General features: G+C 42.2%; 1 long non-coding RNA gene across 1 annotated transcript; it reads left to right on the top strand.

Moving 5' to 3' along the window:
- The first annotated feature begins 23628 nt into the window (after positions 1 to 23628).
- On the top strand, positions 23629 to 107779 carry LOC117366760. The gene is made up of 3 exons (XR_004540646.1): positions 23629 to 23778; positions 77789 to 77828; positions 107627 to 107779. It is a non-coding gene; the product is annotated as an uncharacterized LOC117366760 (long non-coding RNA).
- The last annotated feature ends 36400 nt before the right edge of the window (positions 107780 to 144179 follow it).

Here is a 144179-nt window from a genome sequence, read left to right as displayed (position 1 = left end):
TCTTTGTGGTCTTATGTTTCTTTATAAGCCAACTATAACTTGTGAACCTAAGTTCTTAAGAAAATAAGAGTTTCCATCAAGCTCAGTATCCTGTTTCTAACAGTGGCCAATCCAGGTCAAGTATACTGCTTATCCTAGGAATAAGTAATGGATTTTCCCAAATCCATCTTAATGATGGCTTATGGACTTTTTTTTTATTAAGAACTTTTCAAAACTTTTGTAAACCCTGCAAATCTGATCCACTCCCTTTGCTCCATACCCACCCTTGATGCCACCCACTATTTATGTTCCTAAATTTAGAAACAGAAGCATTAGACATGAAGGAAGTTAAAGATCATTCTGCCCATCCATACCATCTACTACTGGTATTTCTTCTTGTTGCTTAGGAATCTTCTAATTTGTCCCAAGTTTTCTTTAATACAGATACAATCTTCATCTCCATCACTTCCACTGAGAAGCCATTCCATGTATTCACCACCATTTCTTTAAAGAACTAGTTCTTTAGGTTACTCCTGAGTATCCTTCATCCTTTCTCCTCATCCCAGAGGTGTCTTTTAATTGAAAGAAACCAAACTTTTGACTCCTCCCATCTCCCAAAGATGCAAATAAAACAGTACATACCAGCCTGTATGAGAGGTTCAAATGTTATGACCAGCACTATTAGAGCCTCAAGCAGGTACCTTTAGTAGCCTAGTGGTTGGCGCAGTAGACTATAGAAATGGGGACCCAGGTCATATCATACTTTAACTAATACACTTGCAGTGGAATATGTGAGCCCTCCAAAACCCACCCCCAAACCTTCTGTACCTTCTATACATATAGGTGAAACCTGTAGACATAAAAGCTATTGTTTTTTTCTCTGTCCCCAGCCAACTTGGAGAGTCGTGTGGCTTGGCGCTTCTGGACTCTAGATGGATTATGGTGGCTGCGAAGAAGATGAAAATTGGAGCTTGAATATTATGCCATACTAGCAAAGACTGGTGTAAACCATTACAGTGGTAACAACATTTAACTGGGAACAGCATGTGGAAAATACTACAGAGTACGCACATTATCCATTATTGAGCCAGGTGATTCTGACATCATTAGAAACATGCCAGAGCAGAACGGTAAAAAATGAAATTGTACTAAAAATATTTGTTATAAATAAAACTGGTTCTAGAAAACAAAACAAAAAGCTATTGTTGTTGTGTACAGTTGAGTAGAGTGGGTTTGGATAGCTTACCATATAGTTTAAGGGTGTTACGATGAAATGTGTACCTGGAACTTTTCATGTACAGTTCACCCTAGGGTGCCTCACTGTTCTGCTGGGTTGTCTGTGTGGCCAGTCTACTAAGAATGCTGATGTCTCCTACATATCAATGGCTTGTTTTATACATTTTTTATTTTAGACATTTTTTGGTAAATGGTTCAGAAAGATAGATGCACTGAGCACAAAGACATCTAAGAAATTGCCATTTTCAAAACAAACAGGATAGACATTTTCCTGTTTTGAGAATGGTCATGTTCGCTACTGGATTTTTGGACATTTTCTGCAAAACTTCTAAACTCGGATTTAGACGTCATATCTAAAATGCCCCTCCACATCCAGCACTTTCCCTCAATCCAAACGGTGAACTTTTGAGTCTAAATGTAGGCACTTAGCTGTAATGCATTTTCAAAAGGACAATTTAGGTGCTTACATCCTTTAAATATTGAGCCCTCTGTGTTTCCATGCATTGTGTGCTGTTTTGCAGGTGAAATGTACTTTCGTAAAGTCATTTCACACTTACATAAATGAAGGCTTTTGGCACAATTCAAGCCTCGAGAAGAGCATTAGCAGGAAATCTTTGTCAGCACAGGGAGCACTGTCCAACTGCTGAAAGTAATTTTACAATGAGACGTGTGAATGGAATTGTAAGAATGAGATATTATTGTCCTGATCCAGGTTAAAGGAAAAAGAAGTTTGAGAGAAGAATAAAATTAATTTCTGAACATCCACGGTGAGTTTTGCTCTAGGGTATGACAGTGGGATTGATTGTTAAAAAGTGATTTTTAACCAGTGTTGTGACTATTTTAAGCTGAAAGAAATACTGCCCTGAGGAATTTGATGACAATAATTGAACACTTCCAATGGGTTTCCAATAGAACTTTTATAGAAAAAAAAAAATCTCTCAAGTTTTGCCAGTATTTAAGTATGGAATTCACTTGCCCCAGTCCAAGATTACCATTTCTTAATTCTGCTAATTAGCAAATTTTCTGGTTATGTTAGGATTTAAAATAAGGATTCTGACAAGGCTGTCATATGCTATCAATATATATTATAAAAGCAATTGGAGATAAGTTAAATTGAGGACTGATCCTATGTTAGAACAGTCTCTATAATTGATTGGCAGTTACACAAAGTAAAACAAAGCTGTTTGGAAGCAAGTTACTTTGTATAAAGTAAGAGTTTGAAAACAGTAGTTCTATAAAATGTAGGAATAACTTTTTAAACTTATTTATTTGGATTTTGCTCACACCTTTTCAATAGGTAGCTCATGATAAGTTACAGTACATTTAGGTACAGTTGGCATTTTCATGTCCACAAAATAATCTGTACTTGAGGCAATAGAAGGTTAAGTGTCTTGTCTAAGGACTCCTTTTATTAAGGTGCGCTAGCGTTTTTAGCGCACATAGCAAATTAATGCACGCTAACCCTGCGCTACGCAGCTAGAACTAACGGCAGCTCAATGCTGGCATTAGCGTCTAGTGCATGCGGCATTGTAGTGCACGCTATTCCGCGTATTAATGCCCTAACACAGCTTAGTAAAAGGAGCCCTAAGATTAAAAGGGGCAGCAGTGGGATTTAAGCCAAGCTTCTCTGGATACGCTGTGCAGCAAATTTTAACTTTTTTTCTGGGGCAAGAAGAAAATTAGGTTTACTTTATAGAATTTGATCTCCTGTGTATGAAAATAGCCTCAGTTTTCTCCTATCATGTATAGTTTTTAAGCAAATCGCAAATATTTATAGCTTAAGAAATCATAATGTAACGCATTGCGCCGATTTAAGAGTTCCTATAAATTTTATTTTCTAGAATCGTTTTGCTGTTTAAGTGCATTTAAAAATGAGATTAGGAGCATCTCTAATTAATGCCCAACAATAGTCATCCAGCATTGATGAATTCCATCTGCCCTGATATTGTTTCTCCATTGTAGCAATGTCCTGGTAAAACCTTTCCCCGTGCTCATCACTAACACTGCCAGGATTATCAGGGAAAAAAATCCAGATGCGAGTGGAGAAAATGAATTTTTAGTGACATGTTGCATTTGAGATCACAGAATGCTTTAAGTGTCTCACTTCCGGCTCACCACACCAGGGCTCGGTTCTTGGGCCAATCTTATTCAATATATTCATAAATTACCTGGAAGAGGAAACAACGAGTACTATAATCAAGTTCGCAGATGACACAAAACTATGTCAGTCAGTGGGGTCACAAATGGACAGCGAAGAACTCCAAAGAGATTTGAACCAGCTAGAGAAGTGGGCAGAAAAGTGGCAGAAGAAGTTTAATATAGACAAATGTAAACTGATGCACCTGGGCACAAAGAACAGGGAACATGAATATAAAATGTTGGGCAAGAATGAACAAGAAAGAGACCTGGGGGTACTGATAGACAGGACCCTGAAGCCATCGGCACAATGTGCAGCGGCGGCAAAGAAAGCCAACAGGATGTTGGCATGATAAAGAAGGGTATCTCGAGTAGATCGGCGGATGTCATAATGCCGATTTACAGAGCAATGGTCAGACCACACCTGGAGTACTGTGTCCAACACTGATCTCCTCGCCTAAAGAAGGATATAACCCTGCTGGAGAGGGTGCAGAGGCGAGCCACGAAGCTAGTAAAAGGCATGGGAAATTTGAGCTACAAAGATCGCCTCGGAAAACTGAGCTTGTTCACCCTTGAGAAGAGAAGACTGCGAGGGGATATGATAGAGACTTTCAAAATACTAAAATGACTCGACAAAATAGAGCAAGAAGCATCGTTATTCACGTTGTCAAATGAGACTCGGACAAGAGGGAACAGGCTGAAATTGAGGGGCGACAGGCCCAGGACGAATGTCAGGAAGTTCTCTTTCACACAGCGAGTGGTGGACGTTTGGAATGCTCTCCCAGAGGAGGTTGTGATGGAAACCTCCATTATGGGATTCAAGTACAAGCTGGATGCGCACCTCCTTGCAAATCACATTGAGGGATACGGCTAAATATGGTCATCATAAGGGAACACCTAGGTCTCCATCAAGGAACACCTACATTGGCCTCCGCGTGTGCGGGTCACCGGACTGGATGGACCAAAGGTCTGATTCGGTGAGGGCATTTCTTATGTTCTTATGTTTCCCATGTACTCACCTTTATAGGACTCCCAGGGTCCCCTGAAGAAGACTTTTTGTCGAAACGCGGACCATGTTGGGTCCTGTATCCCTAGCAGACTAGGTCCTTTAAGGCTCTTATGTGGATGATTTATTTTTATGTGGATGATTTCAGTGTACCTTTGGAACTTTGACACTTTCAAATAAAGTCCATTAAGGAACATCGTCACTCCACAGCGTTTTTTTTTTTTGCATTTGAGATCACAGAATGCTTTAAGTATCGTCTTCACCAGAAAATTCTCGATTACATTCTTCAATGCAATTCATGCACTTTTCTCACTTTAGCTTAAAAAAAAATCTAATTTGAGGCAAACTGTTTTAATATTTCAGAGATTGTTATAACATTTACCCCAAGTATTAGAAAATATAGTGAAAATGTTAATTTTTGCATTATAATGCTCTTTTGCAAAAAAAATCAGAGGGTTATACTAAAAAATTAAGGTCAGTTTTGAATTCAGTGACCCCCAAACTACTATAGAACACCCACTACAATTCATGCCTCAAAACCTCTGTTGCAGAGTGATATCAAGGCCAGTGCTATATCCAGTGGCGTACCTAGGGTATGTGGCCCACCCCCCACCCTCCATGTAAAAAATATTTTTTGTAATAACCATGAAACAGTATAAATGGTCAGAATAGAAACAGGGAGTGAAAATATTCTTTTATTGAACCTCATATATGTAACCATTATTCCAAACATAACATAACATAAATTATGTCTGAATTGTCATGACATCAGAAGTACGTATGGAGTAGTTGCAGGTGATGCTTGGGACAGTTCTGATTGTATTAGTTCGGTTTTATGTGTTTTTTGAATAGAAGGGTTTTTATTTCTTTTTTGAAGGTTTTGTAGTCTGTAGTCGAGGTCAATAGGTTGTAGAGTTGGGGGTCGAGAGTTAGGAGGTTGTCGAACAGTTTATTTCTTTTGGCCAATCAGACCTTAGACTTAGTAGGGATGGGCGGACCCGCTATTCCTAAGGCCTGATTGGTCCAGGCTTCTAGAGCCTGGGCCAATCAGGCCTTAGGCTTCGGCGGTATGGGCCAGGAAGGGGCGGGCCCACCTCATTTCGACGAGGCGTGCCTGCTTGCTGACATGCAAGACCCATCTGTAAGAACAGGTTTGGTGGAGTGGGGGTTGTTAGCGCCGGGGGGGTGCGTCTTCGGGCAGGAGGGATTGGGCACCCTCCTGCCAGCGACCTATATTGTCGGAGGGGGAGATCAGTAATGTCGGGGGGGGGCGGTCGGTAGTGTCGGGGAGGGGGGTGCGTCTTCGGGCAGGAGGGTTTGGGCACCCTCCTGCCAGCGATCGGTCAGGGGGCCACGGCCCGCTATACTTATAGCGGCAGAGAGATCCCTTGCCGTGATAAGTGTAGCGGGCCGTGTCTAATCTAACCCGATTCTCTAACCCGTGTCTGTAACATGGACGCCGGTTACAGAATCGGGGTTTAGTTTAGGCCGATTCTGAATAGAACGCCTCTCCCGGGCGTCCTATACAGAATCAGGGCCTAGGTGTCTTGCGGGCATCGCCTTCAATATAGGCGGCCTGCCTGGGGAGCATTTTTTTTAAAAAAACGTGCATCCGATTGGCTGATTAGACAGCTGTAGGACGTCTACAGCTGCCTAAAATCGGGACGCACTTTTAGAGAATCAGGGCCTATGTGCTTCTAATGTATTAAATAAATATATATATATATATTTTTTCTCCTGTTCTGTCCTTTTCTATTTTGAATGGAGTTCTTTTCAAAATTGTTTTGCATTATGCATTGTGAAACATAAACATTCTTATCCAGGACTTTTGAATTTTGAGTGGCTGCTTCCACTTTAGCTGTTATATCAAACCAAACTATTTAATGATTACTACTGCCCAGCTGGGCACCCACTCGGGCATTAGACACACTTTCCCTATTTTTGAGTACCAGATCCAGTGTTGCTCCTTCCCTTATGGGTTTTATCACCATTTGTCTGAGCAAAGCACTTTGAAAGTCATCCACTACACTCTACTTCTTTCTAATTCAGCAGATGGAAATTTCCAAACTGCATCCAGCAAGTTGAAATCTCCAAGCAACAGTGCCTTCCCTTTCTTTCCCAACTTTTGGTTATCTACACCAGATCTAATTGTGTTGGAGGACTGTAGCCAACATCCATATAGATAGAGATTCCATCTTCTCTTTCCAAGGTGATCCATTTCACTTCTTCATTTCCCCTGGTTCCCTTCATTTCAGTTGCTTTGATATTGTTTCACACACATAGGGCTAGATTCACTAAGCAAACCAATCGTGTACCGATCAGTTTGCGAGCCCTTTGCGACCCCGACCCGATTCACTAACCTTACTCCCGATCCGATCCACGCATGCAAATGAGGGGGAATGGCATGAAAAGTAGGAAAGGTTATGATTAGAAACATAGAAAATGGTGGCAGAAAAGGGCTATAGCCCACCAAATCTGCCCATTCCAAGTATCCGCCCCCCTGAATTCACTCCCTTAAAGATCCCACGTGAGCATCCCATTTTCAGTACCACCGACTGGGCTGGCCGATCAATAAAGAAGTGACTGCTGGGGAGCAGTTGCTCATGTCCTTTCCTCCTGCAACCCTGAAAAAGTAAAAACCACCCTACTCTTGCCGCTCTGACTCTCCCACTCTTGCCTCCCTGACTCTCCTTGCTCTTGCTGCCCCAAATATCCTGCTCTTGCCGCCCCGAGTTAGTGCAAAGCAGAAACTACTGCTGAACTAGAGAGGGAGAAAAGGAGAGCCAAAAGCAGAATATACGACTTTGGAAAAGGCAGAGAGAAAACAAAGAAGCTTGCAACACAATAAGCACAGGGCAAGATTACATATGATGAACTGGTTCCCACACTAGAACTACGGCCCAGACAGCGGGGACGGAAAAGGATCATCTCCACCACCTCCCTCCTCATCCCCCCCCGGCCAGGATCACCGGAGGCAGCAGCGGGGGAGGGGCTCATTTCAATTCCAGCGCTCCCAGAACCACATTCTGCTTGAGGGATTGGAGGGGTGAAAAAAAAGCAAGGGAAAACGGTTCTGTTCTCCTGCCAGATTCACATGCACCCTGTCAGCGGGGACTGATCAGCTTTTCACTGGCCAGTGCCACCGTCCTGAACACTGTGCAAGCCTGCATGGGAGCTGCCTCCCATTTGAACAGTAGAGCTGCAAAAGAAAGCAGGAATCACGTTCCCCACGGCGCGGAGAGCAAGCGCAGTCCATCTACAGGCAAAGAAGATGGTCTGCACATGCGTTAGGATCGCTCTTCTGCGATCCGTGGGGTTGGTAAGGAGCGGGCGTCCAATTACTTCATTTGCTGTAATGAATTGGTCGCCCGCCAAGACTCGGCCCCGGATCGCCCACGGATCGCAAAGGTAGGTGAGCGTCAGTGAATCTGGGCCATAGAATTACTTGTTCACCTTTTTGACCATCTCTGTCCTTCCTAAATAGATTATAGTTCAGTATGCTTGTGCCCATCCATGAGTCTCCATGAACCATGCTTCTATGATAGCAACAATATCTAAATCTACCTCCAGCATCAGGGCTTGCAGATTATGAGTCGTTGTTGTTTAGATTACGAGCATTTGTGATCATTGCTTGCCAGCTACATTTCTGTGGAAACCTAATCTTTTGTGTAGTCTGTTGTTTAGTCTCACCTTATACTGTGTTGCTAAGAAATGAATTGCTAAGATAATTGTTTACATTGCTTTCTTACCACTTTCACATCTTGTCTTTAGCTAGGGGTGACTACCTGAACTGACCTTCTTCCATATGCCATCCCCACCTTCCTGTTTAGGGGCTCCTTTTACTAAGGTATTCTAGCGTTTTTAGCGATTGCACAAGATGAGCGCACGCTATAGCACGCGCTAGCCGAAAAATTACCGCCTGCTTAAAAGGAGGTGGTAGCGGCTAACGCGGGGTGCATTTTAGCGTGCACTAAAACCACTAGCGCACCTTTGTAAAAGGAGCCCTAAGTGCCTAGAAACTTGTCTGAATTTATCACCAATAATTCCTGACACAGTGAGATGCAGCCCATCATTACAATATAGTCTTTTGTTTTTCCATGAGTTGTGCCATCCTCCTATGCACATAAAATCTTCTTGGTCACACCAGGCTTTGAACCCCTTTTGAAATTGATGCATTTACTAGTCTATTTTTTCCTATAAAATCTTTGATCTTAGCTGTGGACTCTAGAAAATTCTAATTTTGTCAAACTTAATTGAAGACTGATAGCTGAATGTTCTATCAGAAACCATTTCCTCCTTAATATGCTATATGATTTCTTCAAGCTTTTCTGTATCATTGCTATAGGTTTCCCATTAACTGTTTACATGGTTTTCTAGATTACATTAAAAAAGAGCTTTAAGCAGAAATAGTTCATAAACATGCAAGAAGCAATTACTGTCATTCAGAAATCAGAGGCTCACTTTCTAATGCATAGCTTTTTCCCTTCTGGGTGTTTGGAGCACTGATAGGAGCTGAACATTGTTTGCATTATGCTCCTATATACTCTCTCTCTCACACACATACATATACACACAAACACATACATATACAGGTCAGGTTTCGACTGACCTGATTAGGCCGCAAGTCGAAAGTGGCTGCCATGAGTTCCCAAGGCAACCTTGTGAGACTGCCGCAAGGTTTAGTAGTCTTGTTAGGTTGCCACATGAACGCACGGTAGCCATTTTTTCAGTAAGACTGAATAGGCAAGACTGCATCGGCGTTCTAATTTGCAGTTCCAAATTTAGGGAACCATATGCCACGAGAGTTGAGATTAGAGACAAATTTAAAATCTTTCAAAATTATTTTAAAAAACAGGGTTATTTTAATGAAGCATTCGGGCAAGATTTAAATCAATCCCATATTACTCACATATTCTAAATGTTCTAGATATTCAGTCAGCAGTCTGGTGAAATTTTTAAGCTCAATGGTATTTTTATGATTTTATTTAGGAGTGAATGCTTTTTGGTATGATTGTTGTTTGTATAGTTAGATTTATCCAGCTCAATAATGGAGTTTCTTAGTATGTTTGCTGTTTGTATAGGTCAGGTCTATCCTATCTAATAATGTAGTTTATTTGTTTTTTTATTAATTAATTTTTACTTTTATTGTATTCTGTAAACCGCTTGGACAAGTAAAATGAATGAGCGGTATAACAAGACTAATAAACCATAAGAGGATCGCTCCTGCCCTGACTCACCCTGCTGGACTGCCAGCATTAGAGAAAGAGCAGAGCCCTGAGGTCTCCACAATTTAACTGAACTTTTTGAAAAGTAGAAGAATTAAAAATAAACTTGAAAAGGCCTATTACTAAAAAAAAAGAAAAAAAAGAAGAAAACCATTAAAAAACTACTCCTTTAATACCTCACATCTTTAAGACGCTGTAACAGCAAAAGTGGATCAATCAGGACAAAAGCCAAAGCTAAGTCTGATACTGCTAATACAACATCTGGTAACTCAACATTGCCATTATCAATGTTTGTTTTACTACTTCTCTCCCTAAAACCAGTTTGATATTAGAATACTCTACAAAGTTTACCAAAAAAACCGCTTCGAACTTCACGGTACAGCGGTATATAAGAAATAAATTATTATTATTATTAACTATTCTAATACTACTTGCTCAACAATTTTTGCTGAAAAAGCCAAATTTGATATTGGCCTATAGTTCTGCTATTTAATCTTCCATTTTTCAATAATGGTGAAACTAACATTTTTTTCCAAAGATCATGTACCACTCCCAAGAATAAGCTTTGATTTAGCACATTAAGAAAAAGGGGGAGCGACCATGTTATAAGATCTTTATCAAGAAATAGGTATAAGATCTTTTACCAAGAAATAGGTATATCATCCAATTACAAACAAGAATATTTCACTTTAAGAAACTACTAATCTTTGCTATCATGTCCTCTCTTTTAGAGATTTTCTATGCATGTCTCATTCTTTCATGAATTCAGATAAAGCTCTTGCCTCCACCACCTCCACTTGATGGTCATTACACATCTACCACCCTTTCTGTAAAATAATATTTCCTTAAATTAATCCTGAGTCTAGCATCTTATACCTTCAACCTATCTGCCCTCATTCCAGAGCTTCTTTACAGTAGGTGGCCCAGCTTTTGTGCAGTTGTGTCTAATATCACTACTCTCCTACCTATATTCCAAAGGATATATGAGTGGCATTCAATGATTTATCTACCTCAGTAGGAAAGAAAACAAATTTGTGTTTTATTGTTCAGCATAGCTCCCTGATAGCTCCATACACTTCATCTACTTTTCCTGCAATGACTTTAATCCCTTTGAAAATAAATCTTCTATATGACCTTCAAATCAGAACATCACAGCTTCCTTGATATCTTTATCACTTGAAAACCATTGTCCACAGAGAGATTTCTTCAAAACTCAGAACAAGAAATAATCTGAGGGATCCAGGTCAGGACTGCAGGGTGGATGGATCAGCTGCTGAAACCAATATTCTCTGATGGCAGCCTTTGATTGTCATGACATATGCACCAATGTATTGTCATGAAGAAGCAACACGTCTGCTCTTGAGTTTTCCTTGTGTTTTCTATTTGATTGATTCTCGCATAGCAATTATTGTGTTGGCATAACTCTCCCCGGTTATTGTTGTATTGTGTGGCATGAACTCCAGAGCAAAAGTCCTTCATCATTCCAGAAGACAATTGCCATGAATTTGCCTGCGGATTTTTCTGTCTTGAAGCATTTTGGGGAGGGGGGGTGACTTGTGCTTTCACTGCACTGACTCCATTTTGGACTCAGGATCTCTGTGATATGCCCAAGTCTCATCTCCTGTCACCAAATGATGAAAAAAATTCACTTGATTTTCATGGAGCATCTCCAAGTTCTGACAGCATTGGAGCCTCGTGGCCTTCTGACATGGCATCAGCATTATTGGAACCCATCTTGCACTAACCTTAGATATGCCCAACTTTTCATTATTTTCCACAGGCCATCCAGTTTGAGAGTCATCTTCACTGGACTCTCTACCCCACTTAAACTGCTTGCTCCAAAATTTTACTTTGTAGGATGATGGGGCAGACTCACCATAAACTGCAGTCATGCATTCATGGATCTCCTTTGGGTTTTTTCCTTTCTTTTGTGAGAAATTAGATCACTGAATGGTACTCTGTGGCCCTCTTCTATTAAACTGCGCTAGCAGTTTCTAGCGCAGAGAGCCGTGCTGAATGGCCCACGCTGCTCCCGATGCTCATAGGAACTCTATGAGTGTCGGGAGTAGTGTGGGCCATTCAGCGCAGCTCCCCATGCTAGAAAACTGCTAGCACAGTTTAATAGAAGAGGCCCTAAGTCTAGAAATTTCTTACTTTATTCACAGGACTCTCCTGATATGTTGTCACTTGGATTGTTAGACTCCACTGAGTCACTGAGTGTATGAGTAACCTTGAGACATGTTGCAATATGCACAGCCTTGTTTCAACATGCTTGCTATTTTCTTTCATACTCAGGTAGATCAATTATTATATTTTTCCTCTGCTGGCCATTCCACTATCTATGGCTCAAGCATCCTTCTGGATTTGCCATTACTTTTTCAATCTGTTTGACCACTTTAAGGTTATCAGATATGATAACCCCCAAGTCATGCCCTTCTTCTATACTGTATTGCCCCTTCTGGGGTAGGGGGTGGGTAGCCCAAATTCATGTTCTGGCTTTTTTTTTTTCTTTTATTAATTCATACCTGCCAAATTCACTTCAAAGATTCACCTGACACTTCATCATCCAAAAGTTCATCTCTGTACCACTTGATCTCAGAGCCAGTTCATCATGTATTCAAGTAAGTGTATTCAAATATATGCATGGAAAACATATAGCAAATGGGGTGATCTAGCACCTGCTCTTTTGTGCCTAAACATGAATCTTGCTAAAATGTCTTGCACATAAATGAAACTCATGATTCTCCACTTGTTTTATCTACATAAGTCTGATGCTAGTTTACTTCCTTTTCTCACTCCATTTTCACTTTCTCCAACACAACTATGATATTTATTTAGGAAAATTATATTATGCATATTCCACTGTTCATGGCAAGTTACAGTTAAAACATACATAAGAACATAAGAATTGCCATACTGGGACAGACCAAAGGTTCATCAAACCCATTATCCTGTTTCCAACAATGGCCAAGCCAGGTCCCAAGTACCTAGCTAGATCCTAAGTAGTAAAACCGATTTTATGCTGCTTATCCTAGGAATATCCTAACTAACTAACTATCCTAGCAATAAGCAGTGAATTCCCATAAGCTATCTCAAAAATGGCCTATGGACTTCTCTTTTAGGAAATTATCCAAACTTTTTTGAAACCCTGCTAAGCTGATTTTAGGAAATGACCCGGCGACAAATTTTTCCCTGTCCCTGCAGGAACTCATTTTCCCATCCTTGTGAGTTCTTTTCCTGTCCCTGCCCCATTTCTGCAAGCTCTGCCCTCATCTGCATAAGCCTCAAACACTTTAAAATCATAAGGGTTCGAGGCTTGTGCGGTTAAGGCAGAGCTTACAGGAATGGGGCAGGGATAGGGACAGTGGCAAAACTTACGGGGATGGGACAGGGAACTTGAGTTCCTGTGAAGACCGGACAAATTTGTATCCTTGTCATTCTCCAGCTGATTTCACCACTTTCTCCAACAAAAAATTCCAGAGTTTAATTACACGTGTGAAGAAATGTATTTATTTGTTTAGCCAGTCCTCCCAAGGAAGCCCAGAATGGGTTACAAGAATACATTCACAATAAGAGCTAAGGCATGACATAATGACAATATAGACCTGACAAGATCTAACCTAATTTACATAGCTGATATGATGACAATGTAGACATGACAAAGTCTAACCTAATTTACAATGTAGCATCTGAGTGACAGTAGGTAGCCCAGTTTCGTTTTACTGGGAATGGCATTTGTATACAGTAACTAAGATTTAGGCGCAGGCCATTAAGGCGATGGGTTTGTAAAGAGGAATATTTTCACGACTTTCCTGAAGCTCAATAGTCCGTCTAGCATTCTGACAGATGGGGGGATAATGTGCCATAGTCTAGGTATGAAATGCGAGTAGGAGCATTTGTTGGTTGTTTCGGTCTAGAGAGAGCAACCAGGCAGCAGGGTCAGTCGTCTCTCTCCTTGGGATCTCAGTGGTTGCTTTGGGAGATAGATTTGTAGCTTAGTTGTCATATAGTTTGGGACCATCTCATAGAAGGTTTTGAAGGCAAGGACCAGGGCCTTGAAGGCGCAGTGTTTTTGCATGGGCAGCCAGTGCATGGATGCTAGTCCAGGAGTAACGTGGTCATGGATGCCTAGGTTTTTCAGGAGGTGGATTGCAGCATTTTGCACACTTTGGAGGTGGGAGAGGGTTTTGGCAGGTAGACCCACTAGTAGTGTGTTGCAATAATCTAAGCGGGATAGTACAAAAGCGTACAGTAGTTGAGCAAATTTTTTTTCTGAGAAGTATACACTTTAGCTGGTGGAGATAGAAAAAGAATGATGAAACTAATTTGGATACATGATCTGTGAGTGACAAGTCTGAGTCAAAAATCACTCCCAATCCGCGAACATTGTCTTTGGCTGTAAGGGTGTCTGTGCCCCAGGAGAAAGATGGACCGGAGTATGCACAAGGATCTTTGTGGATCCAGAGAAGTTGTCTTGGACTCATTGAGCTATAGTTTATTTACGATCATCCCGGTTTTTATTTCAGTTAAGCATAATTGGAGATTCTTGATCAGTGTGTTCCAGTGTTGGCCTAGGGGGAGGTAGAGTTATAGGTCATCAGAAAATGAGTGGTTTTTAATTTTGTATTTTGCTGCTATGTCCAGTTCTGGTCTAACATAGAGGCTGAAGAGGAGTGGGGAAATAAGGCAATTTGAGGCACTCTGTAGTGGAGTGGCTTGGGCTCAGATAGGGATTGTCCTAGCAGCACGCTCTGTGATCTATTGTTTAAGAATGAGAACCATCCCAGTGTGGTGTCATGGATTCTGATGGTGTTTAGCCTTGTCAGGAGAAGAGAGTGGTCGATGGTATTGAAGGCAGCACTTAGGTCTAGGAATACCAGCAATTCATCATTTCCCTCATCTAGGATTTTCTAGCAGTCTGCATCATCTACTATGTCCAGTAGCACTGTTTCTGTGCTATGATGTTTCCTGAAGCCTGATTGGAAGTTGGAGAGGATGACATTTGTCTCCATTAAGTCTGTGTAAGTATTATTTTTTTCCAATATTTTTGAGACGATTGGGAGGTTTGAGACTGGTCTAAAGCTGCATGGTTTGTCTGGGTCCATGGTGGGTTTTATCAAAAGCAGCCTTACTACAGCAGATTTCCAGCTGTGTGGAACTACTGTTATTAAGGACTCGTTTATTAAAGGTAAGATGGATTTCAGGAATGCCTCATTGGTAGCTAGGAGTGTAGTAGAGGGTCATGAGTCCAGAGCTGAGATTGTGGGTGTACAGATTTTATTATAGTTTTAAGGTCATTGTGAGAGACTGGTTTGAAGCTGTGAAAAGTTTCTGTCTTGCATGCATTGTTGTCGTGTATGATCTCTGGGATGTATGGCAGTGCTATAGCCTCTGAGTCCAGGATTGCACGTATGTTTGATATTTTGTCGTGGAAGAAGAGAGAGAGAGGGATTCACAGCCAAAGTTCATTTGTTGGGAGTGATGTGGTCCTTGGAATGAGGAGAACAGTTTTATTTTGTTAGCAAGAAGATGGCCTTCAATCTGGCAAGACGCAGCAAGACCCAGAAACCTGCAACAAGCACAATGGAAGCTGTGGAAACCCTGAGAGAACAGGGCCTTCGAATTGTTCAGGATCTTGGATAGTAGATTAATGAAATGTGCTTTTTTTGTGTCATGTGTAGTTAGTTTGTAGTTTTATAGGAGGATTTTCCAGGTGGATTTGTCATCGATGCTGAATGTTCTGCACCAAGTTCTTTCTGCTTTTCTGACTTTCCTTTATTGTTCTCTCAGGTCTTCTGATGATGAAAAAGGTTGTGCATTCGGTTTGGTAACTTTGACTTTTGCTAAGGTCTCATAGAGCGTTTTGATGCCTGAGTGCCAGGACAGTGCTTTCTCCTCAAGGGAGCTGGTCGTGGGATTTGTGCTTAGTTCTAGTTTAGAGATGCTGCGGGAAAAGGTGGTTGGGTTTACTGACTTGGGTTCAAACATGATTGTTTTCTGTGATTTGGTTCTGTCTGTGGCCCCTTTGGCTTTGATGTGTAGGTCAAACGTAATTATGTGGTGGTCAGTCCAGGGGCCCAGAATGTTTGTCAATGAGGTTGATTTGTGGTCGATTTGAGGACCCTCTGAGATAAAAAAAAATTAGGTCCAGTGTGTTTCAAGTTTATTAGGTTTTTATATACCGCCTATCAAGGTTATCTAAGCGGTTTTACAATCAGATACTCAAGCATTTTCCCTATGTGTCCCAGTGGGCTCACAATCTCTCTAACATACCTGGGGCTATGGAGGACTGAGTGACTTGCCCAGGTCACAAGGAGCAGCGCAGGGTTTGAACCCACAACCCCAGGGTGCTGAGGCTGTAGCTCCAACCACTGCGCCACACACTCCTCCTGCCTGAGGAGTGTGTGGGGGAAGTGACCTGTTGGGTGAATCCCAGATTGAACAATGTCTTGATGCAATCTTGTGGAGCTCCAGTGACTTCTGGATAGTCTGTGAAGTTGAAATCTCCAAGGACGATGATTTGTTTGTGGTTTACTGACAGATTGCTTATAATGGCTAGTAGTTTATAGAGGACAGACATAGGGGAGGAGGGGGCTCTCTAGACTAGGACGACTGTGATTTATTTGTCATGGCCTATTGAGAAAATGAGGCATTCAAAGTCACGTAGTGTAACAGAATTTATTTGATATGGATTTAACGTGGATTTAGTGATCAATGCCACCCTGCCATTTCTTTTGTTTGAGTGGGAGCATGCCAGTGTTTGGTAGCCTTGTGGGCATAGTGCGCCCAAGGTGGCCCCTGCATTGTCTTTTAGCCATGTTTCTGTCACTACTGTAGTAGGAGATCCCATTTGTAGTTTGTAATGGTGTCTGTAAGAATAAGGTCTTTGCCATTTTTTGGATCTGGCATGTACTAGTGCTACTGCAACAGTGTTTGCTTTGGGGAATTGAGTCTTGATCTTTATGAGGTTTGGCTTTTTGGTTTTTGTGGACTTGGTGTGGTAGCAGTTTGATAGATCTCCATATCGGCCCTAGCCTGTGATGATGGGAATCTGGCATATCATCATGGGAAGTATGAATGTGATGTGAGGAGGGGGCTCAGTGTATTCTCTAGTTTGTTTTAAATCTATTACTTAGTAGCTTCATCACATGCCCCCTAGTCCTAGTATTTTTGGAAAGAGTAAACATGTAACTCACATCTACCCTATCCACTCCACTCAGTATTTTATAGTTCCTCTGAGCGGTCTCTTCTCCAAGATGATGTGCCCTAGCTACTTTAGCCTTTTCTCTTAGTGAAGTTGTCCCATCCCTTTTATCATTTTTGTTGCCCTGCTCTGTACCTTTTCTAATTCTGCTATATCTTTTAGGAGATATGCCAACCAGAATTGCATACAGTATTCGAGTTGTGGCTGTACCATAGAGCGATACATGGGCATTATAACTTTTTCATCTTTGTTTTCCATTCCTTTCAGGATAATTTTTTTTAATTAGCTTGATAATTCCTAACATTCTGTTTGCTTTCTTAGCTGCCGCCACACAAAGAGCTGAGGGTTTCAACATATCCTCAACAATGACAGATCCTTTTCCTGGCCTGTAACTCCTAATGTGGAACCCTGAATCATGTAGCTATAGTTTGAGTTCCTCTTTCCCACATGCATCACTTTGCACTTGCTTAAATTAATGCCATCTGCCATTTTGATGCCCAGTCTCCCAGTCTCACATGGTCCTCTAGTAATTTTTCACAATCTTCTTGTGATATAACAACTTTGAACAACTTAGTCATCAGCAAATTTAATTAGCTCTAGATAACTGATAAATATGTAAAAAAGCAGCAGTCCCAGCACAGACCCCTGGGGAACCTCACTATTTACCCTCCTTCATTTAGAACATTGACCATAATTAAGATTAAGATAAAACAAAACTTAATTAAACTAACACTACATATATTCTTCAACATAAAATAAAAATGTGAGCTTTTAATTTCACAGTCTGATATGTGCTGTAGAATTGTTTGCAGGTTATTAACTCTTGTGGTTTTGAAATTTCAGCACCTTTGTGTGCACGTTTTCCATGCATATTCATTACACATTATGTGATATGTGCTATTTTAAATGCTCAACTTGCTATACAAGTTTTCTGCCCATATAATTTGAATACATAGAGCTTTTTTAGCATGATTACCAATTATCAGTGCCGATTAGGCTGATTAATCAGTTAAGGTGTGTACATACATTGGCTACGAACACAGATATACATATAAAACTTTAGGCACCATATACAGAATTTGAGGGCAAGTGCCTTGTGTGCTAAATGTAAGGCATCCCTCCTACATAAGAACATAAGAACATAAGCAGTGCCTCCGCCGGGTCAGACCACAGGTCCATCCTGCCCAGCAGTCCGCTCCCGCGGCGGCCCAAACAGGTCATGACCTGTCTAAATCACCAGAAGGGGCCCCCATGCCACCTTGGTTTCCTATTGAGTCCTATCTTCCCATCAAAGTCCTAGCCCTCTGGTCTTGCACATGCACGACCTGGTTGGGATTCTATATTTATTTTCTGGTTAGCTTTCTCAGTATCCCACGATCCTTTTATCCTTCAGGAATCCGTCCAGTCTCTGTTTGAATCCCTGTACCGTACTCTGCCTAATCACTTCCTCCGGTAGCGCATTCCAAGTGTCCACTACCCTCTGGGTGAAAAAAAACTTTCTTGCATTCGTTTTGAACCTATCTCCCTTCAGTTTCTCCGAATGCCCCCTCGTACCTGTTGTCCCCTTCAGCCTGAAGAATCTGTCCCTATCCACCCTCTCTATACCCCTCATGATCTTGAAGGTCTCTATCATATCACCCCTGAGCCTCCTTTTTTCCAGAGAGAAGAGCCCCAGCCTATCCAACCTCTCAGCATATCGGCAGTGTTCCAGCCCTCTTACCAGTTTCGTTGCTCTCCTTTGGACTCTCTCAAGTACCGCCATGTCTTTCTTGAGGTACGGCGACCAATATTGAACGCAGTATTCCAGATGCGGACGCACCATCGCTCGATACAGTGGCATGATGACTTCCCGCGTCCTAGTTGTTATGCCCCTCTTTATGATGCCCAGCATCCTGTTGGCTTTTTTTGAGGCCGCTGCGCACTGTGCAGATGGCTTCAGTAATGGATCCACCAGCACACCCAAGTCTCTCTCAAGATTGCTTTCTCCCAACAATGCCCCTCCCAATTTGTAGTTGAATAACGGGTTCTTTTTCCCTATATGCATGACCTTGCATTTTTCCACGTTAAAGCGCATTTGCCATTTGTTTGCCCAGTCTTCCAGCTTGTCTAGGTCCCTTTGAAGGTCCTCACACTCCTCCCTGGAGCTAACTCTGCCGCACAGTTTGGTATCATCTGCAAATTTTATAACCTCGCACTTTGCTTCCTTTTCCAGGTCATTGATAAATATGTTGAAGAGTAACGGCCCCAGCACCGATCCCTGTGGCACACCGCTCGTGACTCCCCGCCAGTCAGAATATTGGCCCTTTACTCCGACCCTCTGCAGTCTACCCGACAACCAGTGCTCGATCCATCTGTGCACATCCCCTCCCACCCCGTGGTTCCACAATTTCCTAAGCAGCCTTTCATGTGGCACCTTGTCGAAAGCCTTTTGAAAATCGAGGTAAATGATGTCTATGGGTTCCCCATTGTCCACCCGACTGCTTATTCCCTCAAAGAAGTACAGAAGGTTCGTTAAGCACGACCTTCCCTTACAGAATCCGTGCTGGCTTGTTCTCAGTAGGCCATTTCTCTCAATGTGCTCGCAAATGCCGTCCTTTATCATAGCTTCTACCATCTTCCCTATAATTGAAGTCAGGCTCACCGGCCTGTAGTTCCCGGGGTCACCCCTCGATCCCTTCTTGAAGATAGGTGTGACATTCGCCAATTTCCAGTCCTCTGGTACCTCTCCAGTTTTCAAGGATAGGTTACAAACATGCTGGATTGTGCCCGCTATTTCTTGTCTTAGCTCCTTTAGAACCCTTGGGTGGATCCCGTCCGGATCTGGTGATTTGCCGCATTTTAACCTGTCTATCTGTTTGAGGACAACATTTACTATAGATCCTTTTTTAAGTCTGTGTTTATTTATGAAAATATATCATACATACATATAATCTGAACATATGATAAATGTACAGACAAAGTATAAACATAAGGAAAAAAGAAAAAAACATGTGTTCCTATTATCCATTAACAGAATTTTAAAAATATAAATATTATCTTAATGAAGTCCACAATAAACCTATCACATTTTTTTAGCAATATATTCCTCAAATCTATATGTTGGGCAAACTAAATTCTACCAAGAGGAATGCGAAAGATGGGTCAAATCTTTCCATTAGCCTAAAATAATTTTTATACCCAAGGATATTAAAATATCCAATAGCTTTCCATTAGCCATTGACAAGAAGGAATTAATCTTTAATGACTTCAAAAGAAGAATCTGATATGAAAAGACTTCGTCAAAATGAAAAATAGAGGAGATAGTGGACCAAACTGAGGGCTCCTTTTATGAAGGTGCACTAGCGATTTTAGCGCATGCAGCGGATTAGCGTGGGCTATAGCGCAAGCTAGCTGAAAAACTGCTGCTTGCTCAAGAGGAGGCGGTAGCGGCTAGCGCGCGTAGCATTTTAGCGTGCTCTATTGCAAGCATAAAGGCCCTAGCGTACCTTCGTAAAAGGAACCCTGAGTTCCAAAAGGATTTAACAAGTGGACATTGGAAAAGAAGATGCCTTAAGTTGCCAACTTCAAATTTACAACACCAACATAGCTTTGAAAATTTGGCATTAATAGTATGAGATTTAAGTGATGTCCATATTGCTCCATGCATAAGAAAAAAATAAACTCTGTGTAATAGAAGCAGACAGAGACACACGAAACATGTTATACCAAACTGAATTCCATTTCACTTCAGTGATAGAACCACCAATATCATTTTCCCAAGCTTTTTTCAACAATGATACTTGATTAGGCAAGAGACTTTTTTCTTGGTATCTTCTCTTCCAGGATAATCCATGTCAGGGAATTCTACCCCACTTGTCCAGCAATTCCTTTATTAGAACAGTCTGGGTGAGTAAGACTAGCACAAAAATAATGCACATGAGGCTCAGATGCGATAAAATTGTCAAGAAAATTCTGTGGGTTCATGTGGGGCCGACAAATTGTCTGATTTGAGAATAGCGATTGATGTTCAAGAAACTTTGCATGCAAATGAGTTTCGTGGATGTCTGCTATAATCCTATCTTATCAGTCATTAGAAAAATAACTTTGACACTTGTGCAGAGCTGGCAGAGGAAGCCCAAAGCAGTCTCCTGCCGCTCAGCTGTTTGGTACAGGAAGACTTTTTTTTTTTTATGAACACAGATGTTGTGCATGTGTTACACACGCACAAAATCTGTCCCTATTTATTTAAAAGTTGTACCCCCTCCCCCCGAAGATGGCTACTGAACAAATAAGAAGAGGAAGAAGGGATGCCCACTCCCTCTTGCCTCTGAAACCTGGAGTTCCGCATACTCCCAAATCCCCCCTGAATATTGCAGCCACCTGAATCCCCCCATACTCCTGCCCCCACCAGAAAGATTACTGACAGGAGGGATGCCCATTCCCTCCTGTTAGCCACCCTGACCTCCTACACCCTGCCACCATACCTTATATAGAAGAAGACAGCAGGAGGGATGCCCAGTCTCTCTTGTGGGCAGGCCTGCCTCTTCAAAATTGTGAGCCTTCCCCTTTCTGGTGTATCCTGGAATAAACTGGGAGGGGCCTTTGACCCTGATTGTTACAGGGGGAGGGGCATTCACCTGAACCAATAAGAGCCTTAGGCCCCTGCCCAGTGCATCCTGGGATACACCATCAAGGCTTTAGGTCCTTCCTGATACATCTTGGTGTACAACATATTGCAATGAAGTCACCACCACTTGGGATGTTGTACCTTACTGTAGATCCTTGCTGTCAGGATCACTATCCATCTCCCTCAGGACACACCTCTCTTCCAGAAAAGGTCCTCCACAGGAATCTCCCTCTGGAAACAGCAGCCCCATTCTCTGAGGTCCTCCTCTTCAAGGTTCAAAAGAGCCTGAAAGCTGTCCTTAGGTTCAGTAATCCCATAAGTCCTCACCCAGACATCCCTATACACTCCCACTGAGATGCTCAAAAACAAAATTGTAGCCTTTAATTCTTGTTTATATAACTTAGTTAGGGTAGTGAAGCAAGTCCCCTTTAAGCTTGGGAAAGCACACATACCCCTTTACCAGTCCTCTTATAGTCCTTTCCTAGAACTCAGTCTTATACAAATTATATGCAGGTTCTTCCTTATACTACACATAAGTCTATAAAGGTTCTTCTCCCTCCCTTAGGATATGGAACAGCTCCACCCCTAGGATCAACCCTTGTACTTGCTGAGTCTAGCCCTACCACCCAAATGCCATCACACTAGGGCAAAGGGGAGTTTCATCATTTAGAGTTTTAGTACAGTCTCTTATACTAAGCCATCTTGATTACTGCAATATTGCCTGTTTGGCAATTTCCCAGAAGAATATGCAACGATTGCGAATAGTACAAAATGCGGCGGTCAGGCTGATTTTTAGGTTGAAGAAATATGATCACGTAACACCCTCCTATCGAGTACTGCATTGGCTGTCAATGGAGGCGCAGGTGAAGTTTAAGTTTGGTTGCTTCTGTTCTAAGGCTTTGTTTAGTTTGGCTCCCAAATATATAATTGAGCTTTTCTCTTAAGAGAAACTCCCATCTGAATTTTGTTTTTCCGTCTGTTAGAGGATGTAAACTTAAAAAACATCATCAAAATCTTTTTTCATATCAAGCAGCGTTATGGGGTAAGGATTTAGAACAATTGCTTTTGCTTACTGACACTTATGGGGAATTTAGCAGACATCTAAAAACAAATCTGTTTTCGAAGTATTTAGGCAGCTAATTCGTAAAAATTTCATTATGCACTATTTTGATCATTTTAGTGTCTCTAATTATTGGCTTTTAACTTTTTTAGTTCTATTCAACTTCTTTTATTTATTTATTTATTTATTTATTTTACTATTGTAAACTGCATAGAACTTTACGGCCTTGCGATAAATAAATTGATTATTATTATTATTCAGAGACTTCTGGGCATGCATAGCCCATGCCCTCTGGTTCAAAGGGGCTAGCTTCTACTTCTCCAGGGTCCCTTACCTCCATGGGTGTATCGTTTTCTCTCCTGAACCCCTTTAGCACTGGTGCCACCATCCCATCTACCTGGGAAGGTACCATATATTGACAGCAGACCACAGAGTTTATCTATCCAAGGGTTCTTGTACCAGGCAGGGATTTCTGGAACTTGACTGAGAATGGGTTAAGGGTCTCCCTCCCTCACTTGCTTATCACAACATACATTAAAAATCATGGCCTAAAGTGAGGGACCTTGTGAGACTCTTGAAACAAGCTTCTACCAATTAGATTCCAAATTATTAAAAACTCTGTCCCCCCATACAGATAAATTTTAAACCATAAAAACAGTTTTCCATAAACCAATTTTATGCAATAGGTCAAGCAAACTAGCATGATTGGCTGTATCAAAAGAAGCAAAATTAAAGTTCCCATTGCATCTTTAAAACCATCCATGCATAATTATAAACAGGCAGACAAAGAGCACATTAAATTTTCAGTACTTTGTGTGACATTTCCATCCCTGGTGATGAACCTGTCAGTTAATTCCAGTACTAAACCAGTTCCCAGAGGCAGGAAACCAGCTGAATATACAGTAGAGTCTCAGAGGCTGCAGAAGTCAAGGTTGCCTATCTCGAAGGAAATGAGCTTGAATCTGACCCAGAACCCATCCTCACGCCAGAACCTATCAGGAGAGCAAGTTCCTTTAGAAAGTGCAGTCAGTTCCCAAACTGTAATATTCCCAGTGAACTGAGAGGGAGCCAGAGACCATACAGACCTGTGTCTCAGCCAGGTAAGCTAGGGAGTGGCTTTAACAATTTAAAACAGTATGAAGCAGGCAGCTCTGGAAGACCTAGCAGATAGGACTCTTCTGGCCAGGCAAGGGCAAGGCACCAAGCAGGAGCCAATAGAGTGGGAAGACCCTGAATCTCAAAGTACTCCAGAGCTGGAAGCCCCAGAATTAAGCATGAAAATAGCCAGCATTTGAAATGCCTGGAGCTGACCCAGAACCAATGGATGTGAGTTTGGCAGCTTCTTGCCAGTGATTTATTTTGCCCTTTTTGGCTATTTTTGTTGGAACAGTTTGCTAAATGAAATATCTACCAAGAACTGTATTGAAACATTTCCTTTTTTATTGCACAGAGTGGGGGCTGGGCTGGGATGGAGCAGGGCTAGAATTGTGCACAGACCTAATTGATTTGCTGTACACCAGCTGGGACTAAGCATTGAAAAAGCTGGTATTTTTTTTTTTTCTCTGTTGCCTTGGAACTGAGGTGGATTATGGCAACAAAGTGAGTTCCAGTATTGTGGGGCAGGGTTCACCAAATATCTCGGGTAGGGATTTTGTGGGTGCTTGTTGAAAGCTTTTTGTTAGTGATCCCAGCAATTCTGTTCTAGTTCCCAGGAACTGGAGAGTTGCCATGGCCTAATGAGGCAATAGTTTTGAAACTACAAGAGCCTTGTGAAGAGAAGGAATGAGTTATCCAAAGTCCAGCTCTCTATAAAGAAGTAGTGGAATTGTGTGGTTTTTTTTTCTCATTTGGAACTGTATAAAGCTGCCCAGGACCTTATCCTGAACTCTTTGTGTTACTTACCTCTGAGAAGTGCTTGAATTTTGGGAATATAAACTGGCTACTATGGAGTCAAAGCCAATGAAATAGTTTTGTTTTGTTTTTACTCACTGAAGAGCTATTGAAATTGAGTAGCAGTCAGTGCAGAAAGCCTGTTGATGTTTGTTTTTGCCTGAACTGTGGATTAAAAGTGGAATTGCAATGGTCTGAAGCATTTTGTTTTGTTTTTTCTAAACCAGAGAACTCCGTATTGGTCTTGTAGGGTCTCCCTCGTGAGTCATGCCAGGGTCCATGCTGCCACCTGTCGGCGGTCTCCCGCAGTCTCCTTGTGGCCCTGGCAGGTGTCATTTGACCCTTTCTAAATCCACCCTGGATCAGATCTTGAATACAATTATAATGTACTGTATTTTTCGCTCTATAAGATGCATCTGACCATAAGATGCACCCTCATATAGAGAAGGAAAAACCAAGAAAAAAATTCTGAACCACCTGTCCCACCATCCTGCCCTGCATTTTTTCAAACTTGGATAGCCACCATCCCTGCCATGAGCAACTATACAAAAAGTTACTGATAGAGGCGATGGATATATCATAGTAACAATGCCAGGCATTAGGGGGGAGGGGGAGTTACAATCATTTAATCAGCAGCAGCACAGTGACAAGCCCCACAGCCCTCCTGTCTGGGGCGGAGGATGAGGCCTGGGGTAAGGGAAGCAAGGCAAGGTCAGTCCCGTTATCCGATACAGCTTCTTTGCAGCCCTAAACTAAAACACTCACTCAGGTCAGAAGAGACTTGCATAGCTCCACCTGATCCAAGGACTCAGCGGTGAGCATCTTCTGGCCCCCAAAGTCACATCCCTGCTATCGGGATCAGAGCTTCACTGCCCACTGTTGCCGCCGCCCAGACCCAGCTTCTGCTGCTGCTGCACGGCCACTCTCACTGCGCAGAATCACACACGTGTCCTGGCCGTGCCTCCACCTCTACTTCAGTGCAAACATGGTGTGCACCTGCACACCGAAGCCCTAAATCAGCAGAGCACACAGCTTGGAAGGGCAATTGTGCAGCAAGACATCAGGAGGCAGCAGTCCAGTGAGGAAAGGGCAGGAGCATAGAAAGCTCCTGCCGATACAGTGCTGGACCGCCGGGATTAAAAAAAGGTACAGGACCGGGGGGTATTCGCTCCATAAGACGAACCCTTATTTGCACCCACTTTTTTGGGGGAAAAAAGCGCATCTTATGGAGCGAAAAATACGGTAATCTGTAGAAATATATGTTTCTCAGTTTTAGATAAGCACAAAAGATGTGTAAATGGACTATACTATAGTTTCCTGCATACTTTGCATCGAGATTCTCTCCTAAACTAAACCCACACCTCAGCTTTATTTAATACCTCAACATGACTCCTATTTAATACCTCAACATGACTCCCAACGCACAAGCAGAATTACCAATAAGAAAAAGGGGGGAAAAAATCCCCAAAAGGACAGGCATCTACCACAGCCTCTACAAAGGATTTTTGGCAACAGGAGATCAAGACTGAACTAAGGCATAATTAAAAAATGCTCCTACACACTCATTTTTCAGGGATGTAATTCCAAATTCTCTTAAAATCACATGCACAAGTTGTAAGCTTCCGCTTTTTCTTCAAAGTAATCAGTTAGCTCTCTGCAGAAGGCAGATTTGCACTATTGACCTGCCCTGCCTTTTGTCTGGTCATATTTCCAAACAGTCTGAAACAGTTACCCTTGCTGATTCAGTGTATTCTGAATTCTTGATGTAACATATGCTTTTATCACTTTTTGTATCTGTGTTTGATAGGAGGAGATGACCTGCAAAGAGGGAGATTTCAGAATGTTAGTCCAGTATTTACACCGATTTGCCTCAGTTGTTTGGTTAACAACAACTGTCTGGAAAATCAAAGAGCTGTTCCTTCTTCTTTTGCAAAGTTGTAGAATTTGCATCCCAATTTTAATAGGTGCATCTGTTCCTATTGTTTCAGCAAGAATGGAATTTGAGTGTGTCATTAGTATCACCTTCTTCAATGTCTGGTAGTGTAACAAAATGGTCCTGCCAATGCTTCAAAAAGTTGGATGGAGTCGGGGCGTCGGGGGGGAGCAAGAGGGCTTGGGCTCCCTCTTGCCCCGATGGAGTCAGGGCGTCGGGGGGAGGGGGCAAGAGGGCTTGGCCTCCCTCTTGCCCCGATGGAGTCGGGGCATCGGGGAGGCAAGAGGGCTTGGGCTCCCTCTTGCCCCGATGGAGTCGGGGTGTCGGGGAGGCAAGAGGGATTGAGCTCCCTCTTGCCCCGATGTTGTGTGTGTGTGTGGGGGGAGTGATGCATTGCGGCAGGAGAGATGCCTCATCTCCCCTACCGCGATGCCATCACTCCTCTACCCGAACTGCCGCGGGTCGCGGCAGTTCAGGTAGAAGAGTGATGGCATTGCGGTAGGGGAGATGAGGCATCTCTCCTGCCGCGATGGTTAGGATGTCGGGCCGCTGAACTGATGGCGCCAGTGGCCATCAGCTCAGCGGCCCCTTTTTGGCACTTAGACCTGGTTTTATTTTGTCTAAGTGAAAAAAGTCTAAATGCCGACTAAACTGTATTGGTTATACCTGTTGTACGCCTAGGTGTAGGTCGGCCCACTTCCCGCCCACTGCCCGCCCTTTCCCCTCCTCTAAACACACCTCTTTTCTCTCTGTGCGTTTAGTGGCAGGGGAACTGCCTAAGCTGTTTTTAGATACGTCTAAAAACCAGCTTTGGTTATGGGTACTTGGACGATCAGGCATTTTGATCGTCCAAGTAGCCACTTAGGACACTTTTTAGACGTTTTTTTTTTTTATTATTACCCCCATACTGTATAATTATGCATTAATTGTCAAATTAGTTGTGTTATGAGACCACAAAATCCTTCTTCAACTCTGTCAGTAGATCACTGTTCAGTTTCTGCTATTTTTCATCTAGCCATTGTCATCTCATTTGCATTTCTAATTGCACTGTGCCCCTAATAGCTATGGGCTCAAAACAAATTCTGTCAAAGATCCTTGACGACTTTAATGAATAAAAGTGTTAACATTCTTAGTTTAAATAAGTGAATCAAAGCTTTCACAGAGCTTTAAAGGATACAGTATCTTTTCTCCGAGCACTGCCATACATTTTCAGCTTGATTTCAGTATTTATAAGCCTCATTAAACCTTATGGAAAATTCAAGTTGTAACATCTATAACAAGATAAATGAACAATAATTTAAGATTTTTGATGTTTCTAAATACATCTAAATTGTAGTCAATTTCTAAGCAAAGTGTCAGTCAATAGACTGAATCATAATCAATCCCTTAAAAAAATCAGCAGTCAATCAAAGTAAACAGCAGTTTTCAACTCAATCCTCGAGGTTAAGCAACTCAGTCAGGTTTTCAGGATACCCATAAAGAAACTATATATGAGTTACATTTGCATATAATATAGAAAGTTTACACAAATGTTTTGCATATTTACTGTAGACATCTTAAAAATCTGAGACTGGGCATGTGCTCTGAACTGGGTTGAGAACTACTGCCTAAAAATAAAGCATTTATCCTACCCCACAATATTAAATTCTAACCCATTTTAGATGTTCAATGTCCATGGCTTTGGTTACATATACATATCCAGTTACATATACATACTATGCTTCAGCAGTTTGGTTTATGAGACCTCGGTTCTACATCCCTCTGTCAGTGTTCATATTATTAGGTAGGCTTTTTTAATATATGTGGGAGGAATGTTCTGGTATTCAAGATTTTTGGATTCAGGATCAGATCATTTTTAAGTTATTGATTAAATGCTCCTACCTAGTGCTGCCTGATTTAGGAAAAAAAATTTCAAATCGATGCAATTCAGCCTATTGAATCGATTTTTCGATTCGATTTTCCTGCCCAATAGGGTGGTTTTTTCAAAACATCCTGGTGGGTTTATTTTAAAGCCTCTTCACCCCCTTTGCCCTCTCCTACCCACACTGGTCCTGTGGTGTAAACAAAATAAACCATCAAAAAATACTTTTCCTCTCTCTGTTAAATCCTAGCTTACGTTCGCGGTCTAACACCAGCTCTGGAAGGATACACATTTCAAATCTAACATATTGTAATCACAAAACAGAAAATAAAATTATTTTTCCTACCTTTTGTTGTCTGGTCATTTTTCAAGTTATGTTGGACCCATGTTGGTTTGGTTATCTTCTGATCAGGCTCTCTTTCTTTCTTCTTTCTCCATGCTAACCATCCATCTTCCATTTCTGTCCTCCCCTTCTGTTTTCCTTTCCTCCCCTGGAGGTCTGGCATCTTTTCTTTTGTTCATCTCCATCCCCCTGCAGCTGCAGCAATAGACCCCACCATCCACAGATCCACCATCTCTCCTTTTCTCAACTTTCATTCAGCATCTCTCTTCTGTGTCCCTGTCCCTATTCTCCTCTCCAGTACTGTCCTCCTTGTGTCCCTGTTCCTATGCTCCCTCCATTCTCAGCATCTTAACTCTCCCCATACCAGTTTCTTATTTCTCTCTTCCTTACCTCCCATATCCCCTTCCCCAGGTACAGGCTTTCTCCTAGTATCTCTCCTGCCATCCTGCACTCTGCCCACCTACTTGAAGCAGTATCTGTCCCTCTTGTACCCTTCCCCTTGTGGTCTTGCATTTCTCTCTCCCCTCTCCTCTGCTTTCCTTCCCCTCTCTTTGGTTTGGTCTCTCTCTTCCCTTCACTTCACCCCAGGTCTGGCATCTCCCCTCTCTTCCTCCTTCCTCCTCCTCCCTCTGAACAGGCCTGCCTCCCTGCCGAAGGCCTGCTCCCCCCACAAAGGCCTACCCCCCACACCGTGAAGTCACTCTTCCTACTCCTCCCCACCACGAAGGCCTGCTCCCCCGTGAAGGCCTGCCCCCCCCCTCGCTGCAAAGGCACTCTTCTTCCTCCTCCCCGCTGTGGTCTACTCTCCCATAAGCTTGCATGTTCCCCCAGCTTCCCCACTCTTACTTTAAGCAGCTAACACAGCAGCCTGCAGGTTCGCTGGTGCTATAGCAATACCTGCAGCTGCCCGTCATCCTCAGCGGCACGTTCTCTCTGCTGCGATCCTGCCCCTGACGTCAATAATAGAACTCTTGATGGAAGATGAGAGGGAAGGGGTGAAGGTTAGGTGTGGGTATTAATTTTTACTTTTTATTTTATATTTGTGTCTTAGGGCATTATGGGCAGGTATTATTTTTCTTAGTGATTCCTAATGTTGACTTGCATTTTGTGGTGATTCTTTATAGAAGTTTATACTTCTGAACATTATGTTTGAGAAAAGTGAAGGAATCATATGATGAGGGCAACCTGTATTCAGTTGGCATTGAAAACAACCATGGGGATGACACTGGAGGACTTTACCAGACTAGCACACAGTGGCGTACCTAGCATATATGACACCTGGGGCCCATAATTTTTTGACACCCTCTCATCTATATAAAAAATATGATTTTTAGTAACAATCCACATATCGCACAACGAGAGTGTACCTAGGAAAAGGCAGCATCTTAAATACTGCTGTGAGCACTAGAACAACAACACATACATTGTAAAACTAAACAAGCCAGATCTTGCATAGTCAACTGATCCTGTACAGTCAATATCAACAGAAAACCATGTCCTTTCCATACACCCAGAACAGAGAAACACCCTCGCCCAATATCAAACTAAAAATAGAAATATGTAGACAAAAGTTAAACTGAACCACCAAGAAACCAGACTCTGCAACACCACAACACCACAGAAACAGTGACACATGTCCCCTAATACTGTGCAAAATATAAAAGCAGTAGATGTGAATTTGAAAAAACTGATTCATAACAATCACTACTTTACAAATTAACAAATAGAAATAAAACAAATAATGAGAAATAAGAAAATATAATTTTATTGGACTAATCCAGTTTTCAATTAGCTTTCAGAGGCCAAATCTTTCTTCAGAACAGTACAGTATACTATTGTTATGGTATCCTGTCCTGACCTGAGGAAAGGGATTTAATCCCCAAAAAATTGCCTTATTTCCATTTCCTATTTATAAACTTTTATCAATACAGCTACAATACTACTTGATTCTAAATAAAACAACAAAAAAATCTTTCTACCTTTTGTCGTTTCTGCTTTAATCATCTTCTCTTTGCTCTCTTCTTTCTATACAGCGTTTGTCCTCTCTCCCTTCCATGCAACATCTGCCCTCTCTTTGCCCCTTCCATCTACTGCCCACACTCTCTCTGCCCCTTCCATCCACTGTCCATCCTCTCTGCTCCTTCCATCCACTGTCCACCCTCTCTCTCTTCCATATGGCATCTTCCCTCTTTCTATGTCCCTTCAATAAACTGAATATCCTGTGCCCCTTCTCTCCTTTGTACATAATTCATTTAACCCACCTCTCCATTTTTCTGTCTCCACCCCTCCCCTATGCTTTGGAATCTCTCTTCTCCTTTCCTTCCATCATTCCCACTCCACACCATGTTCTGGCATCTCTATCTCTTTCCCTTCCCTCCCCCCATGCCCTGGCATCTCTCTCCTCTCCTTCTAACTCCCCCTCCCCCTCCCCCCATTATCTGGCATCTCCTCTTCTTCCTTTCTCTTCCTCCCTCCTTTCTTCCTTTCTCCTGGACTGGCATCTGTCTCCTTCCCTCCCCTCCATGCCCTGGCATCTCTCCCTCCCCCTTCATGGTCTGGTATCTACTTTCCTTCTTTCCTTTCCCTCCCTCCCATGGACTTGGCATCTCTCATTCCTCTCCTTTGTCTTTCTTCTCACTCCTTCCCTCTCTCTCCCCAATTGGGTGCTGAAGCAGCAGCATTTCTCTTCCCCCCTTCCCTTTGCAGCAGCAACATTTCTCTCCCTCTTCCCTGTGCAGCAGCAGCATTTCTCTTCCCCCTTCCCTGTGTAGCAGCAGCATTTCTCTTCCCCCCTTCCCTGAGTAGCAGCAGCAGCATTTCTATTCCCCCCTTCCCTGTGTAGCCAGCAGCATTTCTCTTCCCCCTTCCCTGTGTAGCCAGCAGCATTTTTCTTCCTCCTCTGTGTAGCAGCAGCATTTCTCTTCCCCCTTCCCTATGTAGCCAGCAGCATTTTTCTTCTCCCTTCCCTGTGTAGCAGCAGCATTTCTCTTCTCCCTTACCTGTACAGCAGCAGCATTTCTCCTCCCCTTCCCTGTGCAGCAGTAGCATTTCTCCTTCCCTTCCCTGTGCAGCAGTAGCATTTCTCCTCCCCTTCCCTGTGTAGCCTGCAGCATTTCTCTTCCCCCTTCTCTGTGTAGCAGCAGCATTTCTCTTCCCCCTTCCCTGTGTAGCCAGCATAATATTTCTTCTCCTTTCCCTGTGTAGCAGCAGCATTTCTCTTCCCCCTTCCCTGTGTAGCCAGCATAATTTTTCTTCTCCTTTCCCTGTGTAGCAACAACATTTCTCCTCCCCCTTCCCTGTGCAGCCTTTCTTTTTTTAAGGTTAGTATTTATATACTACTTATAGTCAAAGTGGTTTGCATTCAGGTACTCCCCCCTTCACTTCCTTTTCCTTCCCTGTGCAGCAGCAGCAGCATTGTCTCCCCCCTTCCCTGTGCAGCAGCAGCATTTCTCCTCCCCCTCTTTACTTCACTTCCCTTCCCTGTGCAGCAACAGCATTTCTGGCTGGTTCCTTGCTGCAGCCAGTTTTCCATGCAAAGCCACATGCGTTGACACTCGCACAATCTGTGGCTACATCGGAAGCCTTCTCTCTGACGTTGTGACATCAGAGGGAACGCTTCTGACACAGCTGTCAATCATGTGAGGAGCTGATGCCCGCGGCTTTGAGTGAAAAAACCACTGCAGCAGGGAGGGAGGCACAGAAGGAAGAAATGGAGGAAGCACAAGCTGGGCCGTGGACACTCCCGATTTAAAGTTTACTGTCGCTGCTGCTGGTTAAGGAAAGCAGCAGTGGCAGAATAGGGATCAGCAGCGACAGAATAAGGAGGGTGGCCGGCTGTGCACTCCCTTGGGGCATACACCCAGGGCAGACCCCCCCCCCCCACTTGGTACGCCACTGCTAGCACAAAACCAATTTCTTTTTAGATCTGTAATTCATTAAGTCACTAGCCCCTGTTTTACTAAGGTGCGCTAAGCATTTTAGCGCGTGTTTAGCGTACGCTATATCTACGTTCACGCTAACCGCTAATGCATCCATAGACTACCATGCACGCGTTAGCGTTTAGCGCGTGGTTAGCCCTAGGACTCAAACATGTGTCAATGACACCTAACATATACTTCTAAAATGATATATGTTTGTGACAGTTCATCTCAATGTTCATCTTCTGTGTATTATAGTATGGTTTCAGGAAAGCTAAAAAATAGTCCTAAAAAAAACACCTTGTTTCATAAAAACCAAAAGCACGGGGTATTAAACTACAAACCCCTATTATAAAAAAAAGCAAAACAAAATGAAAACAACACACACACACACTTGAGAATACAATCAATTCAAGTTATAAAAACAAACACTAAGGGCTGGATTGTGCAAATCACATCTATATTGGTGGCCACCTACAAAAACACCACCAATTATGTGTCAAACACATTACAGTGCCATTTGCAGAATCACGGCTACCAATAAACATAGGTGCAGATAACACAGGCCAGGGTTTTGAAGGCCTATATTACTGGCACCTATGTTTGATGAGAATTGCGTCTACAGAGGCACCATGCCCACTTTGACATTAGGCGCCATCAGGTACCTCTTTAGACATGATTATGGCATCCTATGCTGAAAGATTAGAGATACTGGGGCTCTTTTCCCTTGAAAAGCGAAGGCTTAGAGGGGACATGACAGAGACTTACAAGATCATTAAGGGCATAGAGAAAGTAGAGAGGGACAGATTCTTCAAACTTTCGAAAACTACAAGAACAAGAGGGCATTTGGAAAAATTGAGAGGGGACAGATTCAGAACCAATGCTAAGAAGTTCTTCTTCACCCAAAGGGTGGTGGACACCTGGAATGCGCTTCCAGAGGGTGTGATAGGACAGAGTACAGTATTGGGATTCAAGAGGGGATTAGATGATTTCCTGAAGGAAAAGGGGATAGAAAGGTATAGATAGAGGAATACTATACAGGTCCTGGACCTGATGGGCTGCCACGTGAGCGGACTGCTGGGCATTATGGACCTCTGGTCTGCCCCAGCAGAGGCACTGCTTATGTTCACCTATGGTTTTAAACAAGTAAGTTAGGCAGTGGTAGGGTGCATACCTCCACCTAACTTACAGTACTATTTAGAGAATTTGGGCCTAAGAGACTTCCTCCAAATCAATGGAAAAAGCTCACAATAATGTGAAAATTGTTGTGAAACACATTAACAGCATTTTATTTGCTGTCTTTGGATACAGTGTTTTAACTTTAGAGGTAGTCATCATATTGAAAATTCCCCTCTTTGTCTACTTTCAGAAAATTTTGATGCAAAACATGCTGGTATCATATCTCCCTTGCTTTATAGTCTTATTTCTGTTCTTGCTGCTGTACAATAGGCCTTGTAAGTTGCTAACTCAGATTTTTTTTTATGTTTTAAATTAAAGTATGTTTCTGCATTGTGAATTTTTAATACTTTATGATTATGTATGTTTGTTTTTTTTAATGTATTCCTGCTAAGATATAAGGCCCATATTCTATAAACTGCACCTAAGTCCAAAATGCCATTTAAAAAAGCTTGTTAGACAAATTTCAAGGCACCTACTAGCGCCTACATAACGGCGTTAGAATTAGAGAATGACACGGTGGCAGTTACCCGCCGAAATGGTGGTGGGGGGGATAGTGTTCACTGCGGACATGGGGACAAGGCCATCCACCGCCCCATGGAGCGGTGAATGGCCTTGTCCCCACAGTGAAGGGAGGGAAGGCGTGCGGTCACCGATCTAGCGCAGCCTCCTCCCTAACTCTGGCCAAATCTATCTCTCTCCCTCCTCCTTACCTTTGCAGTGCTTTAGAAAAGAAACTGAAGCCGGTGAAGCCTGCCTGTGCCGCTCTGCAGTCGCATATGTGTTGGCGGAAGCTTCTCCTCTGACGCAACTTCCGATTGCGTCTGAGAAGAAACTTCCGCCCACACACACACAACTGAAGGTCGCCACAGGCAGTTTCTTTTCTAAAGCGCCGCGAAGGTAATGGGGAGGGAGGGAGGGAGGGAGATAGATTTGGCCGGAGGTAGGGAGGGAGGGAAGGGGCCGAGCGCGAGATTGGTGACCACTTGCCTTCCCTCCCTTAAGTTTCTTTATGCCATGAAGGTGAGGGGGAGAGATTTTCAGTCAGCTGAAGGGCAGTGAGGTGGCGAGAGGGAAGGGTGGATGCTACGAGGACCAGGTGATGAAGGGGACAGTGGGTTCGGGGACAGGGCATTGAAGGGGACAGCGGGGACAGGGCAATGAAGGGGACGGTGGTACGGTGAAGGGGCAGTGATGGGGACAGATTTTTTTTCCCGTGTCATTCTCTAGTCAGAATCACACTTATGGAGGCACTTTAAGAACATAAGAATAGCCTTACTGGGTCAGACAAATGGTTCATCAAGCCTAGTAGCCCATTCTCACGGTGGCCAATCCAGGTCACTAGTACCTGACCAAAACCCAGGGAGTAGCAACATTTTATTGTACTGATCCAGGGCAAGCAGTGGCTTCCCCCATGTCTTTCTCAATAACAAACTCTGGACTTTTTCTCCATGAAATTGTCCATACCTTTCTTAGAACCAGCTACGCTTTCCGTTCTTACCACAATCTCTGGCAGAGCTTAACTATTCTCTGAGTGAAAAAATATTTCCTCCTATTTGTTTTAAAAGTATCTCTGTGTAACTTCATCGAGTGTCCCCTAGTCTTTGTAATTTTTAGCGGAGCGAAAAATCGATCCACTTGTTCTACTCCACTCAGGATTTTGTAGACTCCAATCATATCTAGACAACTGATCCTCCCTTCTCTCTCCCCTCTATAGCGATTAACTTGTTCTATTGATCACTCTCTCCTCAAAAATGGATTTCCTGTCCTATTAACCCTCTTTCTTCCCTCTTAAAGTCAATCAATTTGTACCTTTGCTTAATCTTTGTAAACCGCATAGAACTTCACGGTATTGCGGTATATAAGCTGTTATTATTATTATTATTATTATTATTATCTCCCCTAACCATTTTAGTCTTTTCTCATATGAGAGGAGTTCCATCCCCTTTACCATCTTGGTTGCTCTCCTTTGAGCCTTTTCTAGCGCCACTATATCGTTCTTAAGATAAGGAGACCAGAAATGAACACAAACTCCAAATGAGGTCACACCATGGAGCTATACAGGGGCATTATGACATTCTTAGTCTTGTTAACCATCCCTTTATGATGACTAAAACCACTGTAGGCATGGCTAATGCTGGAAGCAGTGTTAGGTGCCATAAAGCACCTCTGTTGGCGTGATTCACATCTAAGGTAGGCACCAGAAATGTAGGCCTTGAAAACCTTGGCCTACATTTCCGGTACCTACTTTTCCTGAAGGCGCAATTCTCTAAACAACATCTAAGCATGATTGACGCATGGCTAGCACCATTTTTGTAGATGCCAGCCAATTTAGACGCCGTTTATAGAATCAGCCCCTAAATGTATTGTTTAAATAAATAAAAATGTGGCTCAGACTGTCATCACAAATTGTCTGCTGCGATTGTTTTGATCCAGGCTGTTCTATATAGAAGCAACTAGAAAGTAAATCAAGATCAGGTATAAATCTTCATCTATATTACTTAATTATGTGGGAAACAGCCTATTTTATACTCTACAAAGGTACTTCTGACTTCTGCCCACCTACCACCTAAATTTTGCTGCTGCACATGTTTACAGGCAAAACACAAACTATTGCACATACTATTACACTGATTAGAATTTTATAACAGGTCATTTACATACATATGCGGCCACGCACACATGAGAACTTTATTAAATCACCCTCAATCTGAATTAATTTCCAAGTAGATATCATCCTATTTATGCTTTGAAAACAGTAGCTTCCCTCAAACATCCCAGCAGTAGACAAAAATTGTGTAATGATGCGACTGCATATGTGCTGCATATATACTGAACAATTCAGGAAGGTGGAATATGTATTGTGACTGGGCCTGTTCCTAAGTAGGTGGGAAGCCAGGCTCGGACAACAGGCAGATTTATTGTAGCGCCTTTTATATGGCTGGGTGAATGAAAAACCCATATGACGGATTTTCTAGGAACTGGATGCAGGTTTATTAAAGTTTTCAAAAACAAAGCAAGTTGGAACATATAATTAGTTCTTCACATTTTCTCCCAAAGCATAACATGTGCTCCAGTCCTTGTGCCCCGCCTGGAGCTTCCAGGTCCAGCAAACAGAGCAAGTCCATACACAAACCCAAAACAAGAACAAAAGAAAAAAGGTTTGTAGTCCAAATCCCCATATACAGGATGTGTCCTTAATAGCTGGCCGTAGCCAGGCACCACCTGGGCTGACTTCCAGGGGTTTCTTACCCAAGTTCTCCAGAGGTAAGGCAACTCAAAACCTCTGGTAATGATTTCTCTCAATTGGACAGGCCGGTCCCGGCCCTACTCCAAGCTCTGCTTGTGTCCAGGGTTCCAATTAACCTGGACTGGATTTCAGGGGGGAACTGGCAAGACCTCTCATACCTCACCCTCCCCTATATCCATGTCTTCCCCAGGCTCACTCTCCCCAGGAAGGCTGTGCATCTCCCAGTCATTGGACTCATTGCCTAGGCTGCCTCTCCACCCAATGACCTCCGGTGGCTCCTCCCAGCCCCCTCCTTGCCTGTGGGTCAGTTCCTTGCTAATCTGTCCTCTCCAAGGCCAATCCTTTGTTTCATCCTCCCAGGGTTGGTCTGCCAGGGCACGATATCGTCCCGGGATTTCAATTTCCCTCCGGCTGGACTGCCTCCCTAATAGCGTACGGGGCTGGGGCACCGGAGCTCTTTGGAAGCTGCACTCCCTGCTGGTGGCTGGCTGATTGTGATTAGCACCATCTGAGCTCCCCTGCTGACTATCCCTGTTTCGTATTTGATGCTGTTGGAGCTGCACCCCCTGAGGGCTAACTCCACCCCCTCCTGGGTGGGTTTTAGATTTTGGAGCCCAAGGAAAGGAGTAATAGGGGGAAGAATTAGCTACTGGGGCTCTCCCCCTCTGGCTCTTGGGCTGGGCTATGACCTGCCTTTTCCCTTCCCTTCCTGGCTGTGCCGGCTGCCCGGACTTCTTGCCAGGTTTTCCAGGGACCTGGGCTGGGTGCATGCTGGGTTTCGTAGTTCTCTTGGCTGGGACAGGGGCTTCCCTGTCACAGTATGTACCCTTATCGACTGAAATCAGACAAAACATTGTGCATGCCTTTAGACACCCAGGGCCAGATTCTGTAAACTGTGCCTAAATTGTCAGCCACCTACTAAAAAGGCACTGGACATGTGTCAATCACACTTAGGCGCTATTTAAAGAATCACAGCTAATAGCACAAAACTTAGGCACCAGTAATGCAGGGCAGGGTTTACTGGTCTACACTGCAGATACCTAAGTTCTTTTGAGAATCACACCTAATGGCACCCAAAGCCATATCCACCCCAAACTTAGGGTTACCAGATTTTCCATTTGGAAAATACGGACCCCTAGACCTGTCCCAAGGTCTACCCAGTTCCACTCATCCCCATCACGTTATGCCCTAGTCCTGCCCATAATTCCAACGTACCCCACTCCGGCCCGTCCTCTGCTGCCTGCACTCGTCTGGCATGCGACAGTTGCCATGACGCATGTGCAGATGTGATGCAATGTTACCATGATGCATGCATCAGTTACCATGTGATGTTACCATCCGTGAATGTGTAAGTTACCATGATGCACATGCAGATGTGATGCAATGATGTCACATGCACGTGCGTATGCAAATGATATCGTGTGGCATCTGTGCATGCGCTCCTGCCCGACAGTGATTTGTTCCAAGCTTTTCAAAATCCGGACAAAGTGCCGGGTTTTGAAAAGCCATCCAGACCCTCGGTCGTCTGGTAACCCTACCCATGCTACACCTACTTAGGCCTTAGGTGTCATTAGGCGCTTTGCTGTAGACATGATTACAATGCCTACTTTTTTAAACAAGTCTTTAATTGTTTCTTAATGCACAGTCAGTTACCATGCAGATTAAAGCTAATTAAAACAATTAAGTTATGCTGTGGTAAAGCTCCTACCACTGCCTAACGTATGGCACCGTTTAAAGAATCCTAGTGTGAATGGATAATTTTATATCAGTTCCAAACTAGAAGGATGAGCAATGCTCCATTTATTTTAATATTTCACTCTGAAATGGTAACTTGCTTGCCTCTTCAAAAGAAGGAAATTAAAGAGACCCTAAATCAATAGAAGCTATTATATGGAAAGAGAATGCTGATAGTCTATTTCTGAGGTTGTACAATGTTAGTTTGGGGAATATAATAGAACTCCACAACACATCTGCGACAGGCGAAAGTATTATTGAAAAGAATTATCATTGTGAGAATGAGGCAATGTATAGAAATCATTTGGCAAAATGTCTTTCTTTGACTCTTTGAAAAGTCTTCATGTAAATTACTATAAGATTTATATTACTCTGGTATGATTAATTACAATAGATAATAAAACACACATCCCGGTGTTTTGTTTTTCCTAAGAGCAAAGTTGGACGCATTGGAATATTGCACTAATTTCAAGATGAAGAGTTTAATATTTATATTTTTAACTGGCTGACGCTACTACTGTATATTCAAACTCAAACATAGAAATATAGTTAAACTGCTGCCTCTGCACCCAGAGGTTCTGAGATCAAATCCCTGATGCTGCTTCTTCTGACTCTGGGCTTTGAGGCCCTCCTTTATAAAGCTGCGCTAGCGTTTTTAGCACCGGCCGCAGCGGTAAGAATTCCAACACTCGTATGAATTCTATGAGCATCTGAGTTCTTACCGCGGCAGCCGGCACTAAAAATGCTAGCACGGCTTTGTAAAGGAGGGGGTGAATGTCAGCTTTGAAATGCCAAAGCGACAAAAAGGTGGCATAGAAGTCCCCATTCTCTTTCCCTTAGGAAATAGTTTTTAAAATTAAAGTCCTCTTATTTTATTTGTAGAACCTTCAGTGGGAAAGGCTGGCTAGCTTTGAAAAAGAAAGGAGAAAATATGCTACATAAAAATGACAAAATATACTTGTAGAAGACCGGGACGTTATTTAGGGTTCCGTTTATGAAGCTATAGCAAAAAATGAAATTAGTCTGCCTTTGCTTGTGTTTTTTCCATGCACTAAGGCTATTTTTATTGGAGCAATAAAATGGCCAATTTTCCTTTTTTTTTTTTTGTATTCATGGCCATGAATTTGGGGAAAAGGAAAGAAGGTGACAAACCTTGAACAACAGCAGAGCAAACAACAAAAGAGGCACTGGAGATGTCAATCCAACTTGTGGTCACAATGTCTTTTATTAACAGTTTATACCAAAGAACAATGATGAATTCTAAAAATGCTAAAGCAAAAAGGTCCCGACGAGGATCCAAGTTTCGGCGACTCCGTCACCTTCCTCAGGGGACAATAGTGAACTAAAAAATACATAAACAAATGAACATTTTGACAAATAAATATTATACACAACTCGTACATCTACATATTCAGAAAAGTGTACATCGACTAAATGAAAAGAAAAAGAAAAATCATGACAGAAACAAGAAAACCAGTGTGATTTGATAAGAAATATATGTGCTTCAATTTATGTAGATTGTTCTTTACAAGGAGTACTTTCCAACTTAGGAAGCCAATCAAAATGATAAACCAATTGGAATGAATAAAATAAAAGAATTGATTTAAAAATAGTGATAATAATGAATTAGAAAAATAATAAATAATTGATTACAATAGCACCTAAAGAAAATTTGAGAATGTAATCAATATGTCAACACTAAAATGAAATTAGGCACTTGAGAAAAACTACCCTATCTGTCCCGAAGGCTCACAATCTAGCTAAAATACCTGATAAAATATGTAATAACATATAATACATTTCCAAGATCAAAAATCAAAGAGATAGAAAATAAAAATAATGAAAGAAGATAAAAAAAATAAAATAAAACAAATTTAAGAGATAGAAAAGTCTCCAAAGCGGCCTGATAGCAAACAATCATATTTTAGTGCAGGTCTTAGTACAACTCCCGGCATAGCACATTTCACAGATCCGTCACTGGCAGAGCTTGAGAGCATCAAAGAAATTAACATTTCTAAAACATATCCACTAAAATTGTTATATGAAATAAATAAATCCAAATCAACATGAATCAGTACAAATTAATACAAATTAGGGCAGATTGCGGTCCCCATTCCATTATTCAATTCAGGAGAGCCATTTGAAAAAAAAGGTGCTTTTAGATGTCTCTTAAAATTTTGAAATAATCCTTCCTTAACTCTACTGGTAAATTGTTCCACAGTATTGGAACCAAGTAGAAAAATGCACCATTTCTGGTTGAGGCAAGGTGAGCCTTTGAGATATGGGGAACAGCTATTCTCTTGTCATTTAAAGATCTCAACGAGCGACTAGGTGTGTAAAATAACACTAGATTAGAGAGATATAGGGCTCCTTTTACTAAGGTGCGCTAGCGGTTTTAGCGCGTGCTTAGCGTGCGGTACAATACTGCACGCACTAAACGCTAATGCCTCCATAGAGCTTGTGTTAGTATTTTTCATTTAGCGTGTGGTTAGCGCGCGCTAATCTTTAGCACGCGCTAAAAATGCTAGCACACCTTAGTGAAAGGAGTCCATAATGGTTGTATCTCAAATAATGCCCTATGTGCCAGCATCAGGATTTTAAATTTAATTCTAAATTCCATTGGTAACCAATGGAATTTCAAATATAATGGAGTAAAGGGGCCTCTTAATCATTATCACCCTTGACACAAATATTTTTGATAGCAGTTTCTTTAGTTTCACCTAATCATTTATAAAAGTCTTTTCATCCTGGAAAACAAATATGTTGCATACCTAAATGCCTATAAATAAGCCAAAATAAATGATTGCTTGTAAAATTTATTACACAAATTCCTCTAATTTATTTGACATAATCATGCTTTCAAAATGCAAAGTAACTGCTTCATTATAGAAATACCCAAGACAAAAAAAAAAGACAAATAAACAGGAGGTCAACCAATAAATTAGAAAGCAAGCCTGTACAGAGGCTGAACAAGAGGCCAAAGAACAGTATTTTGAGTGAGGATGAACAAATAATGGATCTAATCTAATCTAGGATTTATGGATCGCTCTATGCAGTGGCGTACCAAGGGGAGGGATCAGTCTACCCCGGGTGCAGTCTTAGGAGGGGTGCACAGCCGGCCCGGTCCCTATCGCGCTCCCTCCCTCCTTACTATCGCCGCCGAGTTGAATCAGCTCCCTTTCTCCCTCCCTGCCCCTTACCTTCGTGGCGCTTTCACCCCCCCCCAACAGGCCCGGTCTGACAAACCTCCCTGCCTGTGGCCGGCGATGTCTAAATGGCCTTCTTCCAGCAGCCGGAGCATTGTAGTTGCATATGGCTTCCGTAAAGGTCGTCTCTGCATGGGTCAATGATTGGCTGAGTGGCAGACTTCAGAGGGTGGTGGTTAATTGTATCCTCTCTAAAACATCGGAGGTGACCAGTGGAGTGCCGCAGGGCTCGGTCCTGGTTCCACTCCTTTTCAACATATTCATAGGGGATCTGACTTAAGGGCTTCAAGGTAAAATAACACTATTCGCCGATGACGCCAAACTATGTAATATAGTAAGTGAATGCAGTTTACAGAATTATATGGCGCAGGACCTGCTTACATTGGAAAGTTGGTCCTCAACCTGGCAGCTAGGCTTCAATGCTAAGAAATGTAAAATCATGCACCTCGAAAACGGAAATCCATGCAGGACGTACTTCTTGAATGGAAAAACTTTAACTAGGACTTCAGCAGAACGAGATTTAGGAGTAATCATCAGTGCAGACATGAAAACTGCCAATCAAGTGAAGGCTTCATCTAAGGCAAGGCAGATATTGGGTTGTATCAATAGAAGTTTCGTCAGCCGAAAGCCTGAAGTCATAATGCCGTTGTACAGGGCCATGGTGAGACCTCATCTGGAGTACTGTGTGCAATTCTGGAGGCCACATTACAGTAAAGATGTGCGCAGAATTGAATCAGTTCAGTAGACGGCCACCAGGATGATCTCGGGGCTCAAGGGTCTCTCGTACGAAGAGAGACTGAACAAATTGCAGCTCTACACTCTCGAGGAACGTAGGGAGAGGGGAGACATGATCGAAACATTTAAGTACCTCACGGGACGTGTCGAAGTGGAAGATGATATTTTCTTTCTCAAGGGACCCTCGGCCACAAGAGGGCACCCGCTCAAACTCAGGGGCGGAAAATTTCATGGCGACACCAGAAAGTATTTCTTCACAGAGAGAGTGGTTGATCATTGGAACAAGCTTCTAGTGCAGGTGATCGAGGCAGACAGCGTGCCAGACTTTAAGAATAAATGGGATACCCATGTGGGATCCCTACAAGGATCAAGATAAGGAAATTGGGTCATTAGGGCATAGACAGGGGGTGGATAAGCAGAGTGGGCAGACTTGAAGGGCTGTAGCCCTTTTCTGCTGTCATCTTCTATATTTCTATGAGCGGAAAAGATGCTGAAGGGAAACGGGTAAAACAGAGGGGGGAAGAAGGACGCTGAAAGGACATGGGGAAGACAGAGGGGAAGAAGGACACTGAAAGCACATGGGGAAGACAGAAGGGGAGAAGGATGCTGAAAGTACATGGGGGAAGACACAGGGGGAGAAGGACGCAGAAGGGAAATAGGGAAGAGAGAATAGGGAGAAGACGCTGAAGGGAAATGGGGATGACAGAGTGGGGAGAAGACGCTGAATAGAAATGGGGAACAGAGAGTGTGGAGAAGATGCTGGAAGGGAAGAAGACAGGGATGCCAGACTATGGGAGGGAGAGGAGGGAAGAAGATGGGTGCCAGACCAATTTGGAAGGGGGGAGAAAGGGAGAGGCACAGTAACAGAGCAAATGGAAGACGCAGAGAGAAGAGAGACAGTGGATGGAAGGAATTGAATGAGAAGATGAGGAAAGCAGAAACCAGACAACAAAGGTAGAAAAAAATTCTATTTCTTTTTTTTTTTGCTTCAGGATAAAGTAGTATATTAGTTGTGTTGATAAAAATTTATAAACAAAGCCCTGCCAGCTGAACATCTCTTTCTCCAGTTCAGCAGCCAGAACTTTGATTTATAAGGAAGGAATAAGCTAAATATTGCAGTACTGAGGCTTGTATGGATGGTGTGGGGACGGTGATGGGGCGGTGAAGGGAATGGCGATGACGGAGCAGTGAAGGGGACGGTGCAGTGACGGGGACAGATTTTTTTCCCCATGTCATTCTCTAGTGCTCACGTCAAAAGCTTCCCTCTGACTCAGCTTCCTGTTTCTGCTTTTGACTGAGCACCGAGTTGCCAATCTGAAGTTCTGTTGATGCCGGGGGTAGAAGGAGGCCCGTTGCCGATCTTAAGTGCCATCGCGGGGGGCGGGGGGGAGGGTGTTGCCAATCTTGTTGCCAAAATCAGAAAGGTGAGAAAGGGAGAAAGATGGGCCTGTGGTGGATGGAGAGATTGAGAGAAGGGGACAGATGATGGAAGTGGGGAGAAAGAGGAGAGAGAAGAGGGCAGATGATGGAAGTGGAGAAAAGGGGCAGATGATGGAAGTGGGGAGAAGGGAGAGCAAATTCTGAATGGAAGTGGAGAAAGAGAACACATACTGGATGGAAGGAGGGATAAAGAAAAAGGACATATGCTGGATGGGGGAAGAAGATAGAGTTAGTGAGATAGTGGAGGGGCGAAGGAAAGGGGTGGCATGCTGTGGGTAGACATAGTGAAAAGAGGGGAAACTGAGGACTGCATAGTAAGAAATAATTTAATTTAGATGGAGGCAGAAAATAAAGAAGGAAGACCAGAGAAGGGAAGAAAGAGAGGAGAGAGAGAGATGCCAGAGAACGGGGAAGGAGTCAGAGATATCAGATCTGAGCGGAGGAAATGAGAAGAGAAAGATGCTAAAAACCACAGGGGGGAGGGAAAGAGAGATGAAAGGAGAAAGATTCCAGAATATGAGGGAACAGAGGGAAGATGATGGATACCAGACCAAAGGGGGGGGGGTCTATAGGAGAGATGGCAGGGGGAGACAGACAGTTTCTTGAAGGGGCAGACAGTGAATGGAACGGGCAGATGCTGGATTGAAGAGACAGGGCAGACGCTGGAAGGAAAAGAGTGAAAAGAAGATAAAAGCAGAAACCAGAGACAACAAAAGGTAGAAAAAAAATCATTTTATTTCTATTTTGTCATTAGAATATATCAGATTTGAAATATATATCCTGCTAGAGACATAACTGGGGACTGCAAAGCCCAGGCAGTGCTTCTTTAGCTTCTAGCTGGCTTGGGGCTCTCTTGGACTAGGGGGCAGTTGCCCTAGTTGCACTTCCCTAACACTATTCCTGTCATGTGTGACTGCAGTATTCTGTTAGCATGATATTTCTGTGTAGCATTCTATAATAATTTGGCTTGTTCAGTTTTCTTGGTAGTAGAGGGGATATATGTGAAGAGGAGGGGAGACAGGGGTTTTGTTGGTCATTGCTCTGTATATTTATATTTATAAAATGAGAATTGTATAGAATATTGTTTCTTTTTATACTTTAATAAAATATGTTCAATATAAAATCATAACTGAGACTTGTGCGGATGGGATCAGATGGTTTGCGGGGACTGAGCTTGCGGAGACGGGGCGGAAATGTGTTTTTGTAAATTTCAGTCTTAGTAGTTTGCCGGTTCACAAAATAATTCTTTTATTTCTGCCGGTCCATGGGTGTAAAAAGGTTGAAAAACATTGCTCTAGAGAAGAGTCGGCAGCTGAGATGCAGGAAGTCCCCCGATGACTCTGCCGGCTTTGCTCCGGAAAAAGTAAGTTATGTCGGAGGGGGTGGACCCGGCAGACGCAGTCATCGTGGGTCCTTGCCGCAACTCCCTGCGTCTGCCGGATCAAACCCCTCCGACATAACTTACTTCTTCCGGAGCAAAGCCTGGAGTCATCGCGGGACCTTCCAGCACATGGCTGTCAACTCTGCTCCAGAGCTAGTACGTTGGAGTGGAGTGGACCGGCAGCCGGCAGCTACAGTCATCGTGAGAAAGGAGCAGGACTGCTGGAATGAAAGAGTGTTGCAGGGAGAGAAAGGGGGCAGGGTGGTATGGAAGGGTGGTACTGATGGAATTGATGTACAGGGAAAGGGGAGAGAGACATAAGGGGGAAGGATACTGGATGGAATTGGATCAGAGGGAAAGAAAAGGGGCAGATGCTGATTGAAGAGGGGTGGATAGAGGAGAAAGGGCAGACATTGAATGGCAATGTGGCAGGTAGAGGGGGAGCCTATGCTGGATGGAAGTGCAGATGGGAGAGATAAAGGAGCAAATGCAGGAAGGAAATGTGAGGAGAGAAAGAGGAGAGCAGACGATGGAAGTGGACAGAGAGAGGAGAAGGTACTAGATGACAGGGGTAGGGAAAGAGGGCACATGATGGGGGGGAAAGGATTCAGTTAGGGAAATACTGGAGGGGGTGAGAGAAAGAGGTGGTGAGCTGTAGGTAGACAGTAAAAAAGGAAATTGATGAGCGGGTAATAAGAACATAATCTAGATGGATGCAGAAAATAAATTGAAAAGGAAAATGAGGGAATAAAGGGAGGTGTGGGAGAGGGAAGGAGAGGAGAGAGATGCCAGACCAATGGGGGTGAAAGGAGAGATGGAAGGGGAAGGCATACAGTTTCTGGAAGCGGCATAGAAGGAGAGAAGATGCCATATAGGGGCAGAGAGATGGCAGATAGTGGATGGAAGAAAGAGAGTAACAAGAAGATGAGGAAAGCAGAAACCAGAGAAGACAAAAGGTAGAACAAAAATGTTCTATTTTTTATTCCTTTAGGAGACATGTGTCACTGTTTATGTGGTGTTGCATTGTATGCAGAGTTCAGCTTCTTGCTGGTTCAATTTAACCTTTGTCTACGTATTTCTATTTTATCCCCCCTTTTACAAAACTGTGGAAGTGTGGAGTGTTTTTTTAGCGCCAGCCATAGTGGTAACAGCTCTGATGCTCAGAATTCCATGAGCTACAGAGCTGTTACCACCGTGGCTAAAATCCACACTACAGTTTTGTAAAAGAGGGAGGGGTTAGTTTGTGATGACATTCCATACTAGGTGAAGGTGTTTTCTGTGTTCTGTGTGTTCAAAAAGACATAGTTTTCTGTTCGGATTGACGGTGTAGGATTGATTGTAGAAGTCTGGCTTGTTTAGTTTTACAATGGGTGTATTGCTGTTGTACTGCTCACTGCAGTATGTAAGATGCTGCCTTTTCCTAGGTACTTATGTGTGACATGTGGCTTGTTACTAAAAATCATGTTTTTCGTACAGATGGGGGGGGGTGCCAAAAAATAATGGGCCCGGGTGTCACATATGCTAGGTACGCCACTGGCTCTATGCCTGTAAAAGATCAAGGCGATTTACAATGTCAAGAACCTGTGCATTTCACGGGGAGCTACAGAGACTAAAGTTAAGAAAAATCAATGAAAGTTCCAGTCTACAATGAACTCAGAGGGAATACAGATGATGGTTAAAGCAAATTAGTTTAAAATACCATTAACAGAGTACAATATGGCCTGTTTATGCGATATGTCAGAATTCATGAATGGATGTTCCATATAATCTTTTGGATCTCTTGGCATGTAGCACATTTAAAGGTATGGGGTATATTATCAAGGTTCTTGCAATGTACTTGGCTCTCTATGGGGTCCTTTTACTAAGCAATACTCCAAACACCTAGGGGTTATATTCACTTGTTCCCTAATTAAAAGGGATTAACTTTCAATATAGTGTTATGCTATCATAATGTATTCAGCTCACAAGGAAAGGAGGAAAGAGCCTCAGACTCCCAGCCTGCCGCTGCTCATTAGCTTTCAAGCAGGCTGTATTCATGAGCTACCTCATTGTCTCAAAAACCTCCTCCTCCCTATGTTTCTTTGTTAATTTTATAACTCCCTGTCAATTTTATAATTTCATAATCAAATAATTAATTTATAGTTTTTAATTTAGTAATAAATTATTTTATAATTTTTAAATAAGTTTTTATAGTAAAAAAAACTTCCTCAGAGCTAAACACTACATTCCAGCCTTAACTTTCTTAAGCTGGAGGAGGCCTAACAGAAGTACTCGGGACTGACCATGAAATCACTTCCCGCTAGTGTGTTAGAACTGCGATCGGATGAGTGCTAGCATAAAATATGCACAAAAGCCTTAAGCTATACCACTTATCTCTATCTCTTGCAGTTCAAGGGATCATCAGCAAGTCCGTTAAGCCCATCAGCCAAAAGCCTGATGGGCTTGCTGCGCCAGGGCAATAAGGCTGCGTATCGGCATTTAACTCTGTGCTCAAAAGGCTAGCAAACATGGAAACCTTCAGGACAGATTTTGAACTCATCCTAAGCCCCAGGCTTATTAGATAGATTGTGAGCCCTTCGGGACAGATAGGGAAAATGCTTGAAGTACCTGTTTGTAAACTACTTTGAGTGTAGTTGTATAACTACAAAAAAAAAAAAGGTGGTATACAAGTCCCAATCCCTATCCCCAAGCTACATTAAGCACCAATGCGTGCTTATCACAGTTTAAGACGGTTCCCACATGATGTTCTGAGGTGTTGTGCATTAAATCCCCCTTTTATAAAACCCCTTAAGTGTTTTTTAGCACAGGAGGGCATGATGAATGCTCTGTGCTGCTCCCAACACTTATTTATGTATTTAAAAAATTATAAACCGCATACAACTATGCGGTTTACATATCACATACATAAAATCTTATTTCCTTGCGATTTCCACATATGACATAGACAACATCATTAATATCCCCCCAGTATAAAATGTCAATATACCAAATCAAATCAGAGTTCAACAATTAAGGAAGCAAAAAAGCATTAGATCAAACGATCCATTTCAAGGTAGGTGACAAAACCGATCCACATATACAGGAAAAACATGTCAAATTCTAACAATTCAAGAATGAAAACAAGATTTACATCATACATTACTGTCAGCGCATTCTGAAGAAGATATTTTCAGATGGAATAAGCATTAGCATAGAGAGGCATTAGCAAATAATTGTGTTTTCAGCATTTTCTTATTGGAAGTCTATGAGCATCGGGAGCAGCGCAGAGCATTCAGTGCACTGGCCTGCACTGAAAGCCACTTTCACGGTTTTGTAAAAAGGGGAGAGGGTAAATTTGTCAATTTTGCATGCGCACACTAATCATGATTTTTTGTTGTTGTTTTTGAGGAAGGGGACATGTTTGGGGTGGAGAGTGCTAAGCATTATTGTGCTCTAACTGTTTAGCACAGAGTTAGTATGGGAGCCCTTACCACCTATAAAATATTTATTTATTTTTTTATCCCGTCTTCCCAGAAAGCTCAGAATGGGTTACAAGTAAACAGACAAAGTATTAAACATACTGGCAGTAGGTAGCAAATGGGTGGGAGTAGGAGTTCATGAGGTAAGATTGTTTTTAATGGCCACTCATCTAATGGCAAAATTAACATGAGGCTATTAATTCAGAAAATGTGAAACTTGGTCATTTTCCAACTGCAGCAAAAGCAGCCTCCACGAGGAGCACGCTAAGGGAACGTTTTCCATGCTTTACTAAAAAGGTCCCTATATGCCTGATTTTCTAAAACCTTTTTCCCCATTTTGGAGGCAGTGTTTAAAATAGCCTGGGGATATACTACCAAGTATGCCCCCCTTTTTATAAAACCATAGTGCGGTTTTAGCGCCGGCCATTGCAGTAACAGCTCCGACACTGTAAAAGGGGGGATAGTGCTTAATTTTTATATAGGTAGGGCTGGAACTGTACTATGTAAAATGTGTACATATTGTGAAATATGTGCAAATACGCACAAACAGAAATGGAAAAGATATGCTTGCCTTGACACAGATTACCCATCAGGTACTTAAATCATTCCCCCTAAGTACAATTATTTTCCTAAAGTTTTTGCAGTATTCCTTCTCACTCATATATTTTGTTTCTGTTTCATTTACTTTCTGGAGTTGCTTATATTCACCCATTAGCTAAAACATGATTAAGAATAAAACTGTGCCTTTAAAAACAGCAAGTTTTGACTCTCTCCCTCAAGTGTGTAGCTGGTTTTAAGAAAGGTTTGCACAAGTTCCTGGAGGAAAAGTCCAAAGTCTATTATTGAGAAAGACACGGGGGAAGCCACTGCTTGCCCTGTATCGGTTGCATGGAATATTGCTACTCCTTGGGTTTTGGCTAGGTACTAGTGACCTGGATTGGCCACCATGAGAATGGGCTACTGGGCTTCATGGACCATTGGTCTGACCCAGTAAGGCTATTCTTATGTTCTTACTAATATAACTGAATAAATTCCCAAAAGAAACTATGCTATCAGGTGTGCTCAGAACGCTGTGGTTTCTGACTAAGTGGCACTTGCCTCAGTTCCATTTCTTCAGGACTTATTTCATTCTGAATTTGGATACTTGTGGCTAATATCCCCCACAATCTTGGGACAGCAAGTGCTGCTGAAACACAGGAGAATATGCTTTTGTTTACAGTCTCTCTCTACAAAGACTGTGTCGGGTCCTTCAATAAATTTGCTTTTTGATTGCTTGTAACTTGAAGGCCCCTTGTGCTTCTTTGTGCTTCCATGTTGCCATTAGCACTTGACCATTAGTGTATGGCCCTTGATGCCATCTATTTTATAGACAGCAAGGGCCGCACCGTTTGGTGCAGTTATTAATCAAAAAATGGCAACATTTATAGAATCATGACTAGTGGTGCCTGAGCGGACTTGGGAATCACTAGGTGTTCTAGACAAAGGCACCATTCTATTAAGCTAGCTTTTTACTCACCTAGTTTGGTGGTGTCTATGTCAGATGCCTGACGACGTCTAACCATACCAATTCTCTGCCCATAACCACGCATAGGTGTCGTTAAGCATTGTCAGGGGGTGGGCGAGCATCTCCACCTAGGCATCCTAAGAGTTTGGCGCCAAACTCTTCAATTGCTTAATTATTTTATTTTGATTGGCTGATAGCTAGCACAGTAAATGACCATGCAGATTAACCCCCTCTTTTACTAAGGTGTGCTAAGCGTTTTAGCGCGTGTTTAGCTAAATCTATTTGCGCGCTAACCGCTAATACGTCCATAGACTAACCCCTCTTTTACAAAGGCAAACTAAGCTAAATCTACGCACGCACGACATGCTAACGCGTCTGCGCACGCACTACACACTAACGCGCCCATAGACTAACATGCATGCGTTAGTGGTTAGCGCACGCTAAAACACTTTTGCATGCCTTTGTAAAAGGACCCCTTAGGGCTCCCTTCACTAAAGTGCGCTATGCTTTTTAGCACACGCTAAAATATTAGCACGCGCTAACCACACGCTAAATGTTAACATGTGTATATTGGTCTATGGACTTGTTAGTGCTTAGCACATGTGTAGATTTACCATGTGCTAAACGTGCTAAAACGCTTAGTGCGCCTTAGTAAAAGAGGGGGGGGGCGAGGTAACATGCACGCATTAGCGTTTAGCATGGGGTTAGCGTGCGCTAAAAAAGCATAGCGCACCTTAGTAAAAGGAGCCCTAAACAATCAAAGTTATGAATGGATCCCGAACTTTAGGTGTCACTAGGTGGCTAGGGCACCGTTTATAGAATAAGGGGGTAAGAGCTCCTGTACTAATCTTGTGCTAATGAGTTATGACCCCTTTAATCAAGCTGCACTAGAGAATTTTAGTGTGAGCCAGTGCTGTAAGTGCTCCAACGCTCAATGAATTCCTATGAGCGCTGAAGCACTTACCTTGATGGCCCGTGCTATAAACATCTAGCTCAGCTTGATAAAAGGAGGGGGGGGGGGATTAATGTGCAATGCCAACATGTTTACTGATTAGAAGAGACGCGCCTACTCTCTGTCTTCAGACACACCCCTTCAACAAAAAAAAAGTACTAATACTTAGCACGTGGGTAGCGCATGCACATTTGGATCTTACTGTGCGATGCCTCTGTGCGCCCCATGGTAAGCCCTTTTAAGTTACAGTAAGCACGTGTTAGCGCCTACCACAGTTTAGTCAAAAGGCCCTTTTATTTCTTGGATATGAAAAGGTGGCAGGGATCAATTTCTGATTTTGCATCACCCCCCCCCCTCTTTTACTAAGGTGCGCTATGCTTTTTAGTGCGTGATAAATATTAGCGCACGCTAATCAAGCGCTAAACGCTAATGTGTGCATGTTATCCTATGGATGCTTTGGTGGTCAGTGCACACGTTGATTTAGCGTGCACTAAACGCATGCTAAAACGCTTAGCAGAGGGCCATAGAGTGGTACAGATTGGGGCAATCTTTTTTTTTTTTTTCTTCTTCTTAGGTAACCTTGTAAATGTGTTGTGAAGTGTAAGGATTCCAAGTATTTCTATGAATCCTCTCAGTTGTTCTTTTTCCTGAATGATAAATTGCCTGTTAGTGCCTCTACTCTTCTCTTGTCAACTTCTTTATTACTGGAAAGATAAATGCTGGCTTGTAATGGTGTAGCTGTCGTATACATGGATACTGGTCCTAGTGTTCTGTTTTTTTTTTATGTTAATACTTGAATGGCCCCATTTTCAGGACTGAACATGGGTTGGTTTTCTTTGAAAAACATTTCATTTATTTTGCTGTATTCTATCCTTTTTCTGTCACAAGTTAATCTTGTAATATATTTTTGAAAATTTTCATTAAAAAAATATTTTAAAAAATATAAACTATAAAAGGTCTCCCTACCTGATTCTTAGGAGACCTATTACTAAATTGTTGAGAATGTGACCTTAGCATGTCCCTTAAATGTGCATGCTAAGGCTACTTTTCTCATGGCCAGAAATGGCCGATTTTTCCATTTTCTGAATTAATGGCCACACACTAATTTAATTCAGAAATATGTGAATAAGGTAGTAAACATTGACAAGATGAATAAAAAATTAAAATTGTTTACTTATTGATTTTGAAGGATTTGGCAAGAAAAATGCCCTTTTATTCCACTTTTTTGTCTCTTTCTTTTTTGAAAAAGAGCCCCATAGTGTTGCAGAGGTCATTAGCATCCATTTCTATTTTAAAAATCAATTTTCTAGACCACATGTGTCAAACACAAGGCCCACGGGCTGAATCCGGCCTGCCTGGCCTTTTTATGTGGTCCGCAGCAATGCTCACGAATTTCCCTTTCTCAGAGTCCAGCGTGTCCTCCCTCCTGTTCAGGTCCAACATTGCCATCATGCCGGAAAGTCTGCCGGCTTAGGCAGCGAATCGGCGGTGTTGTCCGTGGCTCCCCTCCTGCATTCCATCCACCGCGGTCCACCCAGGCAGAAACAGGAAGTTGTGCGTCATTGGAGAGAGACCGCGGCAGGCGTAAAGCAGGAGGGGGAGCTACACACAACACTTCTGAATTGCTGAGGCCGGCAGACCCCTCAGCTTGGTGGCGACATCGGACCGGCACCAGAAGGAAAGGCAAGCTGGGCTGTGAGGAGAGAGGGACTGGCGCTGGAGGGAAAGGCAAGCTGGGCTGTGAAGAGAGTGAGATGAAGGGAGAGAGGTTGGACTTAAGGTAGTTTGGGGAAAGAGGGAAAAAGATACTTGAACGGAGAACCATTGGGAAGAGAAAGGAAGAAATGGAGGAGCTGGGGGAAGGAGGGAGGCAGGCAGAGAGGGGGATAGATGGGATGGGGCAGTTCGGAAGAGAAAGGGAGAGAAGTTGGATCTGGAGATGGAAAATTGATAGGTAGCTGAAAATTTAAAAAGGAGAAGGATGAGAAAGAGGGCGAGATTTGAGTGGACAGAGGCAGAAAAGAAAAAAGGAGAAAAGTTGAAAGGGAGAAATCAATATGATGGAGAGGGGGACTGGAACAAGAGAGAAGAGGAGAAAAAAATGGACAGCAGACTAGAGAGTTGCGCGGGGACAGAAATCCCACCCATCCCCACCTGTCCCCGCCAAAGTCTCACCCGTCCCCACCCGTCCCAGTGAGGAATCCCACCCGTCCCCACCCGTCCCCACCCGTCCCCGTGAGGAATCCCTCCGTCCCCACCCGTCCCTATAAACTTCAGAAATAGTTATTTCATTTAATTATGCTACTGAATTAAAGGCTCTGGTAGAAACCCATTTACAAATAAGCAAAAAGACTTTATTAATTTGGAAATATTAATTGGGAAGAATACATACTTTGTAAACGGGTTTCTACCAGAGCCTCTTTTGTTTATAAATTTTTATCAACACAACTAATATACTACTTTATCCTGAAGCAAAAAAAAAAAAAAAAGAAATAGAATTATTTTCCTACCTTTGTTGCCTGGTTTCTGCTTTCCTCATGTACTCATTCAGTTCCTTCCATCCACTGTCTCTCTTCCTTCTGCGTCTTCCATTTGCTCTGTTACTGTGCCTCTCCCTTTCTCCCCCCTTCCAAATTGGTCTGGCACCCATCTTCTTCCCTCCGCTCCCCCCATAGTCTGGCATCTCTGTCTTCTTCCCTGCCAGCGTCTTCTCCCCACTCTCTCTTCCCCATTTCCTTTCAGCGTCCTTCTCCACTCCTTTGTCTTCCCCATGTGCTTTCAGCGTCCTTATCCCCCCCCCCATCTTCCCCATGGCCTTTCAGCGTCCTTCTCCACCCCTTTGTCTTCCCAAGTGCTTTCAGCATCCTTCTCCCCCCTCCTTCTCTCCCGCCCCGGGTGCAGCACAGCCGGCCAGGTCCCCTTACTTTTGTGGGCTTCCCCGACCGACCGACTGACAACAGCCCCGGTCTGACAAACCTCCCTGCTCTTAACCGCGAATCTAAATTACCTTCTTACAGCTGCTGTAAGAAGGTAATTTAGATTTGCGGTTAAGGGCAGGGAGGTTTGTCGGACCAGGGCTGTTTTCGGTCGGTCAGGGAAGCACCACAAAAGGGGACCTGGCCAGCTGTGCTGCACCCGGGGCGGGGCATACCGCCCCCCTCCCTTGGTAGCCACTCGAGCCGCGAGGCTACTCCTCCTTACCTACCCTGCCTGCAGCACAGAGCCGAACGTAAGTCTTCCCGACGTCAGCGCTAACGTCGGAGGGAGGGCTTTGTTTAAGCCCTCCCTCCCCTCCGACGTCAGCGCTGACGTCGGGAAGACTTCTGTTCGGCTCTGTGCTGCAAGCAGAGCAGGTAGGGAGAAAAGCCGCGTGACTTAGTACATCCAGCCCCGCAGGAACCCCGCGACCCTCGGAGGCGTCCGCACGGGATCCCCGCGACCCTAGGGGGCGTCCCCATGGGATTCCCGTGACCCTAGGGGGCGTCCCCATGGGATCCCCGTGACCCTAAAGGGGAACCCGCGGGATGCCCGTCATCCCCGTTCCCGTGCAGCTCTCTACAGCAGACACTAGAAAGAGAATTAGAAGAGAGAGAAACTGGTACTAAAAGCAAACTGACCAGACAACAAAAGGTAGAAAAAATAATTTTATTTTCTATTCTGTGATTAAAATATGTCAGATTTGAAATGTGTATCCTGCCAGAGCTGGTGTTAGACAGCAAGCGTGAACTAGGACCTAAAGGAGAGGAAAAGTCTTTTTTATTGTAGCCGGTGTGAGGTTGGATAAGTTGTATCCTTATACTTCTACTAAGACTAACCCCCTCCTTTGCTGATGCACAGCGTGGGTTTTGGCGGTGGCGGCAGCGGCGGTTGATACGATGCTCACAGAAGTCTTGTGAGCATTGGAGCAGTTGCCAGCGCTGGGGCCCACGCTGTGTGTCAGCAAAGGAGGGAGATAAGTATCTTAATAAAAAAATCTGGCCTGTGACTTAGCCTATGTTTTAGATTTCAGCCGCTTTTGTGATTTGAGTTTGACACCCCTGTCCTAGACTGATATCTATGCTGTTCCTCTAAATCTCAAGGAGATGTGTTAGAAGTGTAGTGTGGGAGGGACTAGGGCGGGCTTATGATCTGGAAATTTTTCTGCCATATTTGAACATTTTAGAATACTTTCAGGGCACAATTTGGAGTTTGGGGGCTAGACCTGTTTTAACAATGAATAAGTGCCAAAGAGATACCAAGCTGACCAAATGACCACTGGAGGGATATAGGCATGACGACCCACAAACCCTCAGTGGTTACTGACTCCCTCCCACCCCTAAGGATGTAAATGAAACAATACATATTTGCCTGAATGCAGAGAAGGGGACCCAGGATCATATCTCACTCTAACTACTACACTTGCTTGCAGCTTCACAGTGATCAGTTGTGATTGGTGGATGTGTGCCTGTTGCTTTGTGCTGAGTGGCTGGCTTTCAGGTGTGGTTTTAGCCTTTTGACTGATGTTTGACTACATTGTATGCAGTGACATCAAGCTGCCTTACAGCGTTGAGCGAGAACATTTCTCTGCTCCAGGTATGTGTACTCTGATTTCTTTGGTTCCAGCTTGATTTTTTTTCTGCTTCTTTTTGAGTAAAGCATGGCTAGAGACATATATAGATACATATTGAAGACATAATTTTAAAAACTTTTTAGAGGATTTTAAGCCCTGAAGCTAAGCAAATTAAAGTTATTTCAAGTATTATGTAGCATCTTATGCAGCATAACAATTCAAAGCATATGAGTAACTGTTTATGATTGCTCTTTTATAGTACCAGCAACTCTGTGCAATATTAACAGTTTTCAGCATGTAAGCATTGTTTATGACTGCAATTTTTGTCTGTGGGTCTGAATAACATATGGTGAAGGGCTTTTTTTTTTGCCTGTGATAGATGATATGAAGCAAAGCTAGAGGATCTCAGCTTACTTCATTAGGCACTAGTGCTGCCCAATTCAGTAAAAAATATTTTGATTTGATTCACCTTGTTGAATCGATTTTTCAATTTGATTCATTTTCAATGACACAGCTTAAGTTTAAACATTTTATTTAAACAAGGCAATATCAAGGAAATTGGGCAGCACTACCATATTCCCCCTCTCCAGTCCCCCTGCCCTGATTCTCAGTTTCCCCAGAGCATCCCCAAAGAAAGAGTCCCCATATTCCCCCTCCACATCTCCCCGATTCTCAGCTTCCCCAGGCCCAGAGCAACCCCAGAGAAATAGTCCCCATATTCCCCCTCCCCAGCCCCCTCCCCGATTCTCAGCTTCCCTAAAGAAAGAGCCTCAGCTTCCCCCTCTCCCCCCCTCCAATTCCAAGACATCAGGAAAAGAAGAGAGCACTGCAGCAGAGAGATCCTTTACTTACGCTGAAAGTTAGATGCGGGGACTTGGGAGGAGAGGAGAAATGTGTTCAGGAATGAGCCAGCCAAGATCCAACAACTATTAAAAAATCAACGTGCTTACAATTTGCTGCCACCGCGGATCAGCAGTTTTGCAAAACCGGAAGTTACATTAGAGGAAGGACTCTGGCAGCAGAGGGAAAGTCCGAATGCGAGCGGGTCTCAAGGGGGACGATTTTGAATCGGTGAGTTCGATTTTTTGTGCAAACGATTCGATTCAAACCGATTCACCAGAAGTGAATTGGTGAATCAATTCGAATCGCGAATCAGGCAGCACTATTAGGTACATTAGAAATGGTTCTGAGTGTCTTCTGAGGTTTTTTTTCTTCACCTAGATTTTCTCTGTGAAAATATTTCCTTCACCTGGATTTTCTCTGTGAAAATTGCCTGAGTACCTGAATAAATGCATGTAAACCGTTCTGAGCTCCCCTGGGAGAACGGTATAGAAAATTGAATAAATAAATAAAATATACAGTATACCAATTTACTGGAGTGCAGTTTATTAGGTCTATTTTTTATTTTTTGCTTTTTTGGCCTGTGTAGACTAAGCTGAATGTAGAATTTATGCTGCTTAAAAAAAAAAATTATAGTAATATTTCAGCGTACATGCTGTTCCTTCCAGTGGTAGAAAAACATGTTTTTAGCAGATAGATAAGGTTTTAGAAGGTTTTTCGAGCATTTGTAAAACTGGATCTTTGACTCCTTATAGTGCACAGAAGAACATAAGAATTGCCAGACTGGGAGAAATCAGAGGTCCATCAAGCCCAGTATGCTTTTCCAACAGTGGCCAACCAAGGTCCCAAGTACTGTACCTAGCTAGATCCCAAGTAGTAAAACAGATTTTTATGCTGCTTATCCTAGAAATAAGCAGTGGATCTCAATAATGGCCTATGGACTTCTCTTTTAGGAAATTATCCAAGCTTTTTTTTAAACCCCCACTAACCCTACTCTTCAGAAAATACATAAAACCAATATAACACAACCAAACTGAAGAACCTCCTGCAATTACCAACTACTCCTTAGCAAACTAGAAAATGTTCAAACTATTCCTTAAGTACTTCTTAATATCTTAACAATATGCACTTCTTATTATCATAACAATTCTTATGTAATCCGCCTTGAACCACAAGGTAATAGAAATCACTAATGTAATATAATGTAATGATTTCACCACATTCTCTGGCAATGAATTCCAGAATTTAATTACACATTGTGTGAAGAAATATTTTCTCTGGTTTATTTTAAATCTACTTCTTAGTAGCTTCATCGATTGCCCCCTAGTCCTAGTATTTTGGGAAAGAGTTAAAAAGCGATTCACATCTACCCTTTCTACTCCACTCATCATTTTATAGACCTTTATCATATCACCCTTATCATATTACTGCAGCTGGCTGGTTAGTATAGAAAACAAAACTATTCACTAGAAGGAGTACTGTGGCTGTAAACAGACTATTTGTTCTTATACCTGCTCTTGTGCTGTGTTGTTTGATGTTATCCCCCTGCTTGATTTCTTTAGTTTATTTTTTTAATGCAGTCCAAGTTTGCTTCTGTGAGCTAAAGTTTTGGCTTTTTCAGTACTGAATTTTGTAGTCTGCATTCATTGAGCAGTCCTTTAAACTTCAATTACTGACTTCTGGGTGGTTACAATATTCATAGAGTGCCAGCATTCAACTAAAAAGAAAATATGATTTCATATTCCCTTTAGGTATGTAGCTTTTGTTATGCATAAGGGCATGATTCACAACAAACCTTTATAGTGTGCACTAAATTGTTATCCCAAACTGCTTCTGATTTGTTCTGCATTGATATGTAATCACAAATCTCTTCTGCTACAATTCTCCCACAAAGTGGAATGAATCTGTAATATACAATGAGACAGTGTGACATCTGTGTGTCTTTGATTAGAATTTGCATGTCATTTAGACCTTCATGTTTTAGTTTCTTTTAAATGTTTTAGTGATTTTGATACTTTACTTTGATTTTGATACTTTGCCTTGTTGTCTCATCACTTGCATGTACAGTATATTTTAACTTATTAATTATAGTGTTTTATTTGTATGTAATTTTATTATTTATTGTAGTTTGGTTTATAATTTGATGTCTATTCAGTCATTATATCCTGGTGGAAGTAGTACAGTCCTAACAGTATACTCCTTCCCTTCTTATATAGCAAGTTGATAACATAGAGGGAGCCGGCCTGAAGATAACTCCGGGGTGCAGGCCAGAAGGCAAGGCACAGCATGGAGGGAGGGAGGCAACAACGGTAGGGGGAATTATTTTATTATTTTAATTTAGTGATTAATTTACATCTGCTGTCTGTTCAGGAAGAAATGCATTTGTTTCTTTTCCTCTGGGGTTGTATTGCATGCAGAATCTTGCATCTTAGAGTTTGTTTGTATATATTAGTACTTTTAGTTTTTGGTCCCGTATTTGAATGGTGTTATCTAGTGCTGCCCGATTCAGCCTATTGAATCGATTTTTCGATTTGATTTTCCTGCCCGTGGATGTTTTTTTCAAATATCCTGGTGGGTTTATTTTATAGCCTCTTCACCCCTTTTATAGCCTCTTCACCCACTTTGCCCTCTCCTACCCAAACTGGCGCTGTGGTGTTTTGCAAAACCGGAAGTTACATCAGAAGCAAGGACTCCGGTAGCAGAGAGAAAGCCAGAACGGGTCTCTGGTGCAGATCGGGGCAGCAAGGCTCTCTCCTTCCCGGCAGCAAGGCTCTCTCCTCTCCTCCCTGGCCAGGCAAAAGCGGCGGTAGCAAGGGGGCCAACGAATTGGTAAGTCCGATTTTCTTCAATAGCAAACCGATTCGAATCGATTCACCCAAAGGAAACCGGAGAATCAATTTGAATCGGGCAGCACTAGTGTTATCTGTGTTACGGTAGGAATGAATATTGAGAAGCAAACAGTATGCTTTATGCAGTTTAATTTTGTGGTTAACCATTATGTGTTGTTAATACGATTATATTGTGTGCGTGTATATATGAAAAATGAATGGAAAAATTGGTGTTACAAGTAATACTATTATGGGGGCGTTGTTTGGGGCGGAGATTGGGTGGAGAAGGGCAGGGTCTGGCCCACGACTTAGCCCAGTGTTTTTCAACTACTGGTCCACAAAATAATTATTTTATTTACACCGGTCCATAGGTGTCAAAAGATTAAAGAACACTGTTCTAGGCAATCTCATTCATTATTCTCGTCTCCTTCTGCAAAGAGATGTAAATATAACAAATTCCAGGAACGTCTACTGTCCTTTCAGGCAGCTTCATGAATTAGGGATCGGAATCACGTATTCACATTTTCAAATTCATTTCAACAGTTTCAGCGTGCTTTAAAGATGCAACTTTTTACATAATCTTTTGGATGTTAGATACTGGTTGTTCATTCATTTGTATTGCTAATCTTTGTGAACTGCATAGAACTTAACGGTATTTGCCTTATACAAGTGAGTCTTTATGTTATGCCAGTGGCGTAGTAAAGGTGAGCGTCACCTGGCGTGGTGGTGCCCCTCCACCCCTCTTCCCCTCCCTGCCCCCCCAGCCACGTGCGTGCCTCCTTCCCTTTCCCCATACCTTTTTGACTTCTCCGGCATGAGCAGCATGCCCATGTCGATGTCGGTGTCAGCTCACCCTTTCACATCACTTCCTATGTGAGCGTCCCTGAAGTGACGTCAGAGAGAGCGCCGATGCTGACGCGGGCAGTGACCTCACACCAGAGAAGTAAAAAAGGTACAGGGGAAGGCAAGGGGCATGCACGCGCGGCAAGGAAACGAGCGGGGGAGGGGTGGAGAGGAGGAGGGGTACCATGCCCTTTGGAAGACCATGCCCGGGGCAGATTGCACCCCCCCTTACTATGCCTTGGCTCTAGGCTACTACTCTACTTTTTGTACTGTCTCCCTCCCACAGAATTTATGAGAGGACTGAACTTGGCCCTCAAATAGGCAGGCAGAAATAAAAATTATTTCTCATAATCTGCAGGGTTCATGAGATGAACAGTTCAAAACAATTCAGCTGCTTTTACCCATATGTGTATTCAATAATTACACTGTCTTTCAGTTAGTCTGTAATACTATTGCAATCAAAAGGCTGGTGGAAACAATGCTACTAGCTTTTTATTTCACTGGAAAAAAAGAGCTGACTTTTCTCTACTGAAACTGTACTCTACTGAAACTATGAATACTGTAGCTGAAACACAATGGCAAATTTTGCAGGTTTCTCCAGTATTTTAGTGAAAAAGGACTGGTAGGAGCTTTACTGGTACATTTGAACTTTATTAAAGATTGCTGACAGCTATAAAAGATGTTACTATTTTTGCTTCTTTTCTGTCAAGTCAATCGGTGCATGGAAGCCTAGTCTTTCAAGAATAACTGTGAAAAGCTGTTATTCTGCAAATAAAAATAGGGGCCAATATTCCTTACATGCAACCCTTGGTGGTGATCCAGCCAGACCCACAAGTCACTTTGCATTGAATAAAATTGATCTCGTTAGCTATTCTATGGTGAGCTTTTATGACTTTGTACAGCGACTTATGTTCCTTGAAAGGTGAGAAAATTTTATTAATTTTTTTATTTGCAAGTGTAGAAAATAAATTATTTATATGAACCACCTGGTGTAATTAGAGTGATTTGAGCTGAGTGGGAGGATATGTAAAAGTGGCCTAAGGGATCTTGCCAATCGGAGTTAGCCACTCCCAGCACATCCCAGAATGCACTGGGAGAGAGGCCTAAAATTCCGATTGGCCCAGGTGCCTAAGGCCCCTCCTATGGGAGAGGCCTTAAGCGCCTGGGCCAATCAGGGCCTTATGCCCCTCCCCTGTGCATCCCATGATGCACTGGGAAGGGGTAGTCCCACCATTCAGTGGAGGCTGGCCTGCCGGCCGGAGGGAAAAAGCATTCCTCCAGCTGGCCAACTTAAAAAGGTACTCTGGGGTCTGGGTGGGCATGGGGGGGTGGGTCAGGGAGAATGCCCTTCTCTAGTGGTGGGTACCAGCAAGAGGGACTTGGAATCCCTCCTGCAAATGATCTTATGGGGGTATCAGCAGGAGGGACTGGGCATCCTTCCTGTTGATGATCTTAGGGGGTAAGGGTTACCAGCAGGAGGGACTTGACATCCCTCCTGCTGATGATCTTAGGAGGGTACCTGCAGGAGGGATTGGGCACCCAGTTTATGCTCCCCAAACAGGAATATCTGAGACTGCCCTAGGGCTCCCATCACACATACCTTTCACTCTCCATTCTACACGCATGTATTGCAAATCACTTTGGGTGAATCTCTTAATGAAAAGGAGTAAATAAATAGATAATATTTTAATGATTGAACTGATAGTCGAAAGGAATTATTGTAATATCAAAATATGCTCTAATAGTTCTTAATTTCCATAAAGAAACCCTTTCAAACCAATGAATCAACCTGATTTTTCATGGTAAGGGTTTGATCTAAAATTACACCAACTCCCTCTTTTACAAAGGTGCGCTAAGCTTTTTAACGTGCGCTTAACATGTGCTAAACGCTAATGCATGCATGTTATCCTATGGACGCATTAGCTAAATCTGCACTAAAACACTTAGCACGCCTTTTTAAAAGAGGGCCTAAGTATATTTTTGGCTGGCTGGATACTGTACACTTTAACATTTAGAGCGATAGATGTAACATCTTCATTTAGATTTGGAGATGCAAAGAAAAATTCAGTTTTTTCTGTATTCATTTTCAATTTGAATTCTACCATCCAAGATTCAATTGCCTGAAGAATCTCCACAACTGTTTGATTTATTTGGGAGAAAAAAGTATGTATAGGGATTAAGACAGTAATGTATGCATAGTTAAATAATTTGATCTTGTAGTGGGATAAGCTAATACCTAAGGAGGCCAAATAAATGTTAAAAAGTAACTGAGACAAAGGAAACCCCTTGGGTACTCCACAAGGGTTAATCCAACTTTTTGAGAACTTATTGTTAAGCTTTACTTGGTATGTTCTAAACTTTAGGAAACCTTCAAACCATTTCAGGACCTGGCCATGTATGCATATAGCATCCAGACATTCCAATAATTTGTCATGGTCAACTTGATTGAAAGCACTACTCAGGTCCTGCTGTAGGATCAGGACACTTGAAGCTTTACTGAGAAGGTGACATAAATTATCCATCAACGATCCCAAAACTGTTGCTGCACTATATAATGGTCTAAAACCTGACTGTGATCCATGTAAAATGGAGAAATGTTCTAAGTAATTCAACAATTGTTTATTTACTAAACCTTCCATAATTTTCATGAAGAGTGGAATTGACGAGCTGGGCCTATAATTAGCTACCATAGATATAAATCCCTTAGGGTCCCTGGGGATTGGAGTGACAATAATATGTCTGCCTGATGAAGGGAAAATGCTGTTATCAAGCAAATAAGTTATCCAGGTAAATAGGTCTAGTTGAAACTTTAAAAGGTGCTAGTTTCATCCTACTGGGGGACACAAGTCCAATGAACAATATGATTTCACGTATTTTCTATAGAATTTCTAAAAGTCATCCCACTCTGGATTGGCAAAAGTACCCCACTTTATATTAACATAATGGACATCAATTGACAAAAGCAAGGAACACTGATTTTTACTTGCAACTAGTGGACAGGATGTTCGTAAATTGTCAATTTTATTTATTAAAGTGACAAGCTAGATCTGCAGTTAGGAGGAACTTCATGAGCTGATTGAGTGAGAGAGTTGATATAAAATAAATATTAGTAACAAATTTAAATAATTATTTGGTATTACTACCTGTTATACTGATTTTCAGTGAGTAAAATGTCTTACGTTTTGCTTTGATTAATTGTTTATAGGAATGAACCTCTTTCCTCCAAATATATCGGTCTTTTTGATTCCCCGATTTTAACCAGACTCATTCCAATCTCCTTACTTTATGTTTTAGAGCAAAGAGATCATTATCAAACCATTGTTTAGAATTACAAAAATGTTTCTTTGTGAAATATTGTTTTGGTTTAGGAGCAAATCTATCTAAGATAGTTGAACTGGTACTTTCCCAGTATGATTCAAACTCTTTAGGAGAATCTGGCCTAGAGGTCAAGATGGTAAGCTGAAAACTAGAGAAGGGAAGGTTGAAATCAGGCCAACTCTTAAGGGTAACCTGGGAGCTAGGCCACAGCAAGCTATGTGTGGGCAGTGCGGCCCTACAGGGTACATGGGAGAAAGGGGCTCTAAAACCTATGTCCTATCCATAGCTTTCCCTGTTTGGCTGTGATGCAGTAGACAGGGTAAGAGCTATATGGAGTGTGGTCCTAGCTGGGACGGCCATTTTACCCTTCATTACTTTGGTTGCAAGCATATATTACAACTTTCCTAAGGACAGGGAAATACCTACTGTAATTGAATACCACTTACCTTGAAATACTATTGTACAGGGATGAGCTAAATAAAAATAGCAATGAGGACCATGTTCTGGTCCAAGTTCCATTACTGCAGGCATTTACAGACAGCTTGTGTAAATGAAAATGTCTCTGCTTCAACAGTTAAATGGATTAACTCATTTTTCTTTCTGGAAGGGAAACTCAATTTGATACATGATTTGATTTTGGAGGAACAAGTGGATCTAATGTGTGTTACAGAAACCTGGTATACTGATTCTGACTTTGTTCCTGCCATTAAGATGTGCCCATAAGAGTTATGTCTGTTTCTTAGAGAAGTGAATGCACGGATGGTAGAGAGGTTTCGGTTAGCTCTGAATTATACAATTTTCAATTGGCGCTGAAAAAGCATAGCAACAGTTATTATTTATTACTGAGTTTTGGACTCTAAAACAAAACATTTTTCTTTGAATGTATTACATCTCATTTATCCCCCCCCTTTTTTTTTTTCCAGTCTTCGTTAGGGTTTTTATCACTAGCTGCTGTGGTACAAAAAACAACAAACAAACAACTAATATGGCTTGATAAAAGGGGGCGAATGGACATGAATTGAGATTTCACTATGAAGACTACTAAACAAATAAGATAAGTTTTTGTGGTCGAGTTTTTCAAATTTTGATATTACACACAGTATTGGATGCAGATTTGTTGAATAAGTATTTAAAAACCACATCTTAAATATTGAGTGGTACATTACAGAATAGCATTTAAAAAAGAGTTTTAAAGGCCAATGATTGGAGCAGGAGTTTTTTTCTACACGGATTGTCTCAGTTTGTGACTGCATTGCTGTGCGTAGGCTCCATTTCTGAGGCCGAGGATAATACTGATGTGTATTGTTTGATATAGTGGTATTTCGCTATTATTTTTGTATTTGTATTATATACCACTGGGTTACATTACATTAGGTTTGATAAAAGGGGGCCTTAGTGATGACTATCCAAGAATTAGTGAATACTATTACTGAGCTCTCATCCATGATTTTAACTTGCATACTGTATGTGAAAAAAGTATAATAAATTACATGTGGCCTCAAAGGGACTGTGAAAGAAGAAACTCAAGTTAGAAAGATTCACAGCAAGGTCAAATCAGAACAAGAACATAAGAATAGTCATACTGGGTCAGACCAACAGACCATCTAGCCCAGTTTCTTGTTTCCAACAGTGGTCAATCTTGGTCACAAGTACCTGTTAGAAACCCAAATAGTAGCAACATTCCATGTTAGGGGCATCAATTGCTGTGATAGCTTGTGGGGCTGCATCCATTTGTGAATGGAACGTCTATATATTATATAGGGTGGGGGTGGGAAATGAGATGTAATACATTAAAAGAAAAATGTTTTGTTTTAGAGTCCAAAGCCCAGTAGTAAATAGTAACTGTTAATAGGCTTTTTCAGCTCCAGGTATATATATATATCTAATATAATAAAATGGTAAGCCGCGCATGCGCCGGTTTTCCGTGAGCTGTAGCGACACATAGGAAGTGCGCATGTGCGGCTTACGATTCTTTGAAAGACGCGGCGGTGGCTACTCTCACGATCCCCGCCTGTGTCGGACTTCCGACGCAGGCGGGGATCATGAGAGGAGCCACCGCCGCATCTTTCAACTAAAAAAAAAAAAAAGACAAGGCGGATGTCGGCCCGATGGCTGGAGTTCACCGCTGAGTCTGGTGACGAGTGCTTCCCTCAACAGGAACCGTCGGGTCCAATTCAAATACTCCCGGCAGGTCGGGAGGGGGTGGAGCAGACTCGCACGCCTGGCGGGGACCGGGCAGGAACTAGACTCCCTGCAGGAGCCAGCCTGATGGCTGGAGATCATCGGACTGGACAGGGGGAGCAGGTAAGGGGGTGCTGCAGGACAGGGGGGGAGATAACAGGAAGGGAGGCCTACTGCTGGATAGGGGAAGCAGGGAAGAGGTGCTGCTAGACGGGGGGGGGGGGAGGTAAAAGGAAGGGAGAAGACCTACTGCTGGACAATGGGTGCTGCTGGACAGGGGGAGACTTAAAAAGAAGGGAGAAGGGCTACTGCAAAGGAGAAGAGCTATTGCTGGATATGGGGAGCTGGAAATGGGGTGATGCTGAACAGGGGAAGATAAAAGGAGAAGGTCTACTGCTATATAGGGGTAGCAGGGAATGGGTGGGGGTGCTGCTGGACAGGGAGGAGGTAAAAGTAAGGGAGAAGGGCTGCTAGCACCCGTTAATGTAACGGGCTAAACAACTAGTATATATATATATTGTGGCGGGGTATAGGGTGCCAATGCGCTGACCTGACCCCCCCACACACACCATCCTGCCGAGCGGTTCACTGGAGCAAGCCTCACCCACAATAATACACTGCAAACTTAGTTTCATAAACAAAAGGTTTATTTTATTTTCCCTCTGCCTCTTGCATTCAAGGTAAATCAAATGGCATAAACAAAACAATATTCCATATCATATTGTAGCAAATAAAGCTTTTAACAGTTCTGGATGTTACCAGCTTCTTTAGGTTTCCTTCTGAAAGGGTTGCACAGTTCTTAGCTTTAAATAAACACTGGTTTTCTTAGGAAGGTTTAGTTACGAAGTCAGGGAAATGCCCTGCCCTCCCTTCTTCACAGAAGTGCAGAGGAAAACTTTAGCATTTTGTTTTAGTTTCACAGCAAACCTTAATCAAAGGGATATGTCTCTTCCCAGATCATATCACACTCAGAATCTGCAGTATTATTCATACCCTCAAGTTCTGTAAGCTCTGGAGACATTTCTATATCATTTGTGGCTGGGCGCGGCCAAGCTGGGCTCAGCAAGTGACCTACCCAAGTGCACACAAACCTTAGCTCAAAATAAAAGAGTTCAAAACTTTGGGTGCAATTTGCTTGGGTACTGTTTATTGTTTTACCAGCATAAACAAGTGTCAAATAAAATTCTCAGGTTTGTATCACCTGGTGCTTAAGTCCAGCATTCATCGGCTCATCTTATATAATAGACCTCCCCAAAACGGAAATAGCAGGTTTCTACCGTTCCCTTTCTCCCAACAACGCCATATCCCTTTAAGAGTGGGATCTTTGCTTTGTTCCTGTGCTGACTCCGGAAACCTTTGCTTCACTTCCTCAGGTACCAAGGGCCTCCAGGAGTTTTGCAAACCCTCTCTCAAATCCTGTGTATAAGCCCTTTTAGTCCCCCTTTTCTCCACCCGCCTCTTCTGTTCTTTGGGAGATGGGGTTTCAGAAAGTTCTTCTCCTAAAGGGAACAAGGCTCCTATGGTTTCTAGCTCAGAGGATATTTTAATCTCACCTCAAAAATCGCCTATATGGATGTCTAAGCTGTCAGGACATCCAACTTTATTTGTCATTTTCAACCACAGAAATGTCCAACTGCAAAACATCCAAAACAAGTTCATTTGGATGTGGGAGGGGCTAGCATTGTAATGGACTGGCCACATATAAATGCCAATAGAGCAGTGGGGCAACATAGAAGGTACTGCTGTGAACTTCACATAAAGAGTGCCAGACATATATCTCAACAGAACTCCCTTCTAATGTATGGTGAGCCCTCCAAAACTCTTCCAAAATCTACTCTACCCACCTGTCTACCACCCGAATAACCCTTATAGCTTCAGGTGGCACCTATATGGCACTACAGTAGGGTTTTGGTGGCCTCACACTTTCCATTATAAATGTAGTAGTTAGAGTGGCTTATGTGCCTGCATCCTCCTCTCTTTGGCTCACTAGCCCACTCACCAGGCTACTTAAAACACCTGTGTGATGCTCTACTAGACTTTTCCATACCAGGTGCTGCTGTTCTAGAGACAGGTATGTACTGTTTCATTCAGAGTTTGGGGGAATGTGTAGGGAATCATAACTTAATCCCTCCAGTGATCATCAAGTCAGTTTGGGTATCTTTTTGGCACTTAGATGCTTTTAAAGCAAGTCCAGCTGAGAACAACTAAGTTCCATCCAGGACATTTTGGGAAAGGTTTGGTTATTACCACCAGACATCCAAGTCTAAGCCCGCCTAAAGCCAGTGCAAAACATTCTTCCAACACAACTCTTTTAGGGCTCCTTTTACAAAGATTAGTGTGGACTATAGGGTGCGCTAGCCGAAAAATTGCCACCTGCTTAAAAATTGCCACCTGCTATATGCGGCTAGCGTGCGGAGCATTTTAGCATGCGCTAAGCGTGCGCTAAAACTGCTAGCGCACCTTTGTGAAAGGAGCCCTTAGTCTTGGATGTACAGCCAGTAGAATGCCTTGCAAAACATCCAGTTTTGAAAATCGGTACTTGGACGTCCTGGTGATTAGGACGTCCAAGAGCCAATTTATGCTGTTTTTTGGACATCTTTGTGTTTTGAAAATGCCCCTAATTATCTTGCAGAATAATGGAAAAGCAAAATGGTCAGCTTTAATATACTGTACATGGTAATGTTCAGAACAATCGTATTCTGCTTAGCCACTATGTAAGTGGGTTTCAAGCTAATCACGTCCATATACCCAGGTGAAAAAAATATTCAAGGAGAGCTTGTCTTCTGCACAATGAGAATATCACTATGGTGACACCACAGCTGTACATTATAAGCAAAGGGGGAATCGCAAATCTGCAGTTCCCCAAGGTTCTTAGCATAACAATTTGCCAAGTCAGAGGCGACATTGGCCCCTATTTCAGAATCTTTCATTTGTAAATTGAAAAGCTGATGAAAAAATTGCTCATTGTTGATGATAAATGTGACCAATTTGTACTACACCAAAGTGGATTCGCTGAAAATTATCGTACCTCAACACATCACATAGCAGAACTATTTATAGGTCTACTGACAACCACATTGTAATGACGCTTTGGCATTAGCCACCCCACACTTCTCTATGTTTTTCAGCTATTTCACTTATACAGTATTTTCCTTTCCCTGTGCTTCTTAGGGCTATATTACATTTTTCTTCATATTGCGTAGCCTCTGCAAACTTCTTTCCTACTGCAAACCATTGCAACCATCATTTTCACTATCAATATTTTCCTCATCAAAAGCTTCATCCTGCCAGTTATATCTGCACACTTTGAGAAGCTGCCGAAAAGTTCTCAGCCCAACCCAAAAAAGTTGGGGCAGTCTCCATTGAGGGCTATATACTTGGGGCTCCTTTTACTAAGCTGCGGTAGCATTTTTAGCGTGCGCTGAAGATTAGCGCACACTGCCCCTCACCCCCCCCCCACTATGCGGAAAAAACTAACGCCAGCTCTAGGGAGGCGTTAGTATCTAGCGCGCGCGGCATTGTAGCGCGTGCTAAGTGCTCGCTAAAACCGCTAGTGCAGCTTAGTAAAAGGAGCCCTTAGTGATTTTCTACTTTTTTTGTTCCGTGGGAAAAATAAGTGAACAAAAAAAAGTGAAAATTGCTGGACTAAGTGTAAAGCCCTTGATGGAGACTGCCCCAACTTTGTTGGTTGGGCTGAGAAATTTTCAGTGGCCCTTTGTAAAAGATGGGTATTCCTTGTAATGTATTTATATAGGATTCTCAGTGGCTGCCATCGAGAACCCTTTTGTGCATTTGTTGACAACGTTCAAACACATGTGTTCCAACATTCATACATTTTTATCCAGGAATTAAGAACTTGCCCCCCATTTTACAAAGCCATGCTTGCAATTGCCGCATGGCAAAAACTCCATTGCTCTTTAAATCTTTATGGGCTTTAGGGCAGTTACCGCAGTGGCCGCTGCTAGTGCAGATTTTTAGAAAGGGGGCTTAGTAAAAACAAACCCTTTCTTGATAATAATTACAATTTGTACTTGTAAATGCAGGTTATTTAGCTAACGCTATCAAGAGTTACCAGAAAAAAGCTGTTTCCTTTATAGTAAGTAGCTCTCCTTAGTGACCCATGAAGAATGAATTATTCTACAAGCAACCTAAAAAAACTTTAAAACTAAAAATAGAAACATAGAAAAATGAAAGCAGATAAAGGTCAAATGGCCCATCAAGCCTGCCCATCCACAGTATCCGCTATCTCCTCCTCTCCCTAAGAGATCCCATATACCTCCAAATTGTGCACTCAGCACTGTTGCTCATACCCTTCATGGTCTAGCGTGGCACAATGATGACACTCAGGCGCTTGTCAACTCAAGTGGAATTTATTTGGCCGCAGCCATAACAGCACAATTACATCAAACTGTTATCAACTGAACATCATAATCAAGCATGAACGGTGATGAACTGTACACTGTAACCGCACTTCAGAAAATGGCATAACACACAATGTACATCACCGGGCAACATATAAGGAACTGATGGTCAGGCGCACAGCATCTGGCTCTCTATCCCGCACAATGTGGGGCGCCGTACAAGCTTCCCCAGCTCACCGGACCCTTCCCGTTCAAGGAGGTGTCCCCTCGTCAGCGGTACGTTGTTGTGAAGATCATGGCCTGGCCCCCTGCCGTCCAAGCAAGGCGACGTGCCCCATGTCTTAACCACTGTAAAGATGTCAGCCTTCTACCCATATGCTGTGCTTACCTGCCAGACTGGCTGCGACAGTAGTGAAGGGTGGGCGGGAGGGAAGTCGCGTCGATCTCCCTGGACCGCCGTCGGGAAAAGGGGCGACCTCCCTTCCGCTTCCCCTTCTTCTCCTAACCCTCCCCCCCTCCCCTCCCTCGCTGATTGGCGTTTCCCTATCCTCCTCCCTTCCCCCTCCCCCCCCTCCTATCTATCCGCTCCGGCTTCGGCCGATTTGGCCTCGCTCCTCCCTATATGGGATTGGAGCTTGTTCTCAAATCGTGCACTCAGCACTGTTGCTCATACCCTTCATGGTCTAGCGTGGCACAATGATGACACTCAGGCGCTTGTCAACTCAAGTGGAATTTATTTGGCCGCAGCCATAACAGCACAATTACATCAAACTGTTATCAACTGAACATCATAATCAAGCATGAACGGTGATGAACTGTACACTGTAACCGCACTTCAGAAAATGGCATAACACACAATGTACATCGCCAGGCAACATATAAGGAACTGATGGTCAGGCGCACAGCATCTGGCTCTCTATCCCGCACAATGTGGGGCGCCGTACAAGCTTCCCCAGCTCACCGGACCCTTCCCGTTCAAGGAGGTGTCCCCTCGTCAGCGGTACGTTGTTGTGAAGATCATGGCCTGGCCCCCTGCCGTCCAAGCAAGGCGACGTGCCCCATGTCTTAACCACTGTAAAGATGTCAGCCTTCTACCCATATGCTGTGCTTACCTGCCACTACCCGTGATAGCGAAACCTCGCTTATCGCGGGTTCCCCCCAAGTGTCATGGCTGCGGCCCTGCACACGGTAACATATGCCAATCTGGTGAATATATCCAGACCGATGTCGGAGCAGTGTATCTAGCAAGTAGAAATTTTTTTTTTTTTACTTATTGAATTTCTTGAGAGTTATCTCCACGGCTGTGTAAGAACTCGCACCTTTTCATACTCACCGGGGTATAATATGAGACCACAATAAGGTAGTGTGGGGAAGCCTGCTGTCTGAGGCTACTATTGGTCTGTGGGGAAGCCTGCTGGCTGGCTGAGGATAACAATTTGTCTACATTTAACTTGTTGAGTTTAATGCGAGTTATCTATCAATAAGGTATTGAGGGGAAGCCTGCTGACTGAGGATAAACTATCGGTCCGCATTTTCTTGACAAAGTGTCCACTATTCGTGGTCTCTAGCGCCCACGGAACCAAAGTTAAACCCATACCCAAGGTACGTATACCCAGTAACTGTGACCCTAAGTATCCCGTCAACCCCCTGACCCTAAGTATCCCGTCAACCCCCTAATCCCGGAATGTGAGACCAGTAAAAACATAATTTCGTGAACAATCAGGGAAGCCTTGGACCGCTCTTGAGGTAATGTAATTATGAAGATCATTCAGCCTCTCTTGAGGTGCAGTAAGCCGAAAGTGAAATCCCGTAATGTAAAACATAAGTATGAAGGTCCTTGAGGTACTGTGAACCAAAATGCGAGGCAACATCCATCCCTAACCCTGATGTAAACCGAATAGTAACAGCCATAAACCGAATGTATATCCATGATTTTCGAATTGTAACTTTTGCTACCAATCTAGGGTAAAAACGCAGTTGAGGTAATGTCACTTAATTATGAAGGTCCTTCGGCTAAACTATAAGGTAAACGATGTAAACCCCGCAACAAATGTAAGGTAGTGCCGCTCAAGAGGTTATGTAACCTAATTATGAAGGTACTTCTAATTATGAAGGTACTTCAACCTCTAACCATCCACGATGTAAACCCTGCATTGTAACATCCATAACCCAAAGGTAGGCCCTGGAATTTTCTTTTTTTTTTTTTTTTAAATAAACCCCTGTTAAAGGCCAATTCTAGTCACCCTCCATCATCCATAACCCGAATGTAGACCCGGATTTACAAGATCAATAAACTCTATGTAAGCCCTATGTAGCGCCCGATTCCAGTCGCCATTCATCCGCACCATAACACCCTTCATAACATTAGTAAAACTGAGCGTTCGTTCTTACCTCCCAGATGTTGATACTCCTTGCTGAGTAGGGGACTCCTTACGTTCTTATGTTCCTGATGCCTGCGAATGTAAGCTGGTCCCAAGGCTAAGGTCTCCGGTAATAAGGTAATTAGCGAGGTGGTAAGTAGCATGGCCGTGTAGCTGATGAAGAGAGTTGAGTGATGCAAGCAAACAGTTAATAGAGGAGGTACGTACACATCTGTTGTCAGTAGCATCACCCCGTATAAGGGCCCGGTATGGTCAAGGAGACCTCAAGGAAGGTAAATGAGGGCTCAAGGCCTACGTCTTTCTTCCCATTCAAGGTCGTAAGCACGGTGGTATGTGTTGCCGATGAAGAGTGAGTGAGGCACGAAAACAGTTAATACATGAGGTACGCATGAAGTGAGGGCCAGACCACCCTTGCCTGTAGCACCCCGTATAAGGGGCCGCCATAGTCATGGAGAAAACTCGAGGAAGCCAAATATGAGGCTCGATTGTAGGATTCAGGGAGGATGAAAGTCTTGAGTGGTGGACTGATTTTGTTAAGGATGGTACCTAGATGCGTAACCCTGGCGTGCTTAAGATGAGGAGCTGCTCCTGGCGGCCAACTCATGGGCGCCCTTACCCGGGAATGATCCATAGAAGCGATCCGTTGTTAGTCCCATCCTAAGGCCACTCGTAGAGGACATAGTGATTCGTTGGATAACGTAGTAATGATGAAGCAATTATGAGCTAACATTTATGATGTGGAAAGGCTGGGATATGAAAGCAGATATCATTGTGTGTCTCCCATAACCTCTCATAGAAGAAGTTGGTGGCTAAGGAAAGGGGTCTTTCTTTGTAACTCCACCAATCGGGACTCTCCAGCATGAGTTGAATCTCTCGGTCACAAGATAAATAGATAATGGTTACAGCAGATGGGCAGCCTAGGTGGTCCTGATGGGTTTCCCTCGCTTTTCCGGTTTATTGAAATACAGGGGACACATCATGGAGTGCCGTATATAATAGTTCCTATGTAAAAAGGGGGCAAACTGCTTCTTACAGAGGAGCAGACTCGCCGAGGGACGGACGTGATAGGCCACTTGGGGCCGGAAGGCCGAAGGGTGTGAAATTCCTGGAACGGCCTCCCAGTGGAGTTGATAAAGATCACAACTGTATATGAATTAAAGGAAGCATGGGACAAGTACATAGAGTCTTACAGGGAATAAAAGAGACTGTATGGCATGGATGGGCAGAATGGATAAGCCATCTGATCTTTCCATGCTTATCACGTGGAAGTGTAAAGTAATGGATGTCAGTAAGCACAGGATGTTCGGGGCCGTACTTAGAGAGACCCCCCAGGAAAGAGACTTGGGAGTTCTGCATGATAAGTAGATGAAGCGACGACGAAAAAAAAAGGGGGGGGGGGGCAAACCGAATGCTAGAACTTGAAGGAATCAGTACTATAGGCATGGTGTGTCCATACCTGTAGTACTGCATCCAGCACTGGTCGCCATGCATGAAATGACACGGTACTGCTCAAAAGGGTCCAGAAATGCGACAAAGATGGTTACTTGGTAGGAGGAGGTGCCGTACTGTTAAAGAGTACAGAAAATCGTCCTCTTGTTTCTCAAACAGAGGAGACTGAGAGGGGACATGATCGAAACATTCAAGGTGCTGAAGGAAATAGGCTTAGTAGATGAAGAACGAGCGGGCACTCTCTATAATCGAAAGGGGATAGGTTCCATACGAACAGCAGGAAGTTCCTCTTGACCCAGAGAGTGGGAGAATACTATTCCGGAGTCTGTCATAAGGGAAAACACCATCTATGTATTCAGGAGAAAGTTAGACGAGTTCCGCTTAACCGGAACATATGCGGTGGACTGCAGGGCACGCTGGACCGCCGGTCCGACCCAGCAGCTGCAAATCTTATGTTCTTAACTTCGGTGCTAAATTAATAAATGAAAACATACATATGTGAGAGAACAATAAAGGCAGTTGTGTGAGAAAACAAGGGTAACATGAGTCCCAAAATTATTTTATTTTATAATTTTTTTTTTATTTTTTTTTTGGAAACTTAATAAGAAACTACCCCATAATACTATCTGTCCAAATTGCTAGCTATTAGATTTAAATCCCCAGGATAAGAATTATAGTATCATTATAACATGATGATTGGACAGATGGCTAGGCTAGACATAACCCCGAAAAGCATAACATCTCACTAAAACAGCAGTGAATGCAGGTTCCCTACCTTTAAAACAGGCTGTGGCTTCCCCATGTCTTTCACAATATCAGACTATGGATTTTTCCTCCAGGAACTTGTCCAAACCTTTCTTCAAACCAGCTACGATATCCGCTCTTACCCCATCCTCTGTACACATTAGGTCTTCTTTTGTGTCTCTGCCACTTTATGCCTGATTTAGTGGGTTTTATTCCTTTGGAAAATGCTTGTCAGCTGGTCTCTCATACAAAACTATTAAAACCTAGCTTGGCTATGAAGATAAACCATCTCATATGTTCACTTGGATGTGGTACAGTCAGGATTGCTTAGCCATTTTATTAGTAAATGTAGACTTTGAGAGCTCTCATTGAAAAGGTTTCTTAACTACTAGCTAACATTTCTAAAGATCTGTAGCTTAATTTTAGCTCGAGTTTTAGTAAAAGGAACGGCTTATCACAGGAGCAGAGCTGGCAAAAGTGCACTCAGATTCTTGCCAAACGCAGTAGGGACATTTTAGTGCCCATTCCAGTTTGTTGTTTTTTTTTTGTTTTTTTTTAATGCAAATCAGGCCTTTACTTGCTTGAAGCCCATCCAAATTGCTATGGTAGAAACTACATGTGACATGAATGTCTACAATCTTGTGAAATGCATACTGTTTTGATGTTAGAGAAACTATTTTACTCACATTGGTTTTTTTTTTTTTGGTTGTAATTTGGGATGGGGGAGCTGCCGGGTACGTTAAGTGAATGCGTGAGCTGAATTATTTGTGGGGTATCTCGGCGAGCCCCTCTGCTCGATCCAGCGTGATCACCAGGAGTCCTGCTGTGTGCACGCTGGGCCGGCGCGGTGGTGGCGGCGTGGCGATGAGGCTTGCGATTCCCAGCCCCTCTCATCCCCGCTCAGCCCGACTCTCCCATATCCTCAGACCGAAAAGGGCCAGAGACCTGGCCGCGCAGGGCCCCAGGCAGGAGACGCCGCGTGTACCGCAGGCCGACTCTCCATTTCGGCCCGGCCCCAGGTGCAGCCAGGATGCTGGCCAGAGCACAAAAATGCCGCGTGTGCGGCGGCCATACTCCCCCTCCCACCTGGAGACAAGGTGCTGCGCCACCGGAGACGCCACCACCCTTTCCGTGATGCACAGCCTAGACCGTCTGCGCAAACTGCACCCGTCCACGGCTGGAGACTCCCACTGGCATATGTAGCAGCCCATATGAGACGCTCTTACCTCACATCTCGGAGGGATCTGGCAGGCCGCGGTACAAAGGGGGTGCGACGCGACTCACTCCGTGCGTGACTGCATGCTGGAGCAGAGTGAACCGCCTCGCCCCAGGGATTCCATTCGGCGATGCCCTGAGGGAGACATTTGGAGACAGGCTGCAAAGGTCTCCCGCTACCTCCCTTCCGCTGCTGATGGGTGGGGAAATGCTCCTGGCCGCGTGTGCAGCGGCCCAACGTCCCAGCCCACACTTGGCTCACGGATACTGGAGCCGGAGGCGCCCTGAGGATGCCCTGCCGACTTCTGGCTCCGCGGGAGCACTCTAGTAAGGTGAGAAGAAAACAAATGTTTCTGTAGTGGGTGAGCGGGAGGGAAGTCGCGTCGATCTCCCTGGACCGCCGTCGGGAAAAGGGGCGACCTCCTTTCCGCTTCCCCTTCTTCTCCTAACCCTCCCCCCCTCACCTCCCTCGCTGATTGGCGTTTCCCTATCCCACTCCCTTCCCCCTCCCTCCCCTCCTATCTATTCGCTCCGGCTTCGGCCGATTTGGCCTCGCTCCTCCCTATATGGGATCGGAGCTTGTTCTTTCTATGCTTTCTTGAATTCAGACACAGTCTGCTCTACCACTTCTAATGGAAGATTATTCCACGCATCTACCACCCTTTCTGTAAAAAAAAAAAGTATTTATTTAGATTATTCCTGAACCTATCACCTCTTTACCTCATTCTAAGCCCTCTCACTCTGGAGTTTCCTTTCATTTGAAAGTCTTGCCTCACGTGTATTTATGCCACTTAGGTATTTAAGTGTCTCTATCATATCTCCCCTCTCCTTGCTTTCCTCCAAAGTATATATATTGAGATATTTAAGTCTGTTCTGTACACCTTAGATTGTAGACCAGGGGTGTCCAACCTTTTGGCTTAACTGGGCCATATTGGCTGAAAAAATGTTTCTGGGGCCGCACAAACATGCAAATGCTGCAGCAAGACAGAGGAGGGAGCCGGCAAGACGGTAAATACTCGGGGGCAGCAGAGGAAAACACTGCATCGCCCTCGACCGGGGCCGCACAAAATACTTCACGGGGCCGCATGCGGCCCTCGGGCTGCAGGTTGGACACCCCTGATGTAGACCATCAACCATTTTAGTTACCTTCCTCTAGACCAGTGGTTCTCAACTTTGTCCTGGAGGACCACCAGCCACTCAGGTTTTCTGGATAGCCCTAATGAATATGCATGGGGCAGATTTGCATGCCTGTCACCTCCATTATATGCAAATATTTCTCATGCATATTCATTAGGGCTATCCAGAAAACACAACTGGCTGGTAGTCCTCCAGGACAGGGTTGGGAACCACCGCTCTAGACCAACTCCATCCTGTTTATATCTTTTTGAAATTGTACAGTACACAATATTCTAAATGAGGTCTCACCAGAGTCTTATACAGTGGCATCAAAATTTCCTTTTTCCTACAGCCATTCCTCTCCCTTTGCACTCAAGCATCCTTCTAACTGTTAGAAGGATGCTTGAGTGCATAGGGAGAGAACTGTTGCCATTACCTTTTCAACCTGTTTGACCACCTTAAGATTATCATACTCAAGTCCCACTCCTCTTTTGTTCACAAAAGTTCTTCACCCCCTAAACTGTATTGTTCCCTCGGGTTTCTGTAGCCCAAATACATAACTTTGGGAGGAGTCCACTTGTGACAGAAGGGTTGACCTACTACAAGGTCTCCTAAACATCAGATAAGTGCCAGAATCTATCTTTTGCTATGAGTACCACTTTATAAAAAGTTTCCCAACTCAACCATCTGTTGAAGAATTCATTCTTTGTGTTGTTTCTTTTTCTCCACAGTGTAACACCCAGTACTGTGAACCAGAATGAATCAACTCAGGTAAGTATAACACCCTTCTCAGAGTCTTTTCTCTCCTTTCCCATGTAAATGGTTGAAATGCACTTATTTGTAGACCTTTCTTGATGGGACTTTAGTCTTTCTTGTGTGGGGGCATGGATATCACACCACTGTTCTATTCACTCTTATAAGTCTCCTGTAACTTTTTCTTAAACAGAATAACAGGATACAAAACCCTGAATAAAACTGTAGGCAATTCCCTATTTAGTTACCTCTTCACTTGTTTCCCTATGCTAAACCAGGGCACTCTTCATATCCCTTTTCAGGATACATCAAACCCAACTCACATACTATTCAGGCCCATGAGCGCACAGTCACACCAGTGCCACCCAAGGTCATTTGTATCAGTTCCTGTGGGGTCCTTTTACTGAGGACACACTAGCCATTTTAGCACATACTAAATGCTAACATGCCCATTGTAGTCTATGGATGCATTAGCATTTAGCGTGGGCTAAAACGGCTAGCGTTTCTTAGTTAAAGAACCCTTTTATGTACACTAATCATAAACATTTCCAAAGAAATTCTATATTTTCTCCCAAAGCATACACCTATCACTCTAAACTTTCATTAAAAAACATTCTTCCTTTCTTCATACAAATTCTGTTACACACAGTCACAATAGGGTTTCTCATATACGAGCCACCCTGCAACACACCCATTCTCATCCAGTTTTTCAACCCTTCTGGCCAACTGACAGCAAAGCTGTTTCCAAGGCAACTAAGCTCTGGCTGGTTTCAGCTGACCAATCAGAACTTGGTGTATAGAACATTCAGTATTTTTCAACTAGAAATATAAAAAATAGAGAAAATAATGTTTTCAGGTATATTAATGAAAGAAGGAAGACGAAAAATGGAATCGCAAGACTGAATGAAGCTATAAACTGTTTTGTGGAGAATAATGAGGAAAAAGCAAATGTGCTAATCAAATACTTCTGTTCTGTGTACATGGAAGAAAATACTGGAGAAGAACTGCAATCAACTGGAAAAGTTACATGTGTGAATGGAGTAGATTTGTTCAATAAATCCCAGGAGATGGGAGAGGTTCTGTGGGACTGTAGAAGTGTGGAAGTGGTCCCTCTTCACAAAAGTAGTCACAGAGATGAAGCAGGAAACTACAGAAACATAGAAACACGATGGCAGATAAAGGCCAAATGGCCCATCCAGTCTGTCCATCTGCAGAAACCATTATCTCTTTTTCTTTCTAAGAAATCCCACATGTCTATCCCAGGTTTTCTTGAAATCAGACACAGTCTCTGTCTCCACCACCTCTACCAGAAGACTGTTCCATGCATTTACCACCCTTTCTGTACAGGCCTCACTTATATTATTAGAAAAATAATGGAAACATTGCTGAAGGAATGGATTATGAATTTCCTAGAATCTAATGGGTTACAAGATATGAAACAACATAGTTTTACTTAAGATAAATCATGCCATACATATCTGATTGAATTATTTGAATTGGTTTGAGGACGTGCGCTAGACGTACTTTACTTAGATTTCAGTAAAGCCTTTGAACAAGCTTGACAGGCTGAAGTTAGGACCCAAAGTGGTGAACTGAATTAGAAACTTGTTGATAGACAGATGTCAGAGAATGGTGGTTAATGGAATTTTCTCGGAGGAAAAAAAGGTAAGTAGTGGAGTGCCTCAAGAATCAGTACTAAGGCTAATTCTATTCAATATGTTTGTGAGCGACAATGTCGAAGGGTTAGAACAGGGGTAGGGAACACTGGTCCTCGAGAGCCATAATCCAGTCGGGTTTTCAGGATTTCCCCAATGAATATGCATTGAAAGCAGTGCATGCAAATAGATCTCATGTACATTGGTGGTGGTGAGGAAAATGGTGACCGAATTCAAAAAAGCATGAGAGGATCACAGAAGATCTCTAATTAGAATATGAATGGTATAAATTGAATTAAGACTGGGAAGGCTTCAATGCAAGCCCGAGCAATTTGGAACATGAGGATGTTGCTGGTCAGACTTTCATGGTCTGAATTAGAGAATGACACGGGGAAAAAATCTGTCCCCGTCACTGCACCGTCCCCGGCCCACCATCCTCTGCACCGCCCCGTCACCGCCGTTCCCTTCACCGCCCCGTCACTGTCACCACCATCCCTTTCACCGCCCCGTCACCACCACTGCCATCCCATTCACCGCCCCGTCACCGTCCCCGTCTAGCACCCATCTTCTTCCCTCCGCTCCCCCATAGTCTGGCATCTGTCTTCTTCCCTTCCAGCGTCTTCTCCCCACTCTGCCTTCCACATTTCCTTTCAGGGTCTGTTCCTCTCTACCCTCTTTCAATGTCTGTTCTATTCCTTTCCACCATCACCCTTCCCTCCCTCCTTACCATCTGTTCCTTTCTACCCCCCTTCTTTCATATCTTCTATCAGTCCCCCCACCATCACTAGCAGTCTCTCTTCTCCCTTACCATGAGCAAATAGAACTTCTGAAAATTGTATTGCTGAGGCATTATTTCTAGTATGCCTTTTTTTCCAGATGGATAATGACATCAATTTTATAATTCTTACTGTCTGCTCTGATTTCATTCACAATTTGGTTTGTGTTTTGTACCTGAGGATTCCATGAGGCATTTAACCTTTTCCTGTCTCTTCTGTGATTTCAAGTTTATTCCTTCAATAATGGAGTCTCAAGGCAGTAGCAGTTTTCTATTTTGGGCTCTTTTGACATTGTTTAAGGGATTTCTTGTACATTTGGTGCTGGTCTTCTTTGATGAGGTCACTTCAGAATCTATTTCCAAGGAAGAGAAACTTTTTCCCTTTCACCCCCTCCTTCCTTGTGTGAGCCGGAACACGCGGTCCCCGCAAGCAAGTAATTTTATATCATTTTCATTCTATTCATTCATAGAAATTAAAGTCTAGATAATGCCAGTCACATAACAAAACATGATTTTACAAAAATAATTCCCTGCACAGTCAAGCCTGCAAGGATTACTAGATGTCTTTCAGCAGCTCCCTCCCCCTTACCTTTGTGGCCAAGTCAAAATGATCTACCAACAATAAAATTTTAAAAACACAAAGCATGCTGTACGCAGAGAAAATGTTAATTATCATTTATATTCCGCGGGTTTTCAAAGAGGTCAAGGCAGATGACTTTATGCAATGTCACCTCAGTAACAACTATACAAAAATAGACAAATATTCCCCCTCCCTTTTTACTAAACTGCGATAGCAGTTTTTAGCGCAGGGAGCTGCGCTGAATGCCCCACGCTGCTCTCGACGCTCATAGGCTCCCTGCGCTAAAAACCGCTATTGCGTTTTAGTAAAAGGGGGCCATAGTGCAAATATAGAAACATAGAAACATAGAAAGATGACGGCAGAAAAGGGCCAAGGCCCATCAAGTCTGCCCACTCTATAGACCCTCCCCTTAAGATTAGCCAATGTTTTGCCCTGACCCATGTAGGGATCCCACATGGGCGTCCCATTTATTCTTAAAATCTGGCACGCTGCCTGCCTCGATTACCTGTACTGAAAGCTTGTTCCATTGATCAATCACTCGCTCCATGAAGAAATACTTCCTGGTGTCGCCGTGAAATTTCCCGCCCTTGAGTTTGAGCGGGTGCCCCCTTGTGGTTGAGGGGCCTCTGAGAAGGAAAATGTTATCTTCCACTTCTATACGTCCGGTGACGTATTTAAACGTCTCAATCATGTCTCCCCTCTCCCTGCGTTCCTCGAGAGTGTAGAGCTGCAAATTGTTTAGTCTTGCTTCGTACGAGAGACCTTTAAGCCCTGAGACCATTCTGGTGGCCATCCTTTGGACCGACTCGACCCTCTGCACGTCTTTGCGGTAATGTGGCTTCCAGAATTGCACGCAGTATTCCAGATGAGGTCTCACCATGGTCCTGTACAATGGCATTATGACAGCAGGCTTTCTGCTGACGAAACTTCTAGGGATGCAACCCAGCATCTGCCTTGCCCTTGAGGAAGCCTTCTCCACCTGATTGGCAGATTTCATGTCTGCACTAATGATTACTCCTAAATCTCGTTCCGCTGAAGTCCTGGTCAAGGTCTCCCCGTTCAAGGTATAAGTTCTGCACGGGTTTCTGCTACCTAGGTGCATGACCTTACACTTCCCAGCATTGAAGCCCAGCTGCCAGGTTGAGGACCAGCATTCCAATGTACGCAGGTCCTGCGCCATACTATCTTGTAAATTACTCTTGCTTACCATATTACATAGTTTGGCGTCGTCGGCGAATAATGTTATTTTACCTTGAAGCCCTTGAGTCAGATCTCCTATGAATATGTTGAAGAGGAGCGGACCCAAGACCAAGCCCTGTGGCACCCCGCTGGTCACCTCCGATGTCTCAGAGAAAGTACCGTTAACCATCACCCTCTGAAGTCTGCCACTCAGCCAATCATTGACCCATGCCGTTAGTCTCTCCTAACCCCATCGATTTCATCTTGTTTAACAGTCTGCGGTGTGGGACGCTGTCAAAAGCTTTACTGAAGTCTAGGTACACTATGTCCAGTGAATCTCCTTCGTCCAGTCTTTTTGTTACCCAGTCAAAGAAGCTGATGAGGTTTGATTGGCAGGACTTACCCTTGGTGAATCCATGTTGATTGGGGTCCCGTAGATTCCCTTCGTCCAAGACCGTGTCCAATTGGCGTTTGATCAGTGTTTCCATGAGTTTGCATACTATCGATGTCAGACTCACCGGTCTGTAATTTGCAGCCTCTGTCCTGCAACCCTTTTTGTGCAGAGGAACAACGTTAGCTGTTTTCCAGTCCAAGGGGACTGTCCCTGTACTCAGTGAGAGATTGAAGAGCACGGCTAACGGTTCTGCCAGGACATCACTTATCTCCCTGAGCACTCTGGGGTACAGATTGTCCGGTCCCATGGCTTTGTCCACCTTAAGTTTTGTTAGCTCAAAGTAAACCTCGCTGGGTGTGAATTTAAAATTCTGAAACGGGTCTTTTGTGTTTGACTGTGGCTTCAGTTGAGGGCCGGACCCTGGCGCCTCGCAGGTGAAGACCGAGCAGAAGTATTCATTCAGTTCATTCATTCATTCAGAAGTATTCATCTAGTTTGGCCTTTTCGGGATCCGATTCTGCGTAATTCCCGTCCGTTTTTCTCAGGCGTACTATCCCGTCTGTGTTTTTTTTCCTGTCACTGATATACCGGAAGAAGGATTTGTCCCCTTTCTTAATGTTGTTTGCTAGAGTTTCTTCCACTCGAAGTTTGGCCTCCCTGACTGCCGTTTTGACCTCTGTGGACTTGATCCTGTGTAGCAGTTGATCTTCGCTTTTCCCCGTGCGTTTGAAGGAAGCAAATGTGTTTTTCTTCTCCTTAACGAGACGTGAGATCTCTGCGGTGAACCACTGGGGTTTGTCTTTTCTTCGCCGTTTATGTGATGATTTTATGTAACGGCCGGTTGCCTCGTGTATGACAGATTTCAGGGATGACCACATATCCTCCACATTCCCTGTCTCAGTTTGGTCCTGGAGCGCCTGATGGACGAAAACTCCCATGCGTGCAAAGTCTGTTCCTCGGAAGTTGAGTACCTTTGTTTTAGTGTTTGATCTATGGAAACCTTTCCTCAGGTGGAACCATACCATGTTATGATCGCTGGAGGCTAGCTTATCTCCCACGAAGACTTCTGAGATGCTTTCCCCATTGGTGAGTACTAGGTCAAGGATCGTTTGGGCCCTAGTGGGCTCCATTACCATTTGATTGAGACGTGCTCCCCTTATGGAGGCTAATAGCCTCTTGCTGCCGCTGGTTGTTGCTGAAGGTGTGTTCCAGTCTACATCCGGCATATTGAAGTCTCCCATTAGTACAACGTCCCCCCGTAGAGTGATATTTTCTATGTCTTCGATTAGTTCCGTGTCCTTGTCTTCCGGTTGTCTTGGAGGTCTATATACTACACCAAGATACAGGCATATTTCTCTCCCTCTGGCCAGGTTCACCCAGAGGGATTCCCCGGTGTACTTAACATCCGTGATTCTGGTGGTTTTGATGCCTTCTTTAATGTATAGTGCTACCCCTCTGCCTAACCTGCCCTCTCTGTCTCGACGAAGTAAACTGTAACCCGGTATAGCCATATCCCACCCATGAGAGTCCGTGAACCAGGTCTCGGATATCGCCACCACATCTAGGTCGGCATTCACTATCTCGGTCTCCAATTGCAGAATTTTATTGCCTAAACTGTGTGCAATGACATACATGGCCCTCCATCCCTTGTGTTTGCTAGGGCTGTCATGCGTATTATGGGTGCTTACCTTGGGCTCAGAAGAGCGGTTGTGTCTCGCCTCCACAGGATGATTCCTTACTGCTCTGGAATGTGAGTGGATACCCTCCCCCAACTTACCTAGACAGCAGATATAAATTCTCAAAACGGACACATTTTGATCACTAAGTTGAAAATAAAATCATTTTTCCTACCTTTTTGTCTGGTGATTTCATGAGTCATAAGAACATAAGAACATAAGAACATAAGTCTCTGGTCCTTCTTCTGGTCCTTCTTCTTTCTTCTCCTGCCCCCCCCCTCTTTCTTTCTCTCTTCCCCTGGCTCCCCTCTTTATTTCTGCCTTTCTTTCTCTCTCCCTCTGGCCCCCCTCTTTATTTCTGCCTTTCTTTCTCTCTTCCCCTGGCCTCCCTCTTTATTTCTCTCTCGCCCTGGCCCTCCTCTTTCTTTCTGCCTTTCTTTCTCTCCCTCTTGACCCCCTCTTTCTTTCTGCCTTTCTTTCTTTCTCCCCCTGACCCCTCTTTATTTCTGCCTTTCTTTCTCTCTCCCCTTGGCCCCCCTTTATTTTTCCTTTCTTTCTCTCTCCCCCTAGCCCCCACAAAGCCATCGTGCCAATTTCTCCACTTCCACGATTCTTTCCCTACCCTCACCCCCAAGCCAGCAGCCGATATCTCCCTGCTCCTTCCCCGATGTCCTGATGTCCTGAACTTCATCGGGCAGCAGCAGCATTCACAATTCACTGCTGTTGCCCGCTTCAGGCCTTCCTCTCTGTCGGGTCCTGTCTTCATGAAAACAGGAAGTAGGCAGGACACGGCAGAGAACAAGGCCTGAAGCTGGCTACAGCAGCGAATTGTAAACGCTGCTGCTGCCCAAAGGAGGTAATGAAGCACGAGGCAGACCACTTCTCCCCCCTCCCAGCCGAACCCCCGCTGACACTCCTATCTCCCCCCTCCGTGAACCTTTCCGACCCTCCCAGCGAGAGCAGCAAACCTCCTTCGCGGCTTTCTCCTCCCTCTGCCGCGTCACTGATGACGTCATCAGTGATGTGGCAGAGGGAGGAGAAAGCCGACACTACTGGAGGGAGGTTTGCTGCTTTCGCTGGGAGGGTCGGAAAGGTTCACTTGGGGGGGGAGAGATAGGAGGGTCAGCGGGGGTTCGGCTGGGAGGGGGGAGAAGCGGTCTGCCTCGGTGCTCCAAGGCCTGGCACCATTACCTTTTTCGCCCCTCCCGCCCCCCTCTTGGTACGCTACTGCTCTCCAGCTCTCCTTAGTTTGCCGGTTTTCTTTTTTGGCGACCGGCACGCTTTCAAAGAGCCGCGCACGCGCAGCTGCTCAAAGTTCAATCTTCTGCTCTGCTGCAACCTCCTGTTTCCAGTTGGGTGCGCGGCTCTTTTGAAAGCGTTCCGGTCGCCGAAAAAGAAAGCCGGCAAACTAAGGTGAGGTGGAGAGAGGAAGCTGGTTAAACGATTGAGCCAGCGTGCGGGTGGGCGGGTGGGAGCTGCGGGGACCACACGATCCTTTATGCCTCACTGCGGTGACAAGACCATTCACCGTTCCACGGGGCGGTGATGGCCTTGTCCCCGTCCCCGCAGAGGCTGCTAATTTTCATTCCCTGTTTTTGGCGGGTTACCCGCGGCTAAACGCAGTAGCCGCGGGTAAACTGCCACCGTATCATTCTCTAGTCTGAATCCCGCAAATAATGAGATGGTTTAAATAGGCTGGAATGAGCTTTGACGGCAACTCCAGTAGTTGGAATCTAAGGATAGTAGTGGGTGGAAATCTAAGGTCTATGGCCTAGAAATAACATAATTTCCATCTTATATACTGGATCATTCCAGCAAGGACTCGAGCTGGTTAACAAAGTTTAAAATAATATAATAGAAAACAATAAAGAAGGTAATAGAAAAATTTTCAATAAATTAGATCAGTAAAACTGATAAATTAGGACAGTTAAACTTTTTGAAACCTGTTCAAGTCCCATGTAATTAAAAACATAGGAAAAGTCTGAGCCATTTAGGAAATAAAACCATTTTAAAAGGTGCACTTCTTCCTAATAAACTTAGAGGCAGATTCACCCACAGCTTGAGTAAGTCTACATATTTATCCATTAGAACATCAAAATTTGCCTTATATGCATCAGTCACCTTGACAGTTAAGTACCAGTAAATACCCAAATACTTAAGGTTTTTAGTCTACCTTCCATAATGGGAATGCCTCAGCCCAATCCTCATAAGAATATCCCCCCAGATTCAACACTAAGCCAGATACCCTGCCGTGTTGATTAAATAAATCCAGAACATGTTCCAGAGACCTGGAACTGGTTACAAGTAGCAAATGCCATACTTTTGATTTCCTCCTTTCCCACCCAGAGGCCTGGCACCCCTTGCCCACTCTTAGCTTCATTACCAAAGGCTATAACGAAATAATAAATAAAAGAGGGGAAAACAGGCATCCCTATCTGGTCCTCCTCCCCAAAGGGTAAAAACAGATAAAACCCCAGTGACTATCACTGAAGTTGTAAGTTTATTATACAACAACTTAATCATATGAAGAGAGGGACTCACCAACCCTTATTTCTTGAAAGCTTGAATAGATATGACTAGGGAACATAATCACTTTAATCATGACATTTTTTTGTTTGTTTGTTTAGTTATAATTTTTCACAATAATTTTCACCAGCATTAACTTGTTACAGAAATACAGAGTCAGGCAAAATTATTAAAAACAAGATAATTCCCAAACCAAATTAAAAGGAAATATTAATTAAAAAAATTATTTCATTCCATTATTCTTAAGTTGAAACAATTAACTTCTTTCTTAGACCTCAAAAAGAAAGAAAATTGAGAGAATCAAGAGGTAATGAGATAAGGAGATCTCTTCTTATGCAACAAATTACATTAAATGTAAAGGCTTAACGTGTTCAATAATTCTCCGTTTACATTCAAACTTCTAGCTGCCTTCAACTATGAATTAAGTTCTTAACTTCCAAAAAACTTCAAAGTTGCTCAGGAACGAAGAAAACATATCTAACTAAACATTTACTTTTCTACGATCTTGTGTTGTTTTTACCACATCTGGAAGAATCCATATTTTTTGACCGAAGAAAGGGTTTTGAGAAGAGCGAAAATATAGCCTCATTATTGCATTCAAATCTTGCTCAAAAATAAAAGAAACAAGCAATGTGCCCCTATACTCAATTTCTTCCTAAGAGCTCTCCAAAATCTGAGTTATATTATTTAAGTCAATAGGTTGTTGTCCCTCAGCTTGATTAGATTCAGTATATTCGATAGATTGGAGGTAATGAATCCGGGGAAAACTTCAAGTTCTCTAACAAATATTTTTTTAAACATATCCAAGGGTATAATTGCAAAACCTTTAGGAAAATTCAGGATTCTTAATTGAGTCTTCTATTGAAGTTCTCAATTTGTTCCATCTTTCTTTGAGAGAAAATTTTTTCCTTGGCAAAATTATCAGATAAACTCTGCAATGAGGCAATCTCTTTATCAATTTGATCAAATTTAGTTGTTTCCAATTTTATATTTTGTACTGCTGCTGAGAGATTATCTAGTTTACTCACGATAGCTGAGATTTCTGTAGCTGATTTAGTAATGGCTGCTTCGAGTTTTTGGAGGACCATCCAAATGTTGTCCAGTGTCACCTTCGGGGAACCGAGAGATTCGGGTCTTTGCTTAGTTGTAGACTCAGTTTCCTGATCCGAGGTAGTCTCCCCACTGCATGGGCCCATCGGGTCCTTCTGGTCTTCATCGTACATGCTCTCAGCCTCTTCCTGCACTGGATTAGGTGGCAAATGCACAGCCGGTGGGGATAAAGATATTTTGAGCCCCGAAGTTCCTGAGGCTCCTTCCTCGGGTGCAAATACTGCGGTAGCCCCTCCTGAGATAGACAGAGAGCACGGAATAGCGCATGCTAAAATGCCGCACGTGCTAGCCGCTACCACCTCCTCTTGAGCAGGTGGTAGCTTTTCAGCTAGCGCGTGCTATAGCGCGCACTAATCCGGTGCATGCACTAAAAACGCTAGCGCACCTTCGGAAAAGGAGCCCTTAGTGCGCCTTTGTAAAAGAGGGCCTCAATCTATCTAGGAGGAGAGTGTGGCTTAGTGGTTAGAGCTACAGCCTTAGCACCCTGCGGTTGTAGGTTCAAACCCCAAGCTGCTCTTTGTAACCCTGGGCAAGTAACTTAATCCTTCGCTACCCCAGGTACATTAGATACACTGTGAGTCCATGAGGACAGATAGGAAAAATGCTTGAAGAACCTGTATGTAAACTGCTTTGAGTGTGATTGTAAAATGGCAAAAAGGCAGTATATAAGCCCCAATCCCTTTCCTAATTACCTGGGGCAATGGAGGATTACCGTATTTTCACGCATATAACACGCGCGTTATACACAATTTTACAAACCGTGCATAACCATGCGCGTTATACGCGTGAGCGCGTTGTACAAATTTTTTTTACATAGTTCCCCCCCGACGTCCGATTCATCACCCCGAAGGACCGCTTGCACCTCCACCCCGAACGACCGCTTGCACCCCCACCCGAAGGACCGCTCGCACCCCCACAGCCTCCCCCCTCCCCCTCCCGCATGGAGAAGCTGCCTACCATTGTTTCCGGATGCCAGTGAGCCCAGCTGCTTCCTCTGCCGGCGGTCCTGCCCCTTCTCTGAGCCCTGCGCTGCACTGCTTCCTCTTCCGGAGGTCCCGCCCTTTCTCTGATGTCATGCGGGAGGGGGAGGGGGGAGGCTGTGGGGGTGCGAGCAGTCCTTCGGGTGGGGGTGCGAGCGGTCCTTCGGAAAGGAGAGTCGGGGCGGGCGAGAGGAGAGTCAGGGCGGCGAGAGGAGAGTCGGAGCGGCGAACGGAGAGTCGGGGCGGTGAGAGGAGAGTCGGGGTGGCGAACGGAGAGTCGGGGCGGCGAGAGGAGAGTCGGGGCGGCATGCGCGGTATACGCGTGTGCGTGCTATAGTAAAAAATTTTAACATAAATTTCTGTTCCCCACACGCTTTACCCATGTGCGCGTTTTACACAGGTGCGCGGTATATGGGTGAAAATACGGTAAGTAACTTGCCCAGGGAAAAGAAATAAAAATTAAAAATTGACCTTTGGGTGCACTGTTTAAATTATTGTGTGTAAGCAAAAAGGAAGGGTCACTTGTACATTGAAGCTGAAGTATTATTTTCTCAAGCACTCTACAACAATGGTTCTTATTCTGAACAATAACTCAAAATGATGCAATTTGGTAGGAATATTTTATACCACAAAACAGTAATTTATTTCCATTATTGTTATTTGTCTCCTATCGATCCATTTATTTGCTACACACTGATGTTGATGCTTCTTTATTGCCATGCCTTATGCTAAAAATAAGTTTCATAACTCAATTTTGTCTGTCATTTTAGAAGGATACGGTTGTGTAAATGGTATTCATTACATTAGATAAGAAAAATGTTAGTCTCTGAAAGAAGCTTGTAAAGTCTAAATGTGTAGATGTATATATAATTCCATAAAGAGTTTTTTTCTTAAATCCAAGCCACAGTCATTAAAACACTGCTGTCACAGGATCAGACATTTCTGCGTAGTACGCTATTGGCTTTTACAATGCTATTTTGTCCACAAAAGTATGCACCATTTTTCTGTCCATGTCTTGATTCATTGATCCTGTAGAATTTTCACCTTTTCATCTTTAGCAAAGCAATCAGCATACATACATGTAAAATGTTGTTTATAGAACTAATGCTATCAATATGATTTTTCCCAGAATACGATCTCTCCAAGACTGTATTGAAGAGTAAATATTTTGACTGAATTTATTACGCTGCATGGATTCACCCTCAAGACTAATTAGTGCAGGAGAAAACATAAAATGATATGGGGTTGTTTACTTAAACAGAGACAAAGCCCTTCAGAAACTCATTTATAATGATGTTGCATCTGTCAACTTCCAGTAACAATTGAAAAACAGTTATGTAAAAAGTGAATTTGGCCATAAAATAACCATCCATTTTTAATCTTTTTTTCCCCCCATCTATTTTTCTAATTAAGCTTCTGATGCAGTTTAATACAGGATAAAAACCTTTCATCATGCAATTACTAATCAGTTCTATAGTGTTACTAGATATGGGCCACACTATACAGATGCATGAAAACAAAAACAAAAAAACAATCCCTACTTCATAAGGGGGGCTACCTTAAAACAGAGATATAGTGAAAACAGAGAGGAGCTAATTTTCAGACTGTGGGAGGCAGTCTGGATACCTTGCCATTGTCAGCGGCAAACCTGTAAATTCAATGCCTAGGCCACATCTAGCAACTGACATTGAATTTCTGGTGTATTTTTAGCTACGGTTGACATAGCCAGTCAAGCTGATATTCATCAGCTGACTGACTAAGTCCTAATGGCCAAAGACAGACCTACCATTTAGGCTTGGACGGCAACTTCAGCATTTGGAACCTTGGACAATACCAGGTGAACTTTACGGTCTATTTTCCAGAAATATCAAAGAAGAGACAAGTTAATTTAATCATTAATTTTAAAATATAACTAATGGGCAGACTGGATGAACCGTTCAGGTCTTTAAATGTCATCTTCAAATTTGCCTGCCTCTGCTTTAAAACCTTAACAGGCTCTTCCCCAATTTACCTGTCTGAACACCTTGAAATTGCAGGCCCCTCTCGCACATGAAACGCTTACCTGTTTACCTTTCCATCCCTAAAGGGCTGCCTCTACAAGAGATTCCTTAATAGATCCCTAGCATTCCAAGCGGGCAAATGGAACAAATGCCTAACCGCCCTCATTTCTAATTCCCCTCCCTACCAAATGTTCAGGAAGTTAATCAAAACCTATCTCTTTGACAAATTCCTCTGACTTCTCCCCTCCCTTTCTTCCTTGCTCCCTACATTGACCTTCGTTATGCCTCCTGACTCTCCGACTCCTCGGATCTTGTTAAGCTAACTAAACGGCCTATCAAAACTGATCGCCTAGTTTAACTAAATGTCCTGTTTTGTTACTCCTTTATCTTCAATGCCTGTCATGTATGTAACATCACTGTAAATGTACAGTCTTTTCATCTGTTAACCGCATTGAACTTCCATGGTATTGCGGTATACAAGAATAGTTATTATTATTATTACTATGTTACTATGATCAGCCAATGAATATTGGTGCTGAATATTAGAGGTTAGCCAGCTTAGCATTATTTAGCTGGCCAGGAGCTGTTTCTAGTCATCTAAATAATGCAAAATATTGGGTGGAGATAATTCAATTTAAGAAAAGTAGCCTAAAGACTGGTACCTAAATTTTGTGCGCTACGTGCACATTTTATAATAGCAATTAAGTATGTAATTGCCATTACAGGATATAAGCATAAATTGGCATTTACTCACCAACATTTAGGTGAGATCAATGACAAATGTGACTGATATTTTCTATAAAGTGCAAGCTAGAAGAGTTGAATACTTCAGTGCAGTTACACACTAGACAATTTATTTTGCACACTATATTGAACAGTGTCATAATTCACATATGTAACTGCACATTTGTGTAAATCTGCATCAGATAATGTCATGATAGTTGTCAACAATTAAGTGCCAATCAAGGCACCCCTCCCATACCTAAGGCCCCTCACAGTGCATCCTCCTATGGGAGGAGCCTTAGACATCTGGGCCAAGCAGGGCCTTAGGCCCCACCCCAGTGCATCCCAGGATACAAGTGAAGGGGAAGGCCTGCCAGCTGGAGGGATTGGGCATATCTTGAACCGGCCTTACTTCTGAAAAGTACGGGGGTCAGGGGGCTTAAGGGTGATGGGGTGGAATGTTGGGGTTTGGGGGTATTGGGGTAGGGTGTTTGAGGGTTCAGGGGTATCAGCAGGGAGTGGGCATTCCTCCTACCATGAGTGGGTATTTGGGGATCAAAGGGGTCAGCGGCAGGAGGAAATGAGGATCCTTCTTGCCAATCCATGGTGGGGTGTTGGGCAGTGTTAGGCAGGAGGGAGTGGGCATCCCTCCTGCAGATTTTGAGGGTAGGTGTGGGGGGGTTCTTTGCCACAGCCAGCTCAGCTGATTGCAGAAGGTATATTTTCACCGATGAGCTGAGCTGGCAGGACTCTCTGAAGTCACAGCTTCGGGGAGTCTTGTCAGCTCAGCTGATCATAGATTCCCTTGCCATGATCAGCTCAGCTGGCCACATCTACTTTTCACATCTGAAATGTAGGCCAGAATTTTTCAGGTCTACATTTCAGGTGTCTGTCACGGCTCTAGAGAGACACCTAGGGCCATGTAAGCTCACCCAAATCCACTTCCGGGTGAAGCCATGCCCAGCCTTGAGTGAGCATAGGTGTCTCTATGCGTCTTCCTATACCCACGACAAACACCTAAGGTATAGGTGTCCTGCCTTGGGGAGCTTTTTTCTAAAAATGTGTGTCCCGATTGGCTGTCAGATGGCGGTAGAATGCCTACCGCCGCCTACAATCAAGATATCTGTTTGTAGAATCAGCCCCTTACAGCATATTCATGCTGTCTTTTCATTTGCTAAAGATTGTTTATATAAAATATATTTTCAATTACAATTGTCATTTCAGGCAGCTACTTGGGATAAAAATTTTAGATAACCAGTTATGCTTCTCGTCAGGATTTTAGGAAATTGTTAAAAACCTATTACTTATAAAATTAAAGTTTGATGTTTTGTATTTTGCTGTGATTTTTAGTCCCCTTTTATCTTGCAAATTACATAGAACTTCAAGGTTTTGTGGTATATAACTAAATGTTTATGTTATCTTATATTATATGTTAGTGCTGGTTGCATGCAGTTATATATATATATATATATATATATATTTTATTTACACAGTTCACTATACTTGTTACAGAGAAGAACAGAAACGTATTGTCAAGGAGTTTCACTGTACCCACTTTTTCTTTTGATGTCTTCTATTAGAATGGTGGTCAATTGCTTTGCTACAAACTGAGAAGACAAGGCTCAGCCCTCTGAGGAAGGAGGCAGAGCTGAAAAATGTAGATGACATTCTTCTGTAAACAACTCATGGCTTTGCAGAGATAACCCTATGGAACAACACTCACAGACACATCAACCATAAATAAGATTATTGAGGTAAGAACCTAATTTTCCATTATAGATTATAAAATTATGGAGGTAATTCTATGAATTGCTGCATAGAATTATATGCCACCTACATGTATCTTAGGTACCCAAGAATGGGCACAAGACTCTAAGGTACAAAATTGTGCACAAATTCTATTATGAGAACTACAGGGGAGGCATGTACAGTACATAATAGGAGCATGGAGGGGAATTAGGCACATCTTCAAGTGACACATGTAACTTATAGTATACTATGATTTATGAGCATCACTTAACATTTGCAGGCATGCCTATTTACACCTGCCATTTATATGAAGCAAATGGTCACATCTATACTTAGGTGCACTTATGCTGCCTTACACTAGCATTCTATGATGACATCTTGGAGCACAGATGCCATTATAGAAGTGGCATTCAGCACTCAGCATTGGCCCATATAAATGGAGTGTCTATGACAATTGGTAGGATGAAATTGGTAGGAAGACAATTTGTAGGATACAGCAATTGGTAGGATGATAATTGGTAGGAAGACCCTACCAACTGTTGCCCTACCAATTGTTATCCTACTTCTAACCTCTACCAATTGTCAGAAATAGGAAGATGATCCCTGCCCCCTGCATACCCCCCACCCCCCCACACACACAATAAATGCTCTGAAGCTCATTCAATTCCTATAATCATCGGAGCATTTACCTCACCATCCTGCAGTAAAACTCTCTACCGCTGCTTGATAAAAGGAGCCCTAAGTGCTATATATCAGTACTTACACTTTTGTTTTCAAGCAACCTTCTTCTTTAAGCTGCAACACATACAGTATATTCAATCCTAATTGCTTGATTTCAGCTCTCCACTATTTATCAGGACCCCTGAAGAAGGCAAAGTTCTGCCAAAACATGTCCCGTGTAGGGTCCATTTTTGATTGCCATCCTTGTGAGCAATTAGTGTACTATGTAAACATTCTGGCATATTTTTTTATCTGCATTTAAGGTTTCACAATCTTGATGTTTTAATAAGACCTTTTAATCATAATAAACTTTGCATCAGATGACTCCTGTTATATCCATGGATGCTTGTTCCACCTTTGTTGTTTTTTGATATATCAGTACTCGACCAGCCAATTGCTGACTCCAATCCTAGAATGCCCCAAAATATCCAGTTTTCAGTTTGGCACTATATAATTATTTTCAGGGGCAGCAACAGGTTATGTGCCCCAGAAAATGACCGGTTAGCCCCAAACCGGCTATTTAACCAACCAGAAGCCAATTCTAACTGGTTAAATAGCTTTGAATATTGTTCCATTCTTTATACAATAAAAAAAATAATATGGAATGTGTCAAACTGTTTAAGTTAAAAATAAAAACTGAAAATTATGATCAATTGCACTAAAATGTTTTCTTATATATTCAATATAGATAACTACAATCAAGCAGAATGAAATATTTCTCAATTATATTTAAAAAATGAATAAAACTGTAATACAAATAGAAATGATTTCAGCCAGAATCCTTTTCAGTGTTATCTTGCAAAAAAATATGGCATATACGAATTAAATGGAGGTCTTATAGAAATAATGGCTCACCCCATACCTCATAGAGCACAGATGGAGAAGACACAGTAATAATAATATGCATCTGATGGGAATTTTCCCCCATTACTCCAAACAAAAGGAACAGTTTGGGCATGCCATTTATCTTATTTAGTTTCAGCTTCTTAAAATGAATGTCACAGAAGTGTATTTATGAGTATTTGCGGGTGTCTAAGTACCAATTTAAAATGGTACACATGCCGTTTTTGAGTTGAAGCATGGATGAACTTGAATGTCTCTAGGGCAAAGCAAGCAGACACTATAGAAATCAAAATGTCTGTGAACACTAGGGTTTTCGAAGCTGTAAATTCAGGTGAATATTCTGAGTTATCTTGCATTCCATTCAAAGGCTCACAAAGGCAGAGAACGGCACAAAAAAGATTGTTACGCTGTGTCTTTGTCATTCATCTTCTAATGTCATCTTGTGTGACATTTTGTCATTTGGGATGCATTAAATATAGAACTTCATAGAATGGCACAAATTAGATGTGGTTGCTATTGGCATTTTAAGATAAGATGGTACAATAACAATTTTCTTATTTTTTTTAATTGTCTGCCATTCAGAGAATGACATGTTTACAGGAAAGGATGAAGTAGTTCATCCATCCTATTTCTGTCTAAGTCTATATATATATTTTTTTTTATTTTTTTAATTCTTTATATCATTTTTCTTATGTTACATTCAAGTATAACTATAACTTGAAACAGATCCATAAATTCAAGGAAACAAGAAAAAAAAATTTACAGAAGGAAAAAGATCATCTATTATTTAGTCCACCATATTGAGAGAGATCAAAGGAAAATTATCAGTGCTCTACTTTGGAATGGATAGTCCCATAAACAGTACTTAAAGTGGAAAAGGACAGTTTGAGGTTTGCATCTATAACTGATATAGCCTGCCATAAGGCCTCCGTATCTATTTTTTCTGGCTTATCCAACATCCCAAATATGGTCTTAGTCCCACCAGAAGCACCTCTCACCTCTGCCCTGGTGTGGGGTAACTGTTGTTGTTCTCCAACCGCTCCAGCTCCAAACGAAGTTAGAACAGCTGACCCTTCATTGCTGAGGTCCGAAATCTCCCCTATGGGCATTGGCTCCTCAGACACTCCCAACAATTGGAAACATTCGAGTTCCAAGACAATTTTTCCCATTGAAAACAACAGAAACTGCATTAATCTCTTCCTTGGTCCCACAAACTCACATTTTTAAATAAATTCAACAGTAAACATACTTGTTTTGTTTTGTAATTTTTTATTCATAACTCTCTCAGATATTAACCAATGATAATACAGAACAGTAATTTTCAGTACAGTAATATAAAGAAACCAGTCTGTGAAAAGAAAGAAAAGCAAGAAAGCTGGACTTATTTTTGAAAGGCTTCTGTGTTGCTGGTCTTGTCTGCTGCTTCTTATTGTTTTAGACACTACAGCGCTGAAACTAGAGAACTGAACACAGGACAACTACTGTTCTCGCAATTCCAGAGCCCTGAAGAAATGATTATCTTATTGTGAAACATTGGCCATTGTCTAGTTTCAGCGCTATAGCATTTAAAACAATAAGAAGCAGTGGACAAGACCGGCAACACCAAAGCCTTTGTGAAATAAGTCCAGCTTGTTTTGTAATGTTTTATTTATAACACTCTTAGATACTGTATTAACCAATGATACTGTAATATAATACAGTAGAGTAATGTTCAGTACAGTAATTTAAAGTAACAAATGATTACCAATCATGATATGGAACTTGGAACATGAGGTAGATTATTGTTAGGAAGGCAAGTCACTTTCCAGATTAGCCTCTGGTGGTTCAAGTGGAGCTAGAATGTGAAAGCATGTGTTACCAGGCAGGTGTCTTCATTCTGCTCCTTTTTAGGCTCTTTGACAAAGTACCACTTGTAGAGGGCTTGGAATCACCTTCTGTGTTGACATTAGGTGGTTTAGGTATCTTCATTCTGCTCCTTTTTATGCTCTTTGCCAAGGTACCACTTGTAGAGGGCTTGGGATCATAGAAACATAGAAGGTGACGGCAGAAAAGGGCACGGCCCAACAAGTCTGCCCACTCCAATGACCCACCCGCTGTGTTGGCATCAGGTGTTTCAGATGGTTCTGGTGTCTCTATTCTGCTCCTTGTTAGGCTCTTTGCCAAGGTACCTCTTGTAGAGGGCTTGGGATCACCTTCTGTGTTGGCATCAGGTGTTTCAGATGGTTCTGGTGTCTCTATTCTGCTCCTTGTTAGGCTCTTTACCAAGGTACCACTTGTAGAGGGCTTGGGATCACCTTCTGTGTTGGCATCAGGTGTTTCAGATGGTTCTATTTACAAGGATAGCCACCCCAGCCTTATTTCCTACAGCAGGAGTGGAAAAACAATGCTTAACCCACTCCCCTTCCAACTTTTTTGGTCCCTTTATTAACTTTAAAAACTCTAAACTCTCAAGTTCTTTATTTGAATAAAGCTCAGAAGAATATAAAGTGTTATAAAAGTTCAAAAATTGTTTTAAAATAGTTCCAATTTGGGAGTAAGTTTCACCCTTCTCATCTGTGATAGCCACAATTTTTACTTTTCTTTTCTTTTTTTGCTTTAAGGTAATTAGCTAATAATCTTTCCGCTTTATTCGAGTTTCCATAATACAGAGCCTGTTGAGAAAACAAATCTTTCCTAGCCAATTGAGAGGAAATCTCATTGTGTTTATATTTAGCTTTTAAGAGGGCCTGTAAAGTAATTTGTTCCCATTTCAAGGACAATTGTAACTCCAAATTCTTAATATTTTGTTCCAAATTAGAAAATTGAATTTTTAGTTGTTTCCTGATGTGTGCCAAATATGATATGATTTGCCCCCTCATTTTAGCTTTAAAAGCATCCCACAATGTTTATAAAGAAATTTCTCCTTTGGCATTCAGTTGAAAGTATTCATTCATTTTTAATTGAAATTTCTCAAGAAAGTTTGAATCTGCAAGAATGTATTATTAAATCTCCAAACAGGTCTATTCCAATCTTGTTCAGCAAGTTTGAATTCAATCCAAACTTCAGCATGATCTGATAAAACGATTGTGTCTATGCCAGCTTTTATAAACTGCTCAGTTAGTTGATTTGAAATAAAAATATAATCTATTCTTGAAAACTATTTATGTACATGGGAGCAGAAAGAGAATTCCCAAGTATTAAAATGAAGAATCTGCCATATATTTTTCAAACCACAGGACTGCACTAAATTATCTAATCCCATTGATTTTATTAACTTACTGGGTTGTTTGTACAATGGATCCATAACAGCATTGAAGTCCCCAGCTACTATTAAATTAGATGAAGCCAGTGGTAGAATCAACTGTTGAATAGTTTTAAAAAAATTCAGCCTGGTTCAAATTAGGGGCATAGGTATTAAAAAGCATCAGGATATCATTCCCTGAGCTCATGTGCACTTCAATCCATCGTCCCATTGGATCTTCTGATAGTACTCTAAATGCAAATGAGCATTTTCTATTTACAAGGATAGCCACCCCAGCCTTATTTCCTACAGCAGGAGTGGAAAAACAATGCTTAACCCACTCCCCTTCCAACTTTTTCAATTCAATGGCAGACAAGTGAGTTTCCTGTATAAAATATATATTCACTTCCTGCTGTTTTAAGAAGTTAAGGGCTTTTTTTTCTTTTAATTGAATGGTTGAGCCTATTGACGTTCAAAGAAAATATTTTTAAAGCCATTTTAAGTATTTAAACCATGTTATTAAATAGTCTACTATTTTCCCTGTAAACATATAATAAGGTAAAAGTTCAACACACATCTAAGGACACAATGTAAACTCCCTCCCTCTCCCACCCCAACCCCCTCCCATTAAGCATCTCTTAAACTTGGGTGTGCTCATGACGGCTAGTGACCACCCTCCTCCCCCAGACAATCTATAAATTCTTCACATGGAATTCTTCTACATATGATTTTCATTGTTTAATTATTGTAGTAATCTGATGGCCATTCTGTAACCCCTTTAGTAATTAAATAAATAGTCAATTCATGAAACAATTCCCTATCTTGATATTAACCTATTATCATATTATGTATATCATAGGTAAACATTGATAAAGCAAATAGAATTGAAACCACAGTACAAATTACATATGCTGATAGATGCATGTAATCATGTAATTAATTCAAAATTGTCATTTATCAATTTATATTAATATCCTTCTTCCACTACCATATTATTGCAATGTCAAAAGAATATGAAATTCATTCATACAGTATTAATAAAATTCTTATTGTTAAAATTTATTTGATTGGTTTCCCCATTCAAACCAAAAACCAAACATACCATCTTACCATTCTTACCCCACATCGTATTAATTTATTTGTCATTCATACTTTCCAGTATATATGAACATATAATCCCAAAATACTCTGCATTCATGCGTCAAAGCTAATCCATGTATAAAAGTAACCAGACACAAGATTTCCCCATTCATATCTAAAACCAAACAAGCTATCTTACCATTTCTACATTTTCCCCTATTAAGCTATCCAAATCTTATCCATTAGCTTATAACCAGTGCTCCCTCTAAGCGGGCGGGTGGTGTGAGCAAAATTTTTTCCCCGTGCGCTAAAAATATCGGGCGCCAGCTCCAACTCGCCCGATTCTCCTCTCGCCGCAGCCTGCCATCTCCGTACGCCGTGCGCTGTGACGTGACATTGTGCGCTGCGAGGCAATATTTTGTGCCCCAGCGCACGCCAGCGCAGCTTAGAGGGAACACTGCTTATAACATAGTTAAATTAAATAATTGAATAAATCAATTTATGCAGAACTTTACTCTATAAAGCAATTCATAAAGAAAATAAAAATATCTACCAACATCAGTGACTTGCACAAGCCAATACACTATAGAATTATTGACCTCTAAATTAGCAGATAAGTATATTCATTCTAATAGTCAGTTAAGCTTACAATCCTTCACACTGTATCCAATTCCACTATCATACTCATTCAGTCTAGATCATCAATGTTTCCACTGGAGTCTTCATACTCCTCCTCGGTGTCAGGCTCTAATGCAGGGGTGTCCAACCTGTGGCCCAAGGGCCTCATGCGGCCCAGTTAAGTATTTTGTGTGGCCCCAGTCGAGAGCAATGCAGTGTTTTCCTCTGCTGCCCCCGGGTGTTCGCATGGGCATAGTATAGCATATATTACATTGTGAGATTTACAAGTGGTCCCAGTCTTGGCTGTTATAGTGAGATCCCTATTTGGAGGTTGCCAATCCACCCCTTCTATGGTAGTCTCGCACCATTGGCATTTTAAGCATTTGTAATGTCCCACCGTCTCCTGATCCATATCTGAGACTGTATTATACCTATATCGGGCAAGACGCTCACCTATGTTGTTCCCACGATTATATGCTATTAAAGGGAACTCATCAAAAATCTCTGGTACCGATTGGACCACATGCCAGTACTTTTTTATGCTATTAACCAAATAATTAGACCCAGTGTAAAAGGGAAGAACACATACTAGTCTCGAGTTATTCTGATGCTCATTAGGGTTATTCTTTTCTTCTACAATAGTTGATTGATGATTAATATTCTGAACATTGATGTTATGCGGATTCAGTAACAATTCTCGGTTGGCAAATTTTACCCGTAAGAAGGCTTTTCTTACAGATTTCATTGGATATCCTCTTGCCAAAATTCTAGATTCAAGTTGTTTAGCTTGAGAGATAAAGTCATCCTCATCCGAGCATATACGCCTTAATCTCAAGAATTGTCCAACTGGTAATTTAAATTTTAATTTATAAGGGTGGTGGCTATGGAAATTTAGCAACGTATTTCTAGAGACCGGCTTACGGTATAGGGTGGTTCTAAATTGTCCTTGTTCATGTGTAATTGTCAAGTCATAGGAGCGGCACCAACATTTAGAACAGGGAAGGGAAAATTAACTGGAAAACTTAGTTACAAAATGCTATGTTATGCCCTCCATAAAAGCTTACCCCAGGATATTAAAGACCCAAGTTATTGTAACCTGAGGCCCACCCAGCTGAAACCATTCATATCAATGTAGTCCATTCGAGTTCCAAATTTAACCCAGAAGGGATCACTGTATTAAGCCAGTAGATCTATCTTTGTTCTACAAAGTTGACCTCCCACCTGCCCGGATCGTTTCGGGGGAGGGTGGGGGGGTCACAGGGGCAAGAGGAGTTAGGCTCCTTCCTGCCCAGATCCGATCAGGGGAGTGGGGGGCTGTGTCAGGACAGTAGGGGTTGGGCTCCCTCCTGCCCATATTTTAGTGTGGGTGTGTGGGGGGTCACATCTTAGCAGGAGAGATTAGCTATCTCTCCTGCCGCGATAGCGAACCCTCACCTCCTGAACTGTGGTACTTTGGAGGAGGATTGTGGCAGGGGAGGTGAGGCATCTCTCCTGCCATGATCATTGCGGTGGGGGGTGGGCATTTTGCTGGGGCCGCTGAGCTGATCGTAGCAACCGCGATCAGCTCTGCGGCCCCTTTTTCGGCACTTATATCTGTTTTGACTTGGTCTAAGTCAAAACCTATAAGTGCTACTAGGCAACCTGTTCAAACTTTTGGTTATACCTCCTCTAAAAATGCCTCATATTGCTACTCCTATATTCTCATTGCCTGTATCGTCTTGCAACCTGCCCAATCAGTTGTACCCTCATTATCGTATCTTCCAGTAAACTGCCCATCCAGATGTATCCTGTTCCAAGCCTATGTTTCTGAGATATCTTACTCCAAAGATAATGTATCCAAGACTTCAGGTTCCAAGCCTATGCATCTTAGATATCTTATCCCAAAGCTTATGTATCCTAGATTTCTGATTCCAAAAGCTTGTATCTTATATCCTGCTCCAAACATATGTATCTTGTTGTAAACATATGTCTCCTATTGTAAACACTACTTGCTCTCTCAGCACGACTCTCATTGTAAACCGCTTTGAACTTAGGGTATAGCGGTATATAAGAAATAAAATTATTATTATTATTACTAGTGTTAAAGCCCGTTATATTAACGGGTGCTAGAAAGCAGCCCCCTTTCCCTCTCCCCCTCCCTGACTGTCTCTCTGTGGGCCCCTAGTATTTAAGCCCATTACATTAATGGGTGCTAGAATCTATGTCTGTCTGTCTTTCTTTATTTCTGTCTCTCCCTCCCACTGTTTTTTTTCTGTCTGTCTCTCCCTGGCCTCCTTTGTCTCTGTCTTTCTGTATCCCTCCCTCCCACTGTCTGTCTTTCCTTCTATCCCTCCCCCTCCATTTTTCTGTGCAGCCGCACCAGCATTTCCCTGCCCCCCACTTCCCTGTATAGCAGTCGCACCAGCATTCCCTCCCCCTCCATTTCCCTTCCCCCACACCACTTCCCTGTGCAGCAGCAGCATTTTCCCCTACCACCCCTTTCCCTTCCCATGGTCTGGCTGGCTCCCTTAGTCCCTTGCCGCCCCCCCCCCCCCTTCCTGTGGTCCCGACAAACCTGCCGACTGAAGCAGCGCAGCACTCTACACACGCTGCTTCGGGGCCTTCTACTGCTCTGATTTACTCTGGCAAGTCCCTGATGACATCATCAGAGATGCAGCAGAGCAAATCAGGGCAGTAGAAGACCCCGAAGCAGCATGTATAGAGTGCTTTGGACACTGCTGGAGTGGGCAGGTTTGTCGGGACCGCAGGAAGGGAAGGGGGGCGGCAAGGGACTAAGTCAGTCAGATGGTGGGAAGGGATGGGAAGGTCATATCATGATGGGAGGGTCAACGATCAGGACCACGGGAAGGGAAGGGTGGCGTCAAGGGACTAAGTGAGTCAGTCAGACGGCGGGAAGGGATGAGAGGGTCAGATCGCGATGGAAGGGTCAACGGGGGTTCAGGTGCTTTGAGGAGGGGTACGAGGGGGGATTGCCGACAAAGAAATTACTTACTGTGAGTGAGATGGAGCCGACAAGACCGCAGGGACCATTTTATGCGTGCAGGGTGCTAGAGTAGATGTCTGTCTGTCTGTCTGTTTTTTTTTTTTTTTTTATTTGTCTCTCTCTCCTTGGATGCTGTCATTCTTTCTGTCTGTGTCTTTTCCTGGCCCCCTGTCTATCTTTATTTCTAACTCTATCCTCTTCTCTCAATCCTGCATGCTGCTCCCCCTGTCCTCCACACTTCCATTCAGTGTCTGTCTCCCTTTCTCTCTACCCCTTCCATCTACTGTTCACCCTCTGTCTTGCCCCTTCCATTCACTGCCCTCTCTTCTCTTTCCATTCAGTGTCCGCCCTCTCTCTCTCTGTTCCATATGGCCTCTCTCCATCTCCTCCTTCCTTTTCCCTTGGTCTGGCATACCTTCCTCCTTCCCTCCATGCCCTGCCATCTCTTCTTCCCTCCAAGCCATTATCTCCCCTTCTGCTCCCTTTCCTCATTGAACTACTTCATCAGCAGCAGCAGCATTCACAATTTATTGCTGTTGCTGGCTTCAGGTCTTTCTCTCTGGCGGGTCCTGTCTTCATGAAAACAGGAAGTAGGCAGGACCGGCCAGAGAGGAAGGCCTGAAGCCCCAACAGCAGCGAATTGTAAACGCTGCTGCTGCCTGAAGCACCCGAGGCAGACGCTTCTCTCCCCTCCCAGCCCAACCCCCGCTGACTCTGCGACCCTCCCAGCGAGATGACTTTTAATAACAAACCTCCCTCCAGCGTTGGCAACTGCAGCACATTAAACAGGCTGCTTCCCGGCTTTCTTCTGCTGTTGAGTCTCTCTGTCGCGTCATTGATGACATCATCAGTGACGCAGCAGAGGGACTCAACTGCAGGAGAAAGCCGAGAAGCAGCCTGTTTAACGTGCTGCGGCGGCCAACGCTGGAGGGAGGTTTGTACTGTGACAAACCCAGCACCAGCACTAGTCCAGTCCCTGATAGGATTAAGTGCAGAAGAATGGATCAGATTGATTCTGGCGCTCAACTTGAGGCTGACCTCCCTTGCCCCTATAATCAAAGTGATAGTGAGCTGGAACAGAGGCAGGCAGGTTGGCAACAGCAGCTTCCGGGCTTTAGAACAGCTAAAGAAGCCACAAGGAAAGTTGCTGCAGTTGAAAAACCCAGGCAGAGGAAAACTGCTGTAGAGCCAAAACCCATCCCCCGCTACAGGCTGAAGGGGATTGGCTCTGATCTGTTTAAAAGCAGGCAGAGACAAACAGGTAGAGGAGGAGCGAGTGACGAGGGTGAGTCACTCCCACAGCCCAAGGCAGGAGAGGAGCTGTGGAACCGGGCAGCAGAGGAAAACATGCTGGATTATCCCATGCAGGATTTGGAGGAAATCTTAACCCCTTCAAACTATCCAGTGCCAGACCAGGTAGAAGGCATGGAGGTAGAAATAGCTGGCCCTAGGGTAGAAGGCCAAGTAGAAGGTATGGAATTCTGAATGAAAGAATACAGCAACAGGGAAACTGTTTGTGCTTTATGTTTTCTTTTTGCATATCGTTTTTTTTCCCTCTCTCTGCTGCCCAAGTTAAACCTGAAGAAGGGGATATATATTGAGCTGTGTAAGCATGAGAAGTTAGAAAATAATACTTGCCTGAAGTCTGAATCAAGTAATGCATTCAAAGACAAGTTTATGAACCAGAGGCAGGCTGCACTGTTTTAGAGTGTAGTTGGAACTGTAAGAAAGTTACTGTGACTCCCGTTGAAGGGTACTAATTAGATTAACCGTCTCAGCTGTGTGATTTGTGCCTGCACGTAGGAGCTGAGAGAAAAGCTGTACTGCTAACAGAGTGTGCTGTGACGATTTTTGCCTACTGAGTTCTTGTCTGCTTGAAAATGTACTGTAAGTTTGATTTTTGCCAATTTACTATTTTTGTTCAATGACCTGCAAAGTGATATTGTTTTGCTGTTGCATATCTTTTGACCTGGAGGTCAGAATAAACCACTTATGTTTTCCTAAAGAACTCGTTTGCTTGGTGATATAGTGAAACCTTGTACTTACCCTATATCTCGAGGGGCCTAGACCGTTGTCTGGGGCCGCCTAAGAATCCTGGAGGTACCCCTAGTTGAAGGGGACGCGCCCGAAGCAGTGTGTTTGTCACACGCCAGCTCTGGACTGCAAGGTGGTTTGTGACAGTACCGGTATGTGCAGAAGCGATATGTATCTCCCCCTCCGGCATCCCTCCGGTGCATCCTCCCACGATCCTGAGTCGGCCACAGCGCTCGAGTCTGTTTCTCGCACTTTGTCTGGCCGCCGCATACACACTCTGGCCACGGACCTACAGATCACGGAAAGGGATCACAGATCACGCAGGTCTGAGTGCGCATGCGCGGCTAGCATTTTATTATATAGGATTATTATTATTATTATGCGTTTAGAGGTAGGGGAAAGGCCTAAGCTGGTTTTAGATACGTCTATAACCAGCTTTAATTATCGGTACTTGGACGATCAAAAAGCCAGATCGTCCAAGTACTGATTTAGGCCACTTTTTTTTAGATTTTTTTTTGTTTTGATTATGGGCCCCATAGTGATTTTGTGAAAAGTGTTCAGTGTCCTTGTCTCCTGCAACAGAGCTGTTTATATTAAATACGGGACCATCATACCACTTTTCAGTCCCTGATAAAGCTTGTTCCCTTCATTGCTCAAAACATTTTGCTGATACAAAAATGCACACACCAGTACAATAGTGTAACACTTACCTGGTTTTTGAAAAGTTTACAAAGATAGAGGCTCAGCAGGAATGTAGATAGTTCAAGAGCTTCCAAGTGCTCCAATTGTCCTTTTTGCTAATGCGGTAACTCTCTAACTCAGACCCAAGTTTCACCAATAAGGCTTCCTCAGGAGGAGTTTTCTAAACATAATAAAATATACTTTTATATTAGAGCTCCATCTATATTATTTCCCCACATCACCCTGTGTACTCAGTGAGGAAAAACAATGCCATCTCAAAGCTGGCATTGTTTTTCTATAAATAATATTTGGAGCATGCTAAATCGGCTAGCATGCCTTAGTAAAAGAGGGGGATAATCCAAGCTGTGTTACTCATTTATCATTGGAGTTACTAACCTATAGTACAGAGTTATAGCAGGTTAGTGGTTCCTGCAATAAATTTATCAGCAGTAAAAAAAAACAAAACGTTACCATATTTTCATAATTCCTCCCCCTTACAAACTTATGCTAATAGGTAGGGAAGACATTTCAAATCAATTCAAGGAAAAATTGAATATGATTTACAAAATATCTATTATTCATCTTTTCTGATCTCTAGTCCATTATTATTATTATTATTATTTTACTGTCATTTGGAAAAAAAAATCTGGCAACCAATTAATTTCAAAGTTCAATAACAAAAATGTCAAGTAACAGTTATTTTGCATTGTGTTGTCAGTTGTTGGCATAAGATTTTCTAAGATTTTTACTGAGAGGGCTGACAAGTACATGGGGAGGAAGTTGAGAAGGAAGCAGATTCCAGTGAAGAAAAGATAACGTAGAATCCCTATTTTTAAATTGTGGGTTACTCTGGCATAACAAATGTTTTACAGTTTGCTCTGCATTCTTTATATATTTAGCATTAAGCAGTTTGTTCATGACATTCAGAGAAATGTATTGATTAGGTAGGAAACCTTTTAAGCTACTTGCAATATGTTCAGACACGTAAGACTCTCAGATTGACTCTAGATAATATTAATGTGCAATATTTTCTTTCTTCATTACCAAAAAGCAATTTATATTTACTTATACCAGATAGATAAGACTAGGGGGCACTCAATTAAATTACAGAGTAATACTTTTAAAACCAAAAGGAGAAAATATTTTTTCACTCAGAGAATAGGTGGTGGAGACAGAGACTGTGTCTGAATTCAAAAGGGCCTGGGATAGGTACGTGGAATCTCGGAGAGAGAACGAGATAATGGTTACTGCAGACAAGATGGGCCATTTGGCTTTCATCTGCCATCATGTGTCTATGTTTCTATGTTAACATGGAATGCTGCTACTATTTGGGTTTTTGCTAGGTACTTGTGACTTGGATTGGCCTCCGCGAAGACTGGATACTGGGCTAGATGGGCCATTGTTTTGACCAGTAAGGCTACTCTTATGTTTTTAGTTGAATACTAGTTTTACTTTCAATGCCCTTGAAAAACCCTGTGGGGTATTAGAAAAGTGTTATGTTTCAAAGTAAGATTGATGCCGAAAATATCAAATTTTCAGTTTCTCATTTCATGTGAAATTAACATTTGTAGACTAGTGAAAGTTAAGAATAGTGTGAGGCTTTTTTATCACCGGTTGAGGCAGTATTAGCTCCAATGATCAAAGGAATTGTATGAGCATTGGAGCTTTTACCTCTGTGGCCAGTGATGAAAAATGCTAACACAGCTTCAAAAAGGGGGGTAGGGGTTAGATAGTTATAGACTGCCAATTCTGAATGGTCCTATAATGTTGTTGTTTTTTTTTAATGGCTATAAATTAGAACAGAACCAGAAGCTCTAGCTGTAAAAGAACAAAAGTGGATATTTAGATTAAAATCTCTAGCCCCAGCAGGATTAAACAAAGAAATAGAATGGTTATCTATTATATAAGGAGATTATCACGTAGGATCCAGCCAGACCTTGTTGCTAGGATTCAGACGCTCCCTTGGGTTGTTAGGGTGGTGCACCAGCGTGACTTCTCTCATTTGTGCCGATTTTTTTGGTTCAGTATAATTTTTGAGTTCCGTATTGACACTGCTAGTGATATCAGACACTTTGGGTTTGGTGTCTGATCAGCTGGATTTAAAGACACTAATTACAAACTGCGGCCATGTTGCAAGGCTGACACTGGCTCCCTCAAACGGGTAAGTGTTGGATTATGAAGTACAATAGAGGCGAACAAACTGTTGTTTTTAGATATTTAGCTGAACAATAGGCTGGAGAGAAGTTTTAGGAGTAGATAGATGTATAAGTATGTTTTTATATTATTACAGTTTTCCCTCGACCCTGAAGAAAAGTTTCATTTGAAACATGCATGTCGGGTGAGGTGAAGCAATGATGAGTGATAGTCCACTATAAAGCTAAGTGGCTCTCTTTTGTTTTACATTAAAAAGTGAAAAGTGAAAATAATATTTGAAGAGATAAAAACTGAGAAAAATGAATGAAATTCAATAAAAGTTGGACCGACGAAGACGATAGCAACCGGTAGTATTTGGTGCCCAGCTGGGTTCTGAAGGTCCATACAAAAATAATAGTTATAAAATCATAGAATTACAAATGGAAAACTTCTATCTTTAGTTCTGTGGATAAGATCTTTGGACTCCAGTTCTGTATGATACAATTATAAATTAGAACATATAGGGATCCTTTTACTAATCTGCGCTAGCGGTTTTAGCGCATGCTTAGAGCGTGCTGCAATGTCATGCACGCTAGACGCTAATGCCTTCATTGAGCTGGTTAGTTTTTAGCACGTAGCGCGGGGATAGCGGGCGCGACAATGTAGCGCGCGCTAAAAACGCTACCACAGCTTAGTAAAAGGAGCCCATAAATTGTTCCAATACCCAAAAATTATTTTTAAAAAAAGTTTTTTTAATAATGAAAATACATTGTATAAGAAGTTTTACATTTAACCCCCTAAAGGTAAAGAATTTAAAATAGAGGTAGATTGGAAGGGAAAGAACTATTTAAATATGGCACTTAACACCTTATAATTGCCATTAATTAGATTTAATTACCTAACTCGAAAATGTGATTCTATAAAAAGTAGGCACCTAGTCCAAAGTGCCTATCTAAAAGTGGGCATGGTTGGGGCAAATTGAAGGCATGTTTTTGAGTTAGGTGCCTCTTTTTGAATTAGGTGCCTAACTTAGGCACAGGAATTTAGGTGAAATAAACTTTGGCCTAAATTCAGTGCACCTAACGTTAGAATGTCTACTGATGCCTAATGTTGCCTAGGTGGCACTAAGTGTGATTCAATACAATGTGCCTAACTTTTAAAGAATCGTGCTTAGCGCTGCTCTAGTCAGTGCCAATATTTTAGGTGACCTTTATATAATCGGGCCCAGTAAGATCATGAAATAGTAGAAATACCTCATTGTAGGATAAAGATCAACTGAAATCTGATTATATGAGGTAGAAAAAAAAAAAATCAGCAAGAGTTTGAATGTCTGGTTATTTTGCTAAGATGTTCCTATCAGGTTCAGATGGTTGTGTTAGTCTGTTATCTGTCTGAAAAAAAGTATTTTCAGATCTATTGAAGAGGTTCCTATAAGATTAGCATAGTAAGTCATTTTAGCAGATGCCAAACTACTATAGTCCCCCTTTCACTAAGCCGCAGTAGAGGTTTCTACCGTGGCCCAGAGCGCTAAATGTCCCGACGCTCATAGAATTCCTATGAGCGTTGGAACATTACAGTGCCCCAGGCCATGGAAGAAACTTCTACTATGGCTTAGTAAAAGAGGACCTAGGTTTGTATTATGAATGCAAATCTTTCCAGGATTGTTTGACATTTGAGTGCCTTGACATTTGCTAAGCTCTCTCTAATCAATGACATTCCTGCTTGAGCTTACTGTATATAAAGCATCATCAAAACAATGAACTGACTTTTTCTTATAATTACTATTTTTTCTTGCAATGGAACAATTGTATTTACTGTATTAGTTATGAAAGAATCTTGATTTGTAAGCATCTCAACAAGGTTCAAAACTTCCTTAAGCAATAATTTATTAACATGATACTACTCGCTAGGAAAATACGATCACATCACTAATGCCTATCTCGACTCACACTGGCTACCGATACAAGCAAGAACTCAATTCAAACTATACTGTTTATTATTCAAAGCACTAAACGGAACAGCACCTCTCTACCTAAACAGCCGCCTAACCCGAAACCTCTCAACTAGAGTAAGGAGAACCCAGACTCCATTCACCTACCCCTCACTCAAAGGCACAAAATGCAAAAAGCTATATGACAACCTACTTGCTACACAGGCCGCGAAAATTGACCCCACCATATCCAAGCTGCTGACCACAACTACGGACTACAAAGCGTTTCGAAAAGATATAAAAACCATACTATTCAAAAAACACATCCCAATATTATAATCTACCATCATCTTCTCTCCCTTCATAACCTACTGCAACTCTCAACCAACTGCAACTTCGTCCCCATAGGCAACATCTAATCTAGCTGCATCGGGCGTAAAGCCAATTCATATCTAGAAACACAGTCTCCCCAAATACCGAAAAAATCAGATATAGCAACCTAGGAACAGACGATTTTTTGGTAACATAAGATTGTGCGTTGTAATATTATGTAAAGTAACATAAGGTTATGCGTTGTAATATAACATAAGGTTATGCTTTGTAATATCATGTAATGTAAGTTATGCTATGTACTGGAATAATAAGGTAAAATAACATAAAATAACTCTACGTAAAGTCTTGTAAAGTTATGTAAGATAAATTATGTAAGATAAATTATGTAAACTTAATGCAAGTTATGCAAGCACGGTAAGGATAATGTAAAGTAACACAAAGTAACTCCACGTAAAGTTATGTAAAGTTATGTACGTAAAGTTATGTAAAGTTATGTACGAAAAGTTAAGTAAAGTTAGGTTTGCAAAGTTTGTAAAGTTATACAAATAATTGTATTGTCATCGCCTGGAAATGTCCAGCCATCTTCTAATGTAATCCGCTTAGAACCGCAAGGCACAAGCGGAATAGAAATCACTAATGTAATGTAATAATGTAATAATAACTCTGTATCAATCTTGCCTCTAGGTAGAACCACATTAGAACTTGAAAAACAAAACTTAGAGAGAGATATGTTTTAAATTAAAAATAAATTTAAATTGATTGGATATAGGAATTGGACACCAATTCATGTATGAAACTAAGTATGATGGATTTGAAGCAATAAGATCAAGTAAATTATCTTTTTAGTATGCTGGAACCATAGCAGGAATGTAAAGTTGAATAGAAGTAAGAGGATTTAACGTGAACAACATTACCATCAAGATTATTCTGCAAATGTATATTTAAATCTCTAATTAAATCAGTCTTGGAAAAAGAGAAATATAATAAGATAATATATCAAACAATATATGAATAACTTGAAAAAATTGAAGGTATATATGAACAACTTAAAAATTGAAGGTAAACAAAGTCATGGGACCGGACAGGATTTATCCCAGGATATTGATGGAGCTCAGAGAAGTTCTGGCGGGTCCTCTTAAGGACCAATAAAACCTTGGAGATGAGAGAGGTTCCATGAGATTGGAGAAGAACAGATGTGGTCCTTCTTCACAAAAGTGGTCACAGATATGAAGCAGGAAACTACAGGCCGGTAAGCCTCACTTCGGTTATTGGAAAAATAATGGACGCATTACTGAAGGAAAGGATAGTGAATGTCCTAGAATCTAATCAGTTACAAGACCAGAGACAACATGATTTTACAAAATGTAAATTGTGTCAAATGAATCTGATTGAATTCATTGACTGGGTGCCCAGAGAATTGGATAGAGGACATGAAGAACCATGTCAAAGACTTTGCTGAAACCTAAGTAAGTTATATATATATATAACTTACTTAGGTTTCAGCAAAGTCTTTGACATGGTTCTTCATAGGACACTCTTAAATAAACTTGATGGGCTGAAGTTAGGACTCAACATGGTATACTGGATTAGAAACTGGTTGACAAACAGATGCCCGAGGGTGTTGGTTAATGGAATTTGCTTAGAAAAAGGAGAGGAGAGAAAGAGGGAAGAGGACACTCTTTCTAAGAGAAAAATAGAATACATATCTTTGAGTAAGTATACATTATTTTGCTCTGAGCTTTGATAGGTTTGGGGAAAAAAGCTCAATTGTAGGTTCCTTTCTATAGACATTTTAGATCTTAAAAGAGCAAACTTAGCTAGTCTCCATAGGTTAATAGCCTTTTATAGTTCTACAGTTTTGTAAGTTTGAACCTTCTGCTATTGATAGTTTCTGGCAAGCAGAGCAGGGTCTGGCTTAGTCTCCATTCTCTCCCACCCTCCCCTCTCCCACCCATCCCTAGCTCATTTCTTTACTTACAGAATTAATTTATTGTCAATTATTCTAATTAGGACAACAGGATAACTCTTTATATTTCATTACCTGCAAAGAATCAAACACTAAATAAGCATACAATATAACTCTAAAACTATCTAAGAAACAAACACAAAATAAAGTATATAATATAATGCTAAGGCTCTCTATACTAGTCTAATATATTCCTAGTAGCTTAATAGGGTTTGATTAAGTAATCAGCTCAATAACAAGATTCAGACAGTAGTCTAGGAGCAAGAGTGGCGCTATGCAGTCTTTTGCACTGAGTGTCACATGTATGATTTTCTGCCGGTTTGTAAGAATCCCGGTTAGTGAGAAGTTATTTTGATGTAGCATCATTTTGTCTGCTAGTTCAGTCTTCCATCTTAAGTATGCTCGACTATTGCAATATGGTGGGACGCCAGTGAGCCCTGCTGCTTCCTCTGACGGCGGTCCTGCCCCTTCTCTGAATCCTGCGCTGCTTCCTCTGCCGCGGTCCCACCCTTTCTCTGACATCAGAGAAGGGGCGGGACCGCGGCAGAGGAAGCAGCGCAGGGCTCAGAGAAGGGGCGGGACCGCCTGCAGAGGAAGCAGCAGGGCTCACTGGCATCGTGAACCCATGGTAGGCTTCTTCTCCACCACAAACGGTGTGGGGGGGGCTTGGGGATGAATCGGGGTGGGGGGGCCAGCGGTCCTTCGGGGTGGGGCATCAGACTTTCAGGGCTGGGGGATGAATCGGATGTCAGGGGGAGGGGGGTTAACCAGCAATATAAAAAAAAAATTGTAAAACGCGCTCACGCATATAACGCACATGGTTATGCTCGGTTTGTAAAATCGTGTATAATGCGCGTGTTATATGCGTGAAAATACGGTATTGCTAAAGTGAGAGAAAACTTGAGACAATACTTATTTGAGGTTCCTTTCCTTTAATCACTGGCTGGAAACTAAGGAGAGAAGATTTTAATTTGTTTTTAATGCATTTTAATTAGAATTGCCAATTGAAGCACTTTACTTGACTTTACTCAATTTTAAGTAATTTTTAATTGTTTTAAATGTATTTCAGTGCACTTTAATTGTGAAGAATTCTTCTGAAAGCGAGATTTATAAGAAAGTTCCTGAAGAAACCTTTTGGTGTGCAATAAAATTGTTAATTGTAATTATAAACTGGTGTGACGATCTCTTTCTTGCTGGTATCTCACTGGGTATCCTGTAAGCACTTGGAAGTTCTTTAAAAACCTCAGTAGCGAAGTGGTGGAAGTGGGCCTTGTCCTAGGGGATTCCAAATTTTACCAACAGACCACTCATTAGGTCTGTTTTTGTACGACTGGGACAAGGTTGCACTGACGCTAGGGGGCGCTACAGTTACACACAGAATTTTGGAAACCACCTTGACCTGCTTGTTCAGACCAGATATTAAACATTAAAAATAAATACTAATATTCAGAACTTACTGAAATTTGCAAGCAAAAATAAAGTTGAACTGTGAATTCATGAAAGGGAGTGAGCAAGGAGTAGGAGTAACAGAAGAGGAGGTGGTGGATGACAGGGACTGTTCTCTGCTCAGTTCCCTGTTCACCTCCTTCCCTGCAGGCTGTTTATAAGGGAAGGCCTAGAGCAGTGTTTCTCAACTCGGTCCTGGAGTACCCCTTTTTCCAGTCAGGTTTTCATGATATCCACAATAAATGTGCATGAAAGAAATTTGCATATAATGGAGGCAGTGTATGCAAACCAAGTTTATGCATATTCATTATGGATATCCTGAAAACCTGACTGGCAAGGGAATAATCCAGGACCAAGTTGAGAAACACTGCTCTAAAGCAGAAAACCTTTGCTGCTGTGGAATCTGAAAAGAAATAATGGAACTGCACTCCTGGCCGTTCCTCAGAAATTAAGTTCTGCTAATATTGATTCTACAACACTTCAAGGATATATTTAAAAAAACTCACTTTATTTTGTTGTCAACAGTAGCAAATTCTATGTAAGAGAGACCTGAATAATACACTTGTTGGCAGTTATTATATCTAGTAGTATATCAATCTATTAGATTGAGATTAACACATTTACAGGATTTAAAAAGCATTTCAGGGCCTCATAGGAAGACGTCATGGGCTCTATGGGGCCTGGGAGCCACACGTTGGAGGCCACTGAATTAAGATTACTGAATATTGGGGGTCTGTGCCTAAATTACACACCAGGATTTAGGGCTCCTTTTACTAAGGTGCGTTAGGGCCTTAACGCGTGCTAAATCGCCGCATTGAGCTGGCGTTATTCTAGAAGTGTACCGTGCGATAATTTCATGCGTGCGCTAAAAATGCTAGCGCACCTTAGTAAAAGGAGCCCTTAAATTAGGTTTTAGTTGGTAAAAGTCCTTGTGTCCAAAGCTTTGGGTGGACTGCTGTTCTATGAATGGCTCCCAACCAAATCAGTGTTTATAGAATATCTTGCTATGCAGTTTTTATTTTTCACTGAATTTTAAGCACCATTTACTGAATCTATCATTAATTCAAAATACAGCAGTTAGACTGATTTACGGACTGAAAAAATATGATCATGTAACACCGTTTTATTATGAACTTCATTGGTTGCCTATGGAGGCTTGGATTTTGTTCAAGCTGGGCTGTTTTTGTTATAAGGTTCTTTATGGCTCAGCCCCAATTTACTTGATTGATAGCTTTATTATAGCTACACATAACAATAGTAGAAAAACACATACTTTGTTCAATTTCCCTCCCGTAAAAGGTTGTAAAAGTAAGAAATTCCTTAATCATGTCCTAGCATTCCAGGCAGCTTTTCATGAAAAAGAATTTCATTCATTGCTGCTTTCCGCTGATTCTTACAAACATTTCAGGAAGAAGTTGAAAACCTATTTTTTTCCTTAAATATTTGACTAATTAATCCATTCTTTCTATGTAATATGTTATAATTAATAATTTTTTGTAAACCGCATAGAACTTTTGGTAATGCGGTTAACAAGTACATTGTAATGTAATGTAATCTAGTTCTAACTGCTAGTATTCTGTACATTTACACATTCATGTAACGACAACTACGGTAGTTAATAGATTTTTTTTTTTTCATATAAGAAAAATATATTACAGAAATAAAATCCGGATTAAAGTAGGATACTGAACGTGGAGGGGCATAATCAAAAGAAACGTCTAAGTCCCCTTTTGGCCTAAGTCTCTAGATGTGGAAAGCAGGCAGCAGGGAAATGCCCATTCTAAAAAAAAAAAATGTCCAAAATGAGGTTTTTTTCTAAAGAATGGCCTGCCTCTATATTCACCAGTTTAATCGCCCAAACCACCACTACATCTATCCTTAAGACACATTCCCAACCACAAAATTGGCCAAGTACCCATCGTCCTAAACAAGACCAACCAGAATTAGACCAGTTGCCTAAGGCTCCTCCTATGGGCCGGGCCTTAGACACATGTGCCAACCAAATCTTAGGTTGGCCCATGTGTCTAAGGCTTCACCCATAGGAGGGGCCTTAGGTGACTGGTCTAATTTCAGTTGGCCCAGTTGTCTAAGGCCCCTCCTTTGGGGGGGCCTTAGGCACCTGGCCCAATCAGGCCCTAGGCCCCTCCCCAGTGCATCCCAGAATGGACCGGGAAGGGGCAGGCTAGCCATTCGGAGGAAGGCGGGCCTGACAAATAGATGGAGGGAGGACCTGTCCATCCATCCAACTTTCAGGTTAGAGGGGAGGGGTCCAGGGGAGTTAGGGGGGTCCTTGGGGGTTGCCCAGTCAGGGATTCATGGGGGTGTTTGCCTTCCGGCAGGAGGGCTTGAGCTCCCTTCTGCCGGTATTCGGGGGATGTTCTTGCCAGCAGGAGGGCTTAAGCTCCCTCCTGCCGGTGATCACAGCAGTTTGAGGGGTGTTCTTGTCATCACAAGATATTGGGCATATCTCCTGCTGGTGATCGTGACAGTTTATGGGGGGGAGGAGGGGATGTCGGCAGGAGAGATTAGGTATCTTTCCTTCCGGGGTGGTTAGGAGGGATCGCGGCAGGAGAGATTAAGCATCTCTCCTGTCATGATCATTACCGGTGTGGGGGGGACAGTTTGCCTTGGCAGCTGAGCTGATCACAGCAGCCATGATCAGCTCAGCAGCCCGATTAGGAATATATACTTGTTTTGACTTGGTCTAAGTCAAAATGTATAAGTTCCATCTGGCTACCTGTCAAACCTTTTTGGTTATGGCTGCCAGACAACTAAGCCTAGGTTGGCCCACCTCCCACCCTATCCACGCCTCCCAAAACACCCCTTTTCGCTCTAAGCGTACAGAGGCAGGGTAAAGGCCTAAGCTGGTTTTAGATAAGTCTAAAACCAGCTTTGATTATTGGTACTTGGATGATCTGTCTTTTTGATTGTCCAAATACCGACTTAGGCCACTTTTTGAATGATTTTTTTTTTAATTATTGTTACTATGAGCCCCAATAGGAGTAACAAGTGGGAGGATGGGAATATTTTACTTGATACTATATTGTTAGGGATGAAAGTTAATTTTATAGTTGAATCCTCATTCTTGCAATACATTCAGGCTCAGATTCCCTAAATGGTGCTGTTGTCAGTGGCCGTTTAGAGAATTGCACCTCCATCAAAGGTAGGGCAGGAAATGTAGGCCAGGGATTTCGAGGTCTACATTCCCAGCGCCTATCTTTGACACCCTAATAATTTTTAAGATAAGTCTTTATCTAGTTTAAGTCAGATAATAAGCACTGAAATTACAAGCAATTCAAGCATCATTGGAATTTATTTTCATTCAGTGACACATATGCAGTGATTAGGTGATGAGTTCTCCTCTAGGTCTTGTCCCTGGGAGGACTACATTCTTCTGAGAATATGCGAGATTGAAAATTGGTATTTGGAATAATTGATATTTATATCAATTTTTGAGCACAAGTTATTACTTCTGTATCTCTTACTTTCATGTGTCTCATTTAATATCTTTTGACTAGGTCTGCTGTTTTTTAGGTGCCAGTAGGCGCCTGGAAATCTCTTTTAAAAGAACTCTTAAACAGCGTTTCCCTCTTAGCTTAGGCACCTAAGTTAAGGTGCTTTTTATAGAATATGGACCTCAATGTCTAGACAAGTAGTGAAGGGTTTGAAGGAATATTTTTGTATGTGATCGAGAAAAATTGAAGGTTAACCCCCTCTTTTACTAAGGTGCGCTAACCAATTAACGTGTGCTAATCAAAGTAGCACTCGCTAAACGCTAACACATCCATAGACTAGCATGCACGCATTAGCGTTTAGTGTGCGCTAATTCGATTAGTGCGTGCTAATTGGTTAGCGCATCTTAGTAAAAGAGGTCCCAAATGTAAAACATATGTTAAAAATATCACAAGGAAAACTTCAAAAGCCTCATTTCATCCTTATTTGAAGACAGAAAATTTCAGCAATCTCTAAAGCAGGGCTGCCCAAGTCCGGTCCTCAAGATCTACTGGCAGGCCAGGTTTTCTGGATATCCGCAATGAACATGCATAAGGGAGATTTGCATCCCAAGAAGGCAGTGCAGGCAAAAATCTCTCTCATGCATATTCATTGCGGATATCCAGAAAACCTGGCCTGCCAGTAGATCTCGAGGACCGGACTTGGGCAGCCCTGCTTTAGAGCATTACTTCAAAGTTGGCTTTAGTTTAAATACCAATTTCTCATTTGTTATGGATGAAACAGATAGCAGAATTGTGTATGATGACCTTGCACTTTTTTAAAAAACTGGGTTAAAAGAATATTGAATTTTTTGCCAAAATATTTATACTGTATAAGCTTCAGGAATATACTGTGGAGAACATAAGAAACATATAACCTGTTTGAAATAAATCAAAACAAAGTTATATAATCTTAAATTTCAGAAAAAGTGAAAATAGAAGATCAGGTCTTCAGTTTAATATACTGCTGTGTTGCTTTACAGCAAATCTCAGCAGTTTACAATGTTAAAATAAGCAATCATAAGAAAGGAATGCCATAATTCAGAGAGATAAAAGACCATCCCATAAACCACCCGAGGTTTTTCTTCTTTCCTCTAATACAATCCCATAGGCCTGCTGAAACAAATAGGCCATCAAACACTTTTTTAAATTGAGGTAAAGATCATTCTTCCCTCATATCTTATGGAAAAGAATTCCACATTAGAGGTACTACAAATAAGACAACACCTTTTTGTGCACATTCCAGTTTTGCATTTTTAACTCCTGGGACTTTGAAGGGAGTAGTCTGGCTAGAACGTAATTCACGTAAAACTGAATTCAGAGGGTAATTTTAAAATGAGCAATCTGGTTTAAGGAAACAAGTAGACCCCTACTTAGACCCCCACCTGATATTCAGTTAGCAGCAGGCAATACTTTGACTGCCCTTTGAAGGCGTTAAACTTGGATATTCAATGCTGGGCTGTTTCCAGTGATCACCATTGAATATCCAGGTTTTCAATGCAGCCTAGCACATAGTCAGTTAAGGCAATATTCAGACTTAAATTGGCCATGGCTTAGCAGAGAAAGTTAGACATGCTTTATATGCAACTTTTTTTTTGCCCACTAAGCCTGGCCGCTTAAATTCTGAATATAAAGACAAGCAATCATGATCCTGGAATATCCCTGACATTGCAGGCTTATTTTTCAGCACTAACCAGGCATTTCAGTGCTGATAATTAGTTAAATGCCACTGAACATGCCTGATTAACCATCAAGATTTAACCATTTGGCAGCCATCCTTGGCAAGTTAACCAGCTCTGAATATCATCTGGTATATTTCTTTATAAATACTAGCAGAAATGGCAGAAATTGTATTAAACGTGTGGGCTTATACATTTGACACTTGCTTTCTAAGGGGGTTCATTTTCAATAAGCAAGATCCATTCCTAGTGATATTTAACATTCAAATGGCTGGTTGTAATATAAACTGGGTTCCCTGTCTAAAAATCTTGGGGATCTTTCTAGATGAGGACTTTTCATTCAAACCACATATTTCTCATCTTACAAAGAAATTAACAACTCCATATGATACATTCAGTTAGATCTATTTTCACTACTGATGTTCTGGAATTAATAATCATCTCCATGGTATTCAGCAACATTGATTACTGTAACTCTTTGCTAAAAGGAATCTTGGTTAATGATATTTGTAAATTACAATCACTCCCAAATACTGCTATTAAATTGGTAAAGGAGCAAAGAAATGGGATTTGTTACCCCATTTCTGAAGGAGGAACATTGGCTTTTACTATCCCAAAAATTTTTTTAAAAAATCTTTTATTTTGGGTCTCTTGGAACTTTAAATCTTTTACTAAGCCGCGTTAGGGCATGGAATAGCACGTGCTACATTGCCATGTGCGCTAGACCTTAACGCCAGCATTGAGCTGGCATTAGTTCTAGAAGCGTAGCACGCGGTGTAGTGAGCGGTAATTTCCTGCGTGCACTAAAAACGCTAGCGCACCTTAGTAAAAGGGGCCCTTAATAACATAGTAAATGATGGCAAATAAAGACCTGAACAGTCCGTCCAGTCTGCCTAACAATCACATGCATTATTAATTCATGATTAACCTGTTTGTCTTTGACATTTCTAGGATATAGATCGTAGATGTTCGCCCATTATTGTCCTTAGATTCCAACAATTGGAATTACTGTCAAAGCCCACTCCTGCTTATCCAAACCATTTTGTCATTTGCAGGATAGAGACCATGAAAAGTTGCCCAGCACGGTCCTCATATTCCAAATTACTGACGTTACCATCAAAGCCCTTCTCAGCCCATCCTAAACTGAATTGCCATATACAGGACACAGACTGTGCAAATCTGCCCAGTATCAGCCGTAGTTCTTCAGAGCAAGAGTCACCATCTAAGCACCATTTGACACATCAAACACCCATGTAACAATTTCAATTTTGTTTTATATATGTACCATTCATTTTCTAATTAGAGATCCTCTATGTTTACCCCATGCATTTTTGTATTCCGTCACTCTTTTCATCTCCACCTGCAATTTTGGTCTCCTTATCTCAAGAAAGATATATGGCCTCTTTTACAAAGCTGTGGCTGCGCTGCACAAACGGCCCCGAAGCCCATAGAGCTTTAAAGGGCTTCGGGGATGTTGCCGTGCGGCAGCCGCTAGCGCAGCTTTGTAAAAAAGGCCCATAGTGATGCTAGAAAAGGTTCAATGAAGATCGACCAAGAGGGTAAAGGGGATGAAACTTGTCTCGTATGAGGAAAGACTAAAACGGTTAGGGCTCTTCAGCATGGAAAAGAGATGGTTGAAGGGAGATATGATTGAAGTCTACAAAATCCTGAGTGGAGTAGAATGGGTATAAGTGGATCAATTTTTCATTCTATCAAAAATTACAAAGACTATGGGCACTCAATGAAGTTACAGGGAAATACTTTTAAAACCAATAGGAGGAAATTTTTTTTCATTCAGAGAATAGTTAAGTTCTGGAACACATTGCCAGAGGATATGGTAAAAGCAGATAGCGTAGCTGGTTTTAAGAAAGGTTTGGACAAATTCCTGGAGGAAAAGTCCATAGTCTGTTATTGAGAAAGACATGAGGGAAGCCACTTCTTGCCCTGGATTGGTAGCATTGGTTTTGGCCAGGTACTGGTGACCTGGATTGGCCACCATGAGAACAGGCTACTGGGCTTGATAGACCATTGGTCTGACCCAGTAAGGCTATTCTTCAAGTTTCAAGTTTAATTAATTTTAATATACCGACCATTGACGTGCACCTGGCCGGTTTACAATGCTAAAAAAAAAAAAAGGTTAAAATAAATTTTTGTAGGGGGGTAGGAGGGGGAAATTTGAACATTAAATAGACATTATGGAGCTCATAATTTAAAAAAACAACAACAAAACAACCTGTCTATAAAGTGGCCTAAATGGGTACTTGGACAATCAAAAAGCCTGATCATCCAAGTACCCATAACCATAGCTGGTTTTAGACGTATCTAAAACCAGTTTAGGCCTTTCCCCTGCCTCTAAATGCATAGAGCAAAAAGAGGTTTTTTTAGAGGAGGGGAAAAGGCGGGAGGTGGGCCGACCTAGACATATGATATAGCATATGTATAGCAGGTATAACCAAAAGTTTAGACAGGTTGCCTAGTCAGCACTTATACGTTTTGACTTAGATCAAGTCAAAACAGGTATAAGTGCCAAAAAGGGGCTGCTGAGCTGATCGTACCACCGCAGGAGCGATTGGCTATGACCCCCACCGACCCGCGATCCCACCCTTCCTCTCCCGACACCCCCTTTACCTGGAAAAAGTAGGCCGCACAGACAGATCCCAAGCCCGTCCGTCCAGCAGGTCTGGCATCACCCGAATGGTGGAGGGGCCTTAGATGCCTGGGCCAACCGGAATATCCAATGTGCTACAGTTCTCCACAGTTATTGTGATCCCTGCAGAGAGAAGTCTCTGCGATATAGCCTTCTACCATTGACATGAATGTTTTTTATTCAATCCTATGGTATTGCCTGCCCAACCTATGGTTTGTAGATGGACATTGCACAATCTCGAAGCTCAGTCCTCTGAAGATGGCATTCACAATCCTTCCGAATTGGCTTCTGAAGATGTCTTTCACCATGAGATTTAACATGCATGGTCTTTCACCATGAGAGGTCACATGCATGGTTACCAGATGCATTGAACCTTTAGTTCAGTCTTGATGCATCTGCATTGATTTTCATAGAGGCCGTGTGTTGGTCATGATTTTAGTTGATGCTCCAAATACTGGATTTCTGCACAATTTATTGTGTCCATGCTATCGGAAGCTTTGCGGTATAACCCTCTTCTATGGACTCCCATTTGGCTGAAATCAGCCAGATTGTAGAATGTCATCGCATTAATTGTAGCATATTTGTTGTTTAGTTAGGAACAGGGACTGGCCATGTTTCCTCCAAATCTGTAGGTAGCACCTTTCACCATTGACATCAGATGTTTTGCCTGGTGGCAAGCTCTAATCGCTGTGATGATGTATTCAATTTCGCTGTGATGATGTATTCAATTAACTTATACAGCCTCGCTTCGCTGTCAGTTTTCTAGTTCATATTCCCAATGCTATTCTTTGACTATTCGGTGAACTTAGATGGCTTTTCTCTTGCATAGGTCCAGTTGGCCTCTGGCTTAGACTTTTCACATTCTTTCCATTATTTTGCATTCTGAAGCCTCTTTCCATTATGTTGCAGCAGGATGCCTTAACCTCTGTATACGATACACTAATGCCAGCTACATTTTGATTCCATTGTCTAACAATATCCACTAGATGTCGCTCCTTGTGTCACTGAATTGGACGCAGAAACACTCGGTCATTTGCAATATAGTTTTGCGTCAAGTGGACTAAGGACAGCAGCTTCAGGAATTGATGGGATTTCAGGGGATATCCTGGGTTTTTAGGGGTATGAGGATGTATTTGGAAACGCTGGCAAGGACACTCCAAAATGGGGTCTTTATGACATGGATTTATTCTCATTTGTGCAACGGCTGATATGGCTCCGGTTAGGGTTTATTCTCATTCTATACCCTCGGAGATGCTTGGGCTTCATGGCTTCCTTCATCTACTGAAGCGCATCGCTTGTTATGGTCTCCTTATCTATTCAGCCTATGCATGTCAAAGCCAGTGGTCTCCTCCACTAATCCTGTTTTAGTGTACGCAAAACTGAAGATTTCCATCCTATGCACCCATAGTATTTGATTTGAAACTTGCCATTTGGAGGACCAGATGGACAGCAAATGTTCATGGTGGTGGTTCCTCTAAGCGTGGTCACAGGCAGATCCTGGGGCAATGCCATTCAATGGTGTTTCTGTAGCGAGCTGGCTGTTTCCTTCTTGCAGTTGTGGTTTAAATTATCAATGCACTGATAGCATTTGCATATCATACATTTTAGCTCAGGACCATGGGCCGGGATGCGGAGATCTTATGTCGTAATTGTCTCATTAGTCACAAATATGGCCTGAAGCGCTTTGATGGGTAAGGCACCAGTCGTGGAGAGGCCCACTTGTAAGGGCGATGTTCAAAGTGGTGCAATGGCATTCAACGGCACCTCACACGGCTGATCTTGCTGTCTTGGTAGTTATGGCTTGAAATATCCTTGTTCAGCAAGGTGCAAGTCACGGTTGAGCATCATTTGCCCCAAGCTCCCATGCAAAGCCCATGGGACTTCATGCCTCTTCTATTACAGCTATCTTTCGCATGTTCACACATTCTCAAATGGGTGAACCATCCCTAGGTTTCTTTGGGGGGCATCAAATTTTATTCGGCCATCCTTCTATGTGAGAGTGTTAGGGAGCGGAGTCCACTCACTTGTACACAGCAATGATGCAGATTATGTTGCGGAGTTATATGCTGAGGCACACCTATGTTGTGGTCCCACAGTACCAATAGCCAAGAAAGGCGAGAATGTGGTAACAAGGTAAGCAGGAATGTTTAACTCATACAACAGAGTGGAACAGGAGAAGCACAACATTCAGGGTAAAACATTTGGCAGGTAAGGCCTAGACCAACATTAGCGACATTCGGGGAGCACCGGACTGGTCGCTCCTGCAGGAGGCCGCAGCAGGCATGCCTATGGTGGGGTCTCTTGGCAAGTGAGGAGTCACTGCCTCGAGTTAAGGCAGGATTGGGGACCCAGGTGGGCATGAGATGAGTGGAGGGCATCTATGTAGGAGGAAGGGGACTAGGATTGGGGCCTCTCTAAAGTGAGGGCTCCTATCCCTTGATGGCTAATTGGCTAATGAGAAACCCCTCTTGGATGGAGGGGCATGCCCAAGAAGTGACCAGCGGTACCCACTTGCTATGAACGGTACAAGTGGGCAGGAGCAGTCAGTAGGGCCCGAGAAGCTTGGACAGCGATTCAGGCCAAGTGGGAGTAGAGCACTGCTTAAACGGCGGTGCCTACTCATATACAACCAGCTACAAGTTTGAAATAACTAATGCAAATGGCAGCGGCCTCCCGAGTTGAGATTAGGACAGCTAGTATGGGGTAAAATTCAGTGATAGATACAGTAGTTATTGCTACTGAAAACTGTTATACCTATTAGAGCAGGGATCCCCAAAGTCCCTCCTTGAGGGCCGAATCCAGTTGGGCTTTCAGGATTTCCCCAATGAATATGCATTGAAAGCAGTGCATGCACATAGATCTCATGCATATTCATTGGGGAAATCCTGAAAGCCCGACTGGATTCGGCCCTCATGGAGGGACTTTAGGGACCCCTGTATTAGAAGAATTGAGTTGTATGCAAGTGATAATTACTGTATTGCTTGATGTTATGTAACTATGCTGCGGCCTACAATAAACTTTCCATAGCAAAAATTAATCTTGGGCATGGACTGCATTTTGTTGGAGGTGAGGGGGGAAGGGGGGAGGGCATGGGCAGGGTGACCCGTCTGAGGCCTCCCAATTTTGTGATTTTTGTGCATTCAAAAATGTTTGTACTATAAAATTACTATTATTATTTTTTATTTTTTTTTTAAAGAAAGGGTTCCCCTTTTACTGTTACTGACATCATAGGGAAAAGACTTTTGTCTGGGGAGCAATGTTAGAGGCCTATCATAAGCGCCACCCAAAGCCACAATCAATCAACAAATTCAAGGAAGTGCTACAGATAACTTGGAATAGCCTGCCACAGGGACCAATTGACAAGGCTGTTAAGAATCATTGAGGATATTGTGAAACACTCAGCTCAAAGTGCAGTGGTAGCTAAGGAAGCAAATAGAATGTTAGGAATTGGGTGCAATGGGTAACACCGCATGCCAGGGCTCCGCCCGACCCCCGGCCAATAACAGTAGTTATTGCCTTTCTAACATGATCTTTGAATTGTGAGTCCTGGAGGAAGGAAGAGTTGAAACGCCATCGCTTCTGCTGATATGTGGCTTGCTGGAAGGTGAGCTGAATTGTGATGGCTGCGTGGTCAGATATGGTGATTGGTAATATGTCCAACTCCGTAACAGAAATGCATAACGGATTACTAAGCAGAAAGTAGTCTATACGAGAGTAAGAAAGATGTGGACTAGAAAAGAAGGTGAAAGCCTTTTCTGAGTTATGTGTAGATTTCCATATAGGTTTTGTAGAGCATACCATGATTTTGATTTCTTATAGTTATATTGAGATTTTCTATCTTGGGTGGGATCAATGACTAGGTTAAAGTCTTCACCTAGGATAAGTTGAGAATCTATATCTGACAGGACAGAGGAAGCGATAGCTTGAAAAAAATCAGGTCTATCTGATTAGGACCATAGATATTAAAGACAGTGATTCTTCTATCAGCATAATTCATTATGACCTTAACCCATTGACCGTTAAGGTCAGTGGAGGAAGCAAGCACTTTGAGATCTTGCTTTTTCCTAATTAAGGTTAATACCCCCCCTTTCTTGTCAATGGCAGGGGAGTAGTATGCAGGCATTGTCCAAGGAAGATGTACTTTGCCAGAGGCAGCGTGATCCAAATGTGTTTCCTGTAATATAATAACGTCAGGGTTATGCTGTTTTAAATAAGACAAAGTTTTTTTTTTAGTTTGACCACATTATTGAACCCTTTTGGGTTTAAGGATTTGATTTTAAGAGACATAGAAGTGAAGAAGTAATGCGAGTAAAAGTATAATCACATAAAACAAAAAGTAAGTGCCCCTAACAGTCCAACTATGTTCTGTGTATTTTAGTAACATCCCATAAACATTTACAATAGGAGGTCTTATTTGTACACCTGATATGAAAAAGTGACATATTGTCACGAGGAAAACCCTGTGAGTGCAGCAGAGAAAGCTAAAACAGCAGACAAGAGAACAGAGCACCCTACTTAACATATAATAAGAAACAGTGGACTATAGTCCAGATACCACCATTGAACTTCGAACACAGGAAGTTCATGCAAGCAAAACAACATCTTAAGACTAATGACAATTTAAAGTTTCATAAGTGGCTATACGGAGGAGATGGCAAGTTGCATGATGCTCAAGTCAAACCTGATGAATAGGTGTAGGGGACTGTTCAATAAATGCAGCAAGATCTTCCAGTGTGCTGTAATCCTTTGTCTGATTGTTCAGTGTCACTCTCATTCTGGCCGGGTACAGCATGCCAAATTTGGCGTTGAGTTATTTGAGCTGGGGGCGGTAAGAAAGCAGTTGTTTGCGACGATGGGCCGTCATCTTACTGAGATCAGGTACGAACAAAATGGTGACCCCCTCGTGCTTCACCGGCGCCTTGATTTTTGCACGTTGCATTATATACAGGACATGCTGATATCTCAGTAGCTTGACTACTACTGGTCTTGGATAGCGATCGTTGACATCGCAGTAAGACGGGACCCGGTGGGCTCGTTCAATTTCAAAGTCTCTGATAAAGGTGATGTCCAATAATTTTGGAATTAGCTCCTCCAAATATTTGACCAAATCTCGGTCATGTGACCCCTCCGATAAGCCCAGTAGACGGACATTGCATCTACGGGACCTATTGTTGCTATCTTTGTGTTCCCTCTCAAGAGCTGATATGCGGTGAGTTTGTTTGCGTAGTTCAGCCACGTTTTGAGTGACAGCATCCATCTTGCCCTCCAGCATGGTGACTCGAGTTTGTAAAAGGGTGAATTCTGCAGTCAGATTGGTAAGTTTCTCGTTGATTTCCACCGTAGTGGATTTGGTGTCGAAAACCAATTCCTTCAGTTCTTTTAGTTCCACCAGAATCTCTTTATTGCTATCGCCATCAGAAGCAGGCAATGGCGTTTTCGACGGTGCCGGCGGTTCGGGTTTATGACGCTTATTCACTTTTTTATCGGTCCATCTTCTCCAATTGTAACATTAAATAAAGTTGTACTTGCTTTCGGTGTTAGAAAAGGAAGTTCACTGTCGATTGTAGTGCTCGATAAGTATATAGTGGTGAAGATTTTGTTAAGGAGTGCAGGAGCTCAGCAATCAAGCTACCATTTCTTGCGTGCTCAGCTACGCCCCCCCAAGGAGGACAGTGTTAATTTATCTACCACTCTGGTCCTGATGAAGCTCTCTTAATATAATCGAGAGCGAAACGGAGATCTTCCGTCGTTATTGTGATTGTGGTCAGAGGGCCGGGTTTGAAAGATTATACCCGAGCTAAGTATCATTATATTCATATTACATTATAAAATTGAAATAAGGAAAAATTAATTTAATTTAGGACATTAAATAAGCCATACACTTTAAATTAAATAAAAAAGATATAAGGACCGATGATAGCTCGCGAAATAGTCACACGCCAAGACTAGTTCTGTTAGCTGGTGACTGCAAGCGCTTGAAATCCTATTTCACTAAATATATTCAATTTAAATTAAAATAAGTGTATGACAAAATTTATTTAGGTCTAACATCAGTCTTCTTTGGAAGGGAATAGTGTCCTGCATAATCACCCAGCCCCATTGTTAAACTATTCCCAGGTCCAGCTCCAGTCTTTCAAACTCAGCTGTAACAGACCCTTCACTCAAATCAATACCCTTGTCTTAATTCAGATCTCATCCCCAGCTTCTGCCATATTCAGTTCTCCTCCCCATCTCTAGTATCAACATGAGCATGCATCAACCTTCTATCTCCTGTTCCTATGTCAATCCCCAGCTCTTTTCTCTCAGCCCTAGTAGCAAACATTTTTTACAACTTTATGCTCTTTATCTCACCTCACCCTCCTTACCATCTGCTAATATGAACCTCCTTGCTCTTTTTCTATCACTTAGTTCATCATCTTGTTTCTTTCTCTCTTTCTCTCTACCTACTTGGAACTTTGGACATGCAGGTTATAAATGTTTTTAAATAAATAAAATGAATACCCCTTTTCATCCTATTTCTCAGCATTATGTTGCTTTGTGGGAGCACCTGAGTGATCTTGTGACTCCTTGAGAGGGCAGGTGCATGTACACTGGGTTTTGGCAGCGGGCTTATGTACTCTCTTGGTAGTTTGGGGTGAGGGAAGGGGTATGGGTTATATAGATATGTGTCGATGTGTTATTTGTGATAGATGGTATGCATGTGAGTGTGGGTTGGGTGGTGCAGTGGCTGTATATGAAAATTGGTATATGAAAATTGGTGGTGGGGCACTTAACTTGTACTCTCTGCAGTCTTCACCTGATCTTTCAACAATAGAAACATAGAATCATAGAACATGACGGCAGAAAAGGGCCACAGCCCATCTAGTCTGCCCTCAATAATGGCCCACCCCCTAACTACCTCCATGAAGAGATCCCACATGCCAATCCCATCTTTTCTTAAAATCTGGCACGCTGCTGGCCTCAATTACCTGTTGTGGAAGATTATTCCAGCGATCAACCACCCTTTCAGTGAAGAAATTTTTTCTGGTGTCGCCATGAAATTTCCCACCCCTGATTCTCAACGGATGCCCTCTTGTTGCCTTAGGTCCTTTAAGGAAAAAAAGATCCTCTTCCACCTCGATATGGCCTGTGACATATTTGAACGTCTCGATCATGTCTCCCCTCTCTCTGCGTTCCTCGAGTGAGTACAGCTGCAACTTACCCAGTCGTTCCTCATATGGGAGATCCTTGAGACCTGAGACCATCCTGGTGGCCATTCGCTGAACCAACTCAACTATATGAAACAATCTGCTGTGAACTATTGGATATGTTTAGCCTTTCTTTCTGTAGTAGTTTTGTGACTCCCTCTGCGTCATTCCTATTTCTCACTTCCGCATATACAGTACCTCCACCTTCTGTTCCCTTCACCCCAAGGTCCAGGAACTCCCTCTGTCTTTCTTCCTCCTCAGTATCTCCTTTCTCTATGCTCTGCTTCTGTCAGTCCAGTTTTTTCCACTCAGACTTCCTTCCCTCTCTCCTGAAGTCATGATCACCTCTTGCTGGCCCATGGAATAGGTTCAATATTTACCTCTTTTCATTGAAATCAATTTTCCAGAGCCGTTAATGTTTTACTAAGTGTGTTTACTTCATGAGGTACAAAGTAGATCTTGTACTGCTAAAACAATATGCCAGGTGCATATTATTTTAGCAGTGCAAAGCTTCTCTGCACTTCATGATGTAACCCACTTAGGTATGCATTAAGGCCCTAGAATATTGATCCTAGTGAAACGCAGTAGAGACAAATTTACCTGTTGGCTATAGCTATTGTAGCTGCAACAGTTATATAGTAAGGTCAATAGCTAAGCCTAATGATTAGCATTATTAACCAAATCTATAGAGCATGTTAGAAAGCCATGTTCGGTGTATTAAAAGTGAAGAAATGTTTTGTTGTAACAATTCTATGGCATAATGATCTTTGACCATTAGAACATTGCAGGCAGAAAGAATTATGATTTTCCATCCAATCTTGTGACTAAATATAAGTAAAAAAAACAACATATTCTTTTCGCCAAAACAAGACCAATAAGGAAAAGTAGTATATTTCCTGGCAGAACTGTGTTATAACTGTAACTGATAACAAAAAATAATGGCAGAACCCTATATGAAACACTCAAAGGGAATTCACTGGTACTCATATATCAGTCAAAATTACTGAATAATTCCAAATAATCAATATAAATAAATGAATATGATACTCTTCAGTATGGGCCTGAAATATCGATAGCCTTTCCCGGCCCCGGACAAAAACTCATAGATGACCAGCACCAGGGCTTGGAATAAACCTAAATGAGTTTTGCCACATACATCATCGGTCTCTTCTGTAATTAATAGGGCAGGTGATAAACCCTAAGAGGGAAAAATATAGGGGAGAGCGACTCAAAAAGCCCTTTAGTATTTTGAATGTTTCAATCATGTTCCCTCTCAGTCTCCTCTTTTCAAGGGAGAAGAGGCCCAGTTTCTCCATTCTCTCACTGTACTCCTCCAGCCCCTTAACCATTTTAGTCGCTCTTCTCTGGACCCTTTCGAGTAGTACCGTATCCTTCTTCATGTATGGCGACTAGTGCTGGACGCAATACTCCAGGTGAGGGCGCACCATGGCCGGGTACAGCGGCATGATAACCATAAAAGCATTAGAGATTACAACCTTTTGAGAACTATGGAAAATGAAGAGGTATCACCACTTGGGACATTCCTATTCCAAATGAAATAAAATTTAATGCTAGAAAATCAGACAGCATGGTAAAAGATTTAAAAAAAAAAAATGACACCAGCAATAATAAAGGTGTCGGTATCATGAAATTATCCTGTGTATTGGGGTGGAGAAAGAGAAGATCTTCTAAGTACCAAGGAATTTGAGGGGCCACTGAAAAGTTCTCAGTTCACCCAACAAAGTTGGGGCATACTCCATCAGGGGTTATACACTTAGGGGTCCTTTTACTAAGGCGCGCTAGTGCATCTTAGCACACGCTAAGTGCTAACATGTCCATTATATCCTATAGACACGTTGCCACACATTAGCAATCAGCGTGCGCTAAGGTGCACTAGCACGCCTTAGGGTTCCTTTTACTAAGGTGCAGTACCTTTTTTTGTTCCATCATTAAGCTGGGAGATGATATCAAGGAATTGTTGTCTGGATGGGAAGAAGTAGGACAGCAGTGGGCAAAACTGAAAGGAGCTATTGTAAGGGCAACAAACCATTTTGTAAGGAAATAAGTAAAAGGAAGAGGAAAAGGTCATTTTGGTTCTCAAAAGTAGTATCTGAGAAGGTAAGAAAAAAGAGGTTAGCTTTCATAAACTACAAAAGATTGCAGAAAGAGGAAGACAGGCTGAAATATCTGGTCAAATAATCAGGAAAGCAAGGTTTCAAGCTTTCAAGTTTCAAGTTTTTATTAAAATTTGATTAAATTGCTTATCAATTTCCTAAGCGATGTACAAATGATAAAATAGGGTAAATTTCAAACAAACAGCCAAAAAAGTATAAAAATGACAAAAAAATAAAACAAGCATCAGGAACAAAATGAAAGGAAGGAGAAATACATTTCATAATAGGATAGGAGAACAATTAAGGTAAAAACAATGAAGGTAGGGGATAAAAGGAATAGTTAGTTGAGGAATAGAAAAGGAGCATCTCGATTAATTATTCTAAATTAAAGGCATCCTTAAATAAACAGTATTTCAACTTGCATTTCAACTTGCATTTCAACCAGTATTTATTCTTCTCTTATATGCATCGGTAGGGCTTTCCACAGCTGGGGTGCAGTGATGGAAAAGATATCAGGGTGTTTTGTGCTAATTATCACCCTGTCACCCTGATACGACACAAAAAAAACACCAGAAATGTGATTTTTATTCCAGTGTCATTAAATTTCAGTCTTTTCTTCCCAGTTTTATTAGATAACAGGCAAAAACCTTTTGAGCCTATTATCCTTGGTTAAGAATCAGAGTGCAGAGTGCTCACAATCTAAAAGACATGTAAAAAATCATCCCAGTCCTTTTCCAATTGGATGTCTGGGTCTGAAGAAGCCACTCTCTATGGGGGGAACCAGACCCTGAAGCTTGCAACCGCTCCGCGTCTGGCCTTGTGCCATGCCAGCCTGTTTATACATCAGATAAGCTGCAAACAGTAAATTCACAAAATCAAAATCAAAACCTTGCACCGGATCTCTTGAAAACCTTGCATAGCTAGTCCAATTATAGCAATGTATTGTATTTCTGGAATTCTTAATCCCGTTCTGTTCGTAACCAACTCAAGGCAAGTTTGAACATTTTTGTTCCATCTCTGTAATTGTATACTATTGTTTCAGTATTCTCCTAAAACCTGAATACTACCGTATTTTCACGCATATAACGCGTGCGTTATACATGATTTTACAAACCAATTATAACCATGCGCGTTATATTCGTGAGCGCGTTGTACAAATGTTTTTTTACATAGTTCCCCCCCCCCCGACGTCCGATTCACCCCGCAGGACTGCTCGCACCCCCACCCCGAAGGACCGCTCGCACAACTTAAGTAAATGGCGTTACATAAAAAGACATCAAGACCAAAAATTTACCTGACTTATGAAGAATTTGGGGTAGAAATACATTAGGTCATAAGGAAGAAAATATGTAAGGAAAAAACAGGAGGGGGGTACAATAATCTGATTCTTTTAGAAATAGAGCTGGAGACTGCCACAGAAGAGCAGAAGGATCTGAAAGGTGTTAAAGGTGTCTTTAAATAAATGAGTTTTAAGAAGACCTTTGAAATGATCTGTTACTTTCCTCTCTGATCAGGTTAGGAAGAGTGTTCCAAAGCTGTGGGGCTACTACTGAGAAAATGTCTAGTCGTTTACTGCCTATTATACGTAGGGAAGGGACAGTTAGTAACTTGCAACCCATAGATCTAAGAAGACGGGATGGTTCATAGGGAATTAAATCTTTTTCTATGAATTGAGGAGATTTTGTTAACAATATTTTAAAGGTTAGTAATGCGATTTTTGTAAGAGATCCTCTGTTTTCTTTCTGGTATCCTCAAAATTTTTTTTATACCAATGTTAATAGTTATGCACAAGCCAGTCTTGAATTTGTGAGTTTAGGGTTGGAAGGCAGCCACAGTTGTAACATCCAGCCTATTCTTAGCAATGCTTTATATTTTTGGTAATCTTATTTATTTATTTAAAAGATTTCTTACCGCCTATAATTAGGCGGTTTTACAAAAAAATCATATAAAAATAAGAAACATACAGTACATATTATACAAACAATAACAACAGTTCCTTCATATTAGCCATATTTTCCGGCACTCAACAGTGTATCATTCAGAAATATTCATAACCCAGAAAAAAAACACATTTATTGAAATGCTTCTACAAATAATGTAGTTTTATGAAGTTTCTTAAACTTCTGAAAATCCATAAGAGCTCATAGTGGTCCAGTCAACTTATTCCACAGCATTACTTCCATGAAAGAGATAGCAGAGGACCTAGTACTCTTATAGTGTATAGCTGAGAAACCTGTCAATGACAATCATACTGCCCCCTCAGTTCCCAATTCTCTGAGTGGCCTATAAAGTGCCATAGGCTGTGACAAATACCATGGAATCCCTTGGTGAATGACTTTGAACACCAACATTATTGTCTTTAAAATTATATGTGATCATACAGGCAGCCAATGAAGTTTTTTCAACCACGGAGTTATATGGTTGAATTTTCTCAGATCACAAATCAACTGTGCAGCAGCATTTTGAATCATCTGCATAGCTTTACATTGTATGGTCATAATCCCAAGATAAAGGACATTGCAATAGTCAAATATTGAAATGACTACTGTCTGCACCAAAATGCGAAAATCAAATATCGACATCATTGACTTTAGTCTTCTCAGCAACCGCAATTGAAAAAAAGCAGATTTTACTACAGAAAGTATCTGATCCTTTATACTAAGGATACTGTCCAACCAGACCCCTAATATTTTCAGTTTTATCTGTATCACAAATGTCTGATTACATACCCCAACTTGGCCCAGCTTAGTATTTATGCCTTGTTCCTGGGCTTGTTTTCTGGTGCTTCAATGTTGTTCATGTCCACTTGTGCCCTAGAAAAAATAAAAACAAAATGAAACTAAACAAAAAAACAACAACAACAAAAACCCCTGCAAATGACAGAGGAAACAAAATGATTGTTTTGCCCCTCCACATTCCTAGTTAGTAGAGCACACTGTTTTGGAAACAGTACACACTTTGTACCAACTGAACATCAACCAGATTTTTTAGTTCATTGAAGTCTAGGGTTGCCAGAGGGCTCCAGAAAAAAAGATGAATTGAGACATCTGGGTTTTACCTCCATTTGAAAGCAGTGGAAGTAAAACCTGGAAGTGTCAATCTGTCCTCCTTATTCTGGAGCCATGTGGTAACCTTACTTTGAACGATTGTGAAACAACTCCAAGACCAACACATTTGTTTGTTTGTTTATTTATCCCCCGTCCTTATCCAGGGCGAGTTATACAATTACATATAAAATAAGGCATCACATTTAACATACAAATCACATTGACAAGAAGACACAATAAAACATATTGCACACTTAAATATCAAATATAAAATTACATGAAACATAAAAGTTGCTTCAAAGACGAACATCATTCTAGCCAAGCAAACTGGCCAACCCTAAAAATACATATATATATATAAAAATGCATGTAAACATACAAGTTGCCTCAACAACGAAAATCATTATGGCCAATAAAACAGACCAGACCATGGAATACATCCGTGACCAACACTCTGCACTCAACAGTCACCACTCCTCCTCCCTCAGCCAATCTCAGACCCTATATTTCATCTTACAGAACACATGTCTTTTAAGCACTTTCTTAAAGTTCTGTAGATTTTGCTGTTGACAAATATATTCTAGAAGGTTGTTCCATTCCCTGGGACCAATACAGTGAAAAATACTATTCCTAGATGATGAAAGCCTTAAGTCCCGCACAGATGGAACAAATAGATCACAGCGAATCACCTTTTTGAAAACACTAAGCCCTGTGGCCCTTGAGACCCCTCCCACAGAGTCATTCCCCAGAGCCAAACTGCTTCCTTTGCACTCTGCTGCTCAACACCCAGCAAATGAAACTCCTCCCAGAACTCTTCCCCTGTGACTGTGTCAGCAAACATATATCTCCCATTATTAGTGAACTACTACTAGGGGTTATGGGACCTCTAAACCAACATAATAAGGGGGATTTTATGGCCACCTTAGACTTATGCAAATTGTATTTCTAATAAATAAAATGATACTGCATTAATAAACATAACAATAATGATATTAATTATTGAAAAGATTAGTTTTACATTTTACCTGCTTATATTCTGTCTCAGTGTTAATAAATACAAAAGATAATCGTTCTCTTTACTGAAAATTTTTACTTTAATGCTCGTACTGCTACAATTATGCCTTTAAGAAATCAATCTACAGCATTGCTTTAATACTCATATTGCATAAAAGCACTTGAGCCTTCAGGGCAATGTTTAATATTGCTTGTGTCATTTCATTTAAAATGCAAGGTCTATTTGTCCTTGTTGACATGAATGGGCAATTAAAGTCAATTAAGAATGAATAGAATGAAAAAAGGTTAGTCATTATGTGTTAGAATAGTTAACGTTCTTAAAACAATTCTTTTTTTATGTTTCTAATGCAAGGTAATTGTATCACTAACCTTTCTATCTGTCATGCACACTGTTATTTTCTGTTTCTTATTTTCAGACTTTCTGTGCATATTGACTTGACCAAGGGCATTTAAGAACACCTACCACAGAGACGAAGGATGTTCAGCATTTACACACAAACTACAGATTATAGCTTTGATTTTAAAAGCCCTATTCATGATATACAAATGTAAAAACTGACACTTAAATATGTATAATAATAACTTTATTTGTAGACTGCAATACCCCTCAGTTCAATATGTTTACAACAAGGAGAAAACTATAAAAACAGCGATAACATATCAAGTTACATTATCAAAATCACAAATGCAGTAAAATTAACAACTAATTATACAAATTTATCAAACAGATAAGTTTTCAATAATTTTTTAAAATCCTGATAAGAGAAGGAAGACATTATTCCATTTACCTGCTTGAAAGGCCAGAGTCCTTTTGAGGAATCTTTTACATGTACAACCTTTTAAAGATGGAAAAGAAAACAAAGTGATACCTCGAATACGGTGATTAATTTCAGCTAATACAAAATATTTGAAGAGATAACTCGGAGTAAGACCAAATAGTGTTTTGTAACATAAACAGGCAAATTTGAAAATTATTCTTGCTTCTACAGGAAGCCAATGTAACTTATGATACTAATCATGTTCTGATTTTTTGCTATATTTTGAATAGCTCTCATCCTTTTGATAGTCTTTATATAGGAACCCAGACAGATAATATTGCAATAATTCAATGTACTTTGAATCAGAGATTGTACTAATAGCCTGAAAGATGAAATATTGAAGTAGGATTTTATCATGCAAAGTTTCCACAAAAGAAAGAAACTTTTTTTTAACCAAAGCATCAATTTGGATATCAAAAGTCAGTAATTCCTAGTATTTTAATAGGGTGGTAGATGCGTGAAACAGTCTCCCAGAAGAGGTGATGGAGACAGAGACCGTGGGCTCCTTTTATGAAGGCACGTTAGGGCCTTAACGCGTGGAATAGCGCATGCTAAAATGCTGTGCACGCTAGCCACTACCGCCTCCTCTTGAGCAGGCGGTAATTTTTAAGCTAGCGTGTGCTATAGCGCACACTAATCCGATGCGTGTGCTAAAAACGCTAGCGCACCTTTGTAAAAGAAGCCCTGTGTCTGAATTCAAGAAAGCCTGGGATAGGCACGTGGGATCTCTTAGAGAGTTAGAGAGAGGAAGAGATAATAGTTACTGCGGATAGGCAGACTGGATGGGACATTTTTTTCTTTTTGCCTTTGCATATCTCTAAAATATTCTAAGCTACTGTGAGAAGGGCAAAGTGACATAAATGGTGGAATGAAGACCCTAAGACAATGGTCTCAAATTCAAACCCTTTGCAGGGCTACATTTTGGATTTATAGATACTTGGAGGGCCTAAAAAAAATAGTTAATGTCTTATTAAAGAAATGACAATTTTGCATGAGGTAAACCTCTTTATAATTTATAAATCTTTCCTTTTGGCTAAGTCTTAACAACAATAATATTATAATTTATAGCTGAAGAGACAAATGATCAAGAAACTTTTATTTTACTTTTGGGATTATGATAAACATACAGAGGGCCTCAAAATAGTACCTGGCAGATCGCATGTGGCCCCCGAACCATGAGTTTGAGACCACTGCCCTAAGACACCAGGACATGAATAAAGCAGTATCAACTTTATTCTGAGATCCCAAAGCATTGGGGGAGGCGTGGTTAGCAACAAAACCATCAGCAGAAAACCACGAAAGCACTAAAAAAGGAGTAAAGTAACGATAACATTGGCTGAAAGAAGACTTCCAAGGCACAGAGGAACAATGAAGAGTAAGTTGTTCTTGGCAGGAAGATCCCATGTTACTGGGAGAAGGGGAACACAGCACCAACTTTAGAATGAAAACCTTAAAGCAAGATAACAAAGCTTTTTTTCTTTTAATTCTTTATTGATTTTTAATTCAAGTAGAAAGTGCATGTAAGTGCTGTGTGAGTGGACTGCTGGGCACGATGGACCACTGGTCTGACCCAGCAGTGGCAAATCTTATGTTCTTCTAGTTTCAGATGGAAAATTAACAGCAAGAAATTATTTTTATTACATTAAGAAAAAGAAGATCACAGGAAAAGAATCAATTGCCTTATTTTGCACGGAAGATTGGAATGCAACCTAAAATTTCTGCTGACAAAAGGCAGCTACTACTGAGCAGTCTGAAATACAGCTTCTGGAACAATAAGGTAGAACGATATGAAACAGATTAATTTCTTTTTTTGCTGCAGCTTTCCTGCTACTGCGACTTGGAGTACTGGATGGAGTATATAGCCCTTAATAACACTCTCTTCTAAGTTCAAGTCTATTATAAATGTGATTAATTGCTTACTCAAAATTCTAAGCGATGTACAAATCAATAAAATTATTAAATTTTAAGGGGAAACAGAACAAACACTTAGAACTAACCTAACAAAAACATATTGAAACAAAAGGAGAGGATGGGAATAGAAATACAAGTTGTTGATAGTAAATAAGACACGTATGGGAAAAAAAACAATAGGAAGGGAGAAAGCAATGTGCTTCAAAAAAGTTATGAAATAGGATTCAATTGAGGCTCCTAGTTAGGCTTTCTAGCTATCAAATGCGTCTTTAAACAGAAAGCTTTTTAACTTGCTCTTAATTCTGTCTAGATTATGTTCTTCCCTTAAATAAATAGGGAAGTTTCAAGTTTATTAATATTTTGATGTATCAACCATCATAAGTATCTGGTCAGTTGACAATAATAAAAAGTTAAAAAAAATATTTAAAATATTAAAATGATATATAACAAAAAAAAAAAGAAACAAAAAAGTCTAAGTAAAAACAAAGACTTGATTACAATGGGTATGGGGCAAAACGAAAGACGGAGCATCCCCTGGTTTCAAAGATGGGCCTGTAGTCGTGATGGGATAATCGCACGCCAGACACCAGCGCGCCGACAATTGAGCGCTGACAATTTGGTGCAAGAAAAAGCATGCCGCGGGAAAACTTAGTTTTAAAGAGCTCCGACGGGGGGTGTGGGGGGAACCCCACACTTTACTGCATAGTGTTCACGCTGCTGTGGGGGTTATGTGGGGGGTGCACATTATACAGAAAGTGGAACTTTTCCCACCAAAAATTGGAAAAAGTTCCATTTTCTCTATAATGGAGGGTTCCAACCCCCCAAACTCCCCCCAACAGCAGTGCGACCACTATACAGCACAGTGTGGAGGGGGTTCCTCACTCACACCCCACTTTGGAGCTCTTTAAAACTAAGTTTACCCATAGCGTGCTTCTTTCTTCTGCCGAATTGTCAGCGCTCGATTGTCAGCGCGGTGGTGTCTCGCGCACGACTGAACCCCTGTAGTTTTGCTCTACTGATGGTCTTTTGACAGTACATGCATTCTACAATTCCTGAAGGATATACAAAGGGGTTCAGAAAAGTTCTCAGCCCAACCAAGAAAAGAATGATGTAGATATGGTTCAATCAATGATCGGAATCAATGTCAAAACATAGAAGTTTGTTTTTGCAGATTGGCACTTAACCCTTTCAGGACCATAAGGATCGTAGGCCAATTTTTGTGGTTTTGACGACATTTTTATGGTAAAAAGGGCTTGCAGATGCCAAAAAATTGATTTTTTTTGTGAAATATCATTATTTTTATTTAAAAAAATCACACTTCTGGCTTATGGACAGTGTGGCGAGAGAATCTTCTCGTCAATCTAGCAACGACGCTAATGAATGAATGTCGGAACCAGTTTGTTTACATAAAGGTAGTATCATATGGAATCCGTACATATCAAATTTAGAACTGTAGACTATCCCAATCAAAATTGATAGGATTTTAAAGTTATGGGACAAATATGTCCCTTGGTCCTGAAAGGGTTAAAGATAACATTCTTTGGTTGGGATGAGAACTTTTCAGCACCCCTTCATATTATGAGTTAAAATCTTTTGAGCAACTGTATGTATATATTTTATCCTTTTTTTGTACATTGTTTCACCTTTCAGGTACTAGGAAACAAGACAACCTATAGTACGTTATCACTATTGGAGTAGTAGCAAGCTTTCAGTATGACGACAGATTTACCTGCCCTCTGATCATGTTGCACAGCTACTGCAACTTTTGGGTGCCACAATAATAAAATAATATTAACTTTGGATCACATTTGCGCTTCCAGTTGCTTAATTTTTAATTTTATGTATGTTAACTTTAAATTTTATTGTTTATTCAATTTTGTTGTAAATTCAATTATTATACCTCATGCAGAGGCCTTTAGGGCGTCCCATTTGATAGACTGAGACAGATCACAAAGCTTATTAAATATGAAATAATCTATAAGGGCTGTTCTTATAGTTTACATAAATTCATTAACTGCTAGGAAAGAGTTGTTTAATTTCAAAACTGAAGAACTTGATGAATGATGGCTATTCTGGTGTTAAGATGAAACTCATGTGATCAGAAAGCAATTGTAGTAGAGATAAATCTGCTAGAAAGAATAAAATTGTTTTCTAGAAAAAAAATAGGTAAGGATGAAAAAAATAATAAAAAAAAACAATAAATTGATTTTATACAGGGTGTAGAATTAATTCCCCAAGAAACAAATAGACCCATTTTCTGCATAGATTTTTAGATATTCTGGCTATAAATATTTTACATACATAAATAATAAATACATCTTACTCATCATATTATGACACATCATAAGTAATTTAGAAAGTTACAATTTATTACATGATTATCTAACCTTTAGTAAGTTAAGAGTCTGGTTAAAATTCCGTCTACAAAGAGGTGCTGAAAGGTTCTCAGCCCAGCTAAGAAGAGAATGACGTGGATATGGTTCAATCAATGATCTTAAACAATGTCTAAACAGAATTTAGGGCTCCTTTTACTAAGCTGCACTAGCGGTTTTAGCGCTCGCTAGACGCTAATGCCTCCATTGAGCTGGCGTTAGTTTTTGGCGTGTAGCGTGTGCAGCAATGTAGCGTGCACTTAAAACGCTAGCGCAGCTTAGTAAAAGGAGCCCTTATTTCCTGCAGATTGGCACTTAACAAAATAAGTTAACACTCTTTTCAGCTACAGTGGCAAAATAATGCTCAGAATTTAGGAAGTTGGTTGGTTGGGCTGAGAATGTTTCAGCACCCTCTCATATATATATATACACACACACACACACATATATATATACAGTGGTACCTCGGTTTACGAGTGCACCAGTTTGCGAGTGTTTTGCAAAACGAGCAAAACATTCGCAATATTGGTGCCTCGCAAACCGAGCTTACCTCGATGTACGAGCACCTCCACCCTGCTATCCGGCACCCCCGCGCGATCCGGCACCCTTCCGCTCGCGTCGCCCCCCCCCCTGCCGTGATCCGATATCCTCCGTACCCATCACCCACCCAAACGTATCACTTACCCCCCCCCATCTGGCATCCGGCACCGGCATCAAGGCACAGGACATGCCGGTGCCCGAAGATCTCTCATCCTTTTTGCTGGACCTTGAGCATCTGCGCATGCTCAAGGCCTTAATTCCTGCTCTCTCCGAGATTCTCGAGATCTCGATCAAGATGATCAAGATGATCAAGATGGGCAGATGATCAAGGCCCAGCAAAAAGGATGAGAGATCTTCGGGCACCTACACCTGCATGTCCTGTGCCGGGTGCCGGGTGCCAATGGGGGGTAAGTGATGCGTTCGGATGGGTGATGTGTACGGGGAGGATATCGGATCGTGGTGGGGGGGGGCGATTCGAGCGGGGGAGGATTCCGGATCGCGGGGGGTGGCGGATCACGCGGGGGGGGAAGCAATGCCAGTTCGTGAGGGGTGGGGGGTAGAGCAGTGCCACTGGCCTCGGGGGGGGGAGGTAGAGCAGTGCCACTGGCCTCGGGGGGGGGGGGGGGAACGAATCAAGTGAGTTTCCCTTACTTTCTATGGGGGAAACTCGCTTTGATATACGAATAATTTGGTTTACGAGCATGTTTCTGGAACGAATTATGCTCGTAAACCAAGGTACCACTGTACTCATATATACAAAGGGCTGCTGAAACATTCAAAGTCCAACCAACAAAGTTGGGACAGTTTCCATCGAGGGTTATAAGCTTAGTCCAGCGATTTTCCACTTTTTTTGTTCCGTGTCTCCTGGGGTGTGGGGTTTAAAACAAACTGGAGAGGTGCCAGAGGAAGTGAAAGCTGTCTGTAAATTTTACCATCTACCTGCTTGTTGTTCTACTCTGCCTTACTGCTCAAGTGTTGTGCCTGGTGCCTGGATAGTGTTTGAAATCCCCTCCATGCTGGTGATCGCTCTTCAGTAGGTACAAGTACTGGCCCCTTTGAGTGACATATCCCAGGGTGTGTGGTTCAAAATGAACTGGAGAGGCACTGGAGGCACATAGCGTCGGAGATATAAAGCACCAAGTTTGTCATGCTGATGAAGGAGCATGTCTTCTTTGTGACTCAGTACAGTGCTGTGTATGTCTGGCAGCAGTATAGAAATAATTAACAGTAGTAGTAGTAGTAACGTGTAGGTCCTTGGTGCACTTCTTTGGGTACACTGGGAAGGAGGCCTAAGACTCCGGTTGGCTCAGATGCCTAAGGCCCCTCCTATGGGAGGGGCCTTAGGCATCTGATCAATTGAAGCCTTTGGTCCCGCCTTAGTGCGTCCCAGAATGCACCAAGAAGAGAAAGGCCCACCATTTTGGAGTGGCGGGCCAGCCAGCCAGAGGGTATAAGTATCCCTCCGACGGACACTCAACTAAAAGGTATGGGGGGTTTGGGGATTGGGAGTTGAGGTAGAGGTAGAGGTGCAGGGTGGAGGCCTGAGCCATGGAGGGGTATCATTAAGTTGTGTTTGGTGGGTGGTGGCAGGAGTGAGTTGGCATCCCTCCTGTACGGCTTACTTCAGGGGGGTTCCGGATCAGGAGGGAGTGGGCATCCCTCCTGCTGGCTGAGTTCATGTGGGGGTTCAAGGGTTCTCTACTGCAGCCACTCAGCTGATCGCAACATGAGGATTCCCTTGCATGGTCAGCTGATGACAAAGGATCAGGCACAATTCTCTAATCAGTGCCTGTGACATAAGCACCAGTTAAAGAATCAGGCTGATTAGGCAGGATTGGATGTCTATCCCTCTTCCCCTTCTTATCCAAGTTACTTGAACATGTTGTTCACCGTTGCCTGAACTTACTCTCATCCCATGTTATTCTGAATCCACTACAGTCAGGCTTTCACCCACCGCATTCCATGGAAACTGCCCTTATTAAAGTTTTCAATGACCTGTTCTTGGCAAGATCCAAAGGCCTCTACCTATCCTCATCCTTCTTGATCTGTCTGCCACCTTTGATACTGTTGATCACAGCCTACTCTTTGATATGCTGTCCTTGCTGGGATTCCAGTGTTACATAGAAACATAGAAACATAGAAATAGACGGCAGATAAGGGCCCACGGCCCATCTAGTCTGCCCACCTTAATGTCCCTCCCCTACCTTTGCCCTGTGAATAGATCCCATGTGCCGATCCCATTTTGCCTTAAAATCAGGCACGCTGCTGGCCTCAATCACCTGTAGTGGAAGACTATTCCAGCGATCAACCACTCTTTCAGTGAAAAAGAATTTCCTGGTGTCACCTCGTAGTTTCCCGCCCCTGATTTTCAACGGATGCCCTCTTGTTGTCGTGGGACCCTTGAAAAAGAAGATATCTTCCTCCGCCTTGATGCGGCCCGTAAGATACTTGAACGTCTCGATCATGTCTCCCCTCTCTCTGCGCTCCTCGAGCGAGTATAGCTGTAATTTGTCAAGCTGTTTTTCATATGGTAGATCCTTGAGTCCCGAGACCATCCGGGTGGCCATTCTTTGCACCGACTCCAGTCTCAGCACATCCTTGCGATAATGCGGCCTCCAGAATTGCGCACAGTATTCCAGGTGGGGCCTCACCATGGATCTATACAATGGCATAATGACTTCTGCCTTACGACTGACGAAACCCCTTCGTATGCAGCCCATGATTTGTCTTGCCTTGGACGAAGCCTGCTCCACTTGATTGGCAGACTTCATGTCCTCACTGACGATTACCCCCAAGTCTCGTTCTGCTACCGTTTTTGCTAGGATCTCGCCATTAAGGGTATAAGACTTGCATGGATTCTGGCTGCCCTCTCCTGTTCTGGCTGCCCTCTCCTGGTTTTCTTCCTATCTGTTCCATCGCACCTTCATTGTTTGCAATGGTGGGTCCTCCTCCACAGCCTTCCTGCTAAAATTGGTGTACCTTAAGGCTTTGTCCTGGGATCACTCCTTTTCTTAATCTACACTTGCTCACTTGGAGCGCTGATCTCCTCCCATGGCTTCCTGTATCACCTCTATGCTGATGACTCCCAGATCTACCTCTCTGCGCCAAATATCTCTACTGAAACCCAGACCAGAGTCTCAGCCTATTTGTCCAACATTGCTGCTTGGATGTCTCGTCACCATCCAAAACTAAATATGGCTAAAAGAGAGTTGCTCATCGCCCTGCCTAAACTCACCTCTCTGCTACCCTTGTTCTCCATCTCTGTGGACAACACTCTCATCTTTCCTGTTTTGTCTGCTCATAATCTTGGAGTTATCGTTGACAATAAATTAACATTTCGACCTCAAATAAGCGCCTTAGTTAAAAATTGTTTTTATAAACTGAGAATGATCCGATCATTAGCCCCCCTTCTCGACATTAGTTCTCTCAATATTCTGATACATTCACTCGTTATATCGAAATTAGATTACTGTAACTCACTTTTAAAAGGAATATATCATAAAGACTTAAAACGTTTGCAGTTGATTCAAAATACTGCTATTAAAATAATTTCAGGAGCAAAGAAGTATGATCATGTAACCCCTCTTCTTCAAAATGCCCATTGGTTGCCAGTCTCACAAAGAGTAACATATAAAATTGCCCTTTTAACATTCGGAACTCTGCAGTCAAATGCCCCAACCTTCATAGACAGATTACTGATTCCATACGATCCACCAAGATCCTTAAGGTCTATATCTCAATTTAACCTCAACATTCCTTCCCTAAAAAATATTGGCACACGCCGTACCTCAATTTTTTCAGTTACAGCCCCTACAATCTGGAACACTCTTCCACTATATTTAAAAATGGAAAAAAACTTTAAAAAATTTAAAAGCAACTTAAAATGTTTCCTTTTTAATGAAGCTTTTAACTGAAAAAAAAAAAAGAGGCTCATTTTAGAGATTAAATAATTAATATTTGTTTTTAACTTATAACCCTCCCCCTAATTCCTTTCGTGTTTACCTTAAATGTTGCTTATTTTTATTTTATCAATTGTATTTCTTACCCCCTTTACCAATCGTGTCTATTGCATGTCTGTCTATAATTACCTAATACGTCAGCCATGTTGATCTTAAAAAGTTTGTATTAAATGTTTTATTACTTTTTTCTGTAAAGTTATTTTTATTCTGTACAACGCTTTGAAGAAACGAAAAAGCGTTTAATCAAAAATTGAAT

Source organism: Geotrypetes seraphini, chromosome 1 (genome assembly GCF_902459505.1).
Source record: "Geotrypetes seraphini chromosome 1, aGeoSer1.1, whole genome shotgun sequence".
NCBI classification, from domain to species: Eukaryota; Metazoa; Chordata; class Amphibia; order Gymnophiona; family Dermophiidae; genus Geotrypetes; species Geotrypetes seraphini.
Note: the sequence above shows the minus strand (reverse complement) of the source record. Positions and strands in the feature narration are given on the sequence as shown.